The sequence below is a fragment of the Diadema antillarum genome, unplaced genomic scaffold (assembly GCF_040938485.1).
Source record: "Diadema antillarum isolate AM-2024a unplaced genomic scaffold, OU_Dant_1.0 scf00000207, whole genome shotgun sequence".
In the NCBI taxonomy this organism is placed as follows: Eukaryota; Metazoa; Echinodermata; class Echinoidea; order Diadematoida; family Diadematidae; genus Diadema; species Diadema antillarum.
The window spans coordinates 641,098-766,338 of NW_027271096.1; the positions used below are offsets into that span (position 1 = coordinate 641,098).

Consider the following 125,241-nt stretch of genomic DNA (forward strand, 5'->3'; position numbering starts at 1 on the left):
TGCAGGTATCGCAGGATGAGCCGTTCAATGTTGTGAAGCGGAAGGGAAGAGCTGCCGCCTTCCCCGCCCCGGCGGCCGCCTAGGATTCGGACTGACTGTAGTTAAGTAGTGCTTCCCTTCCTTTTTCTTTTTTCTCTTATTCGTATTTTAATTTAATGAATATTTCTATTTATTCTCTTAATGTGCATGGCATTAGGGATTCAGTTGAATGTCAAAAGGTTTTATCGTTTTGAAAATTTTTGCTTTTGATATTGTTTTACTTCAAGAAACTTTTTGACCTCTTCCGATTTAAAGGACAAGTTCACCTTCATATACATGTGGATTGAGTGAAGGCAACAATGTTAGTAGAACACATCAGTGAAAGTTTGGGGAAAATCCGACAATCCGTTCAAAAGTTATGAATTTTTAAAATATCTGTGCAATCACTGCTGGAGGAGAAGACTACTACAGTGTATGATGTCACATGCGTACAACGATATAAGGAAAATAAAAAGAGAATTTCACAAAACGTGGCTTTTTGAATAAAGTGAACATTTCCTCGACTTGTTACTGACTTATGTTAGGGGTAATATTATTCCCCCTGACTTCTGAAAGAGAGAAGTCGAGTGTTCTTTTATTATGTGAGAAAAGTGAGAATATCTTGAATTTTCTTTATACTTTCTTTATATACAGTAAACCTCGGATAAGTCGACGTCGAGTGAGTCGAAAATCACTTAACTCGAAGCAAAATAAAAAGTCCCGATTTTTCCCTATGCATTTTCTCTAAGAAATATTTGGATAAGCCGAAGTACGAGAGTCGAATTTCGGCTGTGTCGAAGTAAAACATTCAGTCCCTTTTGTACAAAATACACGTAGTTTACATCACTTGAGCCGAAGAAGATTTGTCTGGCATTCTCATGACATTTAGAGGAGAACAAAAAAATCGGCATGTCGCAGAACCCCGTCCCTGGCCTGCATGCTGCAGGTAAGCATGCACACTCACCGTACCGGTATGCACGCATGTCGAATACGTACACATGTATACATGTAGGGTATACACACAGCACATCGATCCATATACTTTATCCATACACACAGCACATCCATACTTTATCAATGTCAAGCCAGAACTCCTTGGTCAACCAATCGCTGCTTTAATATTTTAGTGACAGGCCAAGTGGGCGGATAGTTGTACTCATGTGACATCACAAGCTATAGTAGTCTTCTCATCCAGCCCTGACTGAGCAGAAACTTCAAAAATTCATAACTTTTGAACGGATTGTCCGATTTTCCTCAAACTCTCATTGATGTGTTCTAGTAATATTGCTGCACTCACTTAACCCACATGTCTATGAAGGTGAACTTGTCCTTTAAAGGTCTTTAAATCAGTTTGGAAAGGTCCTGTTTTTCTCTCTTCTTCGTTGTCTTCTCATTCGTGCGGCGTTATTATTGCTTTTTCAGCTAAGTTGCCATGCACTTTTCCCCAAATTCGTTTTGATAATGAAGGGCGTTATGTTTCCGTGTTGTGTTCCTTCGCAAATTTTTCTTTCCGTATTTGCAATGTTTATGTTCCGTGTGAACCTGCAAAACGTGTTGATTTTTTGAACAGTTTATTTTATCATGCAAGGGGACATGAACCTGTTATTTTGGGAGGGGATTTTAATTTTGTTATAAATCAGAAAGATAGGGTTGGGGAATCGTTAAATACATTTTGTTTTGTTGGTAAAAAAGAATAATGTTCTATTTTGAGGGCATTTTCTTAAATTGATTCTTGGTGTAAACTTAATTCTGATGCAGGTCACACGTGGTTTCATTTTTATGTAAAAATTTAAGTTCTAGAATTGATAGAATTTACGTTACAAATAATTTTAAAGTTATAAAATCTGTTAAGATTCCTTTCCATTTTTCGGATCATGTTATTGTAAATACGTCTATTTCAATGCCAAATGTTCAGTTTAAGCCTAAGTCTTATTGGAAGTTTAATGTTTTGTTATGTAAGAATGAGACCCCCGATGAGAATACCGACACCAAAATCATCCAATTTTGCAGAAGTGACCTCGGAGTCGATATCTGCGAGGAGGACATTGACCGTACTCATCGACTGGGCAAGCCGAGCACGCACAACCAAGCCAGTGGCGTCTCCACCAGAGGCTCGTCAACGAAAAACGCTTCACGGACACCTACCCGGAACCTGATTGTGAAATTTGCCAACTACCGCAAACGCGAAACTGTTTATAGTGCGAGGTTCAAGCTCAAGAATGCAAACAACATAGTGTACATCAATGAGAGTCTCACTAAAAAGCGAAAAGATCTGTTCTGGAAGATCAGGAGCAAATACAAGAAAATAATCAGCAGAATATGGACCCAGGATGGACGCATTTGTGTCAAGCTACGTAATGACATGGGACGTGTGATTGTATCAAGGGAAGACGACCTCACCAAACTAGACAGGTACTTAAACTGAACTTAAACTGAACTCAAGAATTTCTGCTTCAACAGCAAATTCTACAATACTCCACAGCCCATAAACAAAGAAAGTAATATATTGATTGGAATATCTGCGCAATTTTGTATACGAATATATGCCAGTTAAGCTCATAATGTTGTGATTATTCAATACACTTATTTTGTCCAAGTTCCCTCTGTTCGCATTTGTATACGACCTTATAGTGGTTAGTAAACTGTTGTATGTATTACATTTATTTTACTGTATATATCTATCTACCCTACAGATCATTTCAAGTAGATGTTAGTGTTTGTTTTTGAATGTAGAATCGTTTTTGTTTTTATTTATGGTTGAATCATCTTTTTGTAACGTTTGTCAAAAACCTGTTAAATGCAATCATAAGGCCTTACTCTGTACAAATTGCACTCAATGGATACACATTAAATGTGGATGTGTCTCTTCTAAGCAGTATAATGATACATCTTATCAGTTCTTTAAGTGGGAATGTCCCAGGTGTCTTTTTCAACAAATGCCATTCTGGAACGCTGATATGAATACTAAATATCAGCAGCCCCACCTGGCTGATTTGTCACAAATGTCATGTGATGATGACTCCTCAAGAATTTCATCTGAATTTCCAAAAAGTAAGGGATTAAAAATTTCGCATATTAATATAAGAAGTTTGAGAAATAAGGTTGATGATTTGAAATTATTTTTGGAGAATAACCCATATGAAATACTTTCAATCTCAGAAACGTGGCTCTGTGAAAGTATATCCAACTCTTTATTACACATAGATGGATATTGTTTTGAAAGGAGGGATAGAGACGAAAAAGGTGGAGGAGTTGGTTGTTTTATAAAAGCTAATATTTCATATGTAAGAAGAAGTGATCTCGAAGACAGTGAGCTGGAAATGATGTGGCTTGAAATAAGACTACAAAATCACAATTCAAAGTTACTTGGTATTGTATATCGCCAGCCAAACAGTGGAAATACATTTTTTAATCGTTTTGAAATAAATTTAGAAAAAGTTAGTGATTTATCAAAGGACATTTTGATACTTGGTGATTTTAACTGCAATATGTTGACAAAGAATAATCTATCGCGGCAAATCTTTGATTTTTGTGATAACATGCAATTTACTCAATTGATCAAAAACCCTACAAGGATAACGCCAAACAGTAAAACTCTCATTGATTTGATTCTTGTTACAAATAATCTAAAATCATTGGAAAATGGCACACAGTCAATGGGAATTAGTGACCACTCATTGGTTTACCTTGTCTTAAAAGAAAAACCGCCAGTACAGGGGCGTCACCAGCTTTTTTTCAAGGGGGGTGCGTTTTGACACTAAAATGTTTACGAGATTTCTTGGACAGACATTTGGAATATAGGAAGCTCTCAATCCCTAGCTAGACTTTTACTGTTTTTGAGGGAATCCAAGCGGGGAAAGGGCACCGGCATAGCTAGGATTTCATTTTTTTTTTTTTTTTTTTTGGGGGGGGGGAGGGGGGAGGGAGGGTGTTAGTATGCGCGGGAGCGAGCAAGGGTGGGGGGGGGGGGTGTGGAAGTGCCGGAGGGGGTTGTACCCCCTATAAATGGATTATGGAATGACGGTGTGAAACGACAAATTACTAGCAACGATATCAGGAGAATGGCATAACGACTACATGCGAGCGAGCGGAGCGAGCGAGCTTGAAAATTTTGACATTTTACAGTCCAAAAACTGCCGTTTGTAGCCATATTTTTTTGCTTTGTAAATTAAGGGGGGGGGGGCACCGGGCGTAACTGCTGGCAATTACTGCCAGCAAAATCGGGTGAATGGCATAATACTTAATTGCGAGCGAGCAAAGAGAGCGAGCTTGAAAATTTTGACATTTTACAGTCCCAAAACTGCCATTTGGAGCCATATTTTTTCGCTTTGGAAATAAAGGATGGGTGGGGGCGCAACGGACGCAACTGCCGGCAATTACTGGCAGCAACGTCAGGAGAATTGCATAACAATTAAATGCGAGCGAGCGAAGAGAGCGAGCTTGAAAATTTTGACATTTTACAGTCCAAAAACTGCCGTTTGTAGCCATATTTTTTTATTTGGAAATTAAGGGGGGGCGCAACGGGCGCAACTGCTGGCAATTACTGGCAGCAACATCAGGTGAATGGCATAACAATTAAATGCGAGCGAGCGAAGAGAGCGAGCTTGAAAATTTTGACATTTTACAGTCAAAAAACTGCCATTTGGAGCCATATTTTTTCGCTTTGAAAATAAAGGAGGGGGGGAGGGCGCGCACCGGCGCAACTGCCGGCAATTACTGGCAGCAACGTCAGGAGAATTGCATAACAATTAAATGCGAGCGAGCGAGCGAGCGAGCGAGCTTGAAAATTTTGACATTTTACAGTAAAAAACAAACAAACTGCCGTTTTATAGCTATATTTCTTCGCTTTAGAATTTAAGGGGGCACATCGGGCGCAACTGCTGGCAAATACTGGCAGCAATATCAGGAGAGCATAATGATTACATTCGAGCGAGCGGAACGAGCGAGCTTGAAAATTTTACATTTTACAGTCCAAAAACTGCCGTTCTTAGCAATATTTTTTCGCTTTGGAAATTAAGGGGGAGGGGCAGCGGGCGCAACTGCTGGCAATTACTGGCAGCAACATCAGGTGAATTGCGTAACGATTAAATGCGAGCGAGCGAAGAGAGCGAGCTTGAACATTTTGACATTGAGTTTTACAGTCCAAAAACTGCCGTTCTTAGCCATATTTTTTCGCTTTGGAAATTAAGAGGGGGCGCACCGGGCACAACTGCAGGCAATATTACTAGCAGCAACATGAGGTGAATTGCATAACGATTAAATGCGAGCGAGCTTGAAAATTTTGACATTTTACAGTCCAAGAATTGCCATTTGAAGCTATAGCTTTTTTTTTTTTTTTTTTTTTTTTTTTTTTTGCTTTCGAAATTAAGGGGGCGCACCGGGCGCAACTGCGGGCAATTACTGGCAGCAATATCAGGAGAATTTAAATGTGAGGGGGCGGAGCGAGCGAGCTTGAAAATTTTGACATTTTGCAGTCCCCAAACTGCCGTTTGTAGCTATATTTTTTCGCTTTTGAAATTAAGGGGGGGGCGCACCAGGCGCAACTGCCGGCAATTACTGGCAGTAACTTCAGGAAAATGGCATTACGACTAAATGCGAGCGAGCGGAGCCTGCGAGCTTGAAAATTTTGACACTTTACTGTCCAAAAACTGCCGTTTGAAGCTATATTATTATTTTTTTTCGCTTAGGAAATTAAAGGGGGACGCCCGGTGCGTCCCTCCCCCTGGATCCGCCACTGGTCAAGTCTTTTTGTTGGCAATGCAAGACATTTTTATATAGATTAGTATATGTAAAGCAACAATACAAAATCAATGATCTAGCTTTGATATAACGAAGCGTAAGGTACAAAGGTGTACATTCTACATCACATTGCGCAACCTTGTAGCGACTCTTCGTTCGGATGTACTGAGTACACTGCGCACATCCTGCTTAGTAATTATGCAGAATGCCAACCAGGAATCACGCTGAATCACGATCTTTTGTCGGGTCCGTGCTTTTTGAACAATGTTTCACACTATATACCAAATTAATTATGGTTAAAAGAAATCATAGAAAAATATCTTATTTCTTGATCACCCTTTCATTCAAAAGCACTTTACTAACACTTGCATTACTATTTCGGTAAGTCTTTTTTTTTTTTTTACCAGCGGATTGGGAGGAAGACGCACCCCCCCCCCCCTCCGTATTTACGCCACTGCTTTTGGGTGAAATAATTGGACAGATTTCTTGAATTAAAAAAAAAAAACCAAGAAAATCTTTTCATCGCGGGAACTATGATTATGTGGGGTTGGGCAAATGGTGCGCTTGCCTTCCAGTATTTTTATGGGGCAACATTTTTGTTTTCTTTCAAAAGCAAGAAAATCTTCTCATTTCGGGAATTATTAATTATAGGGGGGGGGGGGCAAAATTAAAATATGCTTGCCCGTCCAATATTTTTATGGGGGTAACTTTTTGTTTTTCTGTCAAAAAAAAGATAAGAAAATCTTCTCGTCTCTGGAATTATGGAGGGGGGGGGGGTGGGCAAAATGAAATGCTTGCCCCTCCATTTTTTTTTTCATTTTTTTTTTTTAATGAGGCTAAGGCTCGCTCTTGGGCTGGCAATATGGATTGGTCAGAGGTAACGTAAGACCCTACATACTTGTAAGTAGCACACGTACACGCAAACGTGTATAAGTGCTCCGTATCGTACGGATGTATAAATTAATACGGTCGATAAATAGTAAATACTGTAAAATACCAGTAGATATGTATAAAATCAGTGCTGCCAGAACCAGGGGTGCGAATTGTTTTTGCCGACGATTTTTTTTCCCTGGTGCAAAATATAAAAAAAAAAAATAGAAAAGAATAATTGTTTAGCGTCCGGCGTTGAGGTCGCTCGCAGACTGATTTTTTTTTTTTTTTTTTTTTTTTGATCTGAAGGGGGGTGCGTTCGCACCCAACGCACCCCCCCTGGTGACGCCCATGTCTGAGGAAACGTTTGAATTACCTACCTCTACAATGTACCAGCTTATGAGAGGAATCTAATTTGAAGGGTTGCCAGAGGAAGACAAGAACTTTAACTGTAGCATTTGGAATTTGAATGTAATTAAATCTATGCATATTTCCTTCATAAAGTTAAAGGAAAACAATCTCAAGGCTTTCACAATGGAATGTATATGTATAATCAATGTGCTGAAACAGTTGGGGGGGGGGAGGAGGAAGAGGAGGGAGGGAGGGATATTTTCAAGTGGGTAGCAGTTTACCACAAATGCAAGTTCATCTCTGTATATTCTCAGGTTCTAGGTGTTATTCATTCTTAGGTTTTACTGTATTTGTGTACAAGTGAAGTGCCATCATACACATTCTTTTCACCATACCCTGAAGAGACAGTGAAAGTGGGCGTACCAATGTCCGAAGTCTGCTGCCCGAAGTCTGCTGCCCGCAGACACTGACCATGTCTCATCTGTGGTTATTTGTTTGCCTTTGTTTTGTTTTTTAACAACATACAAATTTATGGTAATGTAATGTGACATTCAGTGTACAGGTAAGGCTTCCACTAACTTACCCCTTTCTGTGCCAGAGACTTTGGACAGTGTGTACAATGCTAAGTGATTTTCTGTGCCAGTCTGCACTCAAAGTACTCAAAGGGTTTATTGACATCAGGCAGAAATCATACAAAACCATTACAACAGAACACAAGACATTCACTCACACTTTTCTCGCCACCCTTATGATATAATTGCCCTGCTTGACAAGAAGAAATTAGACCTTTTACTACAGTATGTGCTCCTAAGGCCATTAATCACTATGGCAACAGCGAGCTATTTGTGGTCACTGTCCGCGAAACAGAAAATACGCAAAATTCATCTCACCCTGCCGAGAGGAACACTAGGTTACAGTGTGAAAATGTCTGCTTGGACAGTATTCTGTATAATGCAGTATGATATAATACTAGTGCATTATGATAATAGTAAAAATAACATATTGTATAATGCAATGTAAGATATTTACTCACGTCATACATGATGTCAGTCCACCCTTCCATGGTGATGCACTGGAACACGGTCAGCATGGCCAGTCCGATATTGTCAAACGTGGTGATGCCATTGTTGGGACCCTCCCAGCCCTCATCGCAGGACGTCCCGTTGCGACACGAGTACCCCGCCCCGCATGGGTGTGGGTCTTTCATGTCCAGTATGTCTATATTGACAACAATAACAAAAACATAGGGTTAATGCTCGATGTAAGTGATTTCTCTATACGTGGTCTATTTTTACGTTTTGACTGATACTTGCAAAATTAACCACTGGTGGAAATAATGGCGCCCATATTACCATATTACAAATGCATGGTGCATTAATCAAGTTCAAAGTGGAAATATTGGCACCCATATTACAAAAGTATGGTGCATTAATCAAGTTCAACATGGAAATTTTGCTCATTTTTCTCTTGAAAAGTGAAAATACTTCATTCTCAATCCAGCATTGTGGTTCCGGATTGCAAATTCAACCATTCATGACATTGTCTTATAAGTCCAATTTTGGAAATATCAAACTTAAAGAAATAAATAATGGTGCATATATATATATATATATACATATAACAGTAGTTATACACTTTATAAAGAGAAATGATTTTATAAAATCACTTTGGAGATTGGATGCATTTCTTAAAAGTTGTGAATTTGAAATTTTGTCCCAAAAGCGAGTGGGGGGGGGGGGGGGGGGGGGGGAGGCAGTCCAGTGTAGGTAATGAAATATGCCACTGATCTTCAGTGCTATGATGTGGAATCTTATATCATGTATTCAATGCATTAACCATTTTTAGCCCCTGACCTCCCCTTTAACTGCCATCATAAAAATCACTAAGATCTTGGTGTATGTAATATTTGATAATTTGAGTTGGTTTCAATTATGCGCTACCTGAATCTCTATGCTAAAAAAGATTATCAATGTTCACCCTGATATATCCATTTACGATATGAAATGCCAAATGTCTTACAACACTATAACAGTGTAGTTTTAACTAGCTCAGGCATTCGGGTATATTTGTGTGTTGTATTGTGAACTTTGGTATTTTGCAAGCAACTTTTAACACGAAAGCTTGAACTGAATCCTGCTGATACCTATATTATATCTTACAGTTGCCAAGAAAACTTTTGAGACAACAGCAGCAACAAAAAATCCCACTAGCTGACAGCTTGGCTAAATATGAAAGGTGCCAGTTGGGGAGGGGATAGGGAAAGAAGGAGGGGGTAGGGGAAGGGGGGGGAAGGGGTGGGGTGAAAGGTGATAGATGGGTAGCTGTAAAACCAGAAATATTTGCAGCATGAAACTTAAAGTGTACCAATACCCTGAAAATCAAATTAGTGTACAGCTAGAATACACAAAAAACAGCCATAATTCAGCTGTGATAGCCCCTGAAAGTTTACATATTTCGACAAATCAGCTCATATCTCTACAACAATTTGGCATCTGTGCTCCACACATTTAAGTTCTGCTCTGTAAGCGCCCGTAAAACTGATCTGCGTGCACTCTAGCTATACACATACGCGTTTATGAATAATAAAGAGATTCCACGTCGATCAGTTAGCCAATCGCGTGCACGCATCCATATATCACTATGGTTCAAGACGTTTTTGGAAAAAAATATTGACAGCGTGAACATTTGATAGAAAGAATCAGGTGATCAACTAGTCAATGTTAAGTAACTTTTGTACACTCTTTGTACACTCTTTAGAATTTACATCTAAACCCTAATAGATAAAACTTGGAGTGACAAAATACAAATATTTTGCAGAGAGCGTGTCTTAAGTATGAATATAATACTCGGGGTATTGGTGCACTTTAAGTAAATTGGAACTGACGGTCTTTCTCGCAACATGGAACTTTCACAAAATGTCACTGGCATCCAACACATTGTGCAGACAAGAACTTCCATGTGCATTTACACTTTTGCGAATCTTGGCTCCTCGTGAAATTTGCAAAAGTTTTACACACTCAGACATTTCTAGTTTTACAGTACTTATCTGATGGAAGAACTCACTCGTGTCTTTGATGTAGCATGTTTTGTGCATGTAGTCCATGAAGAGCTCAAGGCCGATGATGGCATAGATAATGATGACGAAGATGACCAGCAGTGCGATGTGGAGGAGGGGAACCATGGCACGCACAATTGAGTTGAGTACAACTTGTAAGCCTAGGTACAAAGTGAAGAGAAGCAAGTAGCACATAGACAGAAACAATACATTTTACATTATATATCCATATGTATATTTATATATATATATACATATATATATATAGATAGATAGATAGATAGATAGATATATATACATGTTTATGTACATTGAATTTTTTATTCAAACTTTATCTTTCTTTTTTTTCAACAGAATATACAACAGAATGATTGAAATCAAACATTCTATGTTTGAATAATAAACAAATAGATAAAATAACATGTTCATATCTTGATCGGAAAGAAAACAACTATCTTCAAAATAATTTAATGAATCTTTCTCCCTCAATGTAGATGACTGAATTTAAAAAATACATACCATCAAAACAAAATTTCTATTTTCTATAAAACTATGACACTTTTACTAACCTAGCAGTAATGATAATTGTACAAAGTGGAATTTCTTTGATAATTTGGGATAGCTTGCATTGACAAAATTACTAAGAAGACTACACTTTGAACCTGAAACAAGCAATGTTGATACCACATACTATCTACAAGACACACAATGCTTCAGGGATAAAATGATATGACAAATTCACTTAACTCCTAACCATCTAATTGTGTTCACACTTAAAAGAAATAAATTATTGTACATAGCATACTCACTGGGAACTCCTGATACAAGGCGCAGTGGTCTGAACACTCTGAAGGCGCGGAGAGCTTTGACATCAAAATTGTTGTTCTTGAACTTGGCAACTGATAATATTGTACTGATAGCCCTGTGAAAATACAAAAATCACGATAATGTTGAGAACATTTTCTGAACATGCTCTTAACCTTGCTATTGCCATCACTAAAATAAAGCTAGTTACATGTAAGTTCAAAGCACAAACTTGACACCCACACAACCCAAATCCACCCCCCCCCCCAAAAAAAAAAAAAAAAAAAATTAGTTTGCAGATCTTTATTATGTAGGGTGGGTTGGGTTTTAAAAAAAATTCCAAACAAACAAACACGGAAATGTATGACTGGTGCTTATCTAGAGAATCAGTATAAAATACTAAATGCTGATTACTCTATGAGTTCTCATCTCATTATCTATTCCTCTTCATGTTAACAAGTATGAGTGATTTTCTTTTTCTTGATATGTAAGATTTTGACAATTCTATCAAAACTGCATTACAAAACATTGTGTGGCTTTGCCTGACAGTGTTTTACTATTACACAGCATTTTAACTATTCAATATTACACTCAGCTTGCAAAACTTGGAAAGTGTGGTATATTTAGTAACTCATTTCACAAAGTGAAAACTCTAACTGGTCTCTTGTTTAATTTTTGGTTACCCGTGTGTGGAAACAATGATTTTTTTTTTTTCAAATATTATCTTGACAGACTACTTGGAGCAATTTTATGGCAGATTTTGCAAACTAAATGAGATTATACTCACTGTACTGCACAGGAAAAGAACTGTTGGTGAGTATCCCACTGCTTCTAAGATACGATTGTGTCTTACAGATTTGATATGTGACACATCCACTATCCACTGGGAATGGGTTAAAACAGCTTTGCTTTCACTAAAGTTCTCTTGGGCACTGAGCAATGCAAATCATACGAGAATTCTGGACCTGAACGGTAAGCGATACAGGCTTGTGGAAATAAAGTATGGCATAAAAGATGGAGGTTCATATAGATGTATAATTTGCAATCCCATACCAGCTATGTCCAAGAAAAAGAGAGAATGCAAGCAGAAGAAGTGCATCAAGAAAAGACAGGAGAAGAGTCCAGCATTTATCTAGTTATTCATAGATCTTCACTGCATTTCAAAAATCATCATTAACATAATTTCATCTTCTCTGTGCAAATCACCATGGAAACAAATCCTACGGCCGTCTCTCAGCGACATGAGAGAGAAAAGAAAAAAAGAGAAAGAAATAAAATAGGAGGAAGAAGTAGAAGAAGAGAAGCAGTCAAGTAAATGGTAGGATTATGGCCGCAGGGAGGTTTTGTGGGTTCAAACAATGAGACTTACCCTACTACTACGATGACAAAATCTAATATATTCCAGCCGCTCCTAAGGTAGGCTCCTGGATGGAAGAGGAAACCCTGGGCAGTGATCTTCAGCAGGGCTTCAATAAGAAAGATGATGAGGAAAGCATATTCTACAAATTCCTGCAGAATGAGAGAAGAGAAAGAGAGGAAAAAACATGCAATGAGACCTTAGTCAATTGTTTAATAAGATGATATGATGGCAAGAATGGAGAAAGATATACAGCAATTAACAACAAATATATGTTTCCTCTGACTGAACCGTGAATGTCCTAGAAACATTGAAATATTACTTGTATATCTGCAAGACATATGACTGCAAAGTACATTAAAATAGAGTGGATTACAAATCACATTGTGAGAGAGATATGAGGAAAAGCATGGAAAAAGAGGCATTGGAATTGCTGAAAAAAAAGTGATGGCAGACATATTTGTGACCGTGCATCACAAAACCAACAAAAAGTCGCACCCCTTTGATTTTACATGAGGACTCAAAAAAAGGTAAAATGGGTCAAGCAAGTCAATTTTTAGTTTTCCATATTTTCTGAAAGAGCTATTCTTCTTCTACATCATTCCTAAGTTTAGGATCATAAAAAGAATGGGAAAGTGGGTTTTCAACAGTTTTTCTACAAACCTTTTTTGATAGGGTAGTGTGATCAGGTATGTCTCAGAGGCCCCCTTTTTATTTCTTGGAAATCCTATGCACACTCTTCACTTCAATTCTAATAACTTTTGAAAGGATAATGCTACTGCTTTGAAAGTTGACATTAATCATGGAAAGAATGTGTTGATAGAGCATGCTTAATTTCAGCTTAATCTGATAATCTCTTTATTGTTGTTGCTACGGTGGTTTACATCCTGTTTTTTCTCCCATTCATCACACAGCTAGCACAGCTTAGTGAAAATCAGGTGCTTTAATAGATTCTGTACTTCAGAGCCTCTTTTCTCAGTTCACACTTTTCCAGAGTATGTGCTTTCATTTGAATTGAGTTATACATCATTTTGAAGCTTAGAGTCTGCTCTTTTTGGATCTGCCATTACTTAAAAAACCATGTCTGGCAACATTTTTTGGTTTTGTGGTGCAGGGTCCCATTTAAGTCCCATATTATATATGTGAAGAGAGATCTGATTCAGCATCTTGAGAGAAGGACGGAGATATATTGAATGAAATGCAAATATATTAGAGGAACATACTTATCAATAACAATGTATCTTTAAAGTGATCTCAACAGGAATTGGGTTGCATCACATCAAGCAGAGCATACAATTCCTGCTTTTGTGGTATGACAGAAAATTACGATGTTTTCTTTTTTTTTGGGGGGGGGGTAGGTATTTTAGGAGACAAGATGTGATATACACACCAAAAAGCTGATAAGATTCACAGTCTTCCATTTAGTCAATTTTTCTTTCTATTGTCTCTCATATTTCTGACACACACAAAAAAAGAGAAACAATTTGTGCCAATGCAGTAAGCGCATCATCATGACATTATATACATTTTAAAAAAGGAATGTGAAATGTTTAAACATATTTTAGATCAATGTAACATTCAATATCATTCGGAACCAATATGAGAATATGCGTAATATGCCATGACAGTTACTATGACAACGGACAGGTGGGCTGTGGACATTTTGCCCATTGTAATAGTATCTGTCATAATTGTATGATTGTCTATATTTTGCCATGAAACAGGGCTACTGGAAGTCTCAATATGACATTATCATGAAAAGGTAGTGATACGAAAGAAAGATGAACATTTTCAAAGTTGAAAGTGCATCAAAGAGAGCAAGAGAAGAGAGATAATGTTGCACTCTTTACAACAATCAAATAATGTAAGACCTCCTCAACACACAACAACAAAATATACAGAAAGATACCATCTATAGTTGATAAGGTCAAGGTAAACTTCAGGTGATCATTTTTTTTTTTCAAGCCTGAAAATCAGAGGGAATGCCACATGGCAAGATGCATCTCTATTGTGTATCTTTTTATTTATTCATTTATTTTAATTTTTTATCATTTTTTCTTTTCTTTTTCTTAATGGACAGCCAGGTCTCAAGAATACTATTAGAGGAGGTTATCCACAACAGCCCCACGAAATCGCAAGTACGTCAGTATGATATAAACTTATATACATAAATTTGTACACACAACCACACACACACACACACACACACACACACACACACACACACACACACAGAGTCATGTGGCATGGGAGGGGGAGGGGAGGGAGCAGCAGGCGGATATTATGGAACAATTATTAAGGGCAGGCATTCGGTGTGGGGAATTTCAGTGTCAAATGGTGTGCCGGTAATTGATCAGCCACAACTCTTCTCCTTCTCTGCGAATCACATTACTCTGGTGGCATTTATTGACCTAATAGGCCGGGCAGGGACCAGCTATTGCACTAAAACAGGAACAGTTGGAGGGGGTGCATGGTTAGCAGTGTACCTACATCCCCCCTTCCCCATCAATTTCATTGGGAAAAGCATTTATAGACAGAACAGTTCAAAGGTGATTTGTCAGCCTATTATGGCTCAAGAAAGAAACCACAATGACATCTAATTCCTAGACACAACTTGGAAAAACGTTTAAATGATCAATCATAGCTAAATTGTGCTAATTCAACATCCTTTCTGTGTTAAACAAAATAAGACTTTCAGATTAACCTCTTCCCCCCAATAGACAGAAATGGAACAGTTCTTCTTGACAGTCTTTCCCTCAATTTAAGGTCTTCCCATTTTTAGCCCCAAATCAGGTAAAAATGGCAGCAGCTGTCACAGCTGCACATACCCAACAGGGTGATGTACCAGTGCATTCAAGTCAATGCATCCAGTTTGCTTGCATAAAGGTCTGGTGCTATGTTGGGCATTCCTACGGCAAGCTGTCTCATTCTGGAAGAGAAAACATTGCCATAAAAGTATGCACAAACTTATAGTATAAATGCTCGTAAGCCAGATCATTGCAACCCTATCTCATTTTTATTTTGAAGTGTGAATGTTGTTTTTTAGTCATTCTTGCTAGTAAATGTAGATTAAAATACTTTTTATAGCATTTTACACATCTTCTTGTAGCCTTTACATTAGATGTGTTCATATCACCCATATGTCTCACTTAAAAGGAAAAAAATGCATTAATTGATCATACAGTGCAGTTTTAAGATATATATCATAGCAGACCTTGATTTCTGTCTAAACTCCCATGGTAATTTGGAGATGGACGCCGCCAGCCGCTCCTCAGGTCACTACCCTCTTACTGTCATCCAAGCAGACTTAAAACTCTTTTTATCCTCTAAAAATAGGTGCACGCTATCCGATGAGTTTTGGAGATGTCTCCCTCACACACACACAGTAATAACAATGATTACCATGGTGCTTTGTGCGTAAGTTGCTGATATAAGAGGTAGAAACAATGGACTAGATTTGGGTGAAATCTGTATGTGGGAGGGGGCAAATTAAATTTGTTTCTCCCGACACTGATTATGTCTTTGAGATTCTGCCTTCATGCCAACGTTTAATTTTCTTGCCTCAATAGTACTCCATAGTACATTTGTGAGCTGAATTGCATTTTATGGAACAAAGACAAGCAGATGCTTCCTGATTAGCTGTGTAATTACTTTCTTCCATATGGTGTGTGTGTGATATGAAGCTGTATATGGCAGATAATCAGTTTGTTTTGTGTGCAGTGCAAATTGGCTCTGTGTCGACTCTGCACTGCATCACAAAGCCAAGGAGTAATACAAATCATGCATAGCTTTCTGCCTTGCTTTATCTACTACTGGTATTAGTGTTTCTGCTGCTTATTTTGATTTGCTGGGATTATACGCCATACAAGAAAAAGCAAAGAAATTATTTTTTTTAAATTTCTTTTTCAAAGTTTCTGGATGAAGAATTATAAACATATCATCCTTTCCCTTACAGCTAATTTAACAAGGGAATGATATGAATCTGAATATGATATCAAGATTGGATGTAAAGCTGACAAGGATTAAACAAAACGCACTTGAAAGTATGTGTGGGAGTTTTCTTCTGCAGTTTCGCAATGTTATTAGAACTGAACATGACACTATTAAAATTGAACATAAAACTTTTTTTTTCTTTTTTCTTTTTTTAAAAAGCAACAGATCCTCATGATAAGTAGTGATGAATGCTAAATGTCATGCGTGTGCACAGAGCTACAACATACGAAAAGCAGCTGCTTGTCAGCTTGGTTGTCTAGTGTACACATTCATACCGTCTGGCACACCGCATTGCCACCTCGCTTTCTCCAAAAAAAAAAGAAAAAAAAAAGAGTCCCCATTCCCACAGCAAGCTGCAGACAAATCAATTCAGCACACGGAGGGGCCCTTCACCACGAGTATTCCTCTTCTTCCAAGGCATCCTCCTCTTCCGAGGCATCCTCGTTGATGATGTGGCCATGAATAACCCCTGTTCCCCCATCTCCATACTTCCCCATCCTTCTCCCTCCACCCAACCCCCCCCCCCCCCCCCATTTTCCCCCATCCTCTCCCTCCCTCTTCATCTCTTTCTCTCTCTCTCTCCCCCGCCCCCACCCCCAACCAGCCATTGCATACAAATTGGAGAGTTTCTGGTTGTCATGGCAACCTCATGCTTGCAGATTCCAGGATGCTGCCTCAATCTGCCCGTCTACCAGCCTGCCTGTCTACCCTGTGTGTTAAGCCAGACAGCACGTACTGAACCCACCGCCACTGAAGTCAGCCCCATGATGCTGTACGTAATCAGATAGCCGGGACTGATACGCATTATGCATCTTATCACGTCTCACCATCAGAATACATATTTTTATACAATATACTGAAATGCATAAAAAGAAAATGCACACAAATCCTCTTTCTAACTGTCTGAGAAAATTTGTACGCTGGATTAGGTCAATACAAAATTCAGCATAATTATGTCCCATCTCTTTGATTCCCTTACACATGTTTGGTTGCTTTATTTGCAGGTCAATCATTTTGGCTACATATATTTCACATATTAAATCTGCCATTTCTCTCTGATCTATCGGTTTACTGTTTGTGATGATATTTTGGCACATGTCTTTAGTTCTTCTGCCTCTTCTTTTTATCATAATTTTTATTGTTATTATGATTACAATTATTATTGATATTATTGTAATTGTTATCATAAACATCAATATTATGACTGTAATTATTATCATCATCATTATGATTGATATAAACTGAGTACAATCATTTTGCCATAATGGCAATGTATTGTCTACACATCTTCGCCTGTTCTTCAAGGAACTGTGTTACTTGTAGACATGTTGAAACCAAAGAGAAATACCAAAAGAGACTATAAATCCATGTGAATTCTGCCTCCATCAAAGCATCATATGTTACAGGATCATTCAATCTCTAGTGTTCCTTGAGAAATTTGCCAATCAAAGCTCCTATTGACCCACTGCAAAGGCATTGAGCAAATTTGATAGATTTTAGAGGAGAACAGCATGCCATAGAGTCAGATACACAGAATCACAAATTAGAATAGCATACACATTTTTCTCGCCCGATAGTTTCATTGACTTTTTTCATCAAAGGTCCATTAACCCGTTGAGGACAAGTCTTGAGTATACTTGGGCAAGCATCTGTGGGAAATGAGTGCTGTAGCAAAATCAAACCGTCCCCAACGGGTTAAACAAACATTGTATTATCAATTCGGATGATGACATTTGCCACCTCTGTCTTATAATAGTAAATATTCCCATAAAAATACACTTTTTTCCCATTATTTTCTGGACAAATATGAGTGAGGAGCACCATTCAAGTAGTGTCACAGATTTGTCTGATTAACAAATCCCAAAAGAATCTAAAAGACAAGTATCTTGTCTAGAACACCATGTCTTGATAGCTACAACATCTTGAAAATCCTTGCGTTTCAGTATTAGACTAGAGTGGGGATGATGATAGTACAGATGGTTGTAAGTCATTACAGAACAAGAATTTGACCTTGGGATCCTATTAGTGTGGCATCACAGGATGTGACGCCCTGACAATGCTGCAAAAAAAAGGGGGGAACACGTTGGAATGCAACTTCACAAATGAAGTAGGATTTTTGAAGTAGGGCTACACCATAACCTATCATTTTTGCTCTGGACCAAAAAAAAAAAAAAGAATGAATCAGCTCTCACCTGAATCATATCATTCAGTAAGTTTTGACCAGATAAATGACATTAGAAGGCAAAAAAAAAACAGCAACCAAACAATTAGGTTCTTATTCTTCCTGGTACTAGTTTCTCAGAGCCGACCGTTTCTAATGTCTGCTGCATTGATATTCCACATGTCTGGCGGTAAATGAACATCACGGGAAGTCATGTTTCCTGTCATTACGCTTCATATGTGAGGTAACGTCCCGGCAGAATGTGCGGCATTATTGCACTCCCCCCTAATACCGCCCTTTTTTGACTCGGGTGGTTACTTCCGCATAATTGAGTGATGATATCACGGCTCTCAAGGTAACATTCATGAGGCGGGGACCACATGTGATCACATTTCGCCCTTCCTCTGTTCAAACTGAGGCCAAAAGAAGACCCCCCCCCCCCCCATCCCAACCCACCCCACCCAACCCCCACCCCCCCCCCCCCCAAAAAAAAAAAAAAAATCAGGCAAATGCATGTACACAATCACGTGACTGCGCCATTTGGGAGCTCGGAGATGAATGTGATAAGGGGTAATGCCTCATCCCCCATAAAGTGCACTTTGGCAACATTCTTCTGTGACCCCAACCTGCACTCTCGCCACTGTAGAGAAATTATATTCTGATATCTTTGCTACATGTACTTCTCTCCTTATTTCTGTATGTCCCACTACAAACACAGTTTACAAAGTCATTTTCCTAACATATCATCTTTCACCCAAGAGTGTGGCACTGATTCATAGTATTTTACTCATTTTGATGGAGCTTCTGTTTTCTCCACACAAAAAAAGCTGAGGAGTAATATGTAGTGTGCATGTGTGTGAATTCATGTATTCAAGTATGTATTCATTATCACATACAAGAAATCATCTACACTACTGCTAAATGTAAAGCCCATTCTCTTGTGCAAGCAGGCATAACATATGAATGTACCAGTAGGTCCTAACGTTTGTACACATGTATATATACTGTATATGTGTATACTCAAAGCAGCTTCACTATTATATACCAAATACAAAAAAGAAGATATCGTTTTATATGAGTTAAGATCTGTTTACTTCACATACAGTGCTTAATAACTGTAGTTCAGTAGACAATTTACAAGACCATAATCCCACTTTCTTTCTTTAAAAACAGTTTTCCTTTCAAGAAAAAAAAAATAGTGTGAAAAACATTGCTAGCAACCCTATTTTGATGTGAATGAACTAATGTCCTACTTCCCCATATATTCACTGATACTCTCCGCACTTGGAATTCTCTGCACAAAAGTATACATGGCTTGATAAGGCTTCCCTTTAAATCTGTATCAACAAGGACAATGAAATGACAAAAAGTAAACAAATAAAGCTGTAACTAATAAATACTGGTGGCCCCTTTTTGCACATGGCTTATGTCAGCTCTATCTCCTGCTCCACCCACAATGAAATTATGCACTGTCTGGGAGTCTGGTGTAGAGAATGGAATGGAATTCCAAGTAAGCCTTGACTCACTACAAGAGTTCAAACAGTCAACACTGTCATTCAACCATCCATGAAGGGTGGGAGGAGGGAGAGGGGGGTGAAGGGTGGAGTGATTTAATAATTCTTAATTCAGCCTACTGTATTTCCAGTACATGAACCACAGAGTAATGCTACGTTTACACCATGCTCCAGGTGGCGAAGGCAGCCCCGTTTGCCCAAAACATGGTGCGCTGTGGTTTATAGGTGGGACATTCTCCTGTTTTTCCCCCTTTGTATTTCAGTCTTGTTTGTTCCAGTCCTCGCTCCATTGAACATATGGCTATATGACACTGTTCTCAGGGTGTCTGGTCAGGCTAGACTACATATCTTCCGTAGCGGCCCACTACGGATTGCTTCCAAGTTTTGTCAGGGCCTATTACGCGCCATCGCGTTTTGTTATACGTTCATCTCATTTAATTTCAGCCTGCAAGGTTCCTCATTAGCACCGGGAATGCCGTGGCAAATTTTTTGATAGTTTGAAGATATGATACGGCATCCATGGCAATCACAGCTGTCACGTTTGCCTATCCCGTCCCATTGCGTTGTCTCACGTCCATCCCGTTTTGTCCAGTGGCCTCAAATGTGACTGCCGTGGCCACCGGGAAAATGGTGTGAACGCAGCATAACTGACTGCCAAACTACAATTGTATTTATACAAAAGTGACTTTTGATGATATAAGAAATTGTTGTTGTTATTTTATTTAAATCTACGTAAACAAAAGGCTCGAAACAAACACTACAGTGGACAAAGAATGTTGGTCAACCTTGTTTGTGTGCAAGTTTGCAGAAAGCTTGGAAACAATACCATATTCATAATGCATGAACAAGTGGAATGGTTGTTACCAAGGCTTTCAGTAATTTTGAAACAAGATAAGGTAATTGAAGAGATTGTATGCCATGATATTATGGAACCAAAAAGCATTTCATCTTCCTTCAAGACTTTTCTGGATGAGCAGGACATCCACATAATTATCTGTTATTATCTGGTTAATCTTTGTGTATGTGCATTTGTGTGTGCGTATATATTCAGTATCATGCTATGGTATTGTGAATTTGTGTGTATTGTATTGTGTATGTGTGTGCATGGGACAGTGCGTATGACAGTCTGCGTTCGTACAGTCACTTTATTGCCTGCCTCACTGAACACTTCATAAAGGTTTCTTTTGCTGGTGCAGTCTGCACTTTGGTGCCACGAACTCATCATTTTACTGCAAAACCAGAAACATTCACAGCGTGAAACTTTCAGAAATTGGAGCCCATGGCCCCGTTTCTGGCATGAAACTTTCGCAAACTGGACCGACTGCCTTTTTTGCGGCATAAAACTTTCACAAACTGCCATTGGCATTCCATGCGTTGGGGAGACAAAAAAATTTCACATGCATTTCACTTTTACAAATCTTGGCTAACGATATTTTCAAGAGTTTCATGCACAAGTAAATTTGGGTTTTCACAGTAATGAAACATTATACGATGCACTCCATCACAAACTCCAAACTACTTTTACACCCTTGTGCTATCTGGCTACAGCTCTCTCTCCACTTAACCCCCCCCCCCCCAAAAAAAAAAAAAAAAAAAGAGAAAAAATGCAATAGATTGAACATCAAAATGCAATACATGGTATGACACCATAAATGATCATGGTATTTACACCAGAAACTACAATGGCACTTACATCAGTGTGTGTATCTAGAGTTTGTGTCATAATATGAAATAATTGGGAAGACAAATATTGAGCTGGTGATGTGATTACATAATCTGGCAGGAAAGTTCAATATTTGTAGAGGCCTGATGATGCTTTGACGGATGCTTAAACGGCTCATTGGATCCTGCAATACAAAGTATGATATTGTCTGTTGAGAACCAGAAGGGCTTTATCACAATTTGTTGGGGTGTGGAGTAGATTGGTATCACACTGTAGAGCTTGGTCTCTTCTACAGCATAGTGTTAATTTTTGAATATTTTCATTTTCGGTAATGTGTTAAAAATCAAAATCACAAGGGTGCTTTTTTACCAGATATTTGAAAAAAATGCTTAGAAATATACCTACTTTGATTAGATAAACTTTGCATTTAATGAAAACTGATTGTTTTGTTTTTGTTTATGCTCAAATCTTAGAACACGATAGCGCCCTTCTGGGTCTCAGCCAATGATATGGTGGGTAACATCATTCCCTCTACAAGCAAATCTTGAAATTGGCGACCCACGAATCTTACATGATACATCGCAGAATCAACTGAATAACAAGATACTTCACAGTCTCTCACATTATGTAGTCAATGATATACCCTTACTGTGCTCTGAGCACAATTTTTTGACATCACCCAGGAACGCATTGGGCACCTATCGGCACGAATGTCTGGAAACTAATCATCAAAGAATGCAGATTACCTAATGCCCACCCCCCCCCTCCCCTGCATGTAATATTGTATCCCCTTAGCCTTCCTGGAAGTTTGAGGCACATTGCTATACACCTGAGTGGACATGCACCTTTAAAACTTCGAAAACATTAACATTACAAAAAGCACATAACATAGGTAGATAATGTTTCATATCTATCTATTTCCAGAGATATGAACAGAATAGAACAGGTCTCCCCCTCCTCCCACATGACATTCAATTCCATTTCCAAAATGAAATCACGGCCCTTAACAACATAACCTACAGATTTGTTTGTGGTGTCTTTTCTCTGCTTCAAGAATATTTAAGATAGTTTGTGAAGAGTAATTCATCTACAGACTCTTTGCTAAGTAGTGTTCACTCCATAATGGAAGATACGCGTTCATAATTTTCATTAAATTCCTCAGATTTTTCAATTGAAAATTTGCCTTCAGCTCCCCTTAGGGATCAATGGATGCATCAAAAGTTCTTCTACAATGCCAGTCTTCATTGACAGATCAGCGAAGGAAGACAATGATGCAAATGAAATGAAATTGAATTATTATGCCTCACTGAGCGGGTAGGAGGGAACATATCAGGTGTTTTATGGGGTGGGGTACGTGTCTTGGGGGAAATATCAAATGATATTTGAACCGGGAACAGACAGACATATTGCATGCGTAATTAATCCTGCTGCACTAGACAGACAGAGAATGAGTAGGAAGCAAGAAATGCCTGTGAGGTTGGTGTATTCAACCCAAGGTACAGATTCATCTTTCTCTATTCTACCCTTTCATTGCATTTCCTTGTATTAAAGGCAACCATCAGGCTCAGAAAGACTTTTATTTCTGTGCTTTCGGCTTTGAAATACAGACTAATGAAACTGTGATTTCCATGAAAAGAAAACCAAGGAATAATCAATGGTGTTTACAGAATTGATTGAGTATACTAATTCCATCTGCAACTTTTGTCTATTTGTGCATTTTTTTTATTGCCTGCTTTCAATGCTTGTTTATGCTGAATTAATGGCCCACTGTATCTCGGATAACAGTAAGGCATATTGGCTGCTCCCACATACTGATAGTACATGTAGGTATAAACTAGCATTATAATCATGCAACCATCCACAGCGGTTGCTACTGTGTGCAGGTGGGGGCCAGTGATATATATTTCAATTGCATCATATCATTTTTTTTTCTCCTTATAGATCATCAACTCCGCATAAAATTCCATGAATGTTACCCTTTTGTAGAGTCAGCAGTAATTTGGTGTGATATATGTTGATGGGTGGTGCATCTGTCATATAGCAAGATCAAAGTCTTTGCGCGATAATACCCTTTAAACCACAAACACAAACTGTTGTTTTCTTTGTTCATGCTATGAGTGCATTCATCAGAGGGCTGCATTTGAAAATGTTTTATAATTTCCTGTTTTTCTTTCCAACTACTTATCAATATTTCTGGCATGAAACTATACCATTTGAAAAATGTGAACACTTTTGTAGTTTACACTAGGCTTGGAATCTCTCTGTTTAACTTTCTTGCAGTAAGGTGATAACTATGAAATTGGAAATTCCCTTTTTTTTCTAAGACACTATGGAACTGGAAACGCCCTTTTTCTGAGAGAGAAAAAAGAAAACATGAAAACAGCACAAAATGTTACAATACAGAATTCTCGTAGTGGACATCATTTCTTCGATGGGGAGCCGCTGTTGGCTTGCGCTTCCTCGAAAAGCTTCACTCATGACTCATGTTGCCCAATCAATACTGCTGCATGTGGTGATAAGCCTGATTATCGTAATCAATAACTACAACGCCCAGTGGCGACAGCACTGGCTGAACCTACCACAGCAGGTGCAAATGGCTTTGTTGTGTACATTCAACCCAACATTTGGCCTTGGAATGCCCGTAAAGCTTGCTGCATACGATATGCAGGGAACATGTGCCAAGTCAGAAGTCTGACAACAACTAGAGTGAAAGAAAAAAAAAAGATAGACAACTCCTATAGATTGAATATCCTTTATCAGCTGGAAATTTCCAGCATTATGAACCTCAAAATATACTTATAGGAGGGAGCTGCAAATTTCATACTAATTTGAAAAGGATTAGACAAATTGATCATGTAATCATAGATCTAAGCTTGTGGAGGAGGGTGATTCAGAAAAAAAAAATAGAAACAGACAGAGGAGTACACAAATTCCACAAACTCACACCCAATACACATACACATACACATACACATACACATACACATACAGTGTATATACACACCCAACACACTTACTGTACATAAACATACATGTTACAATCAACACTCATGCCTCTGTACTGTATCCAACAGATGTAATTCACACCCAACACACATACTAACACACATACAACAGAATAGAATCACACATCCAAGACAAACATACACATTCTCATCTCACACACATTTATAAACACAACCAACACAAAAATGGTATGCACAGTTTTTATACCCAACTCATTTGTTGCTTGGAAGTTTGCATGGTGATATAAATGAGGAAGAGAGGTTAGTGGCAACACCATGTACACCTGTATGTAGTCCTTCTCCACCCAACACATTCATATATGCATATACACCCAAAATACATGCATACAATCCTAATACACATTGGAATATCACACACACACACACACACACACACACACACACACACACACACATTGTGGTAGCCAAGGATGGTCTAGTATCGGAGCTAACAGCTTTACCACCACTTTTCTGTTTTTTGTTTTGAGTGTGTGTGTGTGTGTGTGTGCATGTGTGTGTGTGTGTGTGCACATCTTTGTTCCAGAAAAAGGATGAACTCCAAAATTGCCTGGGAGCTAGGAAAAATTATCAGGCAATCAGCAGGCTAATTAACTCATGTCCCAAAAAGATATTCCATCACTGCAAACTCTTTTTCACAGCACTGATTGAATAAATTACTCCCCGAAGCACCCCAGTATGAGGATCGAGTGTTGCCAATTTGCAAACCGCGTGGTTGTCACGAAGCCAGGAATACCCAGAGGTAAGTAAAGCATTATAGATAGCATAGTATTCATTGCTTTCCCACAAACTGCATGCATTGGTACTTATAATGTAGGATTGGTTCATGTGCAAAAAGATGAGCCTTGGCCCAAAAGAATCTTCCTTACATCATCTGCTATCTCCTTTATTCTTATCAAATTAATTTCTAAAGTTTTTTATTTGGTCAGTATTCTGACAGCATTCATGTTTGTCAATCAAATTTGCACGTTTGTTTTCTACACATGTATCCAACACCTTTTCAAGGGTTGTCCCCTCCCAAATAAATGACTACACAGTCATATACCACAACATATGGTTAAGTTGAGATATCTTGATCCAAATTGTCAATCCAAGTTTCCAAGAAAGACCAATTGAGTGGGAAAGGTTAAATCAGTAGGTGTCAAATACATTCATTATTTGTGCCACAAAAAGATATTTGCTGTGAGGAATTAATTCTGACCAAAGATGCTAAATTAATAATAAAATTGTTTCATATCTTCCATAGATTTCAACAAGATCATTATATGTGACGCGCTGCAACAAAAGGATCCAAAAGTCGAGGGAGGACAATTTTCTGAAAATGACATGACATCATTCCCTTACTCTTCCACTTTAATTTCATATACAATATGACTCATAAAAGTACTCGGTTGCAGAGATATGGATGATTTTATTAGCGCATGTCGAGTGGTTTAAGAAATCAGCGTTTCGAGAAACCGCCTTCAAAGTTTTCCTTCCAATGCTATCATGATCAAGGGGAAGCACGACAGTTTTCACCGTTTGACAAAAGATGTACACTCCTAGCAACCTCCGCGATGTTCATTCAAGCTTAGCACCAGCGGTCTACGCACGACCAATCAGTAATCACGATGCCATGCACTGACCAATAAGATCACTCCCTCGTTGTTAAGGGTGGAGTCTAGCTGCGGCGCTTAATCCAAATCTTCGGACATGTTTCTGTTCCGTTGAAAGTCAGAAAATCATGGCCCAGAAAAGTGTTATTTTCTTGCCTTTCCTTTGATCATTTATCTTCGAAATTTCAGCAGATGATAGAAGATACATTTAATAGACTATAATATTATGTCAAAAACAGAAATCTGAACGTTTTTGATGGATTTTGATGATCTGACTTCAAACTCGGTTTTCACAGCTCACCCGTCAGCGACTTTAAGATCCTTTTTGTTGTAGCAGGTCACATATGTACATTTATAAATTAATATATGTCACATATGAATATGAGTATGTATGTATGTATGTATGTAGGCATGCATATATATATATATATATATATATATATATATATATATATATATATATATATATATATATATGTATATATATACATATATATATATATATATATACAGCATATGAATATAAAATATGCACACTCTGTACATGTACAGAAGTACTTTTAAGGAAAAAGATGAGTTGTTCTATTGACATTTTATCTTTAAAGCTTTGCAGTAGTAATGTGATATAGTGCAGCAGACAGCTCTAAGCAAATTATGTACTTTAATCTGCTTCCTACAGTACAAGAATCTCTGTCTCTCCCTCTCTGTCTCTGTCTCTCTCTCCCTCTCTCTCTCACTCTGAACTAATACTGTATACACCATATATTTTACTAGGTTTTTATTTTCTCGAATGTCTTGAGTCCTTAAAAAGTGCAATTTGCAAAAATTAACAACACGCAATAAGATTAATTCTGATCCCAACATTAATCTGCAACATGTACGCATACTTTTCTCCATTCCTTAATGTTCTCCACGATTGCGAATTTAATCACTGGTAGAATTGTAGGGGAGTCCCAATTTGTAAAAAAAAAACAAAAAACAAAAAAACAAAACAACAGCAGAATCACAAATCATATAGCAGATAGAGTATCTTGAAATACTCTTGGCATCTTTTTCTTCTTCTTCTTTGAAATACAGCTAGCTCCTTGCAGTAGTGAAAGAGTTAAGAAAAAAGTTGTTCTAAAAGCATCAAGTGATGCATATCTCGAAAGCATTTCAGTCCTTCAAGGCACACACAACTTAAAACTTTGAGAGCATCAGAAATAGAAGATTTTTTTTTTCTAGAAAAGAATCTGGGCATGAAGACAAGTAGGTAGCTGCACACTGATAATCCTTCAAGTCTATTATCTGTCTCTGATGGCTTTTTGTCATAGTCCAGAGTCACATTAGCTCTGAAGAGAATGAATCATATTTCAGGAATGTACTTACAATATATCTCTACCTGAAGGCCAGTGACAGATGATGGATGTTGCGCGGTGAAATGGAATTCTATATGTGTGAGAGCATTCCCAAAATTAGCGCAGAGGAAAAGTTGTGTATCCCTCCCCTTCCCTAAGCATCATCCTTCCCTTCTCTCTTTTCCATCTCTTTCTCTCTCTTTTTCTGTCTTTCCATTCTCACTTTCTATCTCTTTCTTTTCTCTATTTTCTTGTACATCTCGGCAAATTGGAAAACACAACTGTGAGCCCACACAAATCAGTAGAAAGCTGATGGCACACGTCTGACTAAAAGGAATGGGGCCAAGGCTGTGGGGATGGTTGCTGTTTGGCAGCCTCAAGGACTATCAAGACGCCTGGCTGCGCTGCGCTATTCAAAGGGTGCAGAGTAGAGTTACGATCACGTCATCTGGGCCTGACATGAAGATGGCCTTCTCTCCCCCCTCCCCCTTCCTCTCGCCTGGGGGAACGCGTGCGGGGGTTGCGGGGGCCATGGACGATAGCAGTGATGTCATAATCGCGATATGCGACATGTCACGTGGGGGCAGAAGGGGTGACACCATAGCACGGTCACCCTGGTGATTGACAGACAGACAGACAGAGACTGCACAAAGGGCAGATGGATAGATAGAGAGATGGAGAGATGCAAAGATAGAGCCTGTACAAAGGATAGATGGATGGATGAATGGATGGATAGATGGATGGATGCATGGATGAATGGATGGATAGAAGCTGCATGAAGGATAGATAAATAGATGAAAAAATGGATAGAGACTGTATGAAGGACAGATGGATATAGATGGATGGAGGGATAAGTTTATGTATGGATGAATAGATGTACAGATGGATGGATAGAGACTATAGAAAGGACAGATGGATCCATGCATGGATGAATAAAGACTGAAGAAGGGATAGATACGGTAAATGCATGGATGCATGGATACATAGATGAGTCAATGCATGGATGACATGGGAATGATGCACAAGTTGCAACCAATTTCTACTTGTATTAGAGATAAAATTCTGGACCAGTTAAATGTGAATCTGAAAAGAAAACAAATGTTGATAAGCACAACAGTGAAACTTGGATCTATTAAATTTGGAATAAAAATTAGGGAAATACTCAAATTATGTTTCAATAAGTTTCAACAAACAGTTCTTGAACAGTCAATATGAATATGCAAGTAAGTGAGTTGATGGTAATTGATATCATTGCCTCACAACTTAATGTGTAGTTCCCATACAAAAATCATGAAATTTCTGCTGTTTTTATCAAATGCAATTATGCCCCAGCATTAAATCTTAATATATCTGACCAATCATTATTTTTCAGTTATTCAGCCAGGAATGATATATTCTATATTTCTATCTTACAAGAATTGAATTTTCATCATTTTTTTAAACAAACAGCCGAAAAACATAAAATAATGACATCATCAGCTTACTCATTCACATAATCATATCAACTGCTCAAGAACTATTTGTGCAAAAACTGGCTAATCTTCAAAATTTCATAACTTCTTTACTTTCAATCCAATTTTGAGAAAATTTATATCGTTGTGCTTTTAAATTGGTTGTTTCTTCTTCAGATGAAGTTATTTCTGGTTCAGAGTTGTCCTTCATTAAATGCTGCAAAATTTGCAACCAATCTGTACACATAGGAGAGATTAAAAAATGCTAGTCTTCTTGCTCTGCAAGAAAATCTTGTGAATTTGCATATAAATGGCTCCATAGGAACAATGTCAACATGAAAATTAGACTAACAGTTAAAGTTCATTGAGGAAATGCCGGAGAAGAGCTGAATGCAGATGAATAAAAGCTCCCCATGCCAATCAGTAAAAGAAATTCATGATATGCTCAGTTATCAGCCTTGACTGGCCTGAATAAATTGTCAACCAGTAATGTAATGATTAACAGAAAAAAACAAACGGCCATTTTCATGATACAGTGAACTGATTAACTAACATATGGCTGCTGGCACTGATAGCTTCAAGCAAAGGACGATGAAGAAGTGTTGAAATTTAGTATAAAATCACAAAGAAATAAAGAATGAACATCCTTTATATCTGTGAAAAAAAATGATACAAACAAAATTTGTATATGCGTGGGTGTGAGTGTGTGAGTATGTGTGCTTGTTTTCTGTATTAATATATCGTAAAGGCAATCACAAGTCAGTGATTCTGGAAGGGACAAAATAAAAAAAGTCCATGAATGACATTGATCAGGACATTCCAAAGAAATTACATTAATTCCCAATCTCCCAGGTAGCATGACTAATGACTCAGCCAATTGCATTTTGAATGGCACACACAGGATCAATTTCATAAATCACCTTTGACAGATGGCAGGATTTCATTTATCTTGCCCATTCCCATACAGAGGTATATCACTGAAAAGGTCAGAAAGTACAACTATAGTGCCGAAGTCAGAAATGTTCATTTACGATTCAGATCAAAGGCTGAAAGAGAAGACATTAATTAAAGCAATCTTTCCACACCACTGAAAGAGAAAATGTTGACAATGGAATCTCATCTTCTTTTATCTATGGTATACATGCTCCCTCTTTACCCTAACTAATCATACAAACATTAAATACCTTTTCAAGAATTGATATTCGAGTTCTCTGATATATGCCAATTCCAATAGGCCACTGCTAAATTCCCCTACTTCTAACACTGCCAAACAGCTTCATGTACATGTAAGCATTTGCTGTAATCATTGTTTATTCCACATTAACAGTATTCAGAGTGTCTGTCAGTTAATAAGTATGTCTGATATACAAAACTATTTTCAGTTTTCTTTCAGTCTTCAGGCTTTTTCCATTTTTTGCAAGATAAATCAGTTCCTTTTTATAGATTGAAATGTCTTATCAGAAGAGATGGATCAGCTATTGTGAAATGATATCAGTATGACATGAATCTATATGTTGCAGATTTTTCTTTATAAAAGGCAAGACACTCAATATCCACAATTGAGATTCTGAAAGTTAGAATACTGGTAACACATTAAAAAGTAATGCATAGCTGAATTTGCAGATTGTCATCTTTATTATCTGTATAGTGCTTGTAGTAGTAGTAGTAGTAGTAGTAGTAGTAGTAGTAGTAGTAGTAGTAGTAGTAGTAGTAGTAGTAGAAGTAGTAGTAGTAGTGGTAGTAGTAGTAGTAGTAGTACTGTAGTAGTAGTACTGTAGTAGTAGTAGTAGTAGTAGTAGTAGTAGTAGTAGTAGTAGTAGTAATAGTAGTAGTAGTAGTGGTAGTAGTAGTACTAGTACTGTAGTAGTAGTAGTAGTAGTAGTAGCAGTACTGTAATAGTAGTAGTAGTAGTAATAGAAGTAGTAGTAGTAGTAGTAGTAGTAGTAGTAGTAGTAGTAGTAGTAGTAGTAATAGTAGCTGTAGTTAAAATCTGAGTAGGAGGAGCAGAGAATAAATTCTGCAAAACCTTTAAAAAGTACAAGAGAATATTTACTGTGCACAGTAATTTACACTAAGAACACTGACTGCCAAAATATATTGAGAAAAAATAACAACGACCAAATATGATTCTGTGCCCCCAATCTTGAATCGAACTGATCACTACATTTGTACGAATTGTAACCTGTCAGTTCTGAGTTGATAGACTGTTCATCCAGGATGGAAGAAGTGGGAGTTGTATTTGTGGTGGGGGAGGAGGTATAGGTGGGGAGCTTGTTGGTTCAGGAAGGGCACACGACTGCTATCGTTCCTGCAGTTTCGATCCTGCATTCCAATCTCCGGCATCGGAGCGTCTGTCTGCCACGACAGAAAAACAGCGAGAGAGAAAGAGAGGAGTAGGGAGGCCTGAGTTTGCTCCTGTGACCGACGACAGTCGGAGCAGTGCCTCTCATCTCCCGCATGAGGTGAACATGTAATGTGATAGCCTAACACTAGGAGCCTCTGCCAACACGAGCTCAAGCTCGGAGGACACTTGTGTTTAACGATAGAGAGTATGGAGACATGGCGAAGGATGGGGGGGGGGGGGCGAAGAGAGATCGGATGGGTGGATGGAAAACAGTGCGATGGTTAAAAGTTCATCCTTTCCACATAAAGGGTCGGGGTCAATGAGTGAATTGAAAGAACTGTAAAAGTTCATCGGTTCTACTTAAATGGAAGAGAAGGGGGTATGGTTTCAATTGGTGGATTAAAAACAGTAGAGAGTATCAAAGTGTGATGTCACAGCCATTTATTGCCATGGAAACTGGTGTAAAACAACCTCACACAGCCTGAATATCTGTGGAAAAATGGTTGCCAACCATGCTTGAACAAAAGACTGTGACATCATCACTTAATTCTGTTTTCTATGTTGTGAAAGGTCATACTTCCAATTATGATAGTGTAAACTGGGACAGGGTTCAATGGGTGGATGGAAAACAGTTCATCGCCAAAGTTTGTCAGTCTCAACATACAGACAGCTGTGAAATATGGAGACAAGATAAGGATGGATGCAGTGAAAGATGTGATGGGTGGCTGGAAAACAATACATGTGTCCTTTTGATTCATTCTTCCCACATTGAATCATGCCATATGGGGCGGGGAGTCAAAAAGGGTGGATGGACGATAGTGTCTTGAGTGAGTTCATCTTTCCCCAACACAAGATGTGTGGGAGGTTTCAATGGTGGGACAGAAAACAAACAGTTTGCTGATAAGGGTACTATCTCTTCTCATATTGACAGCTATAAAATGTTTACTGCTTGTAGGAGGAGGACTGGGATGATGGGCATGACTCTTGTATCACCCCTCTAGATACCAAATGTGTGCGGGGGGGGGGGGGGGGGGGGGGGTGAGAAGGAATGAATGTTTGTACAGTATGTCCAAAAAAAATACAATTAGATTTCTGCATTTATAACTTTCAAAATGATTAAACAATCTGATTCAGTTTTATCCAGTGTATAAGCACCTCGCTTTGATGAATTTCACCTTCATATTTGTTCTTGTGTAGTATAATTTTCTAGTGTTTTGTATTGTATTAATGTAACTATTTTAGCTGTAATTCCTGGGATCAGCTATAGAAAGACCAATGGTCTATGTTGATTCCCCCACATACTGATATTTCACTGTTTTCATGTTGTGTTTTGTCTCTAGTCAAATTGATACACAAGTTGTACATATTTTTTTTTTATTATTTCAATGTTCTATGTACAGTTCTTGTAATTCTTTGTAAATCCTTTTTATCAGGATATGGAAATAAATGAAATGAAATTACTATTGCAGGGTATAAAACTATAACTATTGCCTACATCTTGCAGAAAACCCCATTCGATTTGGTTGAGTGGTAACAGAGAAATGGGGATCATCATTAAGTATGTCATGGGTCTGTTTCTTACAAGTTGATCAGCATTTGAATGCTCTTGGCATTTTGTAAGGTGTGAGCACAATGGACAAAACTTGGAGAAAAAGGATTTCCAACATGCTCTTCAAAGATCCAAATTTCTCTGTTACCACTGAAGCAAACTAAATGGGATTTTCTGTGAGATGTATGTAATAAGTTATAGTTTCATACCTTGAAATGGCATACTTATTGATTAACTATCATTTAAAGTTATTATTGCACAAAGTCCCAAGTGTAACAGTTTTCTTTTTGTGTGTGTGTGGGTGGGGACATACGGTATAATGCAGCCACTTCCCAATTGCAGCTGTTAAGATGGCACTATTTGGTGTTGGATGCCGCTGTAGTAGTACGAGTAAGCAGCAAAATAAGGTAAAAAGCTTTGATTGTGACTTTACATGAACTAATGATGTCAAGATGTTGCAAGGAAAAAAGGATAGTTTCACAAGAACAATATGAAAAATTACTTTTATCAAAAGTCATTTTACAATATGATACACCTTGTCATCTTCTCTTTCCACTGTAATTTTACTTGCATCACAATGCTCAAAGGATATATAGAACAGCCAATATAAATTCACCTTGGTGGCTACTTCTTGCTGTAATAAGAAGAGATTATACTCCTGGGTAGCATCTATCTTGAGATATGATTAAAAAAAAGGAAGAAAATATGTGTGTCTGTGTGTGTATATATATAAATATATATATATATATATATATATATATATATATATATATATATATATATATATATATATATATATATGTATGTATATTTCTTGTTGAGTCTTCTAATATAAGGCCTTCTTGGTCCATGATATTAAAAATTTGCATTATCAAATTGCTTTTCCATATACATTTGTGTAGGCTTGGTATTTGATTTTTTTTTCTGTGGAGCTTTATCTGCAGAATGTCAAGAAAGAAGTTGTTTTTTTTTCTCAGATAAACCCCACAACCTAAAATCCTAATGCATCATCCATCAAAATAACTTAATTACTGTGAGTTGGGAAAGATTTCCATCACAGTGTCAGGGAACTGACTTTATGCAGTCTACGATATGTCACTCGAAATGTGTGGGCAAGGTTTGCTGGCCGCTGGGAGTCAGGACATTTCCCCAGGTAAGGTGAAAGCATCAACTGGGAGAGAGCTATGTCTACACTTGCAGTGCTGCTCTTGTCTCCGATGACTCGAGCACCGAAGGTGAGGCGATGTTTGTTGGCATCGCTGGAACTGCATCCCAAGCTGTTATCCCGCAGAATTGCCCGCACAACACTCGAGCCAGAAGAGAGGTGTGCTGGGGCGAGGGGGTAATAAAAGCTTCACAACAGAGCCTCGTGTTCTCCTCCTCATCCATCAGGAGATGATCGAGGCACGGATGCGGGCACTGCATGCTCGTATTATTGAATTCATCGCCATGGAAACCAGAAAGCCCCAATGCTCTTAATCCCTGTGCTACATGACCTCATAGCCATAAACAGCAGAGAGTAGCCATTAAGACGGCTACAGAGTATAAAAACCTCCTTTCTAGTCAACCCTGAAAATGTGGCCTACATTAATGACTCCTATAGAGAGTGACTCTGCAATTTGGCACCATGAATTACAACTTAGTCTTTCTTTTTACTGGAACCTTCTAACTGCAAACAATTAAAGGATGACAGCCAAACTTAGAGAAGGGGGGGGGGGGGTATATCCTGGAAACATTTCTGATCATTGGGAGATTGGCGACAAAGCTGAAAGAAAAGGAACTCAACAGAACAATAACCATACTTTCCTGGACAGAAAATACCCAGGAAATGGCGACAAACCACCAATGAAAGTGAGGGTGTGGGGACAACGGGCCCATGAAAGATGGCAGCCAGTGTGGATGAGGCAGATTTCTTTGCCCGATGGATGTGGAAGGAGAGGATCACATGGTACAGCTGTACGTGAATGATAAAGATTTCCTTGTGAATTAGTACATAGCACAACAAAGCAACAGTGTTTTGCAGGAGACGGACATGCCAATACCTTGCTCTCTGAAGAAAATGAATGTGTTGTTCAAATGCACAAATGAAATTATAGAATGATTATAATGTATACTGCTGAGCAACATCCTGATAGGCAGACCAAGGATCTTATACTTGTCTAAAATAAAATGATGACGATGTTTTTATCCTCGCAGAAATTAAAGAAGCCAAATTTATCTTGCCTACTTGGTTTATGACCACATTAAAGCTAACGAGAGAGAAAAAAAAGGAGAGGATCCGCTGTGATCCCAGAGGGAGTATACGATCAGTGAGCTGGCTGGCATGTAACAGTAGTAGCTGCCATTCGACTAATCCCACGAACACATGTGCAAAATCTTCCAGTCCCGGTTGGCCCACAGCCCAATGACACTTTCCAAAAATACGCTTCGCATCCGCACTGGTTCTGTCTGGCCCCATTCACCTCCCTTGAAGCCTGTAAATGTCACATGGTTACAAGTAATGGGGTTGATGACGAACAGTCACCAGCATCAAACTCCCAGTGCCCCGATCTGAAAATAGCTCCTAAATCTCCCATTTTGATGGGGGCAAGAGCTCGCATGTATATTTACTCGCACGTTTGCGCACGACCAAAAGCACGAAGCACGATAATAGAAATAAATGATGTATTTCACATGTGATGCGAAAGAAATAAAGCACCATGACACATAATGTAAGAAGCTCTCTTCACCAAAATGCAAACCTTAGAAACCCACAAAAGTTTATTATTTTGTTTTTATCTTGCCATTCTATTTTGTTTAGAAAGAAGGAATTCTCTTGACTACAGATCACTTAAAAAGAACAGTGTAGCATTTCATGAAACTTGTTAGCCACTGACAAGTGTTTTGAGCTACTGAAATCCTTGCATCTGATCAGTTGAGAGCAAATTTGTCAGTGAAAATCACTGACAAAACACTTGATGAAATGCCCCCAGGTTCTGTTTTTCATGTCTGTCAAGTAGGCTGTTTAAAGAACAAACTCTCATTCCAGTCATGAATACAAATCTTCTGTAAGAGGCTTGTTATGACAACTTATTTAAAAGCTGTCATCTTTCCTCTCCTCCCCGTAAAAAGATATATATAGACAATCTCACCAGGCACAAGATCTTACAAATGGCATATTATCATTGATGATTTGTGGGATGCTTTCACCTCGGGCTCCATGTCTGCAGTTTCTATCCCTCATACACTTCTTACAAACTTCATGCCATTTGGGGGCGGGGGTTTGTTTTTCTGCAATCTTTACTTGATTTCCTTCAAAGAAATTGAATAACATAGCAATCATACTGTCAATTATTACAACAAAAATTGTGCTTTCCACAATATAAGTTCATGACAGAAATAGTAACAATAGGCACTGTCAGACTGGTAAAAGATCGAGAAGTTTTAGATTGCGATCTTTAAGATCTTGAAGTTTTGACAGTGTGACCACAAACTTCCCTAAAAACTTCTCCCAAAACTTCTCACGAAACTCCCCACTCCAGCTTGGGATTCTCCCCCTATGCAACCCCCCATCAAACTTCTCGATCTTTTGCCAGTGTGATCAGACAAGAAAACATCGGCAAGACTTTGCAATCTTAAACTTCTAGATCTTTTGCGGGTCTGACCACGCCTATTACGGTATACGCCGAATATTTTGTGAGGTTTTTATTTTCGCTAATATCGCGAGTCAGGTGCTATTCGCGAAATTAAAGAGACGCGAAAATATTGACTGTGATCCCGATGTGGATGTAACGTACGCATGCGCAATTCTCCGTTCAGTACAAGACTCCACGATCACGAATTTAACCACTCGCGAAATCGTTGGGAATTCCCGATTCATGAAAATTTAGACTCACAAAATATATAGAGTATACAGTGTGTGTCGTAACAATTCAAGAAGCAAACACTAAACAGGACTCACCTTGGATTTACAACTAAAAAAGGGGAAATCAGCTATTGTTTGACCTTAATGCCATGGCCTACACACACAAACACACACACACACACACACACACACACACATAAACACACAAATACACACACACTGTCTATCTCTCTTTCCTCCTTCCTCTTTTTCCCTCTATCCTTCAATTTTTCTCTCTCTTTGTCTTTGACTCTCTCATCCTCTCTCTCCTTCTTGGATCTCGTCACTCATCCAGCACTCACTACCATCTCCCCACCATAAAAACAATCACTAATGCTGAGGATGTGTATATGAGACAATGTTTTCTGATTGGACAAGTCTACGAGTACCAGGTCCCATCACACAATGACTACAATTTTCATTATACACACTCTAAAAGAAGGGGATATAATCGCAGCTAATACTCATCATCACTCCCGCTTAAATACTACATCCAATGACATTCTTGGGTTTAGTTTAGCACTATTCATTGTCAGTGCTATTATTTTCATTACCACATTTATGTAACAATGTTTTTTGAGTTGACTGTACACAGCTGTCTGTGGCTGACTTCTCATTTGTTAGTGTGGAACTTCTCACATTCCTATTTCGATAATAGAGTGAATGCCTAATTGCAACTATAACCAACCCATTGCTTTCTCTCCCTCCCTCTTTTCCTCTTTATCTCTCCTTTTTTCTCACTCACCATCTCTCTATTTCTCTCGTATTTTCCTGTTTTTGTTTTTTGTATCTCTAATTTCTACATCATGACTTTTATTTCTACTTCTGTTCTCTCATGTTCTCTAACAAGCTTGTGCCTCCTCGTACACGTTTACAGTTCCCCCTTATATACCCTCCTTCTTTTCTTCCTTTTTCATTTTCTGCTTTGAGGTATATCATTATCTCCCTAATTATTGTTCCTTCTTTCTCCCCCTCCCCCCCCCCCCCCAAACTCCATCTACTGGCACCTGTCATCATCTTTGGGCTGTATTGTCCCTGGCAACGTTGGCAATCATTGAATGCATGGTCCGATGCACCTACACATGCTTCCAGATGCATGGCCCATGAATGCTGATCAGGGTGCGTTCACATGCGCAGGATAATGTTTCGGGCCTCTCCAAGTGCTATCAGGCAGATGGGCTGTCCTGTGTCTTTCACAGTGCCCTTCCTTTGAACTCGGGATCTCCTCCCAACTAGCTCTTTTTCAGTTTGGGGCATCACAATTAGCTGCATGGATACTGCCACATAAGGGCACTAAAATGATTCTGTTGTTGTTGTTGGCATGACAATTGTTACAATATCTTCTGACTTTTCTGTCTTTCATGACAAATTGTGCCCCACTCTGCTGAAAAAAAAAAAAAGAATGAGCAAAACAGAAAGAGGCTAAACAAAATTGCTACATTATAAAAATCATCAGTTCACCAGTCCTTAGAGCTAGATAAAAAAAAACAAAACCAAGACTTATATCAAGGGGGAAAAAAAATTAGCTTCATGTAGAGTTACTCACTCTTCCCCTACATTCTTTGCATCATACAGAGTAGTATCAAAATTTGTCCAGTGTGGAAGATATGACTTCTCCTGGTATTCAAGGCATTAGTCAACACCACAGAAGGATTTTTGTTAAGTGCCCTCTGGCAGTAATCCACTCAAATTCACTTGTGATCCTTCGAATGGCCCTACATCTCACATCCACCTCCCAATTCCATCGGTCACGAGCACGGAAGTCAAATAATGACCTGTGTTATTGTGATATGTGATCCATATCATAAAGTTGCTGTCAATGATATATCATCAAATATCATCTCCCTCCCCCCCCCCCCCTTAAAAAAAATACAAGCAAAAATTCAATTTCATTATCAATAATGACACACTGTCTGTTTGTTTCCAAAACCAACAGTCTACAGGATTTGCCAATTCAAGATTGCAGCTCTGACGGTGATTGATGCACGCAGATGACAGCCAGCCATTTCTGGTGCTCGCTGTGACGTGGGTGTGCTCGAGCTCACACATGACCGTGCCACAAGATTCTAGGATGGGAATATTTCTCCAGATGTGAATGTGACAGCGGTTTTTGGGGAGGATCAGACGAGGAATTGGTTTTCATGGCAGATTTCTACCAGCACCGCCTAAATGAGGCATTACTTTCCACGAATGAATACCACTCTTTCGATATTGTCGTCTGCCATCGCCGTCTGCACAATCAAGTGGGGGGAAATGGGGGCACAGGGAAGCACTTTCTGGAGGGAGAGGCGGTCCGAATCGGCTGATTAGCCATTTAGTCGAGCTCTGTGGTGAATAATTCTATTCAATTTTTATAGCCGGCATTGGAACATGGTACTAATGGGATGAGGAGGGGGAACATGACTGTCTGCGATCACCCAGGGTTGTAAGCAAACTTCTAATTGCAGAATACTACGTAATCAGGTTGGTTTCATTAGTGGAGGTAAGGTGCCTAACTCTAGAACAGCACCTCTCCACAGTTCAATAGATATGTGTGATCCATCACCACAAGAACCTGATAAAGTCAACTCACATGAATTTTATGAGTTGTTATCTTCAGATTCTCCAGACTCTGAAGTTTTCCAATGACTCTAGGGCCTTGAAATTTTGGTTTTAAGACAGTTTTAAAGATATCCCTTTTGATTTCCAAACAAATCTAAACTAAAAAGTTTTGATACCACACGCAAAGAAATTTGACCGTTGATACACACATTAGGTATATAATGTTAGCACAATTATGACAAAAGTTTACATCACTCCTAATCATCTCTTTCTACCCCTTTCTTCTCTTTTATTGCTATCTTTTTTTCAAAATCCATCCTTTCCCCATCCCCACCACCATACACCTTCTTCCCAGCACTTTTCCCCCACATGGCTTCCTCATAACATACCCTTTCCCCACCCATCTCTCCCTCCCCCAACCTCTACATAGTTTCCTCACATGGTACCCTAATTCACCCCATCCCCTAGCTATCCCTCTCCCTTCAACTACCAACTTCCACACAGCTCCCTAACACTGCAGCACCTCTTATCCCATCGCCCTCACTGTTCCCATCAACTTTATTCCCCATCTCTTTCCCCACCACCATACAACTTCCTCCCACCACACCTTCTTCCCATGAATTCCCCCCTCCCTCCCCATCTCCACATGGCTTCCTTATGCCACCCCCTTCTCTCTCACATTCCCATTCTCCACCCCCACCCCCCATACAGGTTACTCACATGGTACCCTAATTCATCCTATTTCCTATCCCTCTTCTACCACCAACTTCCACACAGCTCCTTCACTGCACCCCATCACATTGCCCTCATCCTTACTTGTCTACTTTGAAGGGTGTGTACAGTTCTGGTCGAGGTGAGGATTTAGCTTTTAACATTTTGTGAGATATTCAGAAACCACTCTATGAGATGTCAAAGAGCATACAGTTCTAAGGGGTATCAAAAGTTTATTTGATGAAAATCAGTTTTGAAGTGGCTGAGATATCCAAAAACAAGGTGAAACAAAGAGATCCTAATAAAGTTGTGGCATGTCGCCTTTTATTATTATCACTTTTGTGGATATCTCAGCCATTTGAAAACCAATTTTCATCAAATAAACATTGAATCCTTCTTAAAATCACATGCTCTTTCGTATTTCACAAGAGGTTTCTCATTATCTCACTTAGGAATGTAAAAAACATGAATCCCCACCTCAACCAGTACTGTACACCCCCTTTAATCCCCATCTCGCTCTAAACCAACATACAACTTCCTCACACCACACCCTTCCCCATTTCCCTTCTCCCTGTCCCCACCCCACCACCACACAACTTCCTTATACCACACCTTTTCACTCACCCATCCCCCCCCCCCCCCACTTCCACACAGCTTTCATGTAGTGGCATTCGCAGATAGCACGCTGTGAAAGATTCTCTAGACAGCCACAATACCCCAACCGCGCTGCGGAACCCGAATCTTGCTCGCTGGTATTTACAAGCACAGTTACCCGCCATATGTGACACTGTCAAAAACTATTTGCCTGTGAGGCTAAGCACACAGGCAACCCACACACTGTCCAATGATCTCTCAATTTCTGCGATGAATATGAGGGCAATAAATTGTTTGTCATGACAGAATATCTGGGTTTATATTTTCCTCCTCCCATACACTGGCATTTAAGACGTAATGCTGTGATCTATTTTGAGAGCCTAAATTGTAAATAACCCGCCTAGGCACATTTAGAAACCACGGAATCTATAAAATGTTATTAGCTCTATTCTCCTTCTTTCTTCTTTTTTTTTTTTTTTTGGTGGTGCTATTTGGATTTGTGTGTGTGTGTATGTGTGTGTGTGTGTGTGTGTTATCTGGAAGGATTTTTTTTTCTTTTAATTTCCTTAGAGCACTTTGTCTGCCATTTTTCATTGCCTTTGGTGCTATTTTATTTATATTTCAATTCCTCATCGTGTCTACACATCAGGACAGAGAATTGAAAGACACCACAATCAGGAATTAATGTGGGCATCTCTATTTGGTTTTCATGGTCATTGGTTACATATATACAACCTTACCTTTACAGCATGTTTTAGTTTTCCAAAGTGCAATTATGTACACTTTAAGAATATTGACATGTTCCCTAAAAAATGAATAGAATATATCTGCAATACCAACAGGAATGCCTGCAAAATGAATCAAATATATTTGCGAATTCAACAGGAATGGCTAAAAAAAATGAACTCTGCAGTTAGCCAAAGTCTGGCACATATAATATCTTCTCATGTCAAATCTATACTGCTTACAAAAAAAAAGTGGAAGAATGTAAAAGCACAATTTGTCAGGAAATACCATTGGTGCCTCTGTAAAGGACTACTGTATGTCCATACAAGTGAAGAAAATGCTTGATAATGACTCCATTAATCTATTAAAACCAGCAATACCACCACATCCACTAACCATTTGCCCAGCAGCAAACGGTGACACGTACCTGGGAAATGTGGTGGCTAATTTTTCAGCACAGCAATTCTACCAGATTTGGAGTATGCAGTGTTGTACTACAGATTGAACTAAATGCTGCCTTCCAAGGTCGAACAGTCAGGGGCAGTCACTGGGGTGTACGAACTTTTTTCCATTCGGCACGACACACAGGGAAGGGCTGTGGGCCACAGACGGAGGCTCATCCTTAACCAGGCTAATGATGCAACTGTCTGCATCCATCAGAATTAGTCTCTCATACAGTTGAACCTCTCTTATTTGGCCTCCCTTTATCCGGATCTCTCTATTATACGGACGCAATCTCGCCGTGATTTTTTGTAAATAATTACGGGAGGAAAGGGGGATTCCCAACTCCTTGAGAACTCCTACACAAACACACATGAATTACATATTACTTCCAACATGATTAACATACATTACATCAAATTTCCTTCCAAATTGCTTACCTTCAGACATTTTAACATCCCCAAACATCCCCAAATCATCGCAAGAACATGGACACAAGATTATGCGCTTGAGTCCTCTCACATGTAACAATGAAAAGGTTGCAGTATACACATTACTACATGTGGTACTACAATGGGCTACATCAGTACATGTGTATGTATATGCACATGTATAAAGCATTGGGTCTCCCGTATCCGGCCAAATCCCTTATCCGGATGAGCCCCGGTCCCGACTTGTCCGGATACGAGAGGTTCAACTGTACTTCCATCCATATCTCTCCATTTTTCTCTCGTTCTCTCCCTCTCTCCTTCTCTTTCTTACTCATTTCTGACACTATCTTTCTTTTCGCCTTTTATTTCTATACCTTTTTTCACTGATCTGTTAATCATATTCTTCTCTTCTATTTCTTTGTTCACAAGAACAGGTGATAATCAGCTACTTCTTTATAGTTTCTTGACACCTTGTGTACAAATGAATGAATTACATATCTATCGACCATCAATACTTCCAAACACGAAGATCTCTTATCCTTAGCCATCTTACACTACCTCTTTCATACACTGTAAAACATGATATTTTAGCGGCATGAAATTTTTGCGAATTGCCTCTAACATTCAATGCGTATAGTGTAGACAAGAACTTTCATGTGCATTTTAATTTTGCGAATTTTGGCTCTCACAAAATTTGCAAAACTAAAATGCACATGAACATTCCTTGTTTTACAGTATGTGTTTATTATACTTTCCATTTTGTGCCTTTAACAGAGGCCCAGTGACATCATCCTCACTACAGCAACAGCTAATTTTCTCCCCAATTTCCCAAGAGTGTATGGAAAATTCTCAGTCAAGAGATCATTCACATCTTTATAATGCCAATTGTCTCCAGGATTACCCTAAGAGAATGACCTTTAAGTGTCTGCAGTCAAGTGACCTTTGCTTACATCACATTTCATCACCACCGCTTCATTCCCACTTACGAGAGGTGAGAAATATGAGGGTGATTTTTGAAAGAGGGCAATTCCATAAATTCGGACGTACGTTTTGAACACATTATTAAGCTGCCAAAGATACCAAGATTGAGAATATGAAACTTTTTTTCTGGTCATGATATGACAAGTAGTTAGTAGAAAACAATTAACTATCAAAAAATTATGTCAAGACCTTAGTGACCTTGGAATGATTAAAAAATAGCATGTGTTCGGACGTACACAGAAAAAGTGAATTTTCTGACTTCATAAGTTCAATCACAAAGTTCTGTGAAGTATGCAATATTTTTCTAAAAATTCACATTATATCAGTTAAAGTAGATGTGAAATGATGTAGAAATGTAAAAAAAATTAGCAATTTAAACAATTAACATTGAAATTATTATATTTGTTTTTTGTTTCGGACGTACAGTTTCGGACGTACACGACCGCCGTTTCGGACATACACTATGTACACCCTCAACAACACTTGTAATAAATGTAAAAAGAAATTTGTTACATAACTATTTTTCATCCTAAGCCCTTCTCAGATGATAGCACTTGTCTATCATGTCAGCATTACCAGTGTAAATGAATAAAAGAGCTTCAGAACATGAAAAATACTGCATACATAGGGTCTGTGCATTATCAGCTGCCTTAATACATGTATGTAACAATATTCAGGCATGATAAGTATATATACTTATCACTAACACTAATTACTGGTCCGACAGTAATTTTTACTTGTCCTGGACCATCGGACCAGTGCCAGTGTGCAGCATTGAATTAAATCATTAAATTAAAAAAATATGATATGACATAGATACTACAGTAGACCATGAAACCGATTTTGAAAGAAGATAAATACATCATAGCTTTGTGCAGAAAATTGACAAAAGGTGAATTGAACATTGTATGTCTATGAGGTCCTAGGTCGTAACAATGATGTATATTATGTCTATTGTTGTCTAAATTGCAGACTGTGTGTCCATATATCTATAATCAAAATGCATGAAGATGCAGATGATAACTTCAAGTCACAGGATTAGGATTGTAAACACCAGCTGACAAAAATGGTAGGAAACAGTACATGGTAGTATAGTGTATTACAATGTGAACGCAAGGTGATAAGAAGCTGAAATACTCAGTCTTGGCCAAAATAGGAGGGTATTTCATACAACAAGCCACCTTCTCTGCCCTATGTAAGTAAGCAAGTAATCAATATCTGTCCTTGTAAAGACTCATTGTCTAAAGAATGTCTCAGAATGTTGATATATGACCATTCCCTACTGTTGGTGGTTTTCATACATTCCACAGTATCAACTTCAGACCACACTTTCTGTTCAGCCTAACTTGTTTGTGTACACACATACATGGACAAAATTTGTTTATTTAATGAATAATTAAAATCTTATTGACTATTATAAACCTATGTATACAAGAGGATTAGACACAGAAATATATTCCTTAAACATGTAATCTCAATAGGATTGTTTTCAATGGGTTCCAGAGCACAGTAAGAAGTCAACATGACAAGTGTTTCGGACGTACATAAAAGTTGTTTCGGACGTACATAAAAAAGTGTACGTCCGAACACATATTTTTTCATTAATTAGAGATAATTACAAAATTCTAAAGTTACACATTTGAAAAGCAACAAAAACTTGCTTTGCATTGAGATTTTGCAGTTTACTGGCATTTAAGTTTTTATGTAAGATTTTAAAAAAGTGTTTTTTTGTTTCGGACGTACATTGAAATAATGCATAAAATAAAAGTAAAGAAGACAACATAAATTGTCACTTTCACGTTCTCTACCCTATGGATATGGAAAAAGTGATTCATTACCTTCATATTTAATGATGTAGTGAGTTGAAAAGTTTTCTTTTCCTTCACAAAAAATATCAAATGAAATAGTGGATTATAAAAGTGGTTCCAGAGCAGTTGTTAAATGGCTTCATTGAAATCACTCCTGTGACCTTGACCTTGGTAAAGTGCATTTCTAATTTACATTTTTGAACAATTTAAACAATTCCCATCAAAATGATATATAATTTGTGCCGATAATTTCATTTTGAAAAATTGACCCTCTGGTTGACAAATTTATGGAATTGCCCAAGAGTTTTCACACATGTATTCCCAATGTGTAGCAGTGTTTTGTCTATCTCTTTTATCAAATAAAAGGAAAGCAACTTCAGCATATCTGTCTTGGGTGGACGTGCCCTTACCTTCAACTCACCCCCCTTTCCCACAAACACATCTCTTTGGTGCCTCATGCATGGAGCACACATGTACCATAGGTAATTCCATCACAAGGTCAACCTTACAAACTACTGGCATTCCATCACAAAATTAACTAAGTGCAAGTGATCTCATCATAAAATCAACTTCTGCTTTTGACTTCTCATGATATTAACAACTGAAAGTCATTTGGTCACAAAATTAACTGCTACAAATACCTCGGTAATTTCGTCTCAAAATCATGTACTGCAAGTCATATTGTCATGAAATTAACTACTGCAAATTACATTGTCACATAATGAACTACTGCAATTCATTTCATCATGAAATGAACTACTTGCAATTGATTTGGTCAAGAAATCAACTACTGCAAATTATTTTGTAATGAAATCAACTAGTGCAATTTGGTGACAAAATCAGGGATTTCCAAACAGAATCAACTGTAAGTAACCATGCAGCATATAATGTGTGATGACAGCACAAACATTTTGCAGAGTATTAGATAATTTTGCAGTTGAGTGAGTCAATGTCATTCTTTATAACAAGATTGAATAAATGACAACAATCTCTCATTTACTGGAAATAGATTTTATTTTCATGCAAAATGCTTCTAAATATATTCAAATTTTGAAAAGAAATTCAAATCTTTTCATAGCAGAAAATTGAATTCTATCTTATTCAAATCATAACCAGCATGAATATGATATTCATGTATCATTACATTACATGATGGATGTGAGTGAATACTTCTGTGCTAATCCAACATGGTTCTCATGACATACAGGAATACATATCTGTTCATTAAAAAAAAAAAAAGCACACACACACACAGAAATGCAATAGTATGATTCTTGCTTGTCTTTGGTATGAGAGCCATACACACAACATCAGAGTTTTTTAGGAGAGTGAACCCCCTTTCATACCCCTGAAGGAATGAAGATGAGAGCTGCATGTGGAGAGTATAGCATGTTTTCTCCATCAGAAATGGGATACCAGTGACTCACATCCAACGGCTCCTCTAGAGATGCCTGGTATCAGAAACCAGTCTTTGTCTCTCTCCTCGTCTTTCTTTCTTTCTCTCTCTCTCTCTCTCTCTCTCTCTCTCTCCATGATTTTTCCATTTTTCTCTATTTAAAGGGATGCACTGCAAAACACTTCCAATATAGTATTGGCTAAGATGAGGATTCACCTTTTATCTTTTGGCAAGATACTTTGATAGAAACCACTTTTATGAAATGTTATAGAACATACAATTCTAAGAAAAATTAAAAGTTTATTCGATGAAAATCGGTTTTGAAAAAGCTGATATATCCAAAAATAATGTAAAACAAGCCATTCTAATAAAAGGTGGGTCCTACTTTTCATTAGTATCGCTTTGTGTTGGATATCTCAGCAATTTCAAAACCAATTTTAACCATATAAACTTTGAATTCCTCTTAGAATCATGTGATCATTAATATTTCATAAGTTGTTGCTCATTATCTCAAAAAAAAATCACTACCTAAAATGTTGGAAACCTGAAGCCCCATCTTAAGTGAAACTGTACTATCCCTTTAAAATCGTCTATCTCTCCCTTTGTTCCCTATCTTCATTCTTATCTCTCTCATTCTCTCTCTCTATAGTCTATCTGACTTCTCCTCTTCCTTTCCTTATTTCATTTTGTCTCTTCTTCTCTTTCTCTGTTCTTTATTGTCAATCTTTCTATCTCTTTCCTTAGTTTTATTTTACTTTCTGTCTATCTTTCTTTTTCTTATTTTTTTTAGTCCATCTTTCTTTTTTCTGTCTGTGATTTGTTTTCAATTCTCCCTGCGGTCTTTTAATCCTCAATCTCCCCTATCACTGTAATATGCAAGAGCTTTAATTTCATTATGAAAGATATAAAAGAATACATAACATTTACATACATATATAACTACATACATTGTATATATAAAACTCATCAAACTTTTATATGCCTGACCTACTAAATATAAGGATGAGACTTTTTTACTATTCAGTAGTAAAGTTCATTTTTGATGTCACAACATGCAACACATTGACTGCTAAAAGGGCACTAACTGCTGTCCAAAACAACATCAACATCATCTACAGAGAATCATATTCTATACCTCTCAATGGCTTTGTGGTTCTCATCATCAAACAATTTTGTCCCTATGATATCGCTTCAAAATGCAGTCCTACATTTTGATAAGCAAAAGAACAGATTTTCAATCATCGGCCCATCAGTATCTGCCTGTTTGGGGCATCAAAGACAGTAAGTTTTACACCCTGGAGATTGTCCATCCAGCTGATGTCTTTCTGCAGCTAATAGTCCTGACAAGACGCATCAAAATACAGCATTCAGAGCAGCTCCCCCCCCCCCCCATCTACCCCTCCTCCGTATCCATTCACACAAGTATGTATTTTCTGGGCCGACTCCTCGCAGCGCATGACACAGTACACCATTAATAATGTACCAACAATTTGCCGGCCGATAATGGAAAATCAGTCCCGTGTGGGGTAGCGCGAGGCGCAGACTCGGTAAACACACAAACACGCAATTCACTAAACCGCAAGTAGCCAGTACCTCTGATGACAGATCCACACAGACATAAAAGGATTCAGATATCGTAAATATGGGGTAAGAAAATACACAGCCGGCAAGTGAAAGAAGACATCAGGAAGTACAAGAGAACAGAGGAGAGAGGGTGCAAATGGTGAAAAAAAAGAGAAAATGGAAACAAAAATAACATAAATGATGAACTGTGTGAAAATGAAATCAACTACATAGAGAAAAAAAAGAGAAGGATAATGAGAGATTGTATCTATCAATTACAACATCACTTTTAATAGACTGATATGTAAATTTGAGTTTTATCATTTGTCTGTGATAAGACAATAAGGTATGATCGCTAACACTGACGGGCGCATCAAACATATCTTGTGTAAAACGATCACAGACTCGAGAGAACATTTCCTCAGTTTGAGCATCAGGTAATGTTTACCACTTCCCCCTTCTGGAGCCAATCCCCTCCCATCCATCGCTGACATGAACTCGCATTCTCCAAATTCCTTCCCTCATCATCCTCTACAAACCTGAGGATGTCTCAAGGCTTTTACAGTTAGTACGTCGTGAGGCAGGGCACAGGAGGCACAAGCAAACCCAACTATTATCTCTCTGCACTTTGAAAGGAGACTTAATATAGCCCAGGTCTTGAGATGCCTTGCAAGTTTGTTTCTTGGTTGTTGGTTTTTTTTTCTGAGCCTGCTGAGTTGACTGACAATTGCAACAGAGATGCAAGAGAAAAGGGAATTATTTTCAACTACCCTAGAGGGTGAGGGGCAGTGGTGATGATAAGATATTGACATTGCGGTGATGAATGACAGCAGAATACACAAGAAAATGTTTTCAAGGACAGAGAGGAAAGAGGAATGAGAGCAAAATGGTCAAATGCAAAATTGTTCAATGTACAGGACGGTGAACTGGTGGGTAGACTTGAAACATATAAAGAAATCAAAGGAAATAGAAAAATTATAGAATAAAAGAATAAAAAGAAGAAAAGAAACAGATAGAAGAATATAAGAAGAGATGATATAATACAAGAAGTATGATGATCAAAAAAGAAACAGCAGCACTAAATGTAAGAAAAGGAGAGCAATGGAGAAACGTTTTTTAGACATCAAACCCATAGAATCTTCTGACAGATATGAGGAGTGGAATAAAATGATCACTATACAGAGAGAGAGAAAAAAAATATATAACTCATCCCTAGACGGATGCAGAAAGGATATGAATGAGAGGAAGGATCACATGGGCAGCACAGGAGAAAGTAACAAGGAGAAAAGAGAATGAAGTATGGAATGTGAAGAAAACATAATTATCTGAAAACATAACACAGAGTGGCAGAGAGAGAGAGAGACATCAGTATGTAATTGCACAGAGGCAGAAATAGGAAAACTGGCATTCAGCGTAAAAATATGGCAAGAATTGTTTGTACTTTAATCCACCCTCAATGCCACAGTGGATAGACGCAATCAAGCTGATGCCAGCATTTAACTCCACTGAGCTTCGACAAACAATACACGCACAACATGGATCGTCGAGACAGAGAGAGAAGGGGGAGGGGAGACAGAAAGTGAAATAGAGATGTTTGAAGAAATAGATAGACAGACAGAGTATCAAAGACAGAGAAAGAAACAGTACGAGTGAAAATTGTTAGCTTTTGTTGGTTGAATAGTCAGATTCGTGCTGAAAGAAGCAGGGGAAAACTGCGACAACAGGCACTGGCAGCTGCTGAAGGTTACTGAGCCACGAATAGCCCTAGACTGCCGCAAAACGACTACAAAGAATCCATTCTATCCATTACACCTGAGTAGATTCCAACCCTCACTTGCCATACAAATATAAATATATATTTCTATATTTCTCTTATAACAATGTTTGCAGGATTTCTATCTCTCCCTCCCCCTTTGTTTCTCCCTATCCCTCTCTCCAAGTTCAATGATACATGCTTTTAGTTCTTTTGATTATTGATTCATAGAGTTCTTATTCCTAATGGAATTCAGCAAGATGTATTATTGTGCAGATCTGAGAGCTGTGTTTTACAGAGAAACAAACACATGTTCACCTTTAACTGTGGGAAGAGGAGCCTCAAAAATACTTGTATATGTTTAGCTACTTGCAGTTATCATTGCGTTTTTCTTTGTGTATCTACATAAGTGCATACATAGTTATATATATACCCATATACGTGCACATGCACGTGTGTATATGATTTGTGTACTGTACACGCCATATATTGCATGAGATCGTTATTATCACAAATTTCACAAATTTAAAAACACACAAAAATATTAGCTCTGATCCCAACATGAATGTAACACGCACACATACATTTTTTCCATTCAGTACTGTTCTCCACGAGCGTAAATTTAACCACACACAACATAATCAGTAAGTCCTGACTTGAAAAAAGAAAAAGAAATAGACCCGCTAAATATACAAAGTAAGTACCTTATGCACATACAGTACATAATATTTCTATTTACACTGATTTGTGTGTATGCTTTGCTTTACTGTAGATGACCATTATAAACTAAATTGACAATTCCTACTATTCTTTCGTCCACACAACACATTTACAGGAAAGGCATCTTTTTTTCCAATACAGACGTAAAACTGAAAAGTTTTTTCCTTGTGTACAGAGCGTGTACCGTGGAGACGGTGGGGTTTGAAGTTGCAACCTGCTGCCCAGCCTTGGTGCGATGATTACGCTAATGCACCGCACCCTCGGTGCCCAATATATTTGCACGGCCAATTGCCTCCCAAACCCAGACAAATGGGATTGGTGTAAGGATGAGGCAGAAAGAAGAGGGAGATAGAAAGATAGAGAGATATATACTATATATTCATATATGCGGAGGAGAGATAGGGAGAGAAACATAAAGAAGCTAAGACAGTGAAAGATAGAGAAAGAGAGTGTAGAGAGAGGGCGAAGAGATTACTGAAGAGAGAGCAAAAGGTGTCATTACACTTTCAGTGTCAGCGATGCATTGAGCCTTGCATTCACACCAGCAGTCGCATTTTTAAAAGGTCAGCATGAAGAAAAGATTAAAGGTCAATAATTAACTCTACAGGCTCAAGCACAATCTCCTTTTCTCACTTCTTTGCTTCAATCAAACACTCCCATTTAACCCATAGGCACTTGCTTTCAACTACATGTTGCACACAAAGTGTGGTGTTGTCTTATAATCAACACTGATTTTACCCTATTTTTGCAAAATGCCCTTCTGTCCTTGCATTCAAAGTGAAACTTTTGGCTTTAATCTGCAAGTTCGTTGTGCATTAGATTCGTATAGCTTATACAGAATATTCTGAATAAGAGAAACCAACTCTCAGTTCTCAAACAATTTGTAGACATTTATATCTATCATCAGAGGCACACTTGCCAGATTGACATACTTAAAGATAGGTCATCCCTTTTGCATGCAAATTTTTGAAAATTTGGTGAGGATACTTAGGTATTGAAGAAAACACTATTTGGAAACCTCCTGTAAATTTTGAACTCATGTGGGTCTTTATTTGTTGAGTTATATTGACTGTTAAGATCAAATAATTATTTCGTACTATGAAAAAATTACAAATCTAAACTACTAGTCTAGTTTTACAGACCTGTGTGATGCACTTATGTAGTTCATGTAAGTGGTACGTTGTTATTTGCCATAGATAACAAAGTATAAAAGAAGCTAGTGAATTCTTCTTTTCTAACAGGTTTCTCTCTCTCTCTCTATCGCTCATTCTGTCACCCTCTTGTTTGAAGTTTAATTATCATATTACAACCACAGGAGGATTAGTATATGCAGCTGAGCCTTGTACACAGAATATGTTACGGTGAGTATTTGGTGCATTATTTGAATTTTAACGGCTAACAACCTTCAAATATCACAGAAATGTTATAGCTTTACAATAGTCTTGTCATTCTGGTGGAATACATCATGTTCTGTGCTATTCGGGAAGGAAATGCAAAAGGGATGGCCCATCTTTAAGTGAGTGTTATCTAAGGATGGGTGACAAATTGTACCATTCTTTGAAAGTGATGGCATCACATTATTAAAAGTTATATAACTTGCCCAAATGATTATGTTTTTGACAATGTTCTCCCCTATACACACATAAATTACCTATGGAACAGCCTGAATAAATCTAACCAATATATACATAGTATTGAATGTTTGCATAACCACGAGTTAGTTTACAGTGTGATAACATTCTTCCTCCTCAGAGTGCATTATTGTGATTACAGTCATTGTTTCCTAAAACTTAGTACAGTTGAACCTCTCTTATCCGGCCTCCCTTTATCCGGATCTCTCTATTATACGGACGCAATCTTGCCGTGATTTTTTTTTTTATAATTACGGGAGGAAAGGGGGATTCCCAACTCCCTGAGAACTCCTACACAAACACACATGAATTACATATTACTTCCAACATGATTAACATACATTACATCAAATTTCCTTCCAAATTGCTTACCTTCAGACATTTTAACATCCCCAAACATCCCAAAATGTAACAATGAAAAGGTTGCAGTATACACATTACTACATGTGGTACTACAATGGGCTACATCAATACATGTGTATTTATATGTACATGTATAAAGCATTGAGTCTCCCGTATCCGGCCAAATCCCTTATCCGGATGAGCCCCAGTCCCGACTTGTCCGGATACGAGAGGTTCAACTGTACTACTATCTTGTTTCAAGAGTAGCTACATGATATGTTTCCTTCATCCATCATCATTTCTCTTTCCCCTCCTTTGGAAATATCTGATGATTCTTTTAAACTATATGTGACCCTGCACCTCAAAACAAACAAAAAGTCGCCAGACATGAATTTTTAGTTAAGACCATATTCTGAAAGAGCAGACTTTAAGCTTTAAAATGATGTATAACTCAAATCAAATGGACTCTCCTAACCTATCTAAATATTGGATAGAAAGCACAAACTCAGGAAAAGTGTGAACTGAGAAAAGAGGCTCTAAAGTACAGTGTCTATTCAAGCGCTTAATCTTTACCAAACCGTGCTGGCTGTGCGATGAATGGGACAAAAAACAGGAAGTAAACCACCAGAGTAACAACAATGAAGGGATTATCAGATTAAACCAAAATTAAGCATGCCTCATTAACACATTCTGTCCATAATTAACGCCAACTTTCAACGCAGTAGCACTATCCTTTCAAAAGTTATTAGAGTTGAAAGTGAAGGGTGTGGACAAGGTTTTTCAGAAATGAAAAAGGGATTCTAGAGACACACCTAATCACACTATTCTACCAAAAATGTTCGAGATAAACTGCTAAAAAAAAAAAACACTTTCCTGCCCGTTTTGTGATACCAAATTTTAGCATAATGAAAAAGAAGACCCGCTTTTCAGAAAATATGAAAAAAGTGAAGTTCGGCTAGGTTGACCCATTTCACTTATTTTCAGTCCTCACGGAAAACCAGTGTGTGCGACTTTATGTTCGTTTTGAGGTGCACGGTCACATACTTTCCATTGAAAAGATCCACACAAACCCTTACTTTATTGATTCCACACAAGGGCCCTAGGATTGAGAGTTATCTTAGTAAGATGTGAAATAACTACTGCCACATTTCCTCAATGAGGAATAGCTTTGTAGAAGAAAGAGAACACATTACATGCATCAGTGTTGGCCTTATGTTCATCCACCCAGAAACCCCAAGATAGAATCTCTCACTCGGAGGTCCTGCATGACAACACTATTTGGGTGGAGGAGTTCCTCTCATGCTTGCCGTCTGTCAACAGTTGTGAAGCACGTAAGCCAGGCTATAAATTCCTTTGGTCGTGTGACATTGTAAAGAAGAGAAGAAAACCTTCATATGCTCTACATGTGAGAGGGAAGAGTTTACTTTCTGTCCTGGTCACACCACATTTGGGTGAGATAATGGTTACACATGCCAAGAAGGAAGAGTTCCTGTTTGATCTGCCATCAAACGTTTTCCAAACACCGGAAACATTAAATGGTAATGATTAATGTTTCCCCGACCATACATCCGCAACATTTGCTGGCACTGATTATAAAGCTTCCCCCCCCCCCCCCCCCCCGACATCTCAAACACTTAATAGTTTTCATTTATGTGACCCCCTCCCCAAATATTGGAAAATGAATATCTAATAGCAATGATTAATGTCCCCATTAAATATTAAAAGCACTTCAAGCTAAAGTTCCCCCCCCCAAAAAAAAAAATAAATAAAAAAATAACATCGGAACTACCTACTGACAGCAATTAATGTCAGCTACCCCAAATCACTTGTGTGTTGGGCAGTAAGTTGTTAGTCACTATTGCTTTATACCTGAAGAGTAAGATTACAAAAGATTGTCCAATAGCATCCTGTTCTTTTATGGCCCAGACTACACCGTGAATGGGGGGAGGGGGCATGATTTCATGTCCCTTCTTCAATCACAGTTTAGAAAATGATATGTGATTGAGAAATACTACTTGTCTTCTTGGGAGTTTGACTTTATTTTTCCGTCATGTGAAGATATTTTGTCTCGGTCCAATAACAATAATCTACTATTCAAACCTGATGATACTTCATTAACACCAACATTATTAGCCCATTCCTATTTATAAAAATGCCTAAAAATCAATTTAACACTGAATTCTAGTTGAAATTAATGTTTGAATATCAGTGGAATTTCAAAGAATATGAATCCCCTGGAGGTATACTCAATGGTACTATAGGATGAGTATGTTTTACGACCATGGGGTCACACATTGGGTCTGCAGAATGAATATAATGGTCAAAGTTCACTAAAAATGTTTTACTGCAATTCTAAACATGAATTGTATGAGTCCAATCATGTTATCTTTGATATATCATTCCAAAGAGCAGAGAGTGGGTTATTACATGTGAACAAAATGAAGCAATTAATGATAGTGAAATGAAGACAAATAAACTAATTTCTTATGTTAAAGCACTACTCACATCAAAGGGTGATCTTTACATCTTCCTCCATTTTCTATTTTCCCCCTCTAACAATATCTTTCTCTTGTTTTTCACTGCAAACTCTTTCCTCTGTCACTCACAGTGGGAGTAAAAATGTAAACAGCCGAACTATGCCTAACTTCTAACTTGAGCGTGTCCCCACTGGGCAGACTTAAAATGCCGACTTATCTCCGGAGTCAGAGCAGAGATCGGGAGGAGGGAGGGAGGGTGGTGTAGGATAAATGAGAGAGAGGGAGACCGAGTGAGCCTGCCTTACTTTTTCCCTACTTCAAGTGCAAGTGCAGGGGAGTGGGGGGGGGGGGGGGAAGCTTTCCGTCAGAAAAAACCTGTTGCATAGCAATCAGCACGGGCACACACACTGGGTCCATTAGTGGCATCACGACTGAGTGGAGAAACACATTATACAGTGAACGAACAAACAGTGAGATTCTAAGGCACACACTCACACACACACACTCACACACACACACACATGTGTAGTGTGTGTGTATATGTGTGTGTGTGTGTGTGTGCATGTGTGTAACATGCACACACATTTGTGCACACACAGACATAGACACATACACTCAACTTCTCTCCCTTTCTTCTCTGGCAGGAGAAACTGACACTATTTAACCTGTTATGGACGATCAGATTTTGCTACAGCTGTACAACGCACATTTCCAATAGACACCTGCCCTAGTATACTCTGGACTAGTCTTCAACAGGTTAAGGGGGATCGAGGGACAGAAGGGGGAGGGAAGAGGGGGAAGAAAGGGGAGGGGGTGGGGATAAAGGGCGGAGGAAGGCGACAGGGAAAGTTGAGATTAAGCTAAAAGCATATTTAGTGGGTCAGCAGGACGCCAAAGAATACATTTTCCACTATGGCCTTGTGTTCTAAAACTCCACATGTGTCTTCTTCCAAGGGTGCATAGTACACATATTGGAAAAAGCACACTCTAGTGTTACGGCCATTTACAACCATTTCACGGCATAATAAAGCCACATGCACAAGTCATCAAGTACGTTAATGCAGTCATGGTTTTATCCAACATGCACCATTAACAACAAGTATTATTCTTTTTAATAATAATGTGACCCATATTCATATGGAACACTTTTTTTTAAAACTATCATCTTCCAGAGCTGTTAGTCAACCAACTTTCCCCACCAATCCCTGTTTCATTATTTGGAAGTCACAGGAAGAATTTTTTTCTATTTCTTTTGTGTTGTTGTTGTTTTCTGAATACTGTCAGAGTAAGATTATCTCAATCTGTATTCTCATTTATCGAAATGTAAAAACTCATTATTGATGAAGGAGGCAAAATATATCACCACCACGATGTAATGAAAGTGTTTGATGATCTTTGATTTTAAACTTCTGATTTTTCACCAGAAAACACTTTGAGAAGAAAGACATATTTAGACAAAGTTCAGTGACCTTTGAACTCTGAGCAACTTTTGCCCCAAAATCTCATCAGCATATCAAACATCTCAAGCTACACTCATGAACACATATCAACAAAGTCTCCCCCCCAAAAAAAACAAAACAAAACAAAACAATACAAAACAAACACACACACACACACACACACACATACATACACACAAATTCCTTACAGCACAATATCAAGATCTGTGTACAGACGGACAGACACGCACTCACACAGATGGAGAGAGAGGCAACCTGTAAACGTAATGCCTCCCGGCTCCCTTTGGGGATGGATGGCGGACATTGAATGAGGAGGAAAGGTTGGTGGACTTACCAAGTTACTGTTGACATCATTGGAGTCCTGTTTGGGGAACGGTGTGTAGGTGGCCAGGGCTATACAGTTGGCGAAGATGGTGATGAGGATCAGATACTCAAACGGCGTGGAGGAAGCAGAAGATGATGATGAAGAGGAGGAGGAGGAGGAGGAAAAGAATCTGGTCAAGGAAAACTTAACATCAAATCAATGTACAGCTGAGGGAAGAAAACAAACACCCTTCCATGCTTAGTCATCAGCTGTTTTCGAAACCCTGTGACATTTAAACAAAGTGTGTCGACTTCATGCAGGGAATGAATATGGATGCTGCAAGATGCATGAAAGACTTGAACTTGTATTTGATGCTGCATATTATTGCATCTGCAGATTGTACGATTGAGTCTCAGGTATAATTCTTTTTCATTGTGTCTTCTAAACATTGATATGCTGTATGAGACAAATTATGGAAGTCAGTGACACAAGTTTGATCAACTTATTGCAATCACATCAATGTATCATCCATATTACATGCAAGTTTACAGCTAAGCCAAACATGAATGAATATGTCACATTTTAATTCAACTTTATGGTTACTGAAGTGTGTGTAATAAAAATATAATAAAGTAAACATATGCAAGAATATAGAAAAATAACTGGCAGATACAATGAATTGTGACTTAAAGACATAATAGATTCTGGTCAACCCATTTGATTGGCTCCATTGGTTGAAATGGCATGCCTGTTAACACTTGTAGCTACATGTAACTTCATATTAGAAAAATGAACTCTAATTTGCATATAGAATATACCTGAACTTGTGAAAGATGACATGATTCCAACCAAATTCAAGAAAAAAAGGCAAAACTTTCACTTATTTGGTTAAAACAATTTCCACATATCCTTCTGACAACAAATATATCTAAAAGTAGTTAACCTATTGAGGATGAGTCCCAAGTATACTCGGGCAAGTGTCAATGAGAAATGCGTGTTGTAGCAAAATCAACCCATCCTCAACAGGTTAAATTCACATGGTAATATCCAGGCTTTAAGTTAACTTGAAGTTAGCTAACATTGGTGATACTAGCTCCCATATGGCCTATATGGCTCATATGAATGTAAATCACAGAAAGTTAACCTGTTCGTTAGCTTCAAGTCTATGCGATGCTCTTTAATAACCGCAAGAAACTTTGTGGCTAATAGCATTATGCGCAGATCAATGATCAGGACATCCTCCTGTGAAGCATCATAGCAAGTGGGCCTACGAGAACTGAACTGGTAATTACGCTTGAATCCCTGTGAGTGCTGAATTACTTCCTATTATAAATGAACACCTACGCCAAAACGTTACCAAACTGGGGTCATTGAATACAGCACACTGTAATGCTCAATTTTATTGTTGAGCATAGCTCATTGTCAGTCATATCAAGTCGTTTAATCACTGTGTGAAATTAATTCTTAGGAGATAATCTATTTCTTACGGATAATGCCATGACTTTGTGCACATTCCTTGTTAGGGCAAGCTATGACTCCTATATTTCCCTTTATGCATTTTTATTTTCCTTTATACATCAAACTTCATTCAACAGCACCTCTTATGGTGACCTGTCACAAAAGGTACTATTTTCTAAACAATGTCTGCTTCATGGACATTTCTAAATCAAGCAGTTTCTATTTTAGGCAAGCAAACAAATTGTTTTCCTTTTGTTTCATGTTTACCTCTTTGTAGACACACCTGTCTCAGTCACCTGGAATGCATCTTCTTATCACCTGGTGTTCTTTTTCATGTCAAAAATACTTGACAAACAAGAAAACATCATTCCATTTGCCACCTGTCATTTTATTGCACATCCAAAATTTCTTTTGTTGTTGACTTTAACAAAAGAATCTCCTGAAAGCTTGTTTCATGTTATTGTTCATAGTTTATTTATAGATCAAGAAAACAAAATTCATCACCTGTTTCATGTCAATTAATGAAACAGACACCTGTCTTAGTTATTCTGTAACAAAGGATTGTCATGCCCACCTGCTCTGAGTCAAATAGTCCATGGGCCAGGCCAGATATTGGTACCATCTGAGGTGGCAAAACCTTTTTGGTGTCAGTTTGTTTGTCGGGCATAGATATGCTTATCAAGCTATGATAGCATTTCCAAATGAGTAGCTTAGTCATAATAAATGAATTTTTAACCAATTTGGTCTCGCTGTTATATCCCTATACTTCTGAATCGAAACTAACCGCTATACAAAGAAGAGCACTGTCTTCTGTATGTTCCATAGAGCTGTAAAATGCAGCTCTATGGTATGTTCACAGGTGTTCTGTTGTAAACGCGGTGCGTTTAGTCTTTATTCAAGGCAGCGAAGGGAATATCCAAAGGTTATGATGTCCACAGCGCTTAGTCTTTATTCTAGAGGGCGAAGGGAATATCCAAAGCGTATGATACAGTGTATATCCTTTTATCTAAAAACAACAACAACAAAAAAAGCAATTCCTCGTGAATTTTACCGTATTTTTCAATTATTTATCATTTTCCGGCGAAAACGCTACGGTGAAAACGCTAATACCACGCCAATGTCGCTTTATTTCCATCCAACCATATTGCAAAAACAATATACCGGTACACTACGATACATTATAATGAATAATATTGTAAATGAACAGAGTGATTTTTGTTTAAAACTGATATATTTGTTGATAGGGTAGTATAAAAACAGTATAGATAATCCCTTTTATGAGGAACTTTAGATATGATAACGGTACCTTGGTCTAGATAAAGACTAAGCGCACCGCGTGACAGCTGTGGACATCATAACCCTTTGGATATTCCCTTCGCTGCCTTGAATAAAGACTAAGCGCACCGCGTTTACAACAGAACACCTGTCTGCAACTGCAGACAGAGTGCAAGAGACCTTGAAATATCTTGGGATATGATATGAATATCTCAAGGAAATAATTTGTAAGATACTGATTGACTTGCAGGGTACAGTTTTATAGCATAGGTAAACAAGAGGTGTGAAAAAAAAAAATAGCCCTAAGGAAATAATCGGTACCTGGTAATGTTCTTTTACTAGAAGTAGAACACACAAGATTTTGTTGCTGTTATACTTCATAGAAGAATTTCACATGTATATATATATATAACTTTGTGATATATCCCACATCATTAATGTAAGCTAATCCATTTATTACTGCTGATGCCTTAGGCTATGTAACATATTTATGCAGAGTTTTCTGGAAAATATGTTATATCTGACCCTGCAACTGTCAAATTGCACAACACTAATCAAAATCAATACAACTATATAAATAAAACACTATGAAATCCACAAATTTAAGTATCAAGCTTCATGGATATTACAACATCTCATAATTGCTATAGCCTCAAGTTATACACTCATATGATGTAACAATTCTGTAACACAAAATCCACTTCTTTGCACCAGGAGAATTAATGCATGCCAGCATGTTATTCATGATGACAAAAATTGAAGAAAAAAAAACAAAGAAAGAAACAATTTGTCAAAAGTTTCGGAACATTGTTCCTCAGAGTATCTGGTGTTTATTTCCATCAATGCACTTGTTCTGTCTCGACAACAAAACGTAGGGAGCAAATGAGACAGGATAACTTATATTGTCCTGGTGAGTTATATGTACACTCCCGACTCCAATATTCCTGCAATAGAGGTCATTTGTGATCTACAACATGCCCCCAACGTCTCGGCAGAACATCAAAGGACTTCTAGACTGATGCACTCACTATGCATTTTGATGAGCACGACATAAATCAACCCCTCTCAAGAACGAAAATGAGAGGCTAAGTGGTCACTGTACGGGACGAAAATGCCGCGGAACTGCCGCCAATGTGAGGCTTCCGCTTGTCAAACAGTGCAAGCCACGGCGGCGCATGTTTTCCCATTCCCTCTGCAACCCTTATCCCTCCCCACTCCCCCCACCCCCCCCCCCCAAGCAAATGACCTTTCAGAATATTTGACTAGAGTTGCATGAAGAACAGTTGACAAGCGAGTTCCAATTAAAGCAATTAATTTTTCGACAGTACCTTGAAATACAACAAGCTTCCAAGAAAGAAAATCACAAATTCTATTTCATATCCTGCTGAATGCATGACACTTTAATACCATCCCCCCCCCCAAACACAAAAAAAACCTAAAAAGAAATACAGAGATTATTATCCTCTATAAATGCTATATGCTGTCATCTAGAAACAATTCTACACAATAATCAAAGACATAGTTTCCTTTAGATGTGCCACTGCTATACCTTTGGTTTACAAACTGCATGTATGCAAGAGGTAAAGAGAAAGCATGAAAACTTGCATTAATGCAAGATTGAACAAGTATGCCCCTTCAATGAGATCTTGAAGGGCTCAAGAGATGAAAATTATTTTTAGGATTTTTTTTTCCTGGGGAGTTAATTCCATGTTTAGTTCTTCGTTATAATTGTATCAACATCAGCTACAACTAAATTTCAATAAATGACACCTTAAATTTACAACATCCACATGCCTTTCAAGGCTGCTTGGAGCCACAATCGCAAAAAGCAAAAGGCAAATGCAGTCAATAACTGACCATCAACAGGTAGCCGTGGGCGATACGACCCACGCACTGTCCACCTGTTCTGACGATTTCCAGCCACATGCCTGATTCAAAGATTAGCAGCGGCAAAGGCTTGTTTGCTTGTGTGCGACACTCTACAGCTGGGTAAGTAGCGGGCTCTGAATCTCAAACAGCTTTGATCTAGCCGTGATTGTACATGGCCAGGATCGAGGCAATGCTAGAAGATGAAGGAGGTTGCTATTCTATTCACAAAAATAGAAAATCCTGTCCCTTAATGCCGACAGCCTTACCTTAATTTTGATTTTCCTCTCCTTCTCCTCTCACTTTTTATCACCCCTGTATTTTTCACTTTCAAACCTCATATCTTGGGTAGCACCTCCTTCCCCTTCTTTTGATTCCTATGTTTGTTTGTTTTTCTTTCAGTACATCTGTCATATTGATTCCTATGTGTCTTTCCCACCTTGCTTCTGTGCTGTTAAACAATCAGCAACTTGTCTCAAAATCTGAATTCCTTTAAGCTTATGCCAACTTATAAATAGTTAATCAAGCACCCCCCCCCCACAAAAAAAAAAATGAGAAGAGAGAGAATGCTTGAATTTTTTAATTGTTTCAAAAAAGAAATGATCTCACTGAGTTTCCTATAGAGTCCAACAAACATTAACTATCCCTTCCAACTCTGGAAATAAGAATATGATGCTTTATTTACTGAGAATGAGACAGAGAGAGAATATTGGAGGGAACCAAAAAGGAACAAAAATTATGGAAATCCTAATCTCTCCTAATGTCTCTGGCACAAAAAGGGTAACTTATTTATGAAAAGTAACATCTTACATGTAAGAATCAAATCCTCAAACTGGACACAGGTTGCTGACCTATTCTTGAATCATCCAATAATCTGTGTCATATAAAGCATGAATACTAGTGTATAGAAAAGACAAAAATCCTTTTGATCTTAGCAGACATATATGCATATAAATACAACAATTTTGGAACCTATAGCACATTACTTTATAATCCTCTGCATGCAAACTGATTTTTTAACTGCTGCCAGTGTACTAATCCTCCAGCATCAGCTTTAAGTGGAGACTTTAAATAAACACAACTAGTTGACTCCAGCAATAAATTTCTTACTGCGCAAACTAATTAACACTAAAATGCTTGAGGATTATATGAACATTGTAATGAGACCTGTATACAATGTGATCCACAAAATTTGATAGTCACAGACAAGAAATGTATGCTGACTGCCAGAAAGCACACTCGTAGTCACCCTACCGTGTCGGATGTGAGTAAATATGAGCATGGCATTTTATGGGTCAAACACATGGGTCAAACTATGTTCTGACATTACTCTGAGAATGCAGATGGGTGAAAAAACAGATATGCCTCAACTCTAATCAAGTGCTCTCTCTCCCTCCCTCCCTCTATCCCCCCTCCCCCTCCCCCTCTTGGTCTGTTGAATCGTTGAACCAAGGCAGCACTGAGGATGGGTCATCAGTCACTCATCACTGCGTGTGTCGGCCCTCATCGGAGCTTGCAGCGGCCATCTCGAAGGCAACGAGATATGATTGCTTCTCTGTGATGAATATTTCATCTTCCAGCCCTTTTTCCACCACACTGCATTGCCCTTCCTCCCAACAAAACGGCCGGTAATTGACATACAAAAAAGCCCGGAGGCCTCGCTGTTTCATTCATAATGCAGCCCCTAAGCACACACACTACATTCCAGCCTGCCTAATTGGGTTCGACTCATTTTGAAAGAATACGCTTTCGGACCCATAAAAAAACGTGACAAACGGGGTACTTAGGACCTGAGGGTAACCAGGTCAGAGTGGTATTGGAATGAAAATACTTTTCATCCCTTGTCATCAAGTATTAAGGCAAACCCCAAACTACTAGGGAAAGTGTTGATTTACAACCTGATTGTTGAAAGACTTTGCTATATACATGTTCCAAAAAAAACGTAAGAATTATATTCAATCTAAGTATCAAGGCATGAAGTAGTACAAGCAAAGATATGTTCATCACCCTGATGAAGTCACTTAAATTTTGAAGAGTACTGGTCAGTTTATGCAAGTTGGGAAATGGAAATTTGCTTTTGCAAGCAGTTATTTGGTGCTGTGATCAAACTGAACTCCATATACTCGTATATCACCTTCTTGCTACAAATACTTACAGCCAACCTCAGCTGCTATTAGTATGTCAAGTAATGAAAAACTTTGAAAACTTTTATACATGCACATCACTGACAAAAGTAAACTTGAACATCTATAGGAATAAAAAGACTGATATGAGTACATGCATATAGTAACTGAGACAAAGGATAGATGGTACTATCATATGACTTATGAAATCAAAAGAACATATTCAACCTGACTCATGGTAAGACATCTTTAACTTCACATGACCCTTTCTGCAAAATACAAAAGAGCAGACTGATTTAGACTCATGTCTTAATTCTGCAAATATGCAGTGTCAGGCATCTGCATAGCCTCCTAAAAGCAATTGCATTACACTATGAGAATTGGACTACAAGAACAGCAAGCACAACCACCAATTCAACACTCCACTCCATTCATTTTTACAGAACTATGATAAGCAACAAAATTAATAATTAAATAAATAAAACATTCATATATATCAATGGCAGGAAACAAGATACACTGCATTTCATTGTCTTTGCCATTCCCAGCAGCTATTGTGGCAAATGGAAAGGGAGGTAAACACTAATTTCTCATCATCAGTATTTCCAAATGTCAATGCAACAAGTAATGCATAAAACAGTTCATCTAAGTACTATATCTATTGTGTATCGTCTATCCTTTCCTCATTTTCCTGCCTCATCCACGTCAGTATAGTGTATTTTATTAAAAAAAGGGAAATCCTTGTAATCACCAATACATTTGTCATCGCTTCGTAAAGGCTATGGATTATTTCCACGCTCATGCTAAATTTGCTACCTGTTGTGTAAAGTTGCCATTGTTATATTAGTAACGTACCATAAGAGATCTGCAAAAGTGCGTATCAAAGTTGAATAGTATCGGGTGGTGAAGAGCGGATACATACAGCTACTGTAGGCCCCTTACATTAGGGGTTGATCATGACCGGGCGGGGGGAGAGGAAGAAGAAAATGAATACGACTCTTGAGGCAAAGCCTGGATTCCGTGACACTCATCAAGACTGCATGTTATCAGGATTTCTAAAGCCTTTTGAGGCCAACTGTTCAAAATATGAGAAAAGAAAATCCTGGAATTGATGACATCTCTTGCTCACTTTGCATACAAATGACGGCTTGGGAAAAACGCGTTCCAATTTGATGCGCAATCTCGAAATCTACCGCCGCGTCCTTGAGCGTGTTATTGCTCTCTGCCTTTAGACATTAAGTTTTGCTGAATGGGTGTACAGAGTGAAACTGTCTTTGTGAACTGGAAATGTACCTCGAATACCAACAAAACAAGAATGCTTGTTCACAAACATTCCTGGTCACTGCAAAGATCTTAAAACAGATTCACCAACATACACATGTACCTGATCATCAAAACAAAAGGAGTGGTGGAAAAGTCTTTTGATCCTCATGCTCTGTGGTAGTCATGGCTTCCACAACTAGCATATTCCTTGAATTTATGCATTAGTCTTCAGAGGGTATGAGCGACAAAACCAGCAAAGTCCAAATTGGGGGGAGGGGGGATTCATAGAATTATATAAAAAGAGAGGCATCGATTATAATCCTACAGACATTTGTACTCTGAGATATGCGAGATGATGATAATGATCAAATCAAGTCAAAAGAAACACATTATGACATGGTGGAAAGATATTTCTAGCTGTCACGGCCTGTGTCATTACTACCCTCTGTATTATGCTTAAAATTACTATGCCTTTGACTTCAATGCATTTAATCTGTTGTAATACATGCCCATAGGTTTCATGATTATTTTCATATTGATCCGCATGACACATTCAAAACTGAACGAAATTTTCAAAGGCATACCCAAATATTTCACCATACTGACATCTTGACTGGACATTGCCAAGGCAATCTCTGTGGGATTTATGACAGAAAAAAAAATGTTTTTCCCTGATACAGCTTGCATTGACTTCTAATCAACAAAAGCTTAATTGTATTCTAACCACTCAAGACAAATCTAGAAATTACATCTTTCCTGTCACTCACCATCTGCCTTCTTTTTTCTTCTTGTACCATTCAGATCAACACAGCACTGTGCATGGAGCCAGCAAGAAAGGTTTGTAATGTATTCAGATTTCAGGTTTGCCATAGCAACCAGTATGCTTAACCAACCTTTCCTGCCCATCTGAGATGTTTAATAAATGCAAATTGGATCAGTATCAGGCTTTACATATAGATTTACAAAAGTACGCAAAGGAATTGCAAATTGCATGCTCAGATCACCAGGAAAAAAATCCATAAATTTGATTACAATACAACACTCCAGTATTGCAGGATGCCCGTAAACTACAGAGGTTGGATCACAAACAGACATACCAATCCATTTAAGCTGTATGAAAAAAAAAAAACCCACACACTCACATTCCTGTAGATAAACACAATTGTATTGGTATTAGTAACAGTTTTCCATTGAACAACAATCAGAGCAGACTTTTGACCCATTGCTATGGTGACCTTAGATTGTAAGCTTCCGCCATTCTGCAGCAAAGCTACTATCAAATTTTGTATTCCTACATTTTGATGTAATAATATTAATTTTCCTATACCACTGCAGAATAACACGGTAAATCACAGAATATAGATTTTTAATTAATCATTTGAACAATCAGTATTCATTGTATACAAACTTCATGCTACTGCAACATACAAAACTTGGATCAAAGCAAATTGGTACATATAGGAGCATATGAGAAAATAATATAACTCTTCCAATTTTTTCCTCTCCTTATTTGTGATTGGATTAATGCAACAAAGGATTAAAAGCACCACCAGGTAATTAGGAAGCTTAAGCTGCTTTAATCCATCTGGCTAGGTAGTTAAAACCGCCTGCTGGATGACGCTGCTGACGTGGGGATGAATCGCTAACAATTCTGTCCCCAAATGGTCTCCACCTCTCTTGCCGATTGCTCCCACAGAGATCCCCCCGTCTCATGGCCAATCAGCGTGTATGGCATATTGCGGTCATATTCAGCTCATCCTGATGTAAATCTGCCACCGTGCCTGACAGACCTAAACCAAATTCATACCCAGTTCAGACTTTCATATCTGAGTTTGATTCATTTTTTTTTTTTCGACAGTAAGTGGGGAATGTTCTCTTCTCCCTTTTTGTTATGCTTCTGAGAGAATGCCATGGCATTATTTCATGATATCAACCTCAACCATCATCAGTAACGCAATCTATGTCGTTCTGATCCTGGTGAGATACACAAGCACATATAATGCTACAGCCTGCTTGAGGCTTTTTAACCTGTTCCATACTGAATTCTGATATGCAAATAGACTTAATACGCAGGCCACCAGGTTCCCATATGGAGCGGGTTAACAATGAGCGGGATAGTAAGAACGCATCTGACACAGTAATCTACGACCAAAATAATGGTCACATTTAAAAACACGGGGAAAAAAAACATTTCCAAGCTCTGATCTATCATGATAAGATTTATTCTTGTCATCCCCTCCCTCCTCCCTGACTAATTTTCATCCATGACAGGCATGAAACTTGAGGTTTAATATAGGGCTTACAACGTCGCTTTACAACGAAAATTTACCTTTCATCTTCTGGCTTTCAACCAGCCTATTGAATGCACAGAACAATATAAGGAGGAATCAAATATATATAATATATAGAGCGCACACTGTATATAGACTCTTTGCTTTTGATTCATTTCTACAATCATCTCATAGGCAAAGACAATACCCAACTAATGAGAAACCATCTTCGACATGTTAGCTTCTGTTCCAAAAGCTACAAACACACACGATTATACTGCAGTGCCATTTGGAAGAAAATAAAGAATACAATGCAATAACACCAATAAAGCATACAAGAGCAGAGGAACTGTATCATAATCACAACTTCAACCCCCCCCCCCCCCTCTTTGCAATGAGGATACTGTGTTATTTATGTAACCAGTGCCTTGAGCTAGTGAGCATGGTGAATTAACACCAAAGAATCAGAGGTCTTTCTGCCCCTGGGAGAGAGGAAGTATACATCTCGATTTCCTATTTTTGATATTTGGCAGAGAAGCGGAAGTTTTGCCACAGAAGTTCATAAAGATTCAGGTGATTTTTTTTCCCCCTCTCTCCCTCCTTCTCTCTCTGCCTCACCCTCTCTCTCTTCTTTCTCTCTCTCCTTTTTTTACTCACTCTACTTTTTTTACTCACTCTATCTTTCTTTTTCTCTCTTTTTCATCAGCTTCCTGCCAAAAGGAATCACCTTTTTTTTTTTACATTGTTGCTTTTTTTTTCACATGAACAGAAACTCTCAAGTACCGTTCATATGTCTATAAAAACTTGCTACTTTCCTCCTAATCCTGATATTCTCTCACAGTCAAACTTCAACCAAGAATCTTACAGAGCATCTTTAGTGCCAAAAATGAAAGAAAAATGTTTTTGTTTTTCACAATTGGGCATGTTTACAAATCTCAAGGCAGAGATCATTCTTTTAAAGGAAGAATACACTCTGTGTTTTATTTGACTGTAGTTCAGTCCTGCATGCAAGCAGGCTTTGGTGTGTGTGTATACACCACAAACAAAGGCAAGCAACATCATTTATCCTTTTAATGTGTATGAATTTAGATTTTTTTTCTTTACAGGGAGTGGGTATGATATAACAATGATCCTATGAATTTATATGGATTACAAAAGGGTGAAACAAACAGCTAATGACCAGAGATGCATCACATGACTAATGTTGGTCTTGATTAATGACAAATGTAGAAATCTGTGTTTTATTCATTTCTAGATAAAGTGTTGAGGGGGAAGATAGATTAGCTTGGATCAGATTAGATTAGATTATTTAATTTGCTTTGAATTAGATCAAATTAAGTAGATAAGTTAAGATCAAAGAAGCATGAATAAGCTCTATCGTCCATATGATTTACATCACTTATTCCAGAATACACTTTAGTGTCAATGGGAAAATTCATGAATACAGCATCACGAGCAAAGAAACAACACCTTGTGAATGCTTTTAATTTTGTCTATGTCAGTTTTTACATTAAACTCATCCTTGGAATTGTGCTGTTTATGGACACTGTGAAATGAGGATCACAAGAGCACATAACTTGTAAACAAGTCATGCTGAATTCATGCTATTCATAGTTAATGCATCCATATATATCACGTATATGGAGTACAGAGAATCAACATTGCTTGTAATCCATATCTAAGGCAAAATGTTGTTGTTGTTGTTGCAATTTTAATTTGCATTAAAGCAGGGCAAGGACAAACTTAAATCACAATGTGCTTGATATACATCTTTTGTGTGGGTATGAAATGGAACATGCTGATTTTCATTAGGAGCATTATTCATTCATGTATTCACATTGTATCATTTGTCTAGACGGAAGTATCAGCAGGCTAGGGTTTCACAGAAATGAAAATATACATCCAATAACATCAGCACTCATGCAGAAGTGTTACTGTCCGCGGTAAAGTTAGGATCTGTGGGCGTGGGGTGGGGGGAGAGTAAACGAGAACGAGAAAGATGGGGGGGGGGAGCCTACAGTTTACCAAATACATTCAAAATTTATATACCGATGAGATGAATATCTTACGGATGGCGTCCTCTATTACACAAGATCTGGGGTTCTGTTTTTGTTCTGTTTTTTCTTTCACCTCAACATTCCAAAATCACATTTCACAGCTTCCCTCTTGACACAGCTGGCCCCTATGATCTGAATGCAGGAAGCATGAATGGCTACAATATCACAAATCACGCGAGACTTCCTCCGTAACAAATCCACGTCGACGCCCAATGTGAAAAAGGGAGAAAGAGATAGAGATAGAGGTATATACTAAAAAGATAGATGGACAGATAGATGGATAGAAAGAAAGAGAGAAAAGGCACATTATTCCCATGTTTTCCTCATCACCTGCCACTGTCCGGGATCGCATCCCTCACCAACATCCATTCCCTGCGGTCTCATCTGATCCTCGACGTGATGAATCGGTGTTTGCCCGCCACCAAAATTTGTGTCGGGTCGGGCGCGGTGTGTGTCTCGGGACAGACAGGTCCAACCTCCCGGGGGAAATCTGCTCTCCGTTAATCAGCAGATATACAACATTGAATCTCAAAGGCAGACTGTTTTCATGTCCCCTATTCTCCCTTTCCCTCTCCCCTCCAACCCCCCCCCCTTCCACTCCTTCCATCATCACTTTCCTCTTTGTTTCTGATTATTTTGGCTACTGGAGTAAAGGAAGAGCAGTAGTGATCAATGGCTCACTCAGAAAAAAAAAAGATAGAAAACACATTGAGTACAATGAAATGGCAAAGGCAACGCAAAAGGAAAAAAATATGATACATACATGTGTATGTCAGGTCTCGATATTAACTTTTTTCTCTGTCGGCAAATTCTTAAAGTTTGAAATTTTGGTGGCCCAAAATAAAAAGGAGCATTATTCATTTTGATTCTTAATTGCTCAATTGGGCTACCAAAAATTAGATGGCCCGACATCAATTTTTAGTGGCCCCAGCCCACCACTAATGTCAAACTCTGTACAGAAGATGAAGTGGCTGTATTGCAGCAGTAAAAGTAGTAGCAGGAGGAGTGACATAAGTCACAGAAGTAATGAAAACTTTTTTTGTCAAACTTCTACAGAGAATACAACAAGAAAAAGTAATAGAAGTAATAGAAGTTATTTCAATTGTAGTAATAAGATTATTGTACGTAGAGGTAGTAATAGAAGTGTTATTAGCAGTGGTACAAGTAGCTGAAGTATTAAGAGCAGATCTATAAAGTTAATAGCAGTACAAGTACATGTATGTAGTGATTTAAACAAAGGCTGCTGAATATTGTCATCGTGTGTAATCACAGAAGTGTCCTCCTACATGGTCTGATTGATAAAACCTCCAGTGGATGTCAAATCAATGAAAATGAACTTTTGTAAGATGTGCAGGAGACGTTCTTGCACTAACCAAAGCCACCATGATGGATGTGGGCTGTGTTTACAGCCTGGGGTACCTGCTACGCATCAAGAGGCACATTCATTAAGAAGAAAGATGGCAACAATGATGCCACACAAGAGAAGCGAGGAAGCTGAACTGGGATGGGGGGGGGGGGAGAAGAAGAGTGTTATTGAGGTTAATCAGGTGTAATTTGGCCACCTTCCACGCTGTGATCTATTCTTTCAGCCCTTTCATTATGCTAAACGAGCCTCTAATGAGACAATTAGTGTGTGGCGAGGTGGTTTTCGCATCTTCGCCACGCTTGCGCGTTGACTTCAGTTGCACACGCTGACACAGCATGCGCTTGCGAAAGAGAAGTACAATTTTTCTCCCATTACTGGAGGCACATTTACTGCATTACATATTTTACATGCGGTATTCTCTTTACGGGACTACAGGGAGTAGTCTTTAGGCTGATGATACAGGAGGAAGTTTATGGGAGAGTTTGTTCCATGTACAATCAAACATTTTCAGAATACGCGAAATCTCACTTTTGCATTAAGTTGCACTAAAGCCAGTACCAAGTAGCTACCGAACGTCAGCATTAATGGTAAGAGTAGCTTTAACTCTAATATTACTACTGTGAGTGATGGTAATAATAGTGGTAGATGTGATGTAAGAAGCACTCGGAAATAGTAATGTCAGCCTTGGTGTGATAGGAGTAATACATAGGCTGTAGTAGGTGTAGTAGCAGCTGAAGAACTAGTAAAATGAGAATTAGCAGTAGTAATTGTGGAAGAAGAAGTGGTAATGCTAGTAGTAGTGGTAGTAGTTGTAGTAATACAAAGAGAAGTAGTAGTAGTCGTATATAGTAGCAGTAGTATAATAGTAGTGGTAGTAGTAGAAGCAGTAGCAGCAGCAGTAGTAGTAGTAGTAGTGATAGTAGTAGAAGTGGTACTTGATTGTGGTAGTAATAGTAGCAGCAGTAGCAGAAATAGCATAGTTGATATAGTAAGTTGTAGTTGCACTATAGTAGTTGTTGCAGTTGTAATATTACCATTGTCATGTGATGGAACAAATTTTACTTCATGATAGTGGTGACTGTGCAAGTAATGGTAGTATTTATAAGTGAGGGTATTATCAGAATTAGTACTACTAGTGTTTTGTGATAACTGTAGCAACAGGACTAGTTATGAAAGTAGATGTAGTTATGGTAATGACAGAAGCAGAGCAAAGAGTAGCGGTAGACATAAAAAGTAGACATCATAGTTGTTGCAGTAGAAGTAGAAGTAGTAGTAGTAGTAGTAGTAGTAGTAGTAGTAGTAGTAGTGGTAGAGAGTAGCATAATAGTAGTATGAGTATAATAGCAGTAGCAGCAGCAGTAGTAGTATATATATGCACTGGTATTTGAAGTACCAGAAGTTGTATGCACACATGTGACTAGCAGTAGTATAGAAGCTGCATTTAAACTTCTAACAGTGCAATTGCGGCAAGTGTGATGGCAATGTTGGTTTAACAACAGCAGTGAAAAAAAAAGTAGAAGAAAATTTGACATTGGATCTTCTTATCAACATAACATGGTTCCATTCAAAGACTGATACCAAGCATCCTTGAAACAGCAAGCTGCACTCATAATTTTCATATCTGTATCCCTATAGAATTACAGATAAATCAAAATAAGATATCAACATACTTCATACACAGAACTATTTGTATAGGTTATTTTGCATACAGAGACAGCAAGCTAGACAGTTATATAAAAGGGAAAAAAATTCAATGGATATCCTCTCCCTGGCTCGCGATCTTGCAATTCAAATACCCTCCCCATTTCTCATTACAAACCCAGCTCCTCATCAAAGAAACGAGCGTTCACTGACATTTTACAACGGTTTTTGTAATTAGACGCTGGCTGCTTGAAAGCGGTGGAGAATTCTTTGAAAACAAGGAGAAAAAAGAGAGTCATCTTTTATGTCCTGACGGCAACAAATCTCACGACTTCATCTACAGTTGCCATGGGAACACACCACTGCTCACGCTGGCAAAGTACCACAGCAAAACGACTCTCCCCCAACCCAGCAGGCACTGCCAGGCACGCGGCACTGGAATGGAGTTATGAACGGTTTACATCACCAAGCGAGAGGAGAAAACGATACCCTGTGGGATAATGCGTAAGCTACGTGCGCAATTCATTGATGGGCATTCATCCCGGCTGGTTTCGTGACCGATTTCAAGGCTATTGCAAGTCTCTCTTTTTTTTAACGGTGAAAAGAGTATTTCTTTGTAGGCCACGCTGTATTTCCCAAAGTCTGGGATAAAACGTCAAATGTACGTATCAACACACCTTGGTGTATTTTGAGGTTTGCCTAGTTTGTGTTGTAATTTCATGAGTGGGCAGAAAAAAAAAATGTCATCAATAGAGAATGAAGACTCTTCCAAGTTTGCTTTGTGAAGTTTGTTTGAGGAATTCTTTTCACTGAAAAGTCTTGAAATTAATCGGATCTATAGCTGACAGTGGTTACTAGTGGCGACATGTAAACACTGCATTGACTATCATGTCTGGGTGATATCAGTGATCTGTTAAACCATCATTGGTACGAATCATCAGTGATATCATGGATAATATATGATAAGATATCGTCTGATAACTTCAATGAGCTATGAAGAGTGAAAACAAGAGTATTCTACAGGAGCCCATACACTACCAAAGATATGGTCTATAGGAGATTACACACACAGCTACACAAGCACACTAGTCTCTACTTTTCCAAAACAGACTTTACTGAGAGTACAAACTTATTATGTCAGCCTAGACATAAGACTAACAGCATGAAAACACACATGAATACACACACACACACACAAATTCAAATGCACACACAAAACTAACCTCTACAAACTGTACCTTCATTTGTGTGGGGGCCTCGTTCTCACCGACAAGATAATTAGCAAAAACAAAAGCCTCATATTGAGCTGTAACGTAGCTTGCTGCTCTCGCAAGATTATGCACTAAATATAACTACCATATCAAGCACTTTGGGTGCTGCTATGAGCTTTTTATTTTTAACTAGAAATGTCGCTTTGGCGACTGGTATGCCTCCGCCATAATGCATGATTTTCCCAATAGGTCTAGATACAAATTGTAGTACATGTGGACAATGTGTGATTACATTTTCACAAAATTGGCAAAATATTGAAATGATAAGTTTGTCACAAATGTGTTGAATATTCACCTTCCTTGACCTAGGTTTAATTGGATGAATAGGAGAACATGTATCTAGGGATTTAAGGACTTTAACTTGACTTTGACCCATTCATACATTTAGGCATTGAGTAATTTTCAAGGTACAGGTGTGGAGAAAAAGTGCAATTTCTGAATTGAATAGTAAATTGTTACCATTTTCATCTGGCCCTTGACCCTAAAATTCATAAGATAATCACTTTCAGGTAGAACATGCATAATATGTACTAAGTTTCAAGATAACTTGAGCCACTTCCGAGATATGGAGGAAAAAGTTAGTTCAGCACTTTCACTCGATCTTTGACCTTTTGACCTTTGAGGCAAAAAAAGAAGAAAAAAAAACTTTCCAGAGAATTTCTATTAGGTTACACATGCATACACTAAGTGTAAAAAAAAAATAACCCTGCTGGCATTGCATAAATATGAGGGAAATAGTAAAATTTTGAAGTGTTGCACTTGATCTTTGACCCCTGACTTTTGACCCCATGAACCCTACATTCTCTAGATAATCACTTCCAGTCAGTACGTATATACTATGTTCCATGAAGATACCTTGAACAATTTTCCAAGGTACGGAGAAAAAAAAAAAGTTTTAATATTTTTACTTGACCTTTTGACCTTTGACCTTTGATCTCATGACCCAAACTTTCACCAGAGAATCTTAATTGGGTAATACATGTATACACTAAGTTTCAAGAAAATATCTTCAGGCATTCAATAGATATGGTAGAAATAGTGAAATTTTATGTATTTGACCCTGACCTTTTGACCTTTGACCTTTCACCTCATGACCCAAACTTTCACCAGAGAATCTTAATTGGGTAATACATGTATACACTAAGTTTGAAGAAAATATCTTCAGGCATTCAATAGATATGGTGGAAATAGTGAAATTTTATGTATTTGACCTTGACCTTTTGACCTTTGACCTTGAGCATGTGCACCCAAAAGTTGATAGGCACAACTTCACCCCCTAATACACATACATGCCAAGTTTCATTAGGATACCTCAACAGGTTTTGATAGTTACCTTGTCCACAAAATTCATTACGGACGGACGGAAGGACGGACGGACGGACGGAAGGACGGACGGACGGACAACCCGAAAACATAATGCCTCCGGCACCACTTCGTGGCGGAGGCATAAAAACTGGTGTGTACAAGGGGGGAAAATTGCCTATATATCTTCCTAATACAAAGACACAAGAATTCTGTAGGCTGTAATCATACAAAAGCACTCTTCTAATTTATGTCAGTAAGTATTGAATAAACTTGTGTTGACCTTGAAATACCTTTTCACACAACAAAAGTTTGCATCCAAGCTTTAAGGCATGAATGTGCAAGTGGAGCACACATGAACTTCACAGACATACATGCAAAACAAATAGTTTGAAGGTTACAAAATTTACAGGTTTGATTAGTGTTCCATAGCAAAGGTATGTCACTATACTTCATTTTACAACTTTTTTAGAGTGATTCATGTATGTACACAGGTCATACTAATTTATCTAATTTTTTACAGATGGGGTAAATCTTTTTTTTTCACATAAATATTTAACAGCCTCTGAAGTGGAAAGGCAAATTAAAAAAAAATACATAAAATGACTGAGGTATTGAGACTACAGGACATCGGATGGAAGGAGGCATGAAAAACAAATCTATTTTTAATCCCAATATGAAACAGGTAAAGTGTACTGTCAAACACGATTTTCTATACTGATAAGTAATAAAGCGTCAAAAGTACTTTTTAGCCCCCTACTTGAATTAACCAGCTCCATCCACCTTTGGCATTATGGACTTCCTCTCCCCTCTACACGATGCAGAGAGCATTTACCCAGAAACACCCACTGGCATCAAAGATGAAAGGCAACCAACACACACACACATACACACACTCACACTCACACTCACACTCACACTCACACTCACACATGCATAACTTCTTGTGGTTGCCATGGCAACCTGGACTGGCTGAATGCTCCATCACGGCTTGCTTGGCCGCCAAGACACTCTCCTGAGGAAATGGACGGACAGACAGACAGATACACAGACACACAGACAGGAGAAACAGTATCACAAGAAACAGTACAACCAGAGAGAGAAAAAATGGAGAAAGAGGAAAACATCCAATACTAAAAATATAGTTTCACATCTCTCATTTAAGAAATGATAGGGAATGGAAAAAAAGACACAAGATGAACCTGGAAGAAAATAGATGAAAAAGAACAGTGGCACTGAAAGGCTCCAATATACAACAACACAAACATATACTGTCAGCTTGCTTGATAGAGGGCAATACAATGACGGAAATAGTACAAACACAATGAGATCATGACTGAATACCACACTACCAAATTATGATGAAAACACAGGAAGAAGAGAAAAACAACAGCTGTGAGACCTAAAATTCCAGACACTGCAAAAAAAGGCACGCAATTACGGAAAGACAGATAAGGTTAGCGATGGAAGAAGGCGATAAGAGGAAAAAGTGAGGGCTGAAAGCGGAGAGTCGTTAGCAATGGGTCTCTTTACGTTCGGTGGCGCGGCAGCCAGGAGCAACAGTTGAGGTTACGTATTAAACGCACCACTTACGTCAATGACAAACGGGTGTGTTTTGATGGCAGCTTGTTCTCACCCCTCACTAACCCCCCCCCCCCCCACCTCTCCCTTTCTCCTCTCTTTCTGTCAGTCTTTAATGCCACAAACACGCACTCATAACCATGGCAAAATCCTGGAATGCACACAGGGCGGCTGAGAAATGATCGACAAGGCTTATATTCAATCCACACGGCCATTGCCATAGGGAGTAAAGTGGCTCCGCATTTGGACGCACAAGTTTGTCGGTCACTCCACACACGCCGGCGGCGGCAACGTTGTCTTGGAAGAGACTGTTTTGAGAGTCTATAAGCCAACGCTAGCACAGAGCGGTAATGACATTTACCACGCCTTGTGTTTACTCAGCATTACGGCTCAATCAATTCTTCCTTAAAACATGAACATCTAGCGCGCATTTAACACACACACACACACACTTGCAATTGCACAGCTTATATTCAACAATTTGACTCTTGATAGGAATGAAAGCTTCTGTGTTCTATACAACTGAAACATGTCTTGGATATCTGTATTTTGTTCACAATGCATACTCGATTGGGCAGTAATTACACATTGAATAAAATCTGCAAATTTCACAATCATGATCATTGAAGAGCAAAAAAAAAAAAAAAATGGGAGCAATGAAAAATATTTGAGTGAAAAGTGCTTAGTTTCTTAAACATCAGACAGTGTATTTCATGTGAGTGCACTTTTTCCAAGTTATTTGTTGATGCCAGATGAAGTGTTTCAACATGGCAGATCTGACACATTACATAACAACAATAAAATAACCTTTTGCTTTCTTGGAAAGCTTCATTTTTTCCTCGTAGGAGAATGAGGCTGCTGGAAACTGTGTGTCACATTTGTGCATACATACGCAGTGCCTGCCATCATCGCATCTCATCTCGACCCTGATTCGTGGCAGAAAACAACAAACAAGTCGGGCGCCTCTCGTGGCCTACCACTTGACAGACAACGTCCGTGAGGTCATCAGTGGAAGAACACACAAACATACACACAAACACACACACACACACAACTACACACACAGAAAACATACAAACACACGCGCATACACAGACATACACTGTACACACACAGTCACAGACATACACTGTACACACGCAGGCACACACAGCTAGATGCCTCCACACATGCCAAAGTCTGATCGATACCATAGAGATGGACCATTTTTGCCAAACTTCCGCCCTTGCATGTGGATGACGGGCTGTGCCAATCACGTTTGGACAGCTCAGCAAACGTCCAGCCATCTCAGTCCCTCTTGATCTCTCCCCTACGTCACTCTCCCACACACACAGACAAAAAAAGAAAATCACCGCGGTCAACTCCACTGAAAGGATGCAAACACTCAAGACGTCTCAACCTTTGATGACCATCGCATACTTCGGAGGTGCACTCCACTTCAGTCAACTTTCACCTTTCCTAAAGAAAATGACTTTGACAACCACAAGGTCTTCACATGAATACAATATCTACCAAGCCTTCGTGATTGAGTCCATTCAACAGAGACTTAAAAAGGACTGAAGTGGTGATGCAGCAGACTTTAAAGGAATGATGTCATGCAAATTCATGTTGATTTGTGTTGATTCATGACACCCTCAATATCATATATGAGGCCAAATGAATATCTAGATGCATGCCAAATATTCCATAATAATATTTCTACTATTGTTCTTCAGATTACTTTGATACACACACACACACACACACACACACACACACACACACACACACACACACACACACAAACATTCCAAACCAGGATTCTGCCAGTGACATCATCTGTCAATCACCGCTATTAAAAGTATTAATATCATTATCAAAAGACATTGAAATGCACTCTCCCTAGACTGAGCATTACTTGCATGTTCCCATGGTAATTTTATGACTAACAAAAGACCATTGCAGGGAAACATGCAAGTTATGCTTGGCCTAGGGGAGGGTGCATTCCAATGTCTCTTGTTAATCACAGTACTTTTTCATAATCATTGGCAGATGATATCATAGGCAGAATCTTGCCTTTGGAAGTTTTGTGTGTGTTGGTTGGTTTGTTTGTTTGTTTGTTTGTTTTTTGTGGGCAAATCCAAGTAGGAGATATCATTTTGAAATATATGTCACAAAGCGTCGCAAAGCGTCGCAAAGCGTCTATTATAGACATTTCATGTTGCATTACCACAATTTTGCAGCGCATTTCTTTCCTTCAATTTGTAATTTTCATTGACTTGTCAATTAACTTGTAATGGTTTTGAGCAGATACTAGCATTTCAGGACAGTGAGCAATCATTGCCATCTACATGATTGTTTTTTACAGTATTATATTCCTTAGATTTTTTTTCACTTGCTAGAACACACAAAAAAGGTTGAACAAATAATAAAGTACTGAGAAATCTTACTGACAGAAATTCCAATATATGTTCTATATCACAATATATTGTTGGTCTTAAATTCATTCGATCTTTGGTGCAAACTGCCTGCACATGTTTAAACACAACAAAATTCTACTAATCAAATAAAGAACGAGGTTTGCGCCTCATTTTTTTTTTCATCCAACTTCCGACGTCATCATGACGTTAGCCAGTGTACTGCCATCTTTCTAATTGCTCTAGCAGTAATTGGCCAAATTACTGGTTATTACCTGTTGCTATGAGGCAAATCCTAGGTGGGGAAATGTGCTTGTTTGAAGTTGTGGAATGAAAAGGTAATATCCCCAGGTCTGTTTGAATAAAAAGAACTCGTCTACTATGATATAACTCAATCAGTCAAACTACATTTCTATTTTTTTTTTTAAATTGGGGGGGGGGGGGTGGTAAATTATGTTATACATATAGATATATTTCATGCATATAAAATTCTCATATTTGATCTTGTTCCAGTGACATATGACCCTTACATTTATTCACTCTAATATCTTTTTAATCTGAACCACCAAATTTCTCTCTGAGGGGAAAAGGATGCAACATAAGAACCTCCTGCCTCCATCCCAGGTGTATGGCCACACCATGATGCATTATCCCGATGCATCATTCATTCAGACTGGCGTTTGATCCAAACTGTCAATGACGCGGACACATGAATTTCTAACACACATTGGATAAGAAGTCAATCAAACAGAGCTATATGGTTTTGCTTTTAAAGCATTTCCAGCCCCTTTATCGCTGGAATTCATCCCTTGCCTCCAGAGATGAAAAACAAAATGTCCTTTCTCCACTGAAGCCTCTTGTCCTTAATCTTTGTTGTTGTTGTTTCTCTGCTGCAAAAAAAAAAAATCACCTCATCAATTTTGTTTCCTATGTCCCCCCCCCCCCCCCCTCCCTTTTTCTGTACCCCTGTTTCTATTTTGCTATCTAGTTCAAACTTGATTTCAGTAGCTTATGTTCTCTTAATCCACAGCAAGCAATTTATACTTTCGTTAGCATCACTGGGAAAGCATCACTTTTTGCCTGCGTCATTGCAATTTGCCTGTCATAAATGGCATGCTGACGTGATACTCAGGAGGAGTGTGTGGATTGAGGAATGGGGGGGGGGGGATACCTTTGATCTCTGTGGGATGAGGGGAGGTGGAAGACAAGGAGGATGGGGACAGGGATAGAAGGTGTACTGCAAAAAGTCAGGTGTTAGATATGAAACACCTGAGTTGGTGTTAAATTTCCGGTGCTCACTTTGTGGTGTGAAATTAACATCTCCGGGTATCACTTCAAAATATAAAACTTGTTTTTTTCTTCTTATTGATTTTGAATTAACGAATTAACACCATGAAGTGCCAGGTAAACACTTTTCAATACCAATCACAACATCCTTTCTACACCTGTCAGTGTATTCCTCCATTGATACTTGTTTGTGTTAGATTTACACTGTAACACCCTTGGTATTCAATCTAACACCAATCTTTTTGCAGTGTGAGGAGGAGGAAGATGATGGACAGGCAAAGGAGGGAGTGACAAGGTAGAGGAAGAGGAAAAAGAAGAAGACGAGGAAGGCGGAAGACAAAGGTAAGAACAAGAAAGAGACTGAAAGGAACAAGAACACGGAGAGGAAGAAAAGGAGAAGGAATAAAAATGAAGGCAAGGAAAAGGCAGGAGAAAAGGAAGAGGAGAGAGAGGAAGAATTGGATAACTAGAAGGACAATGAGCAAAGACAAGGAGCACAGGAAGGAGATGAACATAAGAAAGAAGAAGAGAAAGGTAAAGAAAAAGAGAACAGAAGGGAAAAGTATTGAGAAAAAGAATGCAAAGAAAGAGGAGGAGGCGGGAGAGAAGGAAAGAAGTAGCATTGTGCCTTTATGTATGTGCAACAGGAAGTGAGTTGGTTGTGGCAGGGTATAGGAGGGGGCACTCAAGTACGAGGGACGATGATGATAGCCATCAATCAGCCGCTTCAAAGACAACAAATTAAAGACCACATATTTGAACTCGAGGGTCACTGGCTTGTCCCCATCATTTTGCCTATCTGCATCTTGATCGCTCACAGCAAACATGGAAGATACGCATCAGTTGTCTTAATGGATGCAAAGTCTACCTCCCTCGTTTCTCTTTCACAATCACTTTTTTTTTTCATTTCTCTCTCTTCACTTCAACCTCCAGCTATACTAGCACTCTCTATTTTTCTCTCTATACTTCTAAAAAAAAAATCATATTTCTGTTACAACAGAAATATTTTTTTTTGTATCACTTGATATCTGTGTGGTTCACATCATATGGTTTCCCAACACTTTTGTAGATTCTTTTATGAATGAAGACTAAGAACTCCTCTGCATGCAACCATTTCCACTCTTCCTCTTTCTTTGCCTTTCTTTTCTTTTTGTTTTTCTAACATTGAACAATCCCAATCATATGTTGCAATTACCATGTTTAGTGTATAAAACTGTGAAATTTGGGAATTTCGCTGAGAATAGAAAAGCAGAAATTTCATCAATAGTCTTGAGAGTGATACATTAACCACTTTTTCATCAAATTTCCCTGTAGTGTTTAAATGCTGATCTTCTTTATGCTTTGAGTGTGTCTGGAACGCTTGAGCTGATTTTATCTACACCATGTTTGTCTGGTGGCTACAGCTTTTTCTACCATTTCCGTGGTTATTTTTGAGGAAATAAAGCAGTTAACAAAGTCACATAGCATTTAGAAGCATCTCGTCTACTCGTCAATAGAATTTAGTTTTGGTGACTCTATAGAGTATCAAAGGGATGTCACAGTCTTTTGTTATAGCTTAGTGCTGGTTCCACACATGATATCCTTGCATAAGGCTTCAGGCAGTGGGTTGGAACCGGGTACAAACATGGTTAGAAACCAGTGTGTTCACAGATACTTTATTTGGGTTACTTGAGGTCGTTTAGAACCAGTTTTGATAGTGATGAATGGCCATGATGTCACACTCCAGTACTCTTTTGGCTCTTTATGAAAATAGACCATATGTCTTCCTGGTTTGATGATTTAATTGACCAGTATTTTTTTTTTGTACATCTAATTATACACAGACTTCGAAGCCAATTTTTCTCACAGGAGTGCCCTTTTTAACCCAATGAGGACGAGTTGATTTTGCTTTAACACACGTTTCCCACAGACACCTGCCCGAGCATACTCGGGACTAGTCTTGAACGGGTTAACCTGATCATGTACCATTTCTATTGTATGATATACGCAAATCTTGAGTCACTGGAAAACTCATAGCCTGACACACATGGAGATGTGTAAATCAAGAAATCAATGTTCGGAAAAATTTGCCGGGCTTCCGTGGTGGCGAGGCAGCTTTGTTTTCAATGTTGCCACAATGGTGATAACAACAGCAAGGCCATCTTACTCATTAATATACAGGCACAAACATACACATACACAGGCTCTCTTTCTCTCTCTTTTTCATTCTCTCTCTACCGATCTATCTATCTATCTCTCTCACCTCCAATAACCTTCCCACACATACTATGTCTTCAACGTTGCTGAGCTGGTGACAACAGTAGCGAGGTTATCTCACTCACTAATCATGCAGGAACAAGCATATAAACACATTCTCTCTTTATTCCCCTTCTCTAACTCTCTCTCTCTTTCTCTTCATCTCTCTTTTAGTCTCTTTCTATATATCTCTCTCATATATATATATATAAATATATATATATATATATATATAATATATAAATATATATATTGTATATATTGTATTTGCCTCTCTCATTTATATTTTTCTATGTAATCGAAGTCACCTACCTCTATGTCTTACATGCTGACAAGACAATAACAGCAGATAAGCATGGTCACTTCATTAATGTACAAACATATAAGCATTTCATATTGATGCTCATGCAGATACACAATCACATATTAATACACAAATATATTATCCTCTTTTCCTCTGTCTGTCTGTCTGTTTATCTGTCTTGGTCTTTGTCCCCTCTCTCTCTCATTTTCTTTTTTTTTTTCCTCTTTCTCCTAATTTTCATCTCATAGTCTGTACAATATCAATTTCCCACCTCGAGTATCATGGGGAAGGTCTGATCATGCACACACACACCAAGGCCCTGCACTAATTGATCTGAACATCTACATGCATGTGAGGCAAGATTGAAATCATTTCCATTTCTTCCCTTAATACAAACCCACACACCTATCTTTCTCATCAAAACATACTTTCACACACACACACACACATACACTCACACACATAAACCTGTATTCACCTGTGCTTGCATTCATGCACATGTGAAAACACACATACAACTACTCCAGGGTCCCTGGAAAATAATCCTATAGCCTCTAAAAAACAGAAAACACACACACACACACACACACACATACATACAAACACATAGACACACAATTTGAAACAAAGCTTTTATCACAAGCACCTGGAAAATTGAATCCTCTTATATTAACAAATGAGAAAAATAACAAGGTCTGCGTGTCCTCCTCTGTTAACTAGGTACTTCTGAAGATGACGCACATATTAGATTATTTGCTACTAATGCTAGAAGCAACCGAATTCCAGTTTAGAAAATAAAAAATAAGTGCACACTTGCAAGGATCTTGATCTACAAAATCTGTATGCAAATGCATGGCAGTTTTAGGGAGATAGGGGATGGTTAATCAATTTGATTTTACCAAAATTTTACTGTTGAATAAAACATCAGATGAGTAGTGGCAAGTGAATCAGTGCAGTTTAATCATATGTGCAACAGATATTATCCTCTACATTTTGATAAGGTTCCCGCTCGTACCAGACTCCAACAGAAGAAGTTGATGTGATCTCATGTAATTCTTGCGCATGTTTTATACCGGGCAATTTAGGTCTCCTATTTCATTTCTCTTGCTCTCACCCTATATCCATTTCTCTATCTCTCTTTCTGTCGAGGCCATGATTTCATTCTGAGTGGTGAGTGGTGTTTTTTACCTCTACTTGGACACACTCACTTTATAATATCATCCAATGTGACATCTCTTTTACAATTTCTTTTTTTTTTTTTCCGGTGAGATGTCTCCCTCAAAAAATCTGTCAAAAAAAAAATCAAATTTGGCTTTGGGTTTCTTTTTTTTTTTCTTCATGCACCTCTGTCGGCTCCCAGTGATCAATCTCGGCTTCATCAAAACTGGTTTGCTCCGTTTCGACGCAAAAATAAGATGTTACACTTTGAGAGAGAGTGCGGCTGGATGAATCCATCAGGGCAGTCGTCATGTTATTGGGTCAACGGAGACCACTCAATTCAATAGATGTTATTACCCTCACTCCCACACAACAGGGTCGAAGCCATCCTTCCACGCAAATCAAACGTCATGTCGGCTTTATCTCATATAGATCCGCCCATCGCCGGGGAGGGGGAATTTGGCTGGTTGAACTGTTTTTGTGCAATATGAGTGAAGAGTAACCACAATGAAAAAGGAGACCAAAAGAGAGACCAAAAAACAGGGAAAAAATCCAGGGGGAGATGTAAATGGTCGATCTGCTCTATCTCTCAAATTTAGTTCACTTCCCGCTCAAACGTCATCTCACCTACCACCGTTTCCTGACTTCACATCAAAAGTAGATCAGCTGAGAAATTAAAATGAATTCTTTTCATTCAAGGGACTTGTCAGTCATTTCCAACTGCACAGACCTACTGGAAACAAATTCATTTTTGTCCAACAGGATTTTGAAATATTTTCTTTTACAACTTTGAACTCTCAAAAAGATTATAGTAATTTCAACATCTGACATTTAGGGCTTAATGCAGTGAGGAGGGACTAAGTTTCTCGGAGTTTCCCAATGCCTGTATGTGTACTTTTTTTTTTCTATGGCTTCCATTTTATACCTTTCCATATTGTGATTAAAACATAGAGAAAACTAATGGGGAGTTACCAAGAATTTAGACCCTTTTTTCTTTAATACCATCTTTAATAACTATAATATTTCGAAGCACAAATAGGTTTCTGTCAATCACATTTAAATAGTCATATCAAATCAGTGATTTCTTTGCAATACCATTCCTCCATAATCAACATTTCTCATTTTAGCACTTTGAATGTTCATTCTTCCCATTCTAAAATCTGTCTCATTTTTTCCTCTCTTATTTTCATTGCATTAAAAACCCATTTCCCCATGAAATCCCTTGCTACAAGCCATTTCAATACTAAATTGTCACCTATTCCGCTTTTCCAATAAAAGATTGATCTTTATTATTCTTTTCCCGTTGTAATCTTTCCGGTGTACATGTACATTTCATCTAAAATGGATGATGAAATATATCAAGATTGATAATAGGGTATCTGCAAAAATCCCAATAGTCTCTCGCCAAAAAGATATAAAAGTGAGATCCCACACACATGACAAGGGAAATGAAAGCTGCAAAAATCCATTTCCATCTTTATGGTGCTGATAATCAAGTTATCTCTTTCTCTCTCTCAATTTCTTTTTCTTTCCCTCTCTCATTCTTTCAATTTCTATTTGAGTACATATATATTCATATATGTGACCGTGCACCTCAAAACGAACATAAAGTCGCACAAACTGATTTTGCATGAGGACTGAAAATAAGTGAAATGGGTCAACCTAGCCGAACTTGACTTTTTGATATTTCCTGAAAGAGCGGGTCTTCTTTTACATTATGCTAAAATTTGGTATCATAAAACGGGCAGGAAAGTGTGTCTTTTTAGCAGTTTATCTCGAACATTTTTGGTAGAATAGTGTGATTAGGTGTGTCTTTAGAATCCCCTTTTCATTTCTGAAAAACCTTGTCCACACTCTTCACTTTCAACTCTAATAACTTTTGAAAGGATAGTGCTACTGCTTTGAAAGTTGGCATTAATTATGGACAGAATGTGTTGATGAGGCGTGCTTAATTTCAGTTTAATTTGATAATTCCTTCATTGTTGTTACTCTGGTGGTTTACTTCCTGTTTTTTGTCCCATTCATCGCACAGCCAGCAAGGTTTGGTAAAGATTAAGCGCTTGAATAGACATTGTACTTCAGAGCCTCTTTTCTCAGTTCACACTTTTCCTGAGTTTGTGCTTTCTTTCCAATATTTAGATAGGTTAGGAGAGTCCATTTGATTTGAGTTATACATCATTTTAAAGCTTAAAGTCTGCTCTTTCAGAATATGGTCTTAACTAAAAATTCATGTCTGGCGACTTTTTGTTTGTTTTGAGGTGCAGGGTCACATATATATATATCTATCAGTCTATCTCTCAACCGGAATATATCTCTTTCTCTCTTTCTCTCTGTGGTGAGAATACTTTCCATATAAAGTTAAAAGAGTTGTATTTGCCATGACAATAATCTCTCAACCTATGAGTTTCATGATGACATTTTGACTGATGACAGATGAAAAGTTGCCCGTCATCCTTTCTAAACTTCTTGCCCTAAAATTTCATTCTCATTACTACTTAAATACAATAACTCCTACACAAGGCAACCAATCTAACATAATATGTCGCTTGAAGATATAATTAAGTTTTTCCTCCTCTCCATCTTCCTACTCATTCAAATAAACTTTGTCTCTCCATATTCTCATCCATAAACTCTGAATTTCAACATCTTAGCATAGTCTTACATTTACTTGCTCATTGTCTGGAGCACTATATTGATGTCTCATGACCTCCCCATCCTACAAATCAATTTTTCTAACACACTGCATCTGTTTTTGTTTTTGTTTTCTTCTCTCTCTCTTTCCCTCTCTCTTCTTCATCTTGGCTTCTTTTATTCCTGTTTGCTCTTTCTCTACCTCGCAGTCCACCTCTTTCTCTTTCTCGCTGAAACATGGCACTGATGCGATCTTCTCTATCCCATGCTTAGCCTCCCCTCTTTCCCCCAAGTACAGTTCAAGTGCAAACACATGGCGAATCCTCCCTCGCTGGTTGTGCCACCACCGCGCTACCGCGTCATCTGACCTTGTATGGAACATCGGCCACTGTCTTGCCTATGCCTCACTATTCGGGGGTTTTCCTTTATAATCTGGCTGGCTTTATTCATGGCTGGCTTCAATAAACACAGATTCCTTCACTATACACAGCACATCCATATGAAAACTTGTATCCATATGAAGACCGGATACCATGGAAGAACAGAATCATTATAATAAATCTAACATGGGCAATCCATCCATTCTGTATATATAATCTTTCTTTGATTCATGAATGATTTATGTATTTTTTGTATGACTTTAATGTGAAATAGAGAATGAATTAACAAACAAACAAATATGACATACACAATATGTATATGAATACACACACCTACACACAAAGAGATAGATATAGTCATGAATCTGTAGTACTTATGACTATATAATTCAGATACATGAATGAAAAATATCCTGCCGTCGACAACTGCAATACTGTATACACCATGTATTTCTGGCTTCATTTCTGGCTTCATTTCAGGCTTCGTGGTCAACATACACAAACAATAACAATATTTCCTTCCTCATGTTTTCCTCCATCTCTCTCTCCCTCCCTCCCCCTCCCCCTCCCCCCCCCCCCCCCCCACATCATCTTTCAAACCAGCATGTTGCCACAGTGTGGAGTCTCTAAAACATGAATGGCCACCCTGCTCCTCCTCCAAAAACATCCTGGGGGGTGAGTTACCTGAGCCTTTATTGGCTTTCGGAGCGGCTTCCAATATCGGACTAACTTCCCATTTCTCGGAGATGCGTTGTCATCAGCTCTGTGGAGCGAAAGCTGTAAAGGTTACAGACACATGTAGCTTTGGGCTCGTTTTTCCCTCTCTCAGTCCCAACCCACTTCTCCCTTTCTCTCTCTCTCTTCACTTTTTTCCCCCAGTGCATGATATATGTCACAAACCATACTGCTCTCTTTTATACTACAGTACACAATCCATTAGATATGGCCTGATTTATTTAGAGCTTCACAGTATTAGTAATATATCTAACACTGGCATATATGGGTATGAATAGCAGTGCAAAGAGGCTTCATAGCAATCATTAGCCCCATTTAAAAAATAGAAGTTGCTAAGATTTCAGAGAAACCATACTGTTAGGTAAATATCTATCTTAGATGTCAAAAACTTTGCCCTCAGTTTTTCTAACAGCCCAAATACTTCCATCACATTATTAATTGAAATAATATCAATTCACATTAGGGCTCAGACAATAACATACAACTGTACAATTGGCAGATACTAATCAGTAACGAGCAGCATACCCACTCCTAAAAATTTCTTCTCCTTTTCCACTCATGGTATTTATTAGATACTCCCAATGATGGGCTTTCAGAACAGTGGCTATTCTCCATCTTTACAGTACCCTGTGGTGATAGACATAAGTCTTCCACTCAAGTTATCAATTCAAATTCAACAGAAGAAGATTTCTCCTAAAATACACAAAATATTTCGCACGATCATTAACATTAGGCTGCTAAGGATTCAATTATTGAGATCAAGAGTTTACTTTATAATATGACCTGTAAGTTACTTATGTCATAGTTCGTATTTGTGATTTGTGACATGATTTTAATTTTTGAGACTTCACATGACAGTTTTTTTTTTTTGTTTCCTAGTAGACAGCTGCCTCCAGTAACACTCTACTTTTTTTATATAAAGGAAATTATCCCATTGCATAAAGGTATTTTCTATGATGAACAACAAACAGAGTTAGCTTATCAATCCTTTTCCTACACTAACACAACCTACACAAAAACTGGCGAGTCATTACGAGAAAACCATCAAACCAACAAGCATACAAGAGGAAGGGGAGGAGGGGAAAATGGACTGCAACATATTCTATTAATCTGGTTCATTGTTCCTGCCCCAGTGACAACGTTGACATGACTTTCCACAAAAGCCCAAATTTCCCTGGAAACTGACAAAGTACTAGACTGGATAATGACTTCAACAACGATTGCACAAATTTCCTTGTTCGGCACCCAGACAACAGACAGAGAGGTGAGGGGGTATGATATTGCCGCAAAACTGTGAAGTACTCCCTCACATGCAGGCGTGACATGAAAGGCTACCGTGCCCACTGCATCTAACTTTTGGCATGTGCCGTAAACCTGATAAATGCATGAACCTTGTTTCTGACTACACCTCCACTCTGCCCCATTAATGAGCATCCTACTTGTCACAATGTCCAATTTTCTTTTTTCAAAATATCACAAATGATGCCACAGCAACCCCCCACCCACAAAAAAAAAAAAATCAATTACCAATTACCAATTACCAATTACCAATTACCAATTACCAATTACATAAGGAATCAAATCACAATTATGCAGGCAGTGATCTCACATTCACTGCTTAGGAGAACAGTCTGATTTTCTATGTTGGACTACACCAGACTATACCATTCTTTTTTTCATATTCAACTTTGATATAGTAATCAGTCAGGAGAAAGAACAGTTTCCTAGAAGTACTGTAAAAGTGGAAATTTTCGCGCATTTCGCGCAACCAGAAGCTGCGCAAAAATAAAAGCACGTGAATATATTCGTGTGCCACATGTTCCAGTACTTGATGTCTTGATTCCGCGGAATTAAAAATACGCGAAACTTAATACACAGCAAAGTGTGACAAAATTTTCGCGCGAAAATATCCACTTTTACAGTACTTTCCCTATATACTGCCCTCAATATTCTGTTGCTAATTCAGTAGGTCTGCTCCGATTCCAAAGCACAGTTTGTTGATCTCCATCGTGGGACATTTCGCATGCACAAGGGGAAGCCGGATGTCTGCCCCTCTGCATACATAGTGCTTCATTCCAAGTTTACAGCCTTTACCTCTTATAGCCTCACTGCAATAGTAAGTAGGTTAATTCATCACACTCTGTGAATTACAACAAAATCAATTTGTGGAAAATTTCATCACCATTTGCCAAGAATATTGCCAATCTTTGCCTAAAAACAGCAAGTACTGCTCCCCCATCCCCTCTCCCCCCCCCCCCCCTCCAAAAAAAAAGAATACACACAACCAGAAATCGCGATGGTATCATTTCTCTGCAGCAATCTCCGACTTCCATTAAACTCTGCTACTGACACACAGCTAATCCTTAAAGTGCGAATGGATTCCCGGAGAGCTGACGGTTTGATTAATTGCAGACGGCCGGATTTGACTTCACTTCAAGTGAGCAGAGAGATGCGCGGCATATCTTTAAAAATGGCATGATTTAAGCCGGGTTCCGCAAAACTTTTCCCTGTCTCTTGTCTGGATTAGATCAAAGTTTAATGAGTCTCATTGCTACTAAATTCTCTGCCCATATAAAGAAAAACACAGGCAAATCTCTTTGAATTCAAAAAGTTTTGGTTTAGTTTCATGGTTTGATGAGTTTGGTCACATTACAAAAGGATATAATTCATTATAATTGTGCACATAACTGGAATCAAAGTAGAAAATAAGTTTTCATTATTCAGTAACTACATGTTTTCAATGTACTTTGTACTAGATCACTGCTTTTTCATGTCCAGATTGGTGATCTTTTGAACAAGCAACAGAACAAGAAAATTGCTAGAGTAAGATATTTCACGTCCTACAAAGCTGACTCATAAATCATGCTTTACTGCTAAATTTACCAAGTCACGATTGATCCTGGTTGAAATGCAAAATCTAGATCTTGTAGGAGAAAGCTGACATATCACATGAAGGTTCAGCTCTTGGAGAATGTATCCCTAGGCCTCATGGAGGCCCTTTGTGCCATCTTTTGAAAAATTCTGTGTCCACAAGCAGTTAAGACAAATAACTGACTCCTGCCAAGCTTGACTAAAATATGTTCATTTATATCCCAAAAGAAGATAAAAATGTTCAAAGAATTTGACTGTCTTTCAAATGTCCACATCCAGTATTCCCTTCAGGGGTCAACCTTGACCTAAACTGGCACTGCCATGGTGAAACTGAAGAGGCTACCCTAAATAAATAAGACCATATTACACTCTAATCTTTACCATGGTAAGAATGATGCAGTTCATTCAATAGCAGTGTTCCATTTTTCTGTTTCTGACAATTCCAACCCTTGCTCAGAGGCTCTTAATCACTGAAAGGATTGCAAGCATCGAAATATTTCTAATGATACCCATTTCATCTTGACATACATGTAAACATATACAGTATCATTATTCATTATGAAATGCATATTTGACAGTCTACTCCTATTTATAGACTGAAAGACATATAACAGAAAATAAAGAGAACTAGGAAGACAAATGGTTTAATGGTAAAGACAACAACAAACAAAAGAAACACCTGCATTGGTCATCGAGCGCTAGGCTCACAATTTCCAGTTTCAATTCAATCTGTAATCTTTCGGGGAAAACTGCAGTAGCTGCAAGCTAGCCAGCGCAATGTTTGTCCTAGACAGCCTACAGGAGGAGACATGATTTAGATGAGATTCATGTTAGAGGCAAAAAGAGCAGCGGAGGTAGACCATGACCCATTATAGCATGCCTGTGTTAATTTACCCAGTAGCGTATTACACAGAAACCCACACACCCACGTTGCTGCTGCTGCTATTCATTTCATGGGAAAGAGACCCCCGAGGAAAAAAAAAAAATAATTGCTAGGGATTCGGTAATCCACATAAATGTTTAGCTTGAATTATCTTTGACTAACTCAGTATTTGGATTGCCATGCGGGTAGCTACTAGAGGCTGCCACGTGCTAGATTCCAATTCAGCGTACCTAATTCAATCAAGTCATCTCTGGAAGCAAAACGAACACTAACAATCAACCTCGTACGTTTCCCTGAAAAACTGTCATACACCACTAGCATCACTTATGCGTTGAATGTCAATCATGGCCTGTGTGAATGTGCATCCTTTCCATGAAAATGTGATGATGGAAATGATTAGGTTAACCTGGGCCCCATTGCAAGAAAGTTGCAATCAATTGCAAATAATTGCTAATTTTGAAACAACCATTCTGATTGGCTCAGGGTCTGCCCTATTAAGAAGACATGCATGCAACAATGATTTTGATTGGCCAGTGACAATCAGTTGCAAGTTGCGTTTAAACGCAAAGTTTCTAGCAACGGGGCCCTGATCATGTTAACCCTCTCTGTGCTAGGGACTTTGGACCATGTGCACAGTGCTATGGGGTTTCCTGTGCTTTCGCACTCAAAGCACTCCAGGGGTTAAAAGGTGGCAAGGTGAAACAAGAGTTTCACTGGAAAAAAAAAATTGTTAGCAGCCTTTCAGTGCATTGGCAGTGCATAGAAATGATGTGTTTTGTCAGGCTTTGTGTCTTGTCCATGGTTTATCATCATAAGATATGAATATAGTCTAAACTAGCTACATACCATAGCAACTTCTTCTGGATGTGTGTAGGGTTCAAAATCAACAAAAATATAACATTTTATTATGATATTACTTGTAAAGGAATGAATATGAATGGGGTTTTATTTTTGTTGCACATAGATTTTTTATTCTGGACCCTATGTGTCATATGCCATTATATGTATACTAATAAACATGTACATACAACTGTACATCACAGAGAGCATGGCTTTATGCAAAAGTTGTTTTCACATTGTAATTCCATTAATGTATATGAGATATTTGAGCTGGGCCCCATTTCATCAAAAGATATAATCGATTGTACATTTCCTTACCACACAGGCTGCCATAGACTTATGATAGAAATCACCTATATAATCAATTACAACTCTTCATAAAACAGGGCCCTGGTTTCTTATGAAGTCCTGCCTGATAATTGCTTGAGGGTGTTTGTTTTTTTCACAAGTAAATCAGAATACTATCACTGGGAAATATATGGACAAAATTTATTTCATTAAAAAAAATGGAAAGGGAAAATTGGCAAAGGGCTGGTAAGTGGAAGGACCACTCTACATGTAGCCCTGGAAATGCCTGGAGGTTGTGCTTTCCTGGAATTCTTTTTCTTCTAGTCTCACGCATCCATAATGTCCCCCGTGGATGGTGGGGTGAGGCGACTGAATCCCTGATGCTTGCTCCAGGCCAGATGGCTCCGTTGGTAGATATATAATATGCAAATAATCAGACAAAGGAGAAGTGGGAACGGACAAACGGTCACACTGAATGGAGGTTCAAAACAAAATCTGCTCTATATCGTCATCCGCCGTGCATCATTAATCAGTAAACAAACTTCCTTCTGGGAAGCGATTCTAGCACCTACGGAGAAAGATGAGCCACTCGGAGATGTGCGCGGGGAAACCGATATCGCGGGCGAGAAGCCATCTCTTGACACGAGCATCAACAGGTGCTCACTCGAGGAGCGGCGCAAGGCAGAGAAAACTCAGCACTCTTCATCTCCCTTCTCTTACCACACATCCATGATGTCCCAAGGTTAGCGAGAATTATGGACAGATTTCTGGACGAGAATCCCTCTGGGTACTCTATTATTTAAGCAGCTCAAGGAGAATCCAGAATGCATTGCACCAGAACAAAAGTATTTCTCGTGTGTCACTTGGTCTGTCATATTAACAGATTTGTTCTCAAGAATGATGGTGTCAATCATACCATGGAAACATACTCTCTCTGCTTGAATTACAATGTAACTACCTTTCCAACAAAACATGTGTGAGTTTTAGCATAAGTGAATTCAGCATACAGAGAAAACAGTCAAGAATGTGCTCATTGAATGATGACAAGCTGCATTCATTCTATGAATAGCCAGTTTGATAAAGTTTGTGGAAATTTGATCTTTGAGTGGCAGGTGCCAGCAGTGCTAAGGCATAGATTGGTTGGCTCATCACCCTGAAACCACATGTATTAAAATGAGAATGTAGACTTCTGATGTCCTTGAATGGAAAGTTAAATCATACAAGAGTGAATCATTCATTCAGTTCATCGAAACTGTCAATCTTATAGAAAAACAATAACCTCATTCTTTATCTAGACCATTAATGATGAAGAGTGGAAGACAGACTTGCTTCACATAAAGGCAACTAGATATGACATACTCTGCCATGAGTCAGCACAATATATTTTGCCATCATCCATTGAATCTATATAATAGAAGATTGATAAGCATACAAACAGGGTCTGGAGGTCACAATCCATGGCAAGGCTTACAGAGAACTCTCTGATCTCTGATCACATATCCAAGGAATTTGTAACACCCAGGATATGTCAGGTACTTTACATTCTTTACAGGCTAGTAGTATGGAACCAAACTGTTGTTGGGACGCCTAGGTGCTTGTGTTAAAATCATGTGCATCAAATCATAAAAACTAAGACACACTAGATTGATTCACCAGAAAGTCTTGGGATGGTCCAGAACATCAAATGACACAAAAAGTTCTAGATGAAACCTTACTCATACTAAGAAAAAGCATCCAGGCATTTTGTTACAAAGTTCCATGCTGTTATCAAAAGTGTCATTAAATGCTCCCAGGAGTTGCAACTTTACAACAATTACAAGGGGGACCACTTTAAACCTGTAGCAACTGGGGGCAAGCCAATCAGCTGCAAGTATATCAGCTCTCGCCATGGCAGTGACAATGCTCAGTGGCAAAGTTTGTAAATATTTTATTGAGAAATCTGCACTCATGCCTTCCGAAAAAAAAAAAGACAGCAAAAGTAATCATGGAATTCATGAAGACTTTGTTAAACAGGGGAATGCTGCAATGTTAATGCCGGTACTTCCATTCAGACATAGCTAGGTAAGAGAAGTAATCAGGGAGATTAATGAAGGCACACTGAGACAAAGAAAACAGCAAAGCAAACTTGAGAGTATCCTCGTATCACATTTCAGAGAGGAGCAACTACTGCCCTGAAGTTAACTGTCGGAAGGACTTCTCAGAAATGCCATTCGGAGAAAAGGGATTTGCGTATGGGATATGGAAGAACGGAAGTGTGACCGCAGACGTGCTTGAAGATGAGGAAAAAGGGAATCCCTGACGACTGAGTGTCCCAATTAGATTCACCGAATCATCGTCAGTTGCGCTCTCTGAGATGTGTTGGTAAAACTAAACATGTCAACTGTTGTGTGCACCGCAATGCCTGCCCAAGATGGCATTGCTCTAAGGATATTTTTTTCCCTCTTTACTTCTCTCTGAAAAGAAAAAACGGAAATGTAGTAGTAACCCTATCGCCAAATTGCCCTAATTATTCCCAAAATAATGAATCCATTTGGACCAAATCTCCCGAGAATCTATATGAGGGCTGAAAGATGCTTGCAAAAACCACACTAGAAAACTAGAGAGGGGCCGTCAAAGGCGGCAGACCCACGCCTAAGTACAAAGTCGGGGTAAACATAATGTGCATTCGGTCATCTACCAGAATTCGGCCACTTAATTGCCAGTGTGCTTTATCACCAGCCAGTGAGTTCTACCAAAGATCGTACACTGAAGTGTACGATCTTTGGTTCTACAGTCACATCACACGCAAATCACATCATTACACATACGGTATTAACACTCATTCACGTACAGGAAAGTCCTTAAGTCTCCTCCAAAAATCCATCGAAAATCCCAAATTCCACCGTCAAAAGTGCAGAATCGGAACTTTTCCAAGCGCGCGCGAATTAAGTCCAGTTTTAAGAGTATTGTCTACGCGACGGGTCGCGGAAAAAGCGCTAAAAATCGAGAAATACGCCGTTTTCTTGCGGGATATTTTGATTATAGCAAGCCGAGAGTGTGATGATATCAAAGGTCGTATGAGTGTACGATCTTTGATGGTATCCACAAAAGCAAAAAAGAAAAACAAAATTTACGTACCCCCTAGGCAATTACCCCTATGATTAGTGTCTACGGGAATTATTCAATGCAAGGGTTGAATGCAAATGTCTACTGCACCAGTATTCGGCCACCAACGAGCGCCGCAACGTCCCCGGTGCAATTTTGCACCAACAGTGTAGAGCGCGATGCATTTTCAGCGGCCTTGCACACGCATTGACATTGAGCACGCATATCGTGCAGTGTGACTGCGACCGAGCAAAATGCTCCTCCAACGAAAAAAACAATCAATGTTAATTTGAAAAATCATCAAATATCAAAGGTCGTATAAGTGTACGATCTTTGATGGTATCCACAAAAGCAAAAAAGAAAAACAAAATTTACGTACCCCCTAGGCAATTACCCCTATGATTAGTGTCTACGGGAATTATTCAATGCAAGGGTTGAATGCAAATGTCTACTGCACCAGTATTCGGCCACCAACGAGCGCCGCAACGTCCCCGGTGCAATTTTGCACCAACAGTGTAGAGCGCGATGCATTTTCAGCGGCCTTGCACACGCATTGACATTGAGCACGCATATCGTGCAGTGTGATTGCGACCGAGCAAAATGCTCCTCCAACGAAAAAAACAATCAATGTTAATTTGAAAAATCATCAAAATACGGGCCAGTTTGTGATGACGGAGAACGAACTTTCATAAATCTAGAAGGACATAGTCCCTCAAATAGGCCTAAACGTAAATTTCGGAATTCTTACGAACATTTGAGCAGCGAAGTCGGATCGTTGGGGAGTTTATGTTTTCGTATGGTAGCGGAAAATCGCAAAGTGAGAAACGGGAAATTTTCGGAATGGTCACTATACCATGGGGTCAAAACTTCAAGGTCACACAGAATTTGCAAGGGTCAACCGATTATCACCAAAATCTAATCGATTCTTTCCTGTCATTATCCAAACATTCCCTGAACATTTCGTGCAAATCCGTTTACCCGTTCTCTTGTTATCTTGTACACAAACAAACAAACAAACAAACAAACAAACAAACAAACATACAAACAAACAAATAAACAAACAAACAAACAAACAAACAAAAACAAACAAACAAACAAACAAACAAACAAACATACGGAACCCTTTACATAACCCCCTGCCGATTTTCATCGGCGTGGGTAAAAACACCCAAAAAAAGACATACATTGCATGCTGCAAAGTCTCCAGAAAGGAAACAAAAGAGCTCTGACTTTTGATTATGTCTTTTTATCTCTACCACCATCAACCCTGCAGGACTTATACAACTTATTTCTAAAGTAGTTCACATCAATGTAGATGATACACTTTGCGAGGAGGGGGGGGGGGCTTTGAGAAACTCGCGGACACGCAGCTTGGCTTACGAAAGTTCTCCGAACATCTTGCCAATAAATCTCATTAAAGCGTGATCTGTCAAACTATGAGATTTTGATGGAGATGAAGATTATTCCCCATTTTGTACCTTCTATCATTAATAGATATATTCAATTTGTCACTCGCAGAAAACGGACAGGATCCTCAACAACTTTATCACTTGAAATGGAGAAGAATTCCTCATCTCATAGCTACCTTGCATTCCAACTCAGAGAATTTTCCATTTGCATTTTGTTTTTAATGGCAAGCCCATAGATTAGAATTGTGTCAGTTTAAGACATCATGAGCTTTCCTAACCATTAATTCTATGATGACAGTACTCAAATATATAAATAAGTAACGTTTATCAAGGAAAACAACAATCACTAAGACTAACAGTAAGCTGCACAGTATGAGTGAAATATGTACATTGGTTAAGAATGAATAAATTGTATCACATGTATGATGTTCACTTACAAAGCTTAAACTTACAGGTGTCACATGATGTATGATATGTAACATGAAAGCTCATTTGTCAAGACTTATATTCACTTCTCAAAGCTTCATTAACTTATCCATTAAATTTACGAGAAATGTGTACCTACCATTTATTACAAATACAGTGATAGGTGGATAGAATTTCACAGTACAATCTTTAAAGTCTATAACAATGATGTTGACATGGTAGTGATGATAACAAAGAAAAAATGGTTGAATTTTTTGTGCTTAATATTACCAAAATCACAAGTAGAGGGAGAAAAAACCTCCTGAAGCTAATGTGGAATTATTGCAATCTGGGGCAGTGGATTAGAGAAATGATGATCATGAAAGTGTAAGCGGGTAGTTATAATTGATAAGCACACACTACAGTGAGGAGAGGAAAATCACTTTTAATCTCTTTGTTCATTAACGCTGTTGTCATCAACGAACCCTCCCAATTTTCATAAGCGTTCAGATGCATGAGAGAGCCTCATTGCAAATTGACACAGTGTCTGCTAATTCTAAGCTCCAGCGGGGGATAATAAAGAATAAAAGATTGCATAGTAATTGAGCAATTTCTGTGCCCTAAAACTTTCTGATTACATTTCCAGTCAGAATAAGTAAAAGCTTGGCAAGTTCTATTTTCTTTTCTTTTTTAACTTCTCTCACTGTCCAAATCAGGACAAGCTACAAATTCATTCAGGAGTTTTAAATTAACATCATATACCATATGATTTATCTGTTATCAGTCCACGCCCACTCCATCCCACCCTCGCAAATGCACCCTGAAGGGTTCACAGGTTTTCATGTATAATATGATGACTCCTTAGTGTATCTACTGCACATTAAGGCACATTTGCACATTCCAAGTCTAATGCTATACCGCACAGTCTGCACTGCCATAGAAACCACAATACTCTTTCACATTGAACACAAGCTACAAAGAGATCAGCACCACACTGGCTATTCTGAGTAAATTTGCACCATAAATAGTAGTCTCTATTGTGAAAGTGGAAATGTTTGCAGTGTGGAAACTGTTGTGCATTTCACAAAACAAGAAACTAGCAAGAAAATGGAAGCTTGCATACTTTTTTTATTCCTTGCTATATGTAACATTATTTGATATTTTGATTACACAGAATTAAAAAAAAAAAACAAATTTGCCTTATCCGGCAGAACACACAAAAATTACTTGCAAAAAAAAAAAAAAAAATCATTTTTATAGTATGCACATCTCATTGGAATCCTTTAGTTACCAACACAGAGTCGCACTGTCTGCACTTCCCACTGTCCAGTGGTTTCATGGACACTATATACATATCTTCTGGAGTCGCTAACCTCACCCTGAAAGTAGAACACTGCCATGAAACACAACCCTCTCCACTTCACTGATTTCATTCGCCTGGAAATTTCATTCGGCCCCATGATACATCTACGTGATACATCTCCTGCAAATTCCAAGAAACAGGGCACTGGCAACATCACACAGTTCTCAGGACTGCCTACAGAGAAAAAAAAAAAATCTGGATTAGAATATTTTTACCTCGCAAGCTACATCTTGCATTCAAGTGCTCACTGTCAGCTCCCACAATTTTTGCCACAGGAAAATAATACTCGGACGCATAGGTACATGTAGCACCATGTATGTCATGATGAATGTACAACATGTGAGCATATTTGTAAATGACACAGTTCTTGTAAGTCAACTTTTCATAATTATGATGTGAAAATATGCTTTATTATTCTTTTGTTGATTTGCTTTGTCTTGCTTTTGCACTGTGACTTGACATACAAAAATCTATCTATGCATTGTACATTTTAAATCAGATACCCGCCTCTTCCTCGATCGTATCTCCTTCTTTTTTTTCTTCTTCTTCTTCTCTGGTAGCACATCAACCATAGAAAATTTTCACTGAGTCGGGCTGACAACGGCAGTGACCGCTCTTGCCGCATGGTCATTCAACTTTAGCTGAGGACTTTTTGCTCGATGTGACTGTCCGCGAATGTGGACTGGGGGAGTCTTGTACGGACAAAACTGATACATCTAACATCTTTTGTCACGTGCTTGCATTCTTCCTGTTTTGTCACATCTCGCATCCATCAGGAGCCATCCCATCACGTCAAAGGGATTACAACTATTCCCGCTTTTCCTCTCAGTGTGGTGTACGTGCAAGATGCTCAGCAGAGAATGCAACTGGAGTTTTAACGAGAAGCGCGATCTTCTTCCTTCTTTAGGCATCTTTCAATACTCATCTTAATTTTGACAAGTGTACATTTATCAGGAGTTTCAGAATTCGTCTAGTTCCAGCAGGTTTAATGGCATCTTTTTTCTCTTCAATTTCAACTCTCAAACTTGATACAGAGCTGGGTCTGTTGAGTCTGAAAACATACATGTAATACATAATGCTGTATTAACCTTAATTTTGATTGAAATGTATCTCCCATTGCTACTTTTTCTTTTGTCTACTACACAAACTATGACTTCTGAATAAATGTCATGAGTTATACAAACTTCTAAAGTAAGGCATAAACTAGGCCCTGCAGCCCACTTTTTCATCCTTCAGTTTTTGCACATTATTCTTTATTTCATATCTTAGAGTAACTTAAGCCCCACCACCCCCCCCCCCCCCAAGTGCCAATAAAAGTTGCTTTGCCATTGCCATAAGATTGCTCTGAATCATTCCTAATCCCTGTGAAATGAAAACAAAAAAGCAGCAATAAATAGCTTGGAGGTTATGCTGGTAAGTAAACATGATGATACACCGCTAGCAGACTGCCACACAGACTAATGGAGGTCTTCCTAGACGGTGATAAATGTATCGCCCCGGCATTCCATCCTGCTGCCAGCAATAGACTCCTCCTCGTCATCCCACAGGCATCTCCATCAGCGGGACCCGCATCACTCCTCTGGTGTTCTACGCCCCCAATATGTCCTCTCTTCCTTACATATGGTAACCTCATCCAATCCCATCCTGCCTCCCCCCCCCCTTCCCAATCTCTATTTGATTAACACATGACAATGCAAGCATTCACTTGACACATTTCATGAAAATGCTAAAACTTTATTGTGTGTGAGTGCACTATACTAACATCCTTTCTTCTCAACAGGATTATCATTAAAACACTTCTAGAATCAAACAATCAAACAATGATTAGTAATGATGAATAATAGAATGAAATATACACAGAAACATGCCTTTGTTTCCAATATATTTTGTCTTTCTTAATCATCTTTGATATGATATTCTAAATCTGGAAGTAGATTGTTTATTTTCATTGGTCTACACATGCCAAATTTCAAGACAGATAGAATTACATTCACTAAAATACACCATTCATATCTTTTTAAAGTATTCAAACATCAAAAGTATAAACAATCTTTACTAGCTGTCTTATTCTGACATCCTTAACTACTCTTCAAATCGGGATATTTTCTCATTGAATCTCCATTATGTGAGGACATAATTCCCTTACAATGAGTATAATAGCAAAAGGTTAGAATTTTGAATAACATCTGAATAGTCTTTTTGATGTAAGATTTGATTTGAAATCATTAAAATGGCAAAGGGTACAGACTACTAAATCACTATTTAAAAAGTCAAAAACACATGGCGGATGGATGGCTATGAACAAATCGCATATTCCCTGTACTGCCTAATATTCAAGTCTTCCTCTCTATTGTGGCTCACAAGTTTTAATCTGACTCTCTATTTGAACATGCCATTGCTTGTTTTCGAATCCTTTAAAAGCCTGATGTTTGAGAAGTCAATCCTCCAATTTGTGTGCCCTTTTCACAACTACAAGTTATTATGATGGGAAGGGAGGAGGGGGATTATGCTAATCGATGTGATCTGCTACTCTGAAGATCTATCAACTCTAAGGGTGAATATATCCCTCCTCTCTAGAACATGCAACTCCCCCTAATGCAGCGTCAAGTTGACCAAACTTTGAGGGTGGCTTGCTAAAACGTGAGTGTGCATCAACAGGATTCGGGTAAACACTGATCAGACAGGGAGGGGGGATTGGAATGAGCCATGCTACACACAAATGACCCCCCCAAGAGCTCAGGGTGACACAAGTTACAATGACAGAAAGTCGCTAAAACTGATCCTTTCACACACATACATACACACACACACACACACACATACACTCACACACACACATACACACACACACACACACACACACACACACAAGAGAAAATACAAAAATATCTCTGATCAAGTGTGATAGCCAAAGAGGCATGAGCGTGGAGAAAGGAACTGGGGCGAATGTTGGCATTACCTAGAAGGAAAAGATGTCACGAACCGCCTGACGATTGACAATGCTCAAATTCCTACCTGCTGATAGCCATCACATTGGAGGGTCATGTTGCCCCACGAAGGAAGTGACGAAGGTATGGACTCGAGCAAATTCCGGGTAAAGTACACTCTACACGGCTAATGAGAAGGGCAGATAAAGCAATTCACATTGAGAATTCATCTGTCATCATGCTTGTCTTACACTACACGCAACCCTATCAGACAATGGTACCCCGAGATTCAAAACTTAATACTGAAAATATGAATTCCATGAAAAAGAAACAAGAATAAAACAAGCGGGTGACAAATTTGGCAAACTGTTGTGTTCAGTCCAGAAATACAGTCCAACAAATTTTGTCTCAAACAATAGTGTTGCATTAATTCTATTTGTAGTTACACTTAGCCATTTCCTGTTTTTGATTAATTTCTATGGCTCTTTGACCAATCAATGTGGGTGGAATCCCTTATGGGCATTAGAAATTATGGAGGTTACTCCGGTGTAACAACAATGCCTAATATCTCAGAATGGATCTACAGCTGGAGATATTTGGAGTGTGTAGAGAAAATTCTAAAGACAGGATATAAGATTGAAGTAAATCAGGAATAGACTTTACAAAAGACAACCCGGGAAATGAAAAAAGCCTTGAGAAAATAATTTCAGTTCCACGAATTGCACAAACCTTCCTGGCACTTAAAATTTCTTCATTTTGGAAATCTGTATCTAATGAAAACTGTTCCCCTGTTTCCTAGAACTAGATTTCATTGACAAAGTATATTTTCACTGTACAGCCACACAAACAAACAAAACACACATACACACACACACATACACACACACACACACACACACACACACACACACACACACACACATATACACAAGCACATACACACAAACACACGCACAAAGCAATATGTTACACATCCTTTTCCCCCCTGAACATCCTTCCATTATGTCAAAATATACCACAGGAAATTTGATTACCAATAAAATTCTTAACTTTGGCGAGAAAACTTTGTCAGAAGGATGCAAGAGCAGAAACCATAAATTCACATCAAACAAGATAACACTGATCCATTAAAGACCAGTCATTCATAAACTATGTTCAAAGCATGTAAGGACTTTGTAATTCACTAAAATTACACTGTACAAGACTGATTACTTTGATGACACGATGTAATTGACTCCATTTAGAATCCACAACATTGATGCTCTTGTCTCATTTTTGGTGGGTGTTACCAGTGATTATGAGAATTTTGAAGGGTGAACGGAAATTGGCAATGTATGGGCCATTAGAGCTTCATATAAGAATAAACCGACTCATGCACACAAGTTCAACTCCTAATGTAGGCGTCAGATCATATGGGTGAGGAAAGATGGTTGATGTATCTAATTCATCATTTACCAGACAATATTCTGATGGGCCCCGTAAAATGTTCATTGAAGAGTAACCATGGATGTGCTTCACACACACACACACACACACACACACCGAATTCAAGACTCATTAACTCTTCAGGATTGTCAAACTTTGATTAGATTACCAGCCACGGAATCCTGAGGCTTCTACTGTACCTTAAAGAGAAAGAAGTGGTAAAGATTGTATTCCCTTCACATCAATCTTTCTTGACTCAAAGCCTAGATTCTACATTAATGCCAAAAGGAAAGAGATCTCATGCACCAGTGGGTTGGCCCCAGCAACCAATTTACCCTTTCACGCTAGTCACTCACTGGATAACCCACAAAATTCAATGGGGAGTCAAACATGGAACATTTGCAAAAAAGAAAAAATGTCTTTCATGCTAGCGTTCTTGTTCTCGCTTGAATTTTTCCTCTGCACCGCAAGTACATTTAATGGCGCATGGCCCGCAAGATGGTATTGGTATACCGACATTCCCTTTTAACCTAGGAGTTTAGCCGCAATGCTTTTTCATTCTACAGCATCACTCGAGACTTTACAGGGACACTGGAGTTTACCAGGGCAGTTTGAGGGTAAGATTTCTTAAAAGTCACATGGTATTTCATCTGGGAGTTTACCTGTGATGCTTTTCGATGCTACAGCATCGGCTGCCAGTTCCTGGTAAATCTCAAGTGAAATTTGCTATTAAGTATAAAAAGGGTATAAATCCTATGACGGTATGCTTGACTTTACGCTTTCATGCTCAAGAAAGTGCTTGTTTGTAACTACAATGTTTCTACACAGATTTCATGCTAATTGAGTAATTATTGACAAGTCTCAATGCATGGATCACATTTCTCACAAAAACTTTGTCAAAACATATGATCGATCATGTTTTGCTTGAATTTAAGTACACATTTTGAAATCCAAATGGTTTCAGCATTTTAAACACCATTGGGGTAACAAATAACTCTACCTTTTATCAATATCCATCACAGTGCCCAGGGCCTGTACATACACGTGTATGTATCCTTGCATGTAAGCTTTTGATCAAGTATTGCATTTTTGATCGACAGGTCACAAAAATAGGTGATAAAGCTGTTGTATGGAATGTTGTTTGCAGTCATGAATTAGACTCTCTGTGTGCCTGAACAACCAATAATGCCAAACACATTGAGAAATGAGTTTCAGAAACAAGATCACTTTAGCAAATTATTCTGTAAGTGTGAAACCTCTCTTCATCTGCAACTTGACAAGGATTTTGAAGATGATCTAGATTACAACCAACACCCCCCCCCCCCTTTTCTAACGTCACCCTCCCCACCACTTCTCCAAACTGACATACTTTCTGGACATGTTTCTCATATGACATGGTTGAGTGCATTATTACAATTTCCCTCGTCCATGTCCACCATGTGAGCTCACAGAGAGGATAATTTCCAGCTGGGCTCCAGTCATCATCCCCCCCCCCCCCCACCATTCAATCGCACGGTGATCCCAAAAGGTTAAACCGCTAAGGCTGTTGAGTCTCCCCAAGTATTGTGTCCTCTCCAATTACCCAGCATTAGCCCATCCCCTACATCTTACTCGGTCTGCGATGCCCTTTGAACACATCAGACACAAGTCCTCTTATCAACCCTCCCTTTGCACTCTCTCTCTCTCTTCATCTCAATCTCTGATCTCTCCTTCTCTTTCTCTCTTTATGAATCTCTCTATCTCTCTCTCTCTTTATGAATATTTCTCTTTAACCTGTTGTAAGACAAAAATATGCCTAAGCTCGTGTTTGTCTTCTTTTTTTTTTCATCCATTTGCACATTGCACAGATCAATCAGCATACAAAATGTAGGTCAACAACTTGTTTTTAAAATTGCACCACTGCAATGGTCAACCTTGTTTACTTTTTGATATCAGCATCCATGTAGTTGATTATCATACAACAATATCATATTCTGCTAAAACTCAAACAAAGTGGTATTTCAAATTCATTTATTCATCCAACTGCTTCTAACCTTTACATCTGCATTGAGTATAATGGCACAAGGTTGGAAATGAGATCTGACATACATTTATTTATTATACTTTTGTCCAGGCTAGCCTTAATATTTCCACTGAATATATCAGGACTAGTAAAAAATATCAAATTGCTTTGAGATTCAACCCACTCTTGCCATATAAAGTGTTCTATAATGTACATTTCTCCATCTCTCCTTCTGCCTTTCTTTCTTTCACACACACCCACACACACACACACTCACACACACACAACCCCTCATGGTTCACCCAAGGTGACTAGTCAGCAAACGGTATCGACCAGGCACACTGTGCTATATGCTACTAGAAGAAGAACACACACACTCAACACCCACACACATTACATAAAGTCAAGGTAGCAGTTAGTCTTCGATGTGCAAACCACAGTTTGCTTTGATTTCATCCATATAGGATGCTCACAGCACTGTGATTTTGTCATAGCATCATCACATGGCTGCCACGTGCTCATCATGTAAAAGATAAGATAAAAAATAAAAGACTAGAGCAAGCAACTGCGGTACAGTCAACTGAGATTCCCTTCACTTCCTCATACAGTCACTATATGCCATACATGTTTATGGCACTTGTTTGCATTTTGATGGATTTACTAATCTTGACCACTGATCAAGGGTTGATTCTAAGCCCTCTCCACACAGCCAAAAAAATAGAAATTAAACATATTTTCTGACATACTTCCAAATGCTTTATACCAAAATAGCATTATCACCTGGCTTACCAAAAAGTAATCCCTAGCCAAAAGACAGCATTTTTACTTAACTTTGGTGGCCTTAGGCCTTGATCTTTTACTCCTATAATTGCAGGCAACTATGTGATTATTCACTCCTGTCTTCACACCATATATTACCACTGGAAATTCCTAGCTGATGATGTGGCTGGAAAATAACTTCTTAGAATTGACCTTAAGGGATTTTGCCTAAAATCTGATTTGCCAATCTTCATGTCATGTAGCTTGCCTGGGCCAGGTCCAAAAAATCATCCAAAATTTAATGCCTCATTCACCCTGAAGAGTGGAGCCATTAAAATATAGTTGCAAATTGACCTAATTAAAATCATAATAGGCTTCAAAATGCACCTTTTATTTGCTTTTAGACATTGTAATATTTTCAGCACTTCAGCAAGTTTTATATGAAATATGCCTAGATAGGCAGAAGAAGAAAATCAGGATTAGGAACAACAGGGGGCGTGTTAACAAGTACAATACAAGCCTTCATGTATCATAGTATATTTTCGTGAAATCATGGACAAACAGGAACCAAGCACCCTGTGTTTCACCTGCCCTCCTGCCTACCTAAACTTTTACACTTTAAATGTTACCTATATTCTAATAAAATGATCATATAAAAATGACGATCAATAATGATATCACGCTCTTGTAGAATTCAAGTTTTATCAAAACACTTTTTTTTAAAATCCAGTGGTATCTACATGAAGAGGTGTGAAATGTTTAATTTTATTGAAGGATGCAGAGGTATTTTTTTGTGATGGAGACCTCACTTTCATTTTCCTCATATTAGCCTTTATTCAAGTGGTAAATTGAGTATAACCATCCTCTCTAACTCAGGCAAAGAATGCATTAATGCTTTCCATCATGTTACAATGATTCTAAAGAGGTACACTGTATATAACGTGAAACTCAGTATTTCATGGTCGGAGGGGGAGGGTTAAAAAAAGGTTGAGCTCTTTACCATTCTTTGCATGACCTCTGCTGATGAACCGCGCATATTTCCCTTTGAGTCTACCCACTATGAATGACTCTCACTACTACAAGGTTGCCATGCACCATATCCTTTTTTTTTCTTTTTTTTTTTGTGCATTCCACCCTGTCCCATCCCCGCCCCCATTCCCAGGGCCTGATGATCAGAAATGGCTTTCAGCCACGCCTGGAATATTGGCAGACTGATGAAGCGCTTAGCCAAAAGTGATGGCAAGTTACTCCAATTTTCGGCCAGTCTCTTTTCCGCATGCCCCATCACATCAGTCGGAGGGGCACTCCCCATTAGGCTGACATGGGCCAGGTAAAGTGCCGTTAAACCGACTCGTTTACGGGGTAGGCCCAGATGCGGTAGTGTTTGCAAAGCACCATATCTACTCAAATTAGTCTATTGCCCCCTACCAGTCTTGAAATATATCACCGCAACACACATATACTGTATATCCAACATGCCTTTTAACTGATACAGGTATAGGCTAACTCCCAATAGCCATATCATGGATGAGACATTCAGGAGAAAATTTGCTAGGCATAATGTATTCTCTACAAAGAATATACCACACATGCACATGATCACTCTCAAAATCTTTATCATGGATTTTCCCCATACAAAATCATGATAAATTGAAAAGATCAGGGTGATTTAGTCTTATATCTCAAACATCACTTTTACAGTAAAAAATAAAATAAAATACAAGAAACAATGTTTTTTTTTCACAAATCTTTACTAGAAATATACAATTTTTCAGCTATACCTTATAACGTCGAGAGAGACCTAATGAACAAGCTTACCATATTCATGGAAAATATACTGTTATATTTACTGTTTAGCACACCAAGGTTTTTCATTCCCTTTTCTGCGATACTGGAGCTGTTCACTTGTAAGCAAAAGCAAGTAGGCCGAGCTAAATATAGGTGTGACTTTGGACGTGCACTGACTGTATTTTTAGACCTTATTGATGCTGAATGCGCCTTGCAAGAATACAGAATTTCGTGCAGCTGCAAGCAAAGCATACCACGCCACAAAGGTGGCACACTGCATAAATGCATGCTTGTTTACTCTCGGTTTATCAAAAGTGCTACGGGAAACGCCTGTATGAATGCTAAGATTTCCACCCGGCATTATTTTTCTACCGATACACGATAATTCACAAACAGCAGGTGTGGAAACGAAATGTTAAATTGATTCCGCAACTATCACAGTATGTCGGGGAAAACCCAAATCAATTCAGTTTACGTACAATCCATATGCCTTCACTCCCAGCAGTGCAATAACACATGTGTGCACATTGGCAATTTGACAACCATTTTTGCTTAGGAAGACAAAACAAAAGTGTCATTGACCGGTAGTTATAATTGAAGTGTGTACCTGCCAGACACATTCAATATAATCACCACTTGGAAGCATTACCACAACCAGGCCATATAATCTCTGAACCTGGATCCTACGCTGGTTAATATGTCATAAAGACTTCCATTGCAGCAAGAAATAAATCAGTAACATCATTGCTATCACTAGCAGGGAGGGAAACAAAATTTACATGAAAATTTTGTTCAAGTGACTGCTACTGAATTAGTGAAAAAATCACTGTGGGCGTGTATATTTACCCCCCTCCCCCCCTCCCCCCCCCCCCCCCCCGCAAACATGTCCACTTTTCTTCCTCTTCCTATGTATAAAATCATTATTCCTATGGATACTCAATGAGATGGGGAGACCTTATTCATATCAATGCAACTCTATGATCTTTGCACTTTGAGTGTAGACTACACATGAATACTGATTCTAAGCTCACTTATATGATATGAGCAAATCAGAACAAGCTAGTCTGAAACAAGGAAAAGTAGAAATTACGCGGTGGGTAATATATGTCCCCGCTGGAAGTAGCATTTTGTAGCAAAATGTACAATATAGGTCAAAAATCAAGGTCAAAGGTCAAAGAGGTCAAAGGTCAAAATTCTGTGTAGGAGTTTTGAAGCCCTCACCTAGTGCCATCACATAAAGCAAACGGAATCGAAATCGGGTTAGAAATGGCGGAGTAGCATTTTGTAGCCAATGTACAATATAGGTCAAAAATCAAGGTCAAAGGTCAAAATTCTGTGTAGAAGTTTTGAAGCCCTCACCTAGTGCCATCACATAAAGCAAATGGAATCGAAATCGGGTTAGAAATGGCGAAGGAGTAGCATTTTGTAGCAAAATGTACAATACAGGTTAAAAATCAAGGTCAAAGGTCAAAGAAATCAAAGGTCAAAATTCTGTGTAGAAGTTTTGAAGCCCTCACCTAGTGCCATCACATAAAGCAAACGGAATCGAAATCGGGTTAGAAATGGCGAAGGAGTAGCATTTTGTAGCAAAATGTACAATACAGGTTAAAAATCAAGGTCAAAGGTCAAAGAAGTCAAAGGTCAAAATTCTGTGTAGAAGTTTTGAAGCCCTCACCTAGTGCCATCACATAAAGCAAACGGAATCGAAATCGGGTTAGAAATGGCGAAGGAGTAGCATTTTGTAGCATTTTGATCACACACGGACGCACACACACACACAGACACACGGACACACGGACACACACACGTACGGAGCCCGTTTCATAGTCCCCTGCTCGAACTCGTTCGGCGGGGACAAAAATAGTCAAGTCATAGCATGCTGAAGATTAAAAAATATACATACACATTAAACATCAGCTATTCGGTGTTAATTTCAGACACAAATCACTCAAAACAGTCATTCTTTTTTCTACTTTTTAAAGTGTAAGGCTAAGGGTTTTGATTTGATGTACATAATACTGGTCTCTTTTTTTTAATTATTTATTCTGCTACTCATAACCCAACATAATGACAATTTGAGAGAAAACAAAAGAAATTCACCAGCTTCATCTGTAATGTGTTGACATACAAACCTATCAACTCAGCCAGCTCGGTTAAAAGTAAATTCAATATTCACCAATCAAATTGCTACTTATTCTTGTATATTATGCTGTCATTGCTAATATGTTGTTATCACATCCCATACATGTCTAAAATAATTGCAAGTACTAAAGCATTTGGTAACTTTTTATTTTGCTGTTAAAAAGAAATAAATACACTTTATACTGTGTGACACTCATATCTCAATACGTTGTGGGAGTCAATCAAATTATCAATTGTCATGGGTTAATCACTGGCCTAATTTTGTATCCTGTGCAGCCATGCTACGAATACGTCATTGTCGAATGAATCAATTTTGCTTTCTAGGTCGGCAACTTACTGCTACCAATAGTCGCCAATCAGGGGCAAATGAAAGAAATTGGGTTAGCTAGATAAACAGCATTTGAGTAAGATTTGTCGATACTGTGCCTAGATATGATGGCAAGAAAGAAACACACATTCATTTTCCCAAAAAAAAAGCAACCTAACATCCCCAGTCCACCAGATTATCTTTGTCAATAACAGAAAAATCCTATCATTCATTCAAGGATTTTTGCTGCCTGAAGAATGCAGAAGTGAGACCACTGTTCTGCAGTAATCATCTCACTGTGGTAGCCAGAGTAGTCACTGCTACTGCAATTGATTCAAAAGAGGCCCAGCTACTGAAATCTTTGTCTTTAAATCCAGCGTAATCTTCTTGGGGGCAAGGCTCAGTGCCAGGAAATACTTTGTACATTTTTAGGAAGAGATATTGTAGATTTTATACACACATATTATCGAGAGCACATAAGAAGCTGAAGTCAATAATTCAAAAAGGGACTGAATGGAAAACAGGCAAGATCTTTAATAGCATCCATCAAAGACATACATCACTATTCATTTTAATAGCAACAGCAAGAGCTATGCTCACGAAAAGCTCTGGACTTCCAACTGACACGAAACCCCAAATATATACTTTATGCAGATATAAAAATGTTACACTAATGTATCTCTGTTTTACCAAGAAACTTGTTCAAAACTTTCAAAGAATCAGTAGAAGACTAATCTGCAATGCATCTGCTATGTTCAAGGTGGTCCATGAGCACTGCATTTGAACATCAAACCAATTTCTGAGAGGTCATTTTATGTATCTTGTATTTGCATGCTCTATTTTATCTAAATTCTCTACACCATACGGCAACTGAATTAGCCCCTTAAACCAGACACTCTCACCCTTCGTGCATATAGACCAATGACCAAATATGATCAGAAATATTTGACCCTGGCCGATCCTCACGCCCCATCTAAGTTTGCTTGATAGGCAGATTGAGAAAAAAGCATGCCTCGGCTGGATTGTATTACCATACCATCTAGGCACACAAGCATTACAGACTGGTGACCCCGTCTCCGACTCCCTTGCGTTCCTCCTCGTGTCTACCCACATCCTGCATGGCGTGAGATGAGGGGGCATGCCACCAGTCTTGCTCATGTCTCAAACTTTCTGGTGACCATCAAGAGAGGCCTTGCAGACGCTCCGGCTGCATGGCTGTTCATTTCAAGACAGCTATGCCAGAGACTGGTGCACCAAGTTCGGCCTTACCACGGTATCACGTCAGCCATGGCAGTAATGTGATAGACAGGATTGATTACCAGTCTGCCATGGCTCAGATTTCTAATTAGTTGGACGGACCGACACAGTTAATTGCAATATGATGTAGCAGCTTCTTGATGTATAGCAAGTGCAGAATATGATGTAATTGCTGTATTCTGACGTTAACCGTGACAATAATTTCCACAATTGCAATTTAGCAGACCAAGATATTTCAACCATCATAGTAATGCAATTATTCTACGTTGGTATTCGATGTCAACAATTTCTTTTGACACATATTATCTATGCTCACAAGCCTGTTCATGATGTAATGACAAAAATAATGTGTTTATCACAACTGTGTTGATTTAATGAAAAATACGGTATGGCTTTAAAAAGCGAAGTAGGAAGAGTTTTAAGTAAATGAAAGGAACGTAAGCAGAGCAAGATGGGGGGAAAAAAAAGAGCTAATGGAATAATCTCAACATTCATTATTACCACTGAATATGCTTGAGTTAAAGTCTAGTACTGTACTTTAAGCTTCTGATTATCATGATGATTTATCATTTTCAGTCAAGAGAGCAAGTAAAGCCCAAGTTCAAATTTGCAAGATTTACAAACACTGGCACTTCGTTCATAATTTGGTTATTTTGCTTCGTGAACTGCTAAAGTCCAGGTTATGACAGTATGATGTTTCTGAAAAGAAAGTAAACAAAACAATTATTACAGCAGTTATTTCTCACAGACTAGAATGATACAAGGCATTAACAACACTAAGAGATTATTGTTGATTTATAATTTCTTGAAATCTGTGGACAGAATTTAAACCTTGCTCAGGCAGAGGGACAGAGTACAAGCAATAGCCAAAAGGAATTTAATTCTAAGTTCCATTCATAATGTTTAAATTTGGCCATCTTTTATAAAATAACCAGCGTAGCATGTTTAACTTTAATCTTCAGAGCTGAGCTCAAGAATTTATTGCTACACCTACATGTACATTTCTTACATCTGGCCCACAAATCAAACTCACTGAGATTTGCAAGCTACACTGGATGCTGTGAAGATGGTAAGTTTTTTTATTTCCAATTGGTTCACTATCAAAACATTATGTTGATACTCAACATCTCTGTTATTGCTACTTCTACCAATCTGTTCGGGCACAATGTAAATGTCACATTGAGATGGCGGCACGGGAAGGGTTAACAAGTCACTGCTCTCACAGACGTGGCCAAAAGCCAAGGATGTTAGGCGCAGTTCACCTGCATTGCAATGCCCCCGCTGTGAAGCAAACCAGGGCCTTCCACCCCGCCCCCTTCTCCTTTCTCCCCCTGCCCTGCCCCATCACAGTCTGGCAACCATGCAGTTAATCTTGGCCCAGATTCCAGGCCAGACCTCGCATGCAACACACCCTGCATCTCACACACCCCACTCTTTTAGAGATGGTGTCTGCAGGGTTGGCATGGCAACAAGGCCACGGAGAGAAATCGCACTGTACACTAGTTGTGTAAGAGCCTCGATCCGCAGGCACCCTACAGGGGCAGAGGTATGCATGGATCACTGATTTCGCTCTCAAGTAGCACTCTATTGGATAAAGTGTCTTTTTTATACCCACTGGCTCTTGAATGCTGATGTAATCTCTTAACACAAATTTGGAAGGGAAAAAAAACTTATGCTCTCTACTGTGTATCTTTCTTTTTGAAGAACATAAATCTGTCTGGCCGAAGTTCATCATCAACCCATTGAAGACGAGCTGATTTTGCTATATAACACACAATACCCATAGACACCTGCCCAAGCATACTTGTGAGTAGTCCTTCCTTCAGGGATTCTTAAAATAAACATGGACATCAATTAGATTTTTTTTTTTTTTTAAGAATATGTGACTGTGCACCTCAAAACAAACAAAAAGTCGCCAGGCATGAATTTTTAGTTAAGACCATATTCTGAAAGAACAGACTTTAAGCTTTAAAATGATGTATAACTCAAATCAAATGGACTCTCCTAACCTTTCTAAATTTTGGAAAGAAAACACAAACTCAGGAAAAGTGTGAACTGAGAAAAGAGGCTCTGAAGTACAGTGTCTATTCAAGCGCTTAATCTTTACCAAACCGTGCTGGCTGTGCGATGAATGGGACAAAAAACAGGAAGTAAACCACCAGAGTAACGACAATGAAGGGATTATCAAATTAAACTAAAATTAACCACGCCTCATTAACACATTCTGTCCATAATTAATGCCAACTTTCAAAGCAGTAGCTCTATCCTTTCAAAAGTTATTATAGTTGAAATTGAAGAGAAAAAGGGATTCTCAAGACACACATAATCACACTATTCTACCAAAAATGTTCGAGATAAACTGCTAAAAAAACACACTTTCCTGCCCATTTTATGATACCAAATTTTAGCATATTGTAAAAGAAGGCCCGCTCTTTCAGAAAATATGAAAAAGTCAAGTTCGGCTAGGTTGACCCATTTCACTTATTTTCAGTCCTCACGCAAAATCAGTGTGTGCGACTTTATGTTCGTTTTGAGGTGCACGGTCACATATCATCATTGCTTTCTTGCAATTGCAGGTCAAACATGTTGTATGGCACATTGTTGTAGATCATGTTTGTAGTATCCCCCACATTAGACTGCATCTTTGACTTGCACTATACGCATACAGGCCTGTCTCTATTGTCTCTCGCTCTCTCCCTCACACACACTGACACATGACATAGTCCGCTATTACATCATGTAAGGTAATATGGCGCTAACTTGCCAATTCTGCACTCGATTACCTTCATGTGTGAGTTATTGATGAGGAAAATCCCATATTGTTGTCAGCTGCAAGCAACCACAAACCTTGTCCTTCAACCACACACCCACATACATGCACATAACAACCTACACATACAGTGTTTACACACACTTATCACCATGCACACATACACACACACAACATACACACACACATGAACAAAGGCACACATGCCACACATATACAAATATACACATTATATACATATACACACATGCACACACAAACTTTACACTTCGAGTTCTTTCATTTTATATATTTTTATGAAATATATCAGAACTAATCCATTGTTCTCAGGAAACAGACATATCATGCATCAAATCTATCATATGGAAAATTTTCCTATCAGAGCTAACTGTTCAAAATATCATAAATGTAAAGTTGGCAATGCTAGCTTTATTAAGAGGTAGGGGACCGTCAGAAAGGTTGAACACAGATGTCTGTTTTTAGCTGAAAATGCAATGATGCGAGTACTCTTTTTCAGCAAAATAACAACAAAAAGACACATAATGTACATACAACTGTATGTAGCTCAGGAATCTCTGCATGTAAATAGTGTGTAAGCTTCACAACAACACACTAGTGGCTGGCACAAGCCTGTAGAGTAAACAGTAACACATGTTATCATGCCACTTTCACCTGGTTCACAGCTCCGTAGGAAGCCATTTAGACTGTGATTTGACCACATTTGGCCCAGCAGTAAAAAGACTGGTATCATATACCAGGAGAAGCAGGTGCAGTGGCTTAATGTGATAAAACTGTGGTATACAATCTTTGGTGGGGGCAGCTGTGCTACCAGTCACAGCTTCAACTCTTGTAATATCATCACACAACCCACAGATATTTTACATCAGCAGGTGTGGGGATTCCAGACTGGTTTACCACTTGGTAATGCCTGGTGACTGGACTTCCCCCCCCCCCCCCCCATGTCAGGTTGTCAACATTTTCCCAGAATACTAGATCCATAATGCTGATGGCTAGCTTTTAAGAACTGCACACACACACACACACACACACACAAACACACACAAATAAATATAATTATGTACTATATTATTTTTCTTCCACTGCAGTTATTCCCTTTGTGTATCGTATCATGTAGTTAGCCCTGTTGAGAAAACCATGTACTTGTGTTGATGGAAAACTGCATTTCAATGCACTTTGTTCCCATTAATCATTACTGCATTTCTAATGAAGTATTACATACATTGCAAATGAAGGGCACAAACAAACAAAACAAATGTTTCTTTCTCCTAGCCCTGCCATAGACAAACTGTCAGCACTACTGAAAGATCAATTAATCCTTATTGATGTCTACACATCAAAACACAAGTGCTACAACTAAGCCACTCATCCTGTTGGGTACTGGCCATTGTAAAATGCTGTGAAATTTCATTGATTGGATTATCAACCATGCCCCCCTCCCCTACACACACACAAATCATTTTTATAATGCTTCTCTTCCAAAACTCACACTCACTTACTTTAAGTCACAATCAATATTTGACTTTGAATTATCTCTAACTTTTCATGACACCCTACCGCAAGAGGTGTTATTTCACAAGGACTTACAAACACAATACCATTTATGCAAACAAGCAGAAAAGAGAAATTCAGTGAATTAACATTTTGTCTTCTGGAATGACGCAAATCTGGCATGATGTATTCACTTTGCTATCTAACTTCAAGAGAAACCGCATTAAACTAGCTTGCCTTATTACAACCTGTAAATTGCTTTATACATCTCTGGACCAAGTTTTGTTGGATAGGCAGAATAGTGTGATTAATTAATCATAACAAATTCAAAATTTCCCCACAAGCCTATGACATGATTCAAACAATGAAGACAAATCAAAAGTGAATCTTTTTTTTAGATATGTCCTGTCATGAACTGATGTGGAGCTATTTAGTGGCATTCCCTTTAACACCCCTTCATCTTCTAAAATCAACCTCAATCACTTCACATCAAAGTAAGATATGAAACAGATTTCTCAATCATTTCACATCTAAGTAAGATATGAACCAGATTTATACTATGTGACACAGATAGACAATGCAGTAATACACATGTGGTGAAGAAAAATGCATAAAATGCTTACCTCTCGTGAAACAAAATCTTTGTTACATTCTTTGTTTGTGCATATCTTTATGTGTGTGTATGCATGTGTGATTGTGTGTATGTGTGTGTGTATACATATAGTTATATGCGTGTGCATTTTTTGCGTGTGCATTCTAACTGCAAATTGCCTACATAATTTCCATGCACATAAAAGATCAGGCTGCATCAATGCTTGTAGAGTGTGTGTTTTAAAGCATTTATTGCGGAAAAGTCTATGGTTGCTGAAAAAACAGTGGTGGTATACATTTTGACATTGAAAATTGCCAGATAAGACCCCAAGTTGTTAAAAATCAATTTCCAAATTCATCGCCTAGGTACAGGATTTATGTTGTAAGTGCATAATTTGTGAGTCTGAACAATGCATTTCTGTAAATCTAGACCTTCCTTTCAATATGACACCATTTATAAAGTAAGTGATATTATCTTGCAACTGCTAAAAATAGGATGTGTGATGAGTTCATGATTGAATGAGATGGAATGTCTAAATTGTGCATGTTTATTAGCACACTCTACGGCCAGAAAGCATGATGACAGCCCAGTTTCACCACTTTGGCTGGATTTAGTAAATAATTATTTAAAACCAGGATTTCAATAAAATCTGAATTACTATGTCCTTCACAATCTGAGTGACTATAAATTTCATTTTGTCTATTATTAAAACAAATTCATATCAGGCATCAGCACTGAAGACGCACTAACAATAATTTTTACATACTTTGCAACTGGTATAAGCAGGACCACACATCACAAGGAACTTTCTGTTCTCTGTCTGAAATCATTACTGTAAAACGAGGAATTTTCGCGTGCATTTTAATTTCGCGAATTTCGCGAGCTCCGAAATTCGCGAAATTAAAATGCACGCGAAAGTTTTTGTCTACACTACATGCATTAAACGCCAGTGGCAATTCGCGAAAATTTCATGCCACGAAAATGGCTGTCGGCTCCAATTGGCGAAAATTTCATGCCGCGAATATATCATGTTTTACAGTATGACACTGCAAGCTGAAGACACTTTGAACATCAGATTCAGTTGATAGTCCAGGAGAAATGTGACTTTTAATCATGAAAGTCTGGCTAAAAATCTAGAAATATTGATAATGTGATATAAGTATATTTCCATTTGCTACATTGCAAGCTTTCATATGACACATTATTTTCCCTGGCTTTATGTTGAACAACCTGTGATGTAAAATGAAAGACATCTGGTTACTAGAAATGTACTATTTTCGAGGAAAATTGACTTCATGGTCAAGATGAGGTTAAGGGTAAAGGGGATTTAAAAGCATTCAACTTTGACTTTATGGCAACATGCATCAAAAGGTTAAATCAAACCACTATGATACTTTAAAAATGCTACCTTTGATAATTATTACTTTATATAGACTGAGTGCCTATATGTAAAGCACCTAATGCTCATCAAAGATGACATTTTAGCAAATGGTATCATGAAACTTTCACTCAAATCTCACAGACATACTCACTGATTTTGTTTTGTTAACCCATTTCACTCCTTCTTTGTTTGCATGCTTAATCTACCTTTGAATAGATTTCATCCTTTAGTCTTAATTTCTTTAGCAAACCAGAACAAGGATCATTAATAGAGTTGGCCACCTCTCAACAGTTATTGCACATTCCATAAGGGCAATTATGCACAAGTCTCCACTGCAATAGCAATCCATCAAAGAATGCCCATATGAGAGAGAAGGAGATTGAAAAAAAAGAAATCCCCTAAAAAGTCATATCATAGAGCCTGCATTGTCAGATACAGAGTAGCAGTGCTGGGGCTAAATGTAAATGCAACATCTAGCTTTTAGCGCGGGTTTCATAGGAAATCTATTCACTCAGGTAATTATCGCGCGCTACGTGCACAGGTTGTTGGGTACAGGCAGGCTTGTCACACAAGGGGGAGAGGATGAGTGTGTGGGATAAACATGGCATAGCGGCTGGCAGGAAATGGTTGCCTGGCAACCGTATCTCCACTCTTTTTTTTTTCTCTCTCTTTTTAATATGCACCATCTGCATTGTTCTTCATGGGAAAGAGCTGCAATCCGTGGCCTCAGCACACTTGCGGGTGAATGCAGCCGCTGCACTCTCTTTCACTCACGCTTGCTTTTCTGCTCCTTCATGCTTTCTACAAACACGGTCAGGCCAGCAGAACATGAGCTTTGCGTCATGAACGCCTGCCACCTTTATCTCCCGCCCTCGAGTAAAGGCAGAGTCCACAGTATACCGAGCAGAAATGCACGCTTCTTCATTTTGCTACCACTGCCTCCCATTGTTTACATCAGCCGAGCTTACATTATCAATACGCCTCACCTCTGCTCAAACATGAACTCGATTTTCAGACGGTGGTGCTAATGCAGAATGCGACAGACTTTCATATTTGACATAATCTGCAGTATCTGCACTTAACCTATTCATTGCCATTAGTCATAGCTAGTACAGTGTATGTTCTCTCATAATTGGGAGGTGGGGGAAATGAAGCATGTTTAATATATGATATCACAAAATATTTTGGTCAACTAAACTTGACTGATTGTAGTACAATCTGTATGACACCAGCCAGAAACTATGGCTCTTGCTGTGTTGGATGTTGCCCAACTGGCAATATCAAATGGAAGCACTCATGACAAGCATACTGTACTTTCCATTATATGAACACAGTGTCTCTGATCTGCTATGACCGACAGAGTTGTATTTCCAAAGCAGATGTTTTAGTATTTTCCTGTTCTTAATTCTTTTCATTCTGCCCATCCCATGGCCTACTCCCTGTGGAAATACTGTGCCCAAGATTTGTATGTGACCAGAATTGAAAAAAAAAAAAAGAGTCAACATTGACATCATGCAAAGTGGACTCGATTACAACTGAGCAAAACTAATGTTACACACAAGAAATATTAAGAACATTGTGCAAAGTACATTCCTGTTTTTAGTTTTAGAAGATGTTTGCTATCAGGACACTGAATATTATCTATACATATGATTACATAACAAATCATAGAATCTGTCATCATAGCCACATTCACACACGGGAAGTAATGGTTTTTGCATCGTGATTCAAAACTCGAGTTTATTTGCCACCGTTCAAACACGCTGCACAAGACAAATTATTTCAATGTTTCAATAATAGAATTAACAGTGACCGGAACTTGATACCGGGAATCCAAGTGTGCGGACCTGCTGTGGCACATTGAATTGTGGGATTACAAAACTTGAATTTCTCTTCGTGTACCATTCACAAACACTACTCAAGGCAAATGATTGCAATGTTTCATGTAAAAATAAATTTTGCATCAAGATGCAGCTCTTGATACAAGCTTTATTGTATCCACACACAGAAATTCAACGGTTTTTGCATAATTTTTATTCAAAAACTTGATTTTCAAAGAGCATTACCTGGGGTGTGTGTGAACGGCACCATTATTTCTTTAACTCAATCATCCCACTTGCGAAACTGACCTGACCACCGGAACCTTGAAAACAAACAAGATGATCCTGCCCCTTTATTACATTGTGTACATTATACAACTTTGAGCTTAATTGGGGTGTTGGCTTTTACTGACACGTTGAGAGAATTAATAGACTCTGACTGGCTTTCCACACCACTGAATGACACGGAAATGAGAATGAGGATGGAATCGTGGTGGCGATGGAGGATTGGAGGGGGGAGGGAGAAGTGAGGAAGGGAGAGGAGGGATGAATACTCCATTGATTCTGAACAGGATATTATTCACCCGGAGAGGATTAATAGATGAGGGCCGAAGTGATGCTGACACCGTGCTGAATCTCGGAGGAGGAGGAGCGCATCATTACCAATCATCCCAAAAGCCACAGACAAGCATCCGCTTCCAACACTCATTTTCTTCTCCTTCTCAAACCCTTCCTTAGTCTCATCCTATAGTAGGACTTCACACAGTCATTGTCTAACCCTCTTGCCCTGACAATAGAGTAAACTCCCACAGGATTTAATAAGCTAACACATTCACTTCCTATAAGCAATTATAATGGATTATTGTCCAGACCAGAGTGTGGCAATATCTGACTGTGGTCAAAATTCGACACAAAGCATGATGGGATTGGGTGAATGAACTAACGTGACATCAAAATGATACCCTTCCACACACCACATATGGAGGAAAAAAAAAAAGAAATGAAACTGTTGCTGGTGGAAAATTCATTATTGATAGATTCATGAATATACCACATGCTGTCACGTGGTATGTTGTGGTATTCTTTGAAACCTATCAAACATGGAGTTTGCTGTGACAGAGGAAATGTTCTTTCATATCAGAACTAATCTAAAAATGCATCGGATGTCACCCTTTTCTGACTTAAAACTGTGCCTACAATGTACAAAACATGATTTACAAAATATTAGTTGACAGTATACCTGTCAGCTAGCTATCATAAGCATTCATTCTCACGCCTCATGAATATTCACAAGGATTTTCCACTTCTCATTTGCATTGATTAGTATTAGTGGTCAGCCCTGTTCTTCACCATTCTCACACATGCCAAACAGGCAATAACACCGCTCGCCCATCTACCTGCACGCTACCAGCAATGCAGCAGGGGCAGTGTGCGTGACCCCTGCATCCAACCCTCCAAGCATTGTAGAGCAAGATCAATACTTTCTCGATCAAAACATTTACATCATGCTCTAATTACCACCCACACAGGGAAGTGACAATCTCATTTAAAAGAAAAAAAGGGGGAATGTCTATTTTAATAACAGAATGGTTTGCATATTTTCTTGGAATAGGTCACAACACAATGCATCCAATGTTAAAGGGACATGGAAAAAGAAAAACGAAGAAGAATCTACTCTGTCACTGGCTGTCATTCAATATGTATGAGGTTGCTGTGATGATCATACTGTCAAGCGGTAATCCTTTTACGGCACACTCTGGAAGAAATCACCTTAATGCCAAGGCCCACAGATTATTAGCACTTACATTGGTTGATTACCATCTTTCTACTGTGAGGTCAAAATTGGCAAATGGCTGAGTGAGGGCCTTGGTGCCACTGTCAAGGGCAATTACAAGTGAACTGAAAGAGTGTTACGCGAACACACACACAAATACTCATATACACACACACATCTGATTACCCTATCTAAAAGTCACGTAAAGCATAAAACTAACTTGCACTGTGTGCATATCAGTGAACCTATATGTACAAAGAGACTTTTGTGTGCGTGATACACATTTAAATATTGTATGTAGCTCACGATTATGAAGTGCTACATGGTAATAACTTTGTATGTTAAAATTGATGTAATGTATCTGTTTTGATTTCTAAATAACTTTACAAATTGATGTTTATTGCCAAAAAAAAGAATGAAAACAAACCCCAAGCCAGGTAGGAGAAGAGACAGGCTCATGTTAGATGATACAGTATTCTTAAACATTACCTCTCCCAAAACCTACTTCATTACTTGCACAATAAAGACCAGTATCAGTGCCAATGCAATGTACATTATCTAAAAAAAATAATTATATTATATTGGATGGCTATGAATGGGATACCAGGGGATATTGCATGAGTTAGGGCCAATATTGCACGAATCGAAGATGAGTGCAATATTGACCCTAACGAGTGCAATATTCCCTGGTTTTCCATGAATCAAGGCCATCCAATATAATTATTATCATCTATACAATCAAGCAGAGCAAGCATAAACTGCACAAAATTACCCGGCTTCTACTCGTCTTTGAAGTTGACTCGGCAGTCCCATCCCAGCGCTGAAAAGGGGAAGCCCCTAAAACTGCGTATGAAACAAACAACTAGCAAGATGTTTGCGCGCTTGTGAAAAATGTAACAAAATGACGCGCACTAGTAGCAAGCGTTTGCGCATTCAGCAAGCGCTCGCGCAATAAACGAGACAGAATTGAATATCGTGTGATCTTGAACGGCAAGTAACAACGGTAGCCTATGGGGAATTAATACGTTGGTCTATGTGATTCGTTCAATAAGCTCTGATATTGAACGGTAAAAATTGAGCGGACTACAATACGCGTTTTTAATGCGCTGCTAAAACGTCCTATATAGATGATAATAATAAATACATGCATACTGTATCAAATATTGTAACCTAGAGCGGGTGTTAGGAAAACGTCAATACATTTTACTCAGACAGTTAGAATCAATACCATTTTTTTTTCTAAAAGAATGATACTTTTACAGTGTGTCGGCGGATTCAGTAAAGAATGGTAAGCTACAATATGTGCTGTTGGCCAGATTGCTCTCATGACTTACGTCACAAGAACGTTGCAATCATACCTCACTGCAATGAATGTTTAATGACAGGGGCATGAACATACTTATAAAATATCTAATTTATCACTGCTTTAATGGTACCTTTTGCCACATTTTTGTAGTGTGCGCAATAATTAATCATCATGCTGTTATTTGCATTTTTCCTGCACTTCCCTTCAGAAAAAAATGTTTTTGTCTTTTTCTCCCCTGTTGACTAAAATTATCATTCGTCATGATAAATCCCCTGCAAAGTATTTGGGTACATCTTCAGACGGGGACAGCCGGCATTACCTTCCCAGACAATGATAAACAATAGGTACACCACACTAATAGAGTGTATTAAACTTGATTAAAATTCCAGTGTATACACAGAACAAACACTCCTCTCAAGTGTATTTCTCGCTTTACCTCAGGCTTTCCCTTGAAAAAAAGGGGCAGGGAAGGTGGATGGGGGAAGGGAGAAATAGGGAAGGGGGGGGGGGGGGGGGGCTCGGAGAGAGAGCGAGAAGGGTACATGGCTTTTCAGCCCTCAGTCTGCTGCTGAGGAAATCCTACTCTCTGGAATGCCATCAAATGCCAGGCATAAGTCTGTCTGCCCTATGGCTCTCTGTGTCACAGATTGACTACATGTGTGCCGTTCTAGCTCGCTGGGTTATTAGATTATTACAACTGCTAACTATGCACTGTGTAAATGCATACATGTATTAAATGTAGTGCACAGAGTGACCATACTATAGTGAGTATGTTTCCTTTCATTTTCGTTGTCTGCTACATCATTGTAACTCGCTTCTCTAGAGGATGGATATAAGTTACCTCTTCTCTTGCACCTCCCTCAATGTTTTAATTTTGTATGAGGTTTTTTTTTTTAAACTATTAATTGGGTCTAGGATGCTAAGTAGCACTTTGATATATCAATTGTGCATTAAAGTGTACAATATTGTGTATCTGCTAAAATTGGTTGAGCAATCCTTGCCATATTTAAGAATACACTTGCCATATTAACAATCGAAATAAAAATAATTGATTTCTTTGGCTAGATTGCTTCTAATTTGAAGTCTATTATCATGGAGTAATTTGAACAGGTGCATATTTCATGCCCCGCATCTCCTCCTATCAGAGCAAATACAGACATTGCACAAAATATGCACCAGACACAGGTAACATTCATCATGGTTTTAGCAGTCTCAAATGATTAAGGACACACAACGATTATGGCGATTAGCTGTGGTATGGGAAAAATCTTGAAAGGAGCACACAACAGACCACACACAGCCCGGTGAATAAACTGCATGTCTCTCTGCTACTCTCTTGTGCTTCGCTCATCTGTGCAGTCACCATGGCAACCTCCCTTGCAATTTTCATGATTCGGGCTAGACAGCCTTCCAGGCACTACTTGCATACTCATCAAGGCGGGCAGACGACAGGCACAGGTAGGGTAAATATCACGGGGCATTGTCAGCACGGCGATGCTGCATCCTTCAAGAACACTTTTCTTTGTCCTAACGCAGAGAAAATGAATGCATTGATCAACGTCGTACATCTAGACAAGTGTGTATATATTCCTCTCATGAACAGGATGAATGCACGTACACAATCTGCCACTGCAATTGTGTATAGATTATGACTGTGACATTGCTATATGATACTCTGTGAAGCGCTGACTTTGCATCAATCCTAGTTACACAGGAAACTATGACAGGTCTATGACTTTTACTGACAAAAAAAAGCAATAACAAACGAAACATGAAGACAATAATCACTGTCAACATAAACATGACTCAGTAATTTCCATAAAAATCACCATAACTAGCTATCAGTCGTTGTATGCATGGCCAAGTAAAGAAAACCGACAAATCATTGTTTGTGGACACTTTGCCAAAACGTTGGCTCAACATTTGCAGTGATCGGTGACAGAATGCCACATACACTGTATTCTGTACATTTAATAACCAATGTTTGTCAGACATTCAGTAGCACATTTCATCACTGTTGGACTCCAACTGGGTTAGAGTATTTCAACAGGCAGTCAGTGACTGACTCACACTGGTAGAAATGTCCCATTGCATGCCCTGCTTGTCAACCGATGGAGACATCATGGTGACCACCAAGAATCAGTCCAAAAATACTGGAACAAACAGTCTTCGGTACCAATAGCAGAGAATTAGCAGAGAATTTTCTTTGGACCATGGATGTGGTTTTGATATCAAATAAAAAGCCGACGACAAATGTGAAAAAACAGCAACAACAAAACTATGACTGCATAAAATCTGCAATGATCAACTACCCACAGGAGGTTAGGTCACATACTGGCGACTACTGTATTAAAAGCTGTTATTTTGGTGAGGGTTTAACATTTTTTCGCGAATTTTGTGAATCACAGATGGACCGCGAATTTAACAACACACGAATATTTCACCATACGCTAAGGCAGTAGTGCCCTTATGAAGGCCTCCGTGGCAATTCACAATTTAAACAACATCTCACGAAAATGTCCGTGACCTCCTCATTTGCGAAAATATCTGTATGCGAAAATAACAGCGTATACAGTGTACTTGTCACAGCTGGTAGCACTATGGGTGACAGGGATAAGAGATGAATGTTAAAAGTAGTAATGAGTCTAGGATGAAAACTCATCCTTCACAAATCTGTGATTCCTTATCAATACTTGACTAGATTTATTCACTGCATGGAAGTTTGTTCCTTTGTTACTACATGTACAACTGTATGTACTCATCAAATTTTCAAATACCAAATTCAATATTTTTGTGGGAGGATTTTTACATGTACCTAGCCTTCATTAATAAGACAGTTCCTGTTTTTTAATTACTGTATACGCTATAATTTTCGCGTACATAAATTTTCGCGAATTGCCGCTGTCACACATTTTCGCAAGTGGTTAAATTAGCGATTGGGGGACCAGAGGAAATATGAAGTGGCAAAGAAAGTGTTAATTTTCAACTTACTAGCAAATAAGAATGATACTAGTTATACACTGCATGAAAAAGACTTGCCAAACTCTGCGAACTAGTAAGTTAGAATTCAACATTTTTGAAGTGGTTAAGTCCATCGCGCTAGATTTGTGACAAGTGGTCCCCTTGCGATAATGGATTGGCTCTCTACAGTATC

General features: G+C 38.5%; 1 protein-coding gene across 1 annotated transcript; it reads right to left on the reverse strand.

The window, feature by feature from the left end:
• Nucleotides 1–1,969: 1,969 nt before the first annotated feature.
• On the reverse strand, nucleotides 1,970–112,353 carry LOC139724118 (voltage-dependent L-type calcium channel subunit alpha-1D-like). The gene is made up of 8 exons (XM_071635319.1): nucleotides 112,198–112,353; nucleotides 110,737–110,792; nucleotides 56,617–56,776; nucleotides 12,207–12,346; nucleotides 10,843–10,955; nucleotides 10,042–10,194; nucleotides 8,012–8,196; nucleotides 1,970–2,080 (listed from the first exon to the last, which is right to left on the reverse strand). Exons 1-8 carry the CDS (start codon nucleotides 112,351–112,353, stop codon nucleotides 1,970–1,972), a joined length of 1,074 nt encoding a protein of 357 aa, XP_071491420.1.
• Nucleotides 112,354–125,241: the final 12,888 nt, after the last annotated feature.

Excerpts from the sequence above, each read along its gene's own strand:
- LOC139724118 (XM_071635319.1), bottom strand. The coding sequence starts at position 112,353 with ATGCAGGGTGTGTTGCATGCGAGGTCTGGCCTGGAATCTGGGCCAAGA. Across the intron at positions 8,197-10,041 it reads ATGCTACATCAAAGACACGA|ACATACTGGACATGAAAGAC; the intron begins GTGAGTTCTTCC and ends TTGTCAATATAG. Across the intron at positions 2,081-8,011 it reads GGACTGACATCATGTATGAC|TCGATGAGTACGGTCAATGT; the intron begins GTGAGTAAATAT and ends CGGCTTGCCCAG.